This window comes from Diospyros lotus, chromosome 3, assembly GCF_014633365.1.
Source record: "Diospyros lotus cultivar Yz01 chromosome 3, ASM1463336v1, whole genome shotgun sequence".
Lineage (NCBI taxonomy): Eukaryota > Viridiplantae > Streptophyta > Magnoliopsida > Ericales > Ebenaceae > Diospyros > Diospyros lotus.
The window spans coordinates 12610352-12745791 of NC_068340.1; the positions used below are offsets into that span (position 1 = coordinate 12610352).

At 37.6% G+C, this 135440-nt stretch overlaps 2 protein-coding genes across 10 annotated transcripts; one reads left to right on the forward strand and one right to left on the reverse strand.

Annotated features, from left to right (window-relative positions):
* Window positions 1-55863: 55863 nt before the first annotated feature.
* Window positions 55864-106538, forward strand: LOC127797088 (uncharacterized). 5 transcript variants are annotated; one of them, XM_052329611.1, is made up of 8 exons: window positions 55864-56505; window positions 57381-57430; window positions 57917-58004; window positions 71180-71296; window positions 90049-90088; window positions 101150-101380; window positions 101620-101802; window positions 106390-106528. In XM_052329611.1, the coding sequence occupies exons 1-6, from the start codon at window positions 55978-55980 to the stop codon at window positions 101215-101217; spliced, it is 891 nt and encodes a 296-aa protein (XP_052185571.1). In that variant the 5' UTR covers window positions 55864-55977; the 3' UTR covers window positions 101218-101380; window positions 101620-101802; window positions 106390-106528. The 5 variants fall into 5 exon arrangements, with proteins under 5 accessions (XP_052185571.1, XP_052185572.1, XP_052185575.1 ...); XM_052329615.1 differs by having other exon boundaries at window positions 55866-56505; window positions 90049-90184; XM_052329612.1 differs by lacking the exon at window positions 101620-101802 and having other exon boundaries at window positions 106390-106520.
* Window positions 106539-106659: 121 nt separating this feature from the next.
* Window positions 106660-109638, reverse strand: LOC127797087 (putative zinc finger protein At1g68190). Of its 5 annotated transcripts, none has more exons than XM_052329606.1 (6): window positions 109441-109638; window positions 108343-108859; window positions 107853-108173; window positions 107508-107738; window positions 107078-107400; window positions 106660-106974 (listed from the first exon to the last, which is right to left on the reverse strand). In XM_052329606.1, the coding sequence occupies exons 2-6, from the start codon at window positions 108751-108753 to the stop codon at window positions 106845-106847; spliced, it is 1416 nt and encodes a 471-aa protein (XP_052185566.1). In that variant the 5' UTR covers window positions 108754-108859; window positions 109441-109638; the 3' UTR covers window positions 106660-106844. The 5 variants fall into 5 exon arrangements, with proteins under 5 accessions (XP_052185566.1, XP_052185569.1, XP_052185568.1 ...); XM_052329609.1 differs by having other exon boundaries at window positions 109534-109633; XM_052329608.1 differs by having other exon boundaries at window positions 108343-108862; window positions 109441-109633.
* Between the last annotated feature and the right edge of the window lie 25802 nt (window positions 109639-135440).

Genomic DNA, 135440 nt, shown 5'->3' on the forward strand with positions numbered 1-135440 from the left:
AATTGTGGGCATTGCTGCTTCGTCTATAAATACTAGCCTTTTCGAAGGCAACATAACCTTTTTGGACTCTTAGACCTTTTGGATCTTTTGGTTCCACAACCCCTTGGACTCATTTCATACCTCTGTCCCGACACTCAATCTCTCTCTAAAACCCATCTAAGAACACAAGTACTCATTCGGGATACGTAATAGACATTCACTTACATCTTACATTATACTTTGGACTACTATCTAACTTTGATATCGAAGGGCTTGCATGGGGGAGTCTCTCGCGTGCCTTTATGACTTTCATTTGTGACCACAGGCTAAGTCCCAACCTAGCTCACGCAAATGACCAGAAGCCTTATCTCCCAAAGACTTATTGGGGCCCCTTCCTCTTAACTCCCCGAAGACCCATCCAAAAGCCCCTTGAGGACCCATCTAGGTTCCTGCCTCATTAGGTTTCGGCTCCGACTCGTTCCAGATCCATTTGACCTTGCTCGTGGCATCTTGAACCCTCTATTATGGTGAAGGACTCTACTATGGCTAATCCTAAAATAAATAAATTTAATTTTTGTAGTTAGGCAACAATAATTCATCGTTGTCTGTGGGAATCAAGCAAAAATCCATCCCTTAACTGCCACCATAAGGGTCAATTCTTTGAAGATGTTATGCTCTTGTTTCATCCTACAATACCTCCCAATAAGCCACACTCTAAATCCTTCAGGAAGGCACTGGGAAGCTTGTTGCTAGGTTTTTCTCCAGCTATTATGAGTCTTCCAAAGTTCTTTTCGTGCTATTACGTTAGCCCTCGGGAGAAGAATGCACATCTCCACCCTGTATCCCTACTGGGCGTCCATGTTGTTCATCAAAGCAGGGATCCAGGCTAGGAAAGTGGGAAGTGAAGATGAACTCCCTGAAGATATCTGAAGGCCAATGGGTCATCCTCCCTAGCAATGTCGGCGCCCAGAAAGGACTATTATTGTGAAGAATGAAGTATATGAAGACCTCCTTTATGGGAAAAAGCCTCATGGGATGTATCTGCAAGAGCGTTCTATGAACTAAGAAGACAGCCTCTCTGGCATGCCAGTTCCCTCTGATATGTTCCTTCCATGCTAAAGAAGGCATCTCCCTGAACTCCCCAATATCCTCGGATATATTTTTCTAGTTCGGGGAGATTCCAGCGTAGTGGGGTAGATAGGAGTTGGTAAAGTTGCAGGAGGAGCCAACGAGAGGAAATTAATTATCAGTGCCTTCTACAGTAGCCCCACAAAAGTTAAACTGTCGATCAAAGAACACAACTCTATGGTGGCAATTTTCTATAACCACTCCTGGACTAGTCCCCTCCCTCTTTTTTGCCAAAGGAGTTTTGCGTTTTGCCCTCACAATCAATTGTGATGAGAGTTTCATATGACCCATTTCTATATTCCAAAGGCAAGGCAACATTGTAAGCACCTGTAGCGTTATATTGATCATTTCAAGAATTCCATATCCGAAAATGTAGAGCCAAGTTATTCTAAGTCGTATATCAGATATTGCCAACTTGCAAGCAGAAGCTGCCAAGCGAAAACTGTAACACCCCAAATTTCTCGAGCGTGTTATAACTTAGGATTTCGGGAATATAAAAATTTTCATATCACAATAGCTGTCATACATCACACAATATCCCAAAAATCCTAATTTTCACCTTCTTAGCTTAACAAACCCAATAATTGAATAGCTAAGATAGGCGTTAAAATCTCGAATGTGGAAGCTAGATTGAACCTGATATAGTTCACAACCATAATACTTTATTTATCATAAAATTGTTCAAGACGTCTACAAAATATATTACATGAACATCATCAAGTGATAACTGAACATCTTAAACATATCCAAAATTACATAGGTTCGCACATAAACAAAAATATGCTAATCATGCTACAGATAGTAATTTAAGTTAATTCTTCAGCTACCTCCTTTCCCTTAGAGCTGCTCGTTGAATCTAGAACGTTTGAATATTCTAGGGACCTAGTCCAATTAGAAGATGAATCTTCTAGTGAGAAACTCCAAAAGTAGTTTATATCGATGCATGATCAGGTATAAAATGTATGAGAAGACAACGAGAACTACTCCGAAATGCCTCCTGAACATGTCAGCCTCCTCCAACGAGAGCTTTCTCAATGGCGCACACATAGCGCCTCTCGGGAGGTCCCTAACCATGTCACTTCGGCCTGACCTCATAGAACTCATGCAAGCACCACATTCATTGTTCCTTAGACTCACGGTCTTCCCCACGAGAGCTTTCTCGATGGCGCACACATAGCGCCTCTCGGGGGATATCCGACTTTTTTCCTCGGGCAACAACAAATAGGTACAACAGTATGGCCACATGAATTTTATAAATGCAACAGTTAAAAAGCCAACAACATATATTTTTCAAAAAAATATATTTCATATATACAACATGATTTCACGTAAGAGAATAACAAGAGTCTACGTACAAGAACTTTACAAAATATGTCTCATGCAATAGAAGTCTCTCATAAGAGAATAAAAAATAGGATTTGGAGTATAGGAGTCTCACCTTGTTGGTTTATCTCTTGAACGGTACGGTTTCACTGCAAACAGCCTAGGTTTCTGTAGAAAATATACGTTTCGGTAAACCTAAACTCAAATATTTTTACATAGGGTTGAGGGGCATTAAATTAGGGGCAAAACTGGAAAATTTAAAGAAAAATGGGCCCCTCACGCACCCTCACCCGTAGCTATTTTCCGGTGCGTGTATCTCACGCGCTACACAGCAGTTTCAGACTACTTCGCCTTGGTTTGGTATTTCGGCCATAACTTCCTCATTTTAACTCCAATTCGACTCCCGTTTGAACCTACGCGACCCTCTCTTCCCCCTCTACAGGATTATCAAAAACAATTGGACTTACCTCACTTTTTTTCTAACTGATTTTGGCAAATTCCGGCGAAAACTCGTAACTCCGACGAGGCTCGTTCTCCCCGACTTCTCCTTCGATTCCTTCCCACCTTCTTGTCGAACTTCCTACTCTCTCTCTAAAGCAAGCTCCTCCTCTTAGAGTGCCTCAACTCTCAAACTTGCTTAGAATGATTTGAGAACAACCCATGGTGCCTATTTATAGATTTCTTCAACCAATCACATTATGCCACTTATCACAATCTTAGCCATGGACTCCAAAGACTCAAACCTATAGTTGAATGGCTTTTGAAATCCAAAGCTAGAATGAATTTAACTTTTGAAATCCAAGCTAATTCCCAAAAGTTCTTCCAAATAACATTTTGGCCCTTATTTCAAGTCCTCAACTTTAATATTTTACCACATAAGCTCTTAATTTTATCCTTATTTCGTTTGGATAATTCTCTAATTACAATTACACCCTCAAACATCAAATTTATCGAGATACTTAAAATCTCAAAATTACTTGATATGTATGATTTTCGGGAAGCCCTTACCATCATTCTATCTTTTCAGGCTACAACCTAACTTAATCGAAAAGCCGTCTCTAGTTTAATTTCTTTTAGCGTCATAAATCTCACCTCGAGACGCTCGTCAAAAATATACCTTTATCCTCAGGTATCTAAGCTCTAGGGACACTCCCTGCGACTGATTTGGTCACTTGTTGTCATTTCAAACATATTTTTTCGGTATTTTAAACTCACTTAAAATACGTGGCATCTTCACGAAAATATGGGGTATTATAAAGACATTACTAACTAACTTATTGTAAATCGCGGATGTATGCCGCTCAAACGAGACGATTATGTGATGTAAAAGATATAAGGTAACACGTATATGTTTGTATCCTTTGTTTTGCAGCATTTCAAGGAAAGACTGAGAATCGGACTAGGGAGCTAAAGGGATGGAAACCATGATGGAAATCCTGTGTATGGCCATGTCAGTTAATTTTAAAATTTTCATACACATCAGATGTGTGCAGCAAAATCAATTACACACGTCATTCACAGCTTGAGTATTTAAGTAACAAGTATATTAATCATATGTATATATATACACACATACCGACAGCCCAATGTAGGGTTTGTATAGAAACTATTTTTGTACTGAAACCGCTTCACCTCACATTGTGGGGGTCCTAGTTAGTCCACACCTAATACGTTGTCTAGTACGGTTCTGATTTCCTCTTCTTGAGCTAGACACAAAAGTCCCCATATCACTCGTACCTGTATCTTAAATTTTTAGTTTAACCCTCACATGTATTAATTTCATAGCAACAAATTAATAGAGGAAACAAAAGAAGAAGATGCAGAGAAGCAGAAGATGCGCAAGAAATAAAAGTCTCTGCTTCTCTAATTTATTTCCTCTGAATTCGGCCACCACCTTAACCCCCAGCCCCTCCCAATTTGGTGCCACATGGCGTCCAATTGATGTAACAACTGGATGACTAAAAGTCAACTCTTGCCTTGGCGAAAGTCGAATTTTCCTACACTTGAAAGTCGACTCTCTAGGCTAGAAAGTCAACGTTTGACCTGCCAATTCCTAAGATGCTCCAGGCACACAATATCAATACCAAACGCAACATTATATAGTGTGTGACTTTCTAGGTTCACTACCTATGACGTCTCGCTCCCACTTACGAGTGCCACTCATGAACAATCATCTGAACTGCTCACATGCCCGGCCATTTGTGAAGGGCAGACTATGTATCAACACAAAACGCTCTAGGTGGAAACTAGGTTTCGTCCATCTCTTCCCTCAATCCCAGGATTAACTAGCAGACTTGGGCTTTAACCATACCACACTTAGCGAATTAGCTTCCATTAAACTTGCTCAATTCTCATTTTATTATTTTAATTCTTCTTCTTTCGAGAATTCCACTGGGCTCCATATAAATTAAAATTCCAAGCAACCCATTGGTTTTTACAAATTTCTAAGAAAAACTCATATAATTTAAATTTTCAAAAATTTTGGCATTTTCTTAAAAATACCCAAAATCCCTTTATTTTTGAAAATTCCTCCGAGGCCCATAATCAACCAAGAAATGCCCCAAAAATCCCCGATCTTCCGAGATTTAAAAAACAAAAAAAATTGGTTGGCGAGGCCTACTGGATCGCCTGGGGCCTTGCGGGCTGGCCGCTAGCCGCGCGCACCCGCACGCTGTTGTCCACTATGGCCCCCTGCAAGCCACTTGGTGGCCTTGGCTACTGTTGCTGCTGCCTTCTTCACTCATTTTCCTTTCTTTTTTTTTTTTTCTCATGGGCTTCCTAATCCAAATTTTTCAAAAATTAAATTAAATAAATACTCTCCAAAAATCATCCAAATTTCTCTCCATGCTTTAGGCTTCACAAGACATAAACTAACAACACAAAATACATCACAAATCTTCCAACCTCAAGCTTGCAGCTTTCCCAACCTCTTGCCATAAGAATAACCTACAAGAGGAGGATAAAACCTCATGAGCCATAAAGCTCAGTAAGGGTGCAATGAACATAAGTATGAATAAAAACATAATATGTGATATCAATGCATGCATGCAACATGGTTAAGGCTTCCACATTCTCACAACCACTTTGGTTTTTGACTTTAATCTACCCTACCCCACACAACCTCAATGCCATAGGTCCTTGAACACAAAGAAAAACATGCCAATGCACACATTTAAAAAAAGTTTAAGCACATACTTACAACTTGCAAGCCACCATCCCATGGGGCTATCCCTTACCTTTTCCATTCTTTGAAGCTTCAAAAACTTTCTAGCTTCATTTCCTTTGCTCTTTCTTTCCTCTTCTTCTTCAACTAAGCACTTGGCCAAAAAGCATAGCCTTTTTCTCTACCTCCCTTTTTATAGACAAAAATTTCCTTTATTCACTTATTTTATTTCCATGCCAAGAATAAATCCTAGCCTTAAGATTTTATTTAAGTTGGAAGAATGCATCCTAGCCTTCTAATTAAGCACAACCCATGTGCCCTTGCAATACACAATCCCATCCATCCATTCTGGAAGAACTAATCTCCACCCTTAAGAGAAAACACACTCTTAGCCTTCTTAAATGAGTTGGCAATCCATGCCATTCTCTAAGATCCACTTCTAGCCATTGGATCTATTCTTCTTCCAAGACTCAAGCACAACCATTGGATCACTTGGAAATTTCCATTTTATTTTCCAATTAACTTAATTTGACTATTTTCAAGACAAGTCTTGAAAGACATAAATCACTTCCTTTTTTCTTTTAAATAAATCCCACATTTTCCAACCATTAATGGTGACCATTTACCATTTTCATTTGAAAATTCTTTATTCCAACTCCATCATTATATTAATGACTAATTCCCATTAACATTTGGATTTATTTAATCCCACCATTTTACTTAAACAAGACTTTGCCAAGCATCATCTCTAGACACTAACCTTGGCTTCCAAGCTTCCATCTTAACCATCAATGTGGCATCACCACATTAATTCACTAATTTAGGGGAAAATCAATTATTTCTCACATAATTGAATATTCTCCATTTTTCATAATTTAATTCCTTTATGGAATTTCACTCCAAATTACTAAAATTCCCTTTGTGAATTATTAATCCCATTTATCTTCACATAAATACAAAAATAGGAAATTAGTTCACTTCCATGCTTAATTCCACCTAAGAATTATTTTCAATTTATCAAATTACCCTTTATTGAACTTTACTATCCAAATTACAAAAATGCCCCTCTCATAGGGCACCTTATTCTCAAGGATCCATCACTTTCTCACTTCCTTTCTCATTCTCTTAACACAAGTAACATGGGTGTTACACTACCCACCAGAAATTAGATAGTACCGAAACCCCTTTCAGTACTAGCTAACCCCTTAACCCATCATAGAATCTCTCCATATCCCGATAACGATTCGAGAGTTCCTAAATAGGGTCTAGTTGCAATTCAGGACAATTCAAGTGAACCTATTATGACTGATGATTATTGTGTGTTCTAATCCTTCCATCACCTAACGTCTCGACTGAGCGAGAGCCATAGAGTGATAAACTCACAAACTCAGTAATTATGTGTCTGAACTCGTCAATGTGACTAGATGACTACTCAGAAAACTCATTTCCTAATATTCAATGTGCCCTGAACAGGGACTGTTGTAACTACCCACTCCCACTTATAAGCGCCACCGGTGAATAATGGGCCGGATTACTCACTCGACAAACCAATAACTGAAGAGTCGAACTATGTTTCAATAGGAAACGCCCTAGGTGGGCACTAGGTTTCGTCTTTCTCTTCGCTCCACTCAAAGAATCGGTCCCCAAACATAAACATAGAAACACAACGGAACGGGACCCGAAACCTAAGTGAACTTCACCTTTCTTTAGCTCGCCTCACAGCAAGCCAAAGGTAACCCAAGCACAAAGCTAGCACATCAAACATCCAATGAGTACTGGGAATTTATGGGAACATACCTTTTCGATCCTTACCTAATCTAAAACTTGGCTCCTCCAACTAAGCCATATACATCACGTAATCTCACAAACACCTCTGACACTATGACGAATACAACAACTAGATACATTTAGCGCTCATCAACAATTACATTCAATCACAGTATTACATACATGAATATACCACATACAATTACAAGAGAATATCCAACAAACATGTCTCAGGCAACAACGCTAGTCACCGCTACATCCTTCCTACGCCATCCCTACTTACATCTGGACTTGCAACATCTATAATATGAAGTAAAACCTCATGAGTCACAATGACTCAGTAAGGGTGTAATGCATGTAAATATGAATATAAACATGATTATGTATGCCAAGTGCATGCAACTGAGGCTAGGTCCTCTCATCCTCACAACCCACCGAGGTTTGAGGCATCAACCTATCCCTTTCCCACAACACTAATCTTTCATATGGCCATAGGTACACTAGAACTCATACCATGCAAGTGTTAACCACTACATGCAAATGCTACATAAAAATTTTATATACCATATTTACCCACTTGCAAGGGCATCTCCACATAGGGTCATCCCTTACCTGGCTCGAAGCCTCATCTCTGCCTCGCCACGAACTCCAGCTTGAATCTCAAACTCTTATAGGACCACCGCCTTCTCAGTAGAACATAGATACCACACAAAATCCATCAACATCAGACATTACATCAGGGCCTTCATTTTTGCCATACACCGCAAAAAACCACCCACCAACAACTTCCAAACAACCCCAACCATGGGCACAATCCAACCATTACCTCACATTACACTATTCCTCAACATCTCACAAAATGCAAATAATTTGAAAAGAAACTATAAATTTACCTCAATCAATCTTGAAAAGAAAATCGGCTAATTGCTCACACCGGCGTTGCCTCCTTGACTGCCATCTCATGCCCAAAATCCCATTTTCGAGCCTCTGGCATACTTCTCAAGGCCCAAATCAATTTCCAGAACTTTTCCCAATTTTTCTAGAATTTTCCAACACTTTCTTCTATCTTTTTAGATTTTTCTTTATTTTTTTTCTTTTTTGCCCTTTTCTTTTCTATTTTTTTTCTTTTATTCTTCTTCTTCCTCACTTCTTCTCCCTTCTTCTTCCACTGCACGCTGCTGCCGGCCATCTCTGCACACCAGGCCGCCGACCGCCACTATGGCCAGCTCCGCCGCCGCTGCTACCTGCCTCCGGCCACTGTGCACAGCCGCCCTTGGTCGCCTCCGCTACGAGCAGCCACAACAGTCGGCCTCCCCGCACTGAACCGCTGCAGGCTGCAGCACCTCCAACTGATGCTCCTACTACTTCAGCCCTCACCGGCTACCCCTGACCCCTGTTGGACACCGCAGCCACCACAGGTCGCCTCATGCCACCACATGCAGAGCCGTCGATTGCTGCTCTTCTCCGCTTCATTGTGGTCATCGACATCCATGGCTGCTGCTGCCTTCGGCCAACCCCAGCTGGCCACCGATCGCCCAAGCTCTCTCTCTCTCTTCTCTCCATTTCTCTCGGCCTTAACTCTCTACTTTCTCCTGAGCCCTTCTCTGATTCTCCTATCTGATTTCAAAATTTGAGAGAGAAATTGGCACTATAGAAAACTTGGGCAGTAAGGTCTCACATGCTTATGTGTATATATATATATATAATTTACACATTTAGCCCTCCTATTACTCATAAATTTCACTTTAAAATATCTTTTATCCTACTTAAGGAATTTATGAATGGCACTTAGCCCCTCCAAGGCTAAATAATTATCATCGAACCACACCAAAATTTGATTTTTCTCAAATTAATAACTGGCGTTTACTCGAAAAAGCCGATTTCATCCTTGCACCTGCACAGGACCTTCATTCCACCCGAAAACACTTTCGAGTTACCTCACTCGCAAAATTGAACCACCCCTAGGGTCCCCTCAGCTTCCTGGAGTCCCCTACGACCATTCAGTACTGGCACCAATTCGAGCTTATACATAATTTATTCTGAAAATTATTCCTGGTCGGTGCTTCTAGGATCATTAAGCTCACCTCGAGATGCTCACCAATCTCATGCCCTCTTCCCTAGAATCCAAGTCCCAGGGGCATTCCCTGCCGTCGATTCGATAATTTTTATTAATTACTCTTGAAATCGACTTTCTGCATTCCCGGACCACCCGAGGTCCTTTTCCAAAAAAATCGAAAATTATTTATTTTCCCATACCATATAATACGGGGTATTATATAGGACTAATAGTAGATCACATAGGACGTTCACCCCATCAACTACCGACGAGGTTAACAGATCTTATTCCCAATACCTGTCTCCATATATCAGTAATATAGAACCACATAAATGAATCTCTCTACCTCCCAATTGGATGGTTCAGCTCATTAGCAAATCCCACACATCAATATATAAAATAACTTTGCTGGTTCAAATCCGAGGATCAACACACCATCGCAACTTGACAACAAGACCATTATCCACCATTCCATCTAGTTTGTCAATGACATCACATTCAGCTGGTTGTTCCCCAACAACCATCGATAGGTCTACTAGGGATATCTCATGTCGCATGGCTTGTGACACACCACCTTGTGACACACCACCTTACCATCATTATCTCATACTAAACAAGGCAGTAACCCCTGTGCTAGTCCATACTCAACTAATTAGAGTCCCCATCCAAAGAATCTAAGGACTAAGAATAATTTAAAAAATCATGTTACTTGAGAATCCTGTCACACAGTCTCAACTCCTCGAGAATAAGATTCTCAAACAGAAAATCTAAGAACTCATTCATGTGTTAAACTAGAGAGCTCATGAATGAAAAAACTTGCCTTTTATAAATATATAAAAAGATATAATAAATATGATCAGTTACACACCTACTAGATGTCATCCAAATTTAGCATTAGGGCACACAACACTAACAATCTCCCACTTGCACTAATGCTAATTTACATCACATGTACATCTAGTGCTTCATCATTGGTAGGTACTGAATTCCCATCTTCATAAGATGATGGTCCAACTGTGACTGAGTCATAGCCTTGGTGAGTGGGTTACCAACATTGTTCACTAAATCTATTCTTTGCAACTGCATGTCCCTGCGTGCTATAATCTCTCAAATCAAATGAAACTAGCGTTCAATGTGTTTGGACTTTTGATGAGATCTGGATTCCTTAGCCTGAGCAATAGCCCCTATATTATCACAATACAACGGGATCGCCAACTTTATAAATGGAACCAGACTAACCTTCGTGAGAAATTTTTGGATCCAAATAGCTTTCTTAGCAGCATCATATGCCGCTACATACTCGTCTTCTATAGTGGAATCAACTGTGATTTCCTACTTGGAACTCTTCCAACTCACAACACCATCATTCAAAAGATATACAAAACCAGACGTCGATTTGCAATCATCAACATCTAATTGGAAATCCGAATCTGTGTATCCATCCACATGGATATCACCCCATCCATAAATCAGGAGTATATCTGTAGTCATTTGTAAGTACTTCAAAATATGCTTCATTGCGATTCAGTGACTTTCACCGGGATTAGATTGATATCAGCTTACAACACTTACAACATATGCAATATCCAGCCTTGTACATATCATCATATACATAAGGCTCCCAACCACCAAAACTTAAGGTACCTTACTCATACAATCCCCCTCTTCATGAGTGATTGGGAACATCCCTTTAGAGAGATGAACTACAATCCAGACAGGCAACTTCCCTTTCTTGGAATTCAACATGCTGAATCTCTTTAACATTTTCTCTACATACAAGCTCTAGGAGAGACCTATCAACTTTTTGACTCTATCTCCATCAAGTCATATCCCCAAAATATAAGCGGCATCTCCCATGTCCTTCATGGAGAATATTTTAAACAACCAGGCCTTAGTAAACATCATCATGTCCACATTGTTACCCATAATTAAAATGTCATCCACGTATAAGACTAGGAATACAATGACGCTCCCACTAGCCTTCTTATATACACATGACAATCATTCGAATTTCTCACATAACCAAATTATTTAATCTCGTGATCAAAACTAATGTTCCAACCCCTCGATGCTTATTTCAGACCATAAATTAATCTCTTTAGCAAACACACTTGATGTGATCAATGAATTCAAATCCATGCGATTATTACTTATAAATCTCTTCTTTAAGAAATCCATTTAGAAAATTCATCTTGACATCCATCTTCCAGATCTCATAATCATAGTAAGTAATGATAGCTAACATAATCCTGATGGACTTTAGTATCGCGACAAGTGAGAAAGTCTTGTCATAATCAACTCCTTGACGCTGGCGATATCCCTTTGCCACCAACCGAGCTCTATATGCGAAAACCTATCCATCAGTACCGATCTTTCTCTTGAAAATCCATTTACATCCCATAGGAACAATTCTTGTAGGTGGATCTGCCAAGACCCAGACCTGGTTAGAATACATAGACTCCATCTTAGATTCCATAGCTATCTGCCATTTTGAGGCATCATTATCAAGTATTGCCTTCTCATGGGTGATAGGGTTAACTAACTTGTCACTGTCCCAATACAAGAACAATTCATGCATATCTTCTATTATCAAACTATACCATTGATCCAGAGAATGGGGTACTCTACTAGACCTACGGGGAACCAGTGGATGATCTACCTAACTCAATTTACCTAGCCCAATAATTTGTTTAGGTATTTGTGGAACAAAAGACCCCTCTTCTGCCAAATCTACTTTCTTCCCCATGCCACCCTCCTGGATGAACTCTTCTTCCAAGAAGATAACATACTTGGCAACCACAACTCTTAGGTTAGCCAAAAAATAGATATAATACCCTAAACTATCTTTAGGATATCTCACAAATCGTCTTCTCTCAAATCTATGATCCAACTTCTTTGTCCTCAACCTTTTTACATGCACCGGGCAACCCCAAATCTTAACATGCTTAAGACTCGACAGTTTCCCAACCCGTATCTCATATGGAGTAGCCGAGATAGATTTAGTCGAAACTCGATTTATCAAAAAAATCATGGTAAGAATAGCATATCCCCACAATGAAATAGGTAAATCCGTGTAACTTAGCATGGACCGAACCATGTCCAATAAGGTCTGATTCCTACGTTCAGCCACACCATTCAACTGTGGTGTATAAGGAGGAGTTAACTATGAAACTATACCACAAGACTTAAGATAATCAACACACTCAGTACTCAAATATTCACCACCCCGATCCTTTAGAAATATCTTGATACTTTTTCTTATTTGGTTTTCTACTTTCGCCTTGAATTCTTTAAAATTTTTAAAAACTTCAGACTTATTTTTCATTAACTACACGTAACCATACCGTGATAAATCATTAGTAAAGGTTACAAAGTAGACGTAACCACCTTGGGCCATAACATTTATGGACCCATATACATCTAAATGTATCAATCCTAACAATTCAGTAACCCTTTTCCCTAGTCCAACAAAGGAGATTTGATCATTTCCTCAAGAATACAAAACTCACAAGTTGGTCAGGGTTCAGCACATAAATCACAAATAAGACCCTGATAAGCTAACTTCACAAGCCTACTCTCATTGATATGACCTAGACTAAGGTGCCACAACTGTTTGGGATTTATATGAATATCTTGAGAATGGTTCTCATTTATCATGGTATTAGGTCTAGTAACCATTTGCTAACTATATTCACATACAAGTGTTTCTAAAAAATATAGACCATTTACCATCGTAGCTTTTCCCACACAGATTATTATACAAGATATGACATTCATTGCATGCAAAAGAAAATGTATAACCATATCTTACAAGCTGTGGAATAGATACAACATTCTGAATCACATTCGGAATAAGTAAACAGTCATATAGTACCAACACATTCCCAGAAGGTAAAGATACATAAGCAGTTCCTATGGCTAATGCAGCAACGCTTGCCCCATTGCCCACTTTCAAGACCATCTCACGCTTCCCAAGTGCCCTACTTCGATTGAGATCCTCTGCAAACAAACAAATATAAGTAGTAGCACTAGAATTTACAATCCAAGAAATAGGGTATTAACCAATCGCAAGATCAGTCTCAATGACACACAATGAAGGAATCATACCTTAACCCTTTGGGCGCTTTCCTTTCAAACTCCATAAATAGTCCGGGCAATCTCTCTTCCAGTGTCCCTTTTGACCATAAAAGTAACAGTTACCCTTACCCTAAACCTCCTTACCCTTTGACTCTGTCTACCTGTCACCTTTCCCAGTCCCCATTGCACTCATTTTCCTCTTCCTAGATTTAGGTTTCTTTTGGGAAGAAGACGAGGCAACAACAAGAACTCCTTCTTGTCCTTTTCCTTTCATCTGCAACTGGGTGGTTATTAACATATTTAATAACTCTAGGAGAGAACACTCATTTTATTCATATAAAAATATGTAATGAATGAGCTGAAAGACTCCAAGAACGATTGCATGATCATATCAGTGCGAAGTTGATGTAATAGGAAGCTAAGACAACAAAAGAAACCTAGGGCACAAAGGTACAACAAGAGAGAAGAAAATGCCCTCGTGTAATTCACTAAACTGAAATGATTAAAATGAATCAAAGATACAAAAGAAGAGGCATTACTAAGTTTATATACTCAGCGAGCCTAACTAATTTACACCAAAGCAGTCAACATCATATATATAACATAACAACAACATAATTGAGAAACAAACTCAAGAACATTGTTCTTCCATAGTCCCCCTCAAAACAAACTCCTTCTCGGATGTCTTCCTACTTGAAGAACCATGAGAATTAGAAATAACAGGTGATAGTCTCAAACTTAATTTGTCACAAAAAAAAATTGAAATCTACTTCTTGGCAATCCCATAGTAAAGACATCAGCCACCTGATGAGAAGTTGGAACATATATGACTTCTACTTCATTTTTCTCCACCTTATCTCAAACAAAATGCACATCAATCTCAATGTTCTTAGTACGTGAATGAAAACACCAAATTTTCACCAATACTCTTGGTAGCTAGATATCATTCCATATAATTGGAGTATGAATACATGGATAAACCAATTCAGTAAATAATGACTTCAGTCACAACTTTTGTAACACCTTATTCAATAGCCCTATATTTAGCTTCCCTAACTGATCTTGCTACCACTGATTGCTTCCTAGAACTCCAAATAACCAAATTATTGCCAAGAAACACACATACCCCACTAGTAGACCACTTAGTAACCTTGCAACCAACGTGATCAACATCTATGTACACAACTAGGGGTAAATCTGTAAGAGATGGAGAAAACAATAAACCCAAGCCAAGAGTACCCTTGAGATATTGAAGCAACCTCTTACATGCAAACCAATGTTGTTTCTTAGGAGTAGATAAAAATTGACTTAGTTTATTTACTCTAAAGGCTATATCCGGTCTTGTATATGTCAAGTACTTAAAGACCCAATAATAGTCCAATATAATGATGGATTGATGAAAGATTCACCCTCATCAATAAAGGAAATGGTAGAATTCACAAGAGTAGCACAAGGTTTACAATCTTGCATAGCAGTCTTCTTCAATAAATCAAAAATTTACTTGGATTGTGTAACACCCTAGAATTTCATAAAATCATATATTTAAGAAAATGGGATATTCCCCAAAGGATTATGAAAATCCTGAGGTAAAGTCGAATTTTTGAACTAGGGTAAAAGTGCAGTTTTCAAGAAGTCCGGGGCAAGAGTGCAATCTTTGAAAGGATCTGGTCAAAGTGCAATAACATAAAGGATCAAACCAAATCATAATAGAACAAAGCTATGGGCCGAGGTATAATTTTTAAAAACCCATAACTGGGTTATTAAAGAAATGAACTAGACAAATGGGCAGTTAGGAGTCATGATGGGGCTCATGGAATAAGGTGCAAGTTGTCATATATTTGGAGGATTTTTATTGGCTACACATGAAAGGTAATGATGAGCCACAAAGTGCTGAAACATGATTGGCCGAAAAATTTATAAAAAGGGACTTTGGGTTGTAGAATCAAGCATTCCAAGTGAGATTTGGATTGATTTTTGGCCAAATTGAGAGATCCAAAGGAGGGGAAAGGATTCTTAAGAGAGGGGGGGAAATTATGAAAAAAGAAAGAGTGAAATTGGTGAAGAAATGAAGGAGAACGACCTCGCCAAAAAAATTCAAAACTTCGTCAGAGATTGTGCCAAAACTACCAAAAAATAGCAAGGTAAGTCCACTTTAAGCTTATATTCTTGTAAAGGGGGAAGAAAGGGAGTAGTACGTAAAATAGGGGTTGAATCAGAGCTAAAACTAGGGAGATATGGTCGAAAAATTAGAAGGGTCGCTCACTGTCGCCGAAGAAGAAGGCGACGCATGGAATAGGTTGTGTGTGGCAGCGTGTGGGCACCCTTCCCAGGGCGCATGAGGGCGCATCCCAGCTCTTTTTCCCCCCTAAAAGTTTCCAAAAATATTCCTTAGAATAAATGGAATATTATTATGTAAAAATATTTGGTGTTTAGTTTACAAAAACTAGTGTTTTCTGTAAAAACCTAGACCCGCTTACTGCGAATAGTAACTTCCAATGGTCAAGAATCAAGGTGAGTGGTTATTATGCATGTAAATTGTTCTTGGATGTACTTTGCTTCATCTTGACCATCTATTATTTCATTTGTGTGTGGTTTGTGACTTACATCTCATGTTTCATTTTTTTCGAGCATATCTTTTCTATTTGCCATGCATCTCAGCATTTGTGGCTACTCGGTGGGTTATCATGTGTGGTCTACCACGTGGGCCTGTGTAAGGGGGATGACCACGTGGGCCTATTTAAGGGGGCTATCTCATGCCTGTGTAAGGGGGCCAAGGAGTTCAGACATGAAACATCCTAGCATGGCTACCACAGGGAAGATTTCTTGACATGTCTACAAATTGCATTCACACACACTTATTCCCTTTTATGAACCACTCACTGAGATGTTTCATATCTCATATTGGCATATTCAAATGTGTTAGGTACTCCAGGTTCCAGTTCAAGCAAGGGCAAAGAGGTGATGCTTGGTCAGCTTTGAATTTTTTATTTTATTGTGTACCACGTAATCTAAATGATGTATTGTAAATAACAACTAGGATACTCAAAATTGTCAAAGGTGTGTGTAGGTGTCCTATATTTGTACTACAAGTGATGCCATTATAATCCCATAAATTAGTGGGTGTGATGTACTGGGGTTAGTGGTCATGACACTTGTGTTAAAGATGTGTGTAAGGCTGTGTGTCGAATTCACTATGTATATATCTCTAATGATGCACTATAGATGTTATATGAGGAAGCTACCATAATGATAAAGGTTTATTTGTTAGGGGACGTATGGTACAGGTGTACTTGTATTAAAGGTTTTATAGTGAAAATTCTTATTATCTACCTTTAGCATGCTATCAAGTTTGATCATTTGCTTCCATTGGTAAGGATTTCCATAACGCCTATATGTGATATTAGCTTACATTTAGCATCATTGTGTATTTGAGAAGCGTGGAATTATAGATTAGGTAAGATAAATGGCATTGTGATCCCTATATGCTTCAAACCCTAGAAAATAGATGACAGAACCTAAGGTTTTAATAGAAAAATGGGTATCCAAGTCTTGAATACACCCCCAAAGAGCTGCAAAATCAAAGCTTATAACCAAAATGTCATCTACATATACCTAGATGAACAACACAAACTTAGGAGCCCGTTTAATAAACAAAAAGGCATCAGACACAGCTCTTGAAAAACCCCAAGATTGAAGAGCAACCCTCAATTTTGTGTACCAAGCTTGAGAAGCTTGTTTTAGTCCATAGAAGGACTTTTTTAGTCTACATACATGAGAGGGAAATTGTGAACTAACAAATCCCTTAGGTTGTAAAATAAAAACCTCCTCCACAAGATCACCATTTAGAAAGGCATTGTTGACATCAACCTATTGTATATCCCATCCAAAAGTCACAGCTAATGAGAATAACACTCTGATAGTAGGGGCCTTAACAATAGGGTTGAAAGTTTTAGCATAATCAACCCTTGGGTTTCAAAGAAACCCTTTAGTCGCTAGCTGCGCCTTGTGCTTAAGAATTATCCCATTAGAATTGTACTTTATTCTAAACACCCATTTATAGCCAATGAGATTCATATTTTTAGAAAATGGAACCAAAATCCCATGTATGATTACGCTACAAAGCTAAAAACTCTTCCTCCATAGCCTTAACCCATCATGAGTCTAACGGGGCCTCATGAATTGAGCCAGGATAGGAACTCACCAAGGCATGAGGGGAAGTGGTTAAAAGTTGCTTGGCCTTGGACTATGTGAGCATGGGATGAATTGAAGGAGCTAGGACAGCTTTGTGTTTAGGAACACAAACTATAGAACTGGGTGAGAAAGGTTGTACTGGATGTGTATTAGGAACAACAAGAAAAGGATTAATAGATAAGGCAAAGGAATTAGCAGAAATAGGTGTTGACAAGGTAGGAATCAAGGGTTGTGCTACTTGGGAGGCAGAAGAAGTGGAGGTTGAGAAGGGTAAAGAAAAAGACATAAATAACAAAGTAGAAGAACCACTCGGGAGTGAGTGAGATGTGGAAGAGGAAGTAGGAGAGGATGAAAACAAAGTGGGAAATGGAAACTCGTCTAGATTGAATTGCATATGTCTAGAGACATAAACCCTTTCTTGATGGATGCAAACAATTATAACCAACTTGAGTATGACTGTAACAGCCCGCTCCCACCTACGCGTGTCACCGATGAATAATTGACTAGATTACCCACACGACAAACCAACAACTGAAGGGTTGGACTATGTTTCAATAGGAAATGCCCTAGGTGGGCACTAGACTTCATCCTTCCCTTTGCTCCACTCGAGGAATCAATCCCAAACACAGACAAGGAAACATAGCAAACCGGGACCCGAAACCTAAGTGAGCTTCACCTTTCTTCAGCTCACCTCACAGCAAGCCAAAGGTGACCCAAGCATAAGACTAGCGCATCAAACATCTACTGAGTACTGGAGATTTGCGGGAACATACCTTTTTTATCCTTACCTGATACAAAACTCGACTCCTCCAACTAAGCCATATACATCGAGCAATCTCACAAGCACCTACCACACTGTGATGATTACAACTAGATACATCTAGCGCTTAACAACATATACATTCACATGAATACATACAGGAGATAATACAATTCACAAACTTGGGCAACAACCCAATCACCCTTTTAACTTCCCAACATCATCACCGCTGGCATTCGAACTTGCAACATCTATAACATGAGGTGAAACCTCATGAGCCATAAAAACTCAGCAAGAGTGCAATGCATAAGTAAATGAAGCATAAGAGAGCATGTAATGCAAAAATGCGATGCAAATAGGTAGTCTTCCATGCCCTCATAACCTCCATAGATTAAGGCAACAACCAACCCTTCCCACAACACTAGTCCTCCATATGGCCATAGGTACACTAGAACACATATCATGCAAATGCTAACCACTACATGCAATTCATAAGAAAACATTTACAAATGTATGCAAGACCACCACACTTGAGGTCATCCCTTACCTAGCTCAAAGCTTCATCTCTGCCTCGACATGAACTCCAGCCTGAACCTCAACTCTTCTAGGACCACAGCCTTCTCGGTAGAACCTAGATGCCACACATAAAACCCAACAATCGAAATTAAACCAGAGTCTATGTTTTCACCTTACAACACAAAACGACCCGCCAACAATTTCCAAACAACCTCAAGCAAGGATTTTATACACCCAACACTCATTCCACATTATCTCGCATAATGGATTAATTCAAAAGAAAATAACTCATTTACCTGAATCCAACTAGAGGAGAAAATCGGCCAAACGCCCACATCGGTGTTGCTTCATTGGCCACAATTCTTGCACCCAAATCTCTTATTTCAACCCTCTGGCACGCTTCTCGAGTCCCGAAATAACTTTTAGACTTTTTCCAAATTTTCTGAAATCTTTCGAAATTTTCTCTTATTTTTCTAGATTTTCTATATTTATTTTTATTTCTCTTTCTTTTATTTTCTTTTTTTCTTTTATTCTTCTTCTTCCTTATTTCTCCCGCGCGCCTGCTCTTTCTTCTCCAGCTTCTTCTTCCTTCTTCTGCGCCTGTGCACAATGCGCACCAGCCAGCCATCGGCCGCTTCACACAACCACGCAACCGCCAACCACTACCGCTTCTAGCACAAGCAACCTCTGCTACCTCAGGACGCCGCTGCTGCTTATTGTGCTACAATCGGATGCCGACCGTAGCACAGCCATGGCTGCTCGTTGTTGCTCTCTGGTCGGCCATCGGCCACTACCAGCCACTCTAGTCTCTCTCTCTTTCTCTCCCTCGATCACTCTTTCCCCTGCTCAGTCTCGGCCATTGCCCTCTCTCACTCTCTAGTTTCAAAATATCAGACGAAGGAACTCACCAGGAAGCTTCCTCCCCATGCTCAGAGGGCGCGCGCGCACACACACACACACATATATCACATTAAATCCCCTAATTATTCAATAATTTCACTTGACGGATTTATTAATTACACTTTAGAATTCTCATAATTGCATTTGGACCCTCCAAGACTTTAATCAATTACCCTCAAGCCTCACAAAATCTTGATTTCTTCAAAATAAACAACAGTCCTCTACTGGGGAATACCGATTTCATCCCTACTCCTGCACATGACCTTTATTCCACCCGAAAACATTTTAGGGTTACCTTACTCACAAAATCGAGCACCCCTAGGGTCCCATCAACTTCCCGGAGGTCCTCTGTAACAATTCAGTACTGGCACCCATTTAGGATTATACAAAAATTATTCTGAAATTTATTCCCAGTCGGATTACTTCCAGCGTCATTAACCTTATCTCGAGATGCTCACAAATCTCATGCCATCTTCCCTGGACATTCGAGTCCCGGGGCATTCCCTGCTGCCGATTAGGCAATTTTTATTAATTAATTTTTCGAAATCAACTTTCGGGCTTTCCGAACCACCCAAGGTCTTTTCAAAATCATTGGAAATTATTCTTTTCCAAAACCATGTAATACCGGGTATTACAATGGCTATATCCAAGAAATATACACTTCATTGAGTGAAAATCAAATTTGTGCTTGACGTAGGGTCTTAGGTAAAGAAAGCAAGCACATCCAAAGGGCTACAACAATATGTAGTTGGGTTATTTTTTATAGAGCAATTCAAATGGGGTACTGAATTTGAGAAAAGAGGATGGGAGCAAATTTATGATATGAGCAGCAGTTTGAAAAGTCTTTTCCCAAAATTTTAGAGGTATATGAGCATGAGCTAACAATGTAAGTCCAATCTCAGCTATATGTCTATGTTTTCTTTCAGCTACACCATTTTGTTAGTGATTGTAGGGACAAGTAAAATAAGGCTTTATCCCATGGCTTTGAAGATAGGGAAAAAAGGCTTTAAACTCCCCTCAATTATCAGTTTGGATGGCCTTAATTTTGGTTTGATATTGGAGTTTAGCAAGGTTATGAAAAGTGATAAAAGTAGGCAAAACATCAGGTTTTAATTTTAATGGATATAACCATGTATATCTTATGTATGCATGAACAAAAATGATATAATATTTGTACCCTTTAATAGAAACAGTAGGAGAAGAACCCCATAAATTAGAATAGATCAATTCTAATGGTATTTTTGTTGTAATTTCATGAGTAACAAATGGAAGATAATGAAGTTTCTCAATTTTACAAGAATCGCAAAAGGAAAGAGCTAAACGAGAACAAGGGTTATGAATTTTTTTGAGAACCAATTGCAGTACATTAAAAATAGGATACCCTAACCATGCATGCCATTGCAGACACGTGTTATTTTGTTGGGCTACATTTGCACTAGGAGACAATCCATGACAAAATGAACGTAGTCTATTACAATCTTTCAAAGAAAATTCATTACAATTATCCAAAGAAAATGTACTGCCAACAAAAGATTTAAGCTATTTAGGTTTGACAGATTGGGCTAGAAAGCTGTGAGCATGATCAAATGCCGGAATTAGCTGGTAAAGCCCATCCTTAAGATGTCGTTAAAGCGGCACCAGCCCTAAACTCTTGTCCTTTATCAAACACAAGTTGGAATGAAATTCAGTAATCACATTATGATCTCTTGTAAGTTGTGATGCACTGATTAAATTCTTCTTCATATGAGGTACATGAAGAACATTAGATAGAGAAATAATAAATGTAGGGTTAGTTTGAGTGTATAATTGTCCAGGACCAATATTAGAAATGGGAAGCTACTTACCATTACCAACAAAGACTCTATCACCACTATTGTAAGGAGCATGCAAAGACAAGTTGCTGAGATTTGAGGTAATATGGTTTGTTACACTAGAATCAACAAGTCAAGAGGGTTCTGGTAAGGAAGTTTGAGACAAGGTTTTGGATGGTTGATAAAAATGACTATGTCACTCATGAAGGCCTTGACAGAATCACTAAGGGAGGCTAAAAATGCTCTAGAATCAGATTGAGAAACAAAAGGAGATTTTCCAAGATTTTGACCAAATACTCTGAAAATTTCTATCAAAACGATGATAACATTTGTCTACAAAGTGCCTTGGTTTACCATACAATTGGCATTAGATCCTTCTACTAAATGTTCTACAACAATTTATCTAACCTCATCCAATTTAAGTATTCTAGATTCACCATTGGAGATCTAGCTTCATTAGCAACTAGATCTAACAGATACTTAGGTGGAGGCATTGACTTGTTGAGGAATAATAAGAGATCAAAGGCTTTGATCATTGTCGAGATCTGAGCCTTCCAAAAGATGTAGTTGCTCGAATCCAACTTGATCAATATGAAACTGAAGTCCTTTGCCACCATTGCAAAATCAAACTGCGAGGCGGATGACAAGGTGGAAGAGGAATGAGGTAGAAGAGAGGAAAAGGAACTGAGATTGGGATTAGACATAGTGGACACAAGTCGATGGCTCAGATACCATGTAACAGGAAGCTAAGACAACAAAAGAAGCCTAGGGTACAAAGGTAAAACAAGAGAAAAGAAAATGCTCTCGTGTAATTCATTAAACTAAAATGATTAAAATGAATCTACCATACAAGAGAAAAAGCACTGTTAAGTTTATATACTCCGCAAGCCTAAGGCCAGAGTGTCAGATGACGTAACTAATTTACACCAAAGCAATCAACAACATATATATAACGTAATATCAACTAACTAACAACAACATAATTGAGAAACAAACTCAGGTAACATGTTCTTCCACAGTTGAGGATTCATCGAGAAATCCAAGGCATCCAGCTGACCAATCCAATTGATCATACTGATGGCATGGTCCCTAATGTCAATACCCTCAACCATTGGGGCCCAAAATAGCTTTTTTGATATCTCATACCGAGCTATTAGACTATGCTCGCCAAAAAGGTCCCTCAAATGTTGTATCATGCTCGTAGCACTCGTAAAATGCTTAAGTTAGCACTATAAATCATTGGGCATCAATGCGAGAATATAGTTACGGGCTCGCATGTCATGCTCTTTTAAAACTTTCCAAGTGATAACCTCTTCCTTAGTTATAGTTTGGGGAATTTCCAAAGGTAAGGCATAAGACAAAGTATCATTTATCATTTCCATATTAAGTACAATTTTTAAATTTTGAAACAAGCTAGAAAAATTAGGGACAATGAGCCTGTTGGTTTTTAGAATACGTGATAACAGATTTAGTCCTACCATTTTATCAACAGAAAATAAATAGATATATTAGCTTGTATCACTGTAAAACACCATTTAATTAAGGACTTTTAAATCAAATGGGTACTCTCACTAACTTTTTCGAATCCTGCACTTCCCAAGCAAGAAACGTGATCCCTATTTATTCAGGATTCAACAGTAGGTGGTTGAATTCTCTTTCAAAAGAATACCCCTCACATTTTAGTTCTTTAGAGTACGCTCATAATTGAGTAAGCAACACTTTCTACCACATCATATGTGGAGGTCGACCTTCAGCTTTAACCCATCATAAATCTCACATTTTAGTTACTTAGCCTGATGGACTAGTTAGATCCCACCCACTGTCTGACTAAGTGTAATGAATTGAACATCACTCTCCCTCACATCTTAATGAACTCCGCCCCATCTCATGGTTAATAGGGAAATCAAACAATCTTTCATTAAATGCACTCTCACATTTTAGTTATTGGATACACCTAATCAGATTGATGAACTTCTACGACAATGGAAAGCCATGATGAATCAGATTCATCGTTTAGATTTAATATTGATGCAATGGGGAGATTTTTGGGCTTCTACCTATCGGTCTCATCATACACCCATCATTCATTCCATCACACAAATATTGCATAATAAAATGAATAAAAAATAGAGAGAATGACCATGGGCTTGCTCACAGAATAAACCCAAGCCTCAAGAGTTTAAACCGTGGTACACATCAACTCCTTAATGGGTTGCTTGCTTCACCACTTCTTGCTGCTACCAACTCCTTGATGCCGTCTTTAAATTACAACTTTTGTAAAATAAAATTAAAAGAAGCTACTCGAAGCTTATGCCTCAGTACATACCCGAATGAATAAATATTACATATTGAAATATATCAATCGAAGCCCTGTAACATTCATTCATTCACACCAAGCCCATGCTCATCCTGAACATGCCTTCGCTTCCATTATTTATTTCAAAACACTTTTGAAAACCTGTATACTGCATCTGTCAAGTATTACAACCAAGCATCCAAACATGCATATCTAAATCCCCATGTCGATGTCCAATGTGAATTACCACACAATATCAACAAGTAAGCAAGAAGAACAAACTTTCTGGCTATTACGGTTGGCAAAAGTCAATTTTTGCCATCTTCGGGGAGTCGACTTTCCAAGAGGAAGAATCGACTCTCTGAGACGTAGAATCGAAAACTCGTCATTGTAAGTCATTTAAATGCCAACCAAATGCTATATTTGACACATACTCTAAAGATCTAAATATATATATATATATAACAACAACAACAACAATAATCGAAAACTCGTTATTATTATTATTAATTCAATACAAATAAAAAAAAAGAAAGAGAAAAGAATATTAAAAAATAAATAATATAAAATGGGGGGGGGGGGCGCGGGTAGCCCCCCAAATCGGTTCTCTCTTTCTCTTTCTCTGGTTTGTTGGTTTCTCGCAATCCGACTGTTCGATTTTGCATCCAAATTCACTTTCACCATTTAAGTGCCCCTGATCTACAAGGAGGTAAGTGTTTTGGGTTGATCTTCGATGGTTTTTCTGTTATTTCGTGAGATGTATGTATATAGGCACGATTTGGGTCTTGGCCAGATGTTTAAACTCAAATCTATGGAGATCTAACTGTTAGATTTTGTGGGTTTTGGGATATTTTGGTTGGAATAGTTGAGGGTGTCAGATGGGGGTCTCAGATCACCAGAAACTGCAGGCCACATTGGCCGGCGGTGACTAGCAGCAAGTTCTCTATTTTGACCAAAAATTAAATCATAGATCTATGAAAATCTAGCCATTCGATCTTAGTCATTTTTGGTTATGTTGGTCCCCTTGGTGTAGCGCACCTCGTGGTAGCCTCTGATCATAAAAAGGTTACCCATGGTCGATGACCAGCGATGAGCAGAACTCATCCCTATGTTAGCCGAAAATTAATTCTTAGATCTGCTAAAATCTAACTGTCTAATGGCTCTTATTTTGAGATATGTTGATGTTCATGGCGAGGGCTTCAAATCAGTATGCTGGTCAGCCATATCATCGCCGACGGCGGTAGAATGTGGGGAAGAAGAAAAAAAGAAAAAAAATGGGCTTTTGGGTTCAGGCAGGTTGAGTAAGGTTTTGGTCTAGGATGGTGGGGCCTGATTGGGTTATAGAATGGCCCAATGTGTTGGGCAGGGTTTGACCCAGTTGTGGCAGCCCTGGGGTTGGCCCACTCGACTTGTTTTCCCTTCTTGTTACTTGTCCTTGAACCTAGAATAACTTGGTTAGGTTAGTCCTACTCAGGACATCGACATCAGTCTAATTTGGGTTCTCTTTTGGTGTCTTGGAATTGGCGATGTGATTGGAAAGTCACTTTTTTTATCAAAGTTCTAAGGATGAAGCCTTATTAGATGATTTGAGACCAAGCAAGAATGACCCCAAGTGTGTTTTAGGCTAGCCTATGATGATGACTTGGGTTTCTCCCGAATCTTGATTTATGATGGATTCATTTTATTCTGAGGCTAACACATTGCAATTTTTTTTAAGCCGTCTATTAAATCACTAATTAATTAATTGTTACACTTTTAAAAATTTACCAATTAAGTCATAAATATATTTTAGAAAAAAAACTTTAAAATATTACCTATATTAAAAAGAAATCTAGTTTATGAGTGAATATAGAAATATGTATATATTATTCCTATTGAAGCCTATAAGTGGGTGTGTAGTTCCACTATACACTTACGCGTAGCATGGATGGCGAGGCATAATGACGTTGTCGATGGCTAAGCTCAACGAATTCCATGGCGCCACATTCAGATATTGTGTGGGTCAAGGTATACAATAACCGATTCAAGGTGTTAGGCAATGGTTAAGATCTTCGATAATCTTCATTGCATCACTATTTTTATTACCCAAAGATGACCACTTTGTTCTATTCATTGTAGGCTTGGATTCTCAAGATTTCGCTTGATCTTCTCCCCAGGCTCGGGATTTCCCAAGTATGGCTATGTCTGTTAAATTTAAAATTTTCATACATATCAGATCTGAATAGTGGAATCAATAACATGCATCATACACACAACTTTAGTATTTAAGCAACATGCATATTCATCACATGAATATATATAGATACATACCTACAACCCGATGTAGGGTTGGTACAAAAACTATTTTTGTACTAAGATCGCTCCACCACACGTTGTGGTGGTCCTAGTCGATACGCACCGAGTACGATGTCTGGTACTGTTCTGGTTTCCTCTTCTAGAGCTAGACATAGAGGTCCCCATATCACCCGTACCTACATCTCAAATTTTTTTTTTTAGCCCTCACGCATATTAATTTCACAATGACAAATTAACAGAGGAAGCAAAAGAAGAAAACGTAGAGAAGTCGAAGACATGCAAGCAATAAAAGTCTCTACATCCCTAATTTATTTCCTCCAAATTTGACCATTGCCTTAACCCCTAGCTGTCCCAATTTCGAGCCATGTGGCATCCAATAGATGCAGTAGCTGGGTGACTACTACCCCTGAAAGTCGACTTTCGCCATAGGAAAGTCGACTCTCCAAGGTAGCAAGTCAACATTTGACCTGCCAATCCCTGAGATGCTCCGGGCACACAATGTCGATACCAAACGCGACACTATATGGTGTGTGACTGTCAGGTTTACTACCCACTAGCAATTAGACAGCATCAAAACCTCTTTCGATACCAATCAACCCCTTAACCCATAACTAGAATCTCTCTGTATCCTGATGACGATTCAAGAGTTCTTGAATAGTGCCTATTTGCAGTTCAAGACAATATAGGTGGCAGTGAAGTCTCACTTGAAGTGAACCCATTAGGGATGACAATTACCGTGTGCTATAATCCTTCAATCACCTAACGTCTCGACTTAGCGACAGCCATGTAGTGATGAACTCACAAACTCAATAACTATGTGTCTGACCTTGTCAATGTGACTAGATAACTCCTCAGGAAACTCCTTTCTTGATATTCAATCTACCTTGGCTAGGGTTTATCTTGTCTCACTAACAGTATATCACATAAGACGTTCACCCCATCAACTACCGACGAGGGTGATGGATCATATCCCCAATACTTGTCTCCATATACCAACAATACGGAACCACATAAATGAACCTCTTCACCTCCCAATTGGATGGTTTGGCTCATTAGCAAATCCCATACACCAATATACAAAACAACTATGCTGGTTCAAGTCTAAGGATCAACACACCATCGCAACTTGACGATAAGACCATTATCTGTTAGTTTCAAATGATGGCAAATATATCCCAAGAAGGGGGTGAATTGGGATTAGGGTAAATTTTTTGATAGATTAAAGACCTATTGATGGCAGAACACTATGTTTCAAAATATCAAGGAGTTTGTTTCGAAATCAACCTTTATGTTACGTATGTTTCGAAATATAAGTGAGTTTGTTTTGAAATCAACATTTCTGTTAAGTATGTTTCGAAACATACTATGATATGTTTCGAAACCTTATTCTCTATTTTTCTTATTTTGAAACTTTTACCCTTTGAAAACGTTTCTTTTGAAAGCATGAACAATAAGAATAGGTAAGTAAAAATGGCAAAGCAAATGCACATGAGATTCATAGTGGTTCAGCACCCCGTCTAGTCCACTACTTTTAAGCTTACCCACTTGAAGGATTTTCAAACACAATAACTTTTACTAGTGATCAACCACAACAAGGTTTTACCACGGTTCACTCTAAAACCTTGTTCACAGTGAGTTTTTTTTTATGGCTCAACTCAAAACTTATACCACAAGGAGTTTTACAGCTAAACTCAAACCTTACAATCAATAACAAGATAAATAAAACTTATCTTTTACAACCCAATAGTTTTAATGCAATGAAATACCTTACCAAACGATTGTACAAACCTCTGATATGAGGTGAGGAGAGCTTAAAAGGATGAGACGTCTGTTTCAGTTTGCTTCTCCTTTTCACACCACAATGAACATCATGGATTGATCGAATGGATCTTCTTTGAGAGCTTATAACAAAGATTTGGTTCACTTGTGCTTGTGTATGTCTCTTGTAAGTGTGTTCTCGAGTGTATGCTTGTGAGTTGTTCTTCTAGTTTTCAAAGATCTGATATATATACCAAGAAATAAAATGTTGGCTAATTATAACCGTTAGAGAATAGATGTTAAAGTAGGTTTCGAAACACACCTTATAGGTTTTCAAACAACACACTTTTACACTGAGGTTTTGAAACATATATCATATGTTTTGAAACATCCAGCCTTTATAGCTGGTTATGCACTTAGAGACAGAATGAGTAGGAGACAATGCTTTAAACTCAAAATGATTTTGTTTTATTCTCCACTTTCAAATTTTGAAATTGAAACATTAGAGTATGGAGATTAAGTCAAAAGAAAAATTTTAAACAACTTTTGGGTGTAAATAAGTTAAAAGGCAAAAGCATGTCAGTTTTTCAAATATTCTGCTGACATAGTTAGATGTTTCGAAACATGCTTTAAAAACTTATTTCAAAATATATGCAACAAAGTTTTTAAATGCTCTACTGATAAAAATGACAGAGGTTTCGAAACATACTGTATAAGTTTCGAAACATATGCTTAGATTTCAAACAGGTTTCTAAATATAACATATAAACTTAGAAAACATTGAAACCTAATCAAAAGACATTTCGAAACATGTACAGAAACATGGCAGAATGATGTTTCGAAACATGATGCATGTATTTTGGGTTTTTCAAATATATGAACATTCACGCCAAACATTATTCATGCATGTTTCGAAATATGAAAGCTTTATTTCAAAATATGAAACCTTTATTTCGAAATATGAGATTCATATAAAGGTTTTTCATTCCAAGATATTTTTTTCATCAAATGCATTTTCTCATATATCAAAAAATATGATACAACATTATCCACCATTCCATGTGGTCTGTCATGGGCGTCACATTCGGCTGGTTGTTCTCTAACAACCCCCCATAGGTTTACTAACAACATGTTATGTCACATGATGTGTGACACACCACCTGTGTTTGTCCATACTTGACTAATCAGAGTCCCCATTTTTAACACCCAAGATTTTTCATATCCAAGGAAATAGAGTCATAGAAAGATAAGGGCAAAATCGTAGTTTTGAAGTACGAGTATAAGTGCAATTTTTGAAAAAAAAAAAAAAAGAATCCGGGAACAAGTGTAATTTACTAAAGACATGGGAATTGGTGAGATTTAAGAATAGTTCGGGGACCTAAATGAAGTGGATTTCAAAGCTTATTAAATATAACTTTGGATTTCAAATAACAATCTAATATAACTTTGGATTCCAAATAGAATTCCAACATGGTTTGGGACACATGGCACCATTTGATGTGAACACATGGATAGAAATGATTATATGGGACACATGGCACCATTTGATGAGAACACAAGTTTAGAAATGATTATATGGGACACAAGGCACCATTTGATAAGAACATGTGGATAAAAATGATTATATAGGACACATGACACCATTTAGATGGAAACACATGGATAGAAATGATTATATAGGACACATGGCACCATTTGGATGGAAAAACATGGAAGCCATGATGAGTCCCAAATAAATACGGTGACACATGGAAGATTATGATTTTCCAGGATATTCTATAAACAAGGCTCTTGGGAAAGCATTTTAGGCATTCAAATAGCGAAATTTTGGGTCATTTTGGAGGTAAGAGAGTGAGGATTTTTTTCTTTAAAAAGAAGGAGAGATTTTGCAAAAAGAAGGAGTGGAATCAGAGAAGAAACGAGGGAGAAGGGCTTCGTTGGGAAAAATCAAAGCTTTGCCAGAGTTCAGGCCAAACCAGTGGAAAAACAACGAGATAAGTTCTTTTTTTGTTATATTCCTTTAATGGGGGAAGAGAGGGACCAATAGGTTCAAACGAGGGTCAAATCGAAGTAAAAACGAGGGAGATATGGCCAAAAAGCGAAACTGGTGCGTCATAGTCGCCGGCATGTGCAGTACACGCATCAGTTCTACCTGCGCGTGAGTGGTCGTGGCCAGTTTTCTTGGGGCGTGTGATGGCATGTCCCAACTCCTTTTTCCCTAAAATTTCACCCATAAACACATTAAATAATGTAGATTAATAATATATGAAAATATTTGATGTTTGATTCATAGGAACTGGTGTTTACTGCAGAAAAACCGTCAGATTTGCCATTAAATAGGCATGCTTCTACTCCTCTATTTCCTTTATGTAATATTCCACTCCTTTACTTCCTTTATGTAAACTCTTAACCCTATCCTAAGTTATTCTCTTTATTGGCTACATGTAAGTTCCCGTTGGGAGTCTTATTTGTATTATCCTCTCCATTATGAATAATCTAATCCATTTTATTTATTTGGCATGTAACGCTAAATTTGGTTGAACCACATTTGTGATCTCAATAAGGGTCTCAAAATGCCCTCAATTTCCTAAGGAATCATGCATTATTGTTAGGGTTAGATGACGTAGGGAATTGTGTCTCCTTGCAAAAAAGGATGGATATGTTAAGGGTCTTAATGGGTGAGATGCATGGGAAGTATGAGGACAACTCATGAAATGCTAAGTTTAAAAGAATATAAGTAAATGATAGCTATGGATAATAAAGGGTATGGGGTACAAAGCCACTGACTGTCGATCGTGGGTTGTGGTAGTTAATGGCTGGATGTATGGGCGCCAGTTATCAGCTGTTACGATAAGCTGGGAGACGGGCCAGAAGAGCTAGTACTATCAAATTCTCACCTTGACTTGTGCATATCATTATACTGTGTGATGCATGGGGTTTGGATTGCATGCATTGGGGGAATCATTCTTTGTGTGTGATGGGATGTGTGAGCATTAGCATGGCCCCTGCTGGCTTAAGAGCCAGTTTGGGTGCTCTAGTTGAGCAGTTTCATTTAGAGCATGTCGCATGTGTGTGTTTTTATGTGGGCGTAGCATGGCCTGATGCTCGGTTTATGGGGGCCTTAACATCACGTTTATGCTACAGATGCCATTGCATTTCCTATGTGTTGCATTGCATGGTGAGAATGAGTGGTTATGAGAGGTGGGTTAGGCCCACGGCGTAAGACCGTGGAACGGGTCCATGACAGCGACATGTTATGATGATATGTTATGTATGATAGGAAAAGCATGTTATGAATGTCAGGAAAAGTAGACCAAGGTCAGGAAAAGGCAGGTTAGGAATGATGATATGATAGCCTATATTGGGTTGCTCGTAGGTTTGTATGTGGAACTTGGGTGCCAGTATGTGTATCTTATGTGGGCCCCAAGGACCCTCTATGTGCAGTTTACTTTATGTTTATGCAATTAGGGCTAATGCACGTATTGAACATGGCATGGTGTGTTACTGCATTAATATGGAATGCATGTGGTACAGAAAAGTTCCTTATTTTAACCTATTACCTACATACGATTATGCTTGCAAGCCTTGTGGTTCACGTTTTGCTTGCATCATTCCAGGTAAGAGTAGGGTACCAAGCAAGGACGAGGTAGGTGGTACTCTAGGCGGGGGTTAGACATGTACAAAGCAGTCCCGACCCTATGGTCTTGGTGGTGTCTTCTTGCTATAGTTATTATAAGTTATCTTTTGTGTTACTTGGTACATGTATACAAATATAATGAATGATGTGGGTGATGATAATAAAGCTTTATTAGCAGATATGTGTGCGTCAATTGTTGTTTTTCTTTAAGACTCATGCAGACGCCAACTATTCTGGCGCTTCCACTTGGATTCCTCGGCCGGGGTTTCCAAGGAAGAGGTCGCCATGAGTTTTTGGTAGCCATACTGGCGTCGCATCCTCGGAAAAGGATATATATAAATATTAATTGTAGAAAAGAATGGGGGATATTACACCATCCATAGAATCTAAGAACTATGAATAATTTAAGAAATCCTATTACCTAATAATCCTATCACACAGTCTCAACTCCTTGAGAATAAGATTATCAAATAGAAAATCTAGGAACTCATTTACATGTTAAATTGGAGAGCTTATGAATCAAGAAACTTGTCTTTTATAAATATATAGAAAGATATAATAAATGTCACCAATTACACGTCCACTAAATGTCATCCTAATCTTGCATTACGACACACAACACTAACAAACCCTTAGTCTCACCCCACTGTACATTTCCTGTAATCCCAAGTTCATAATCAAACAAATATGAATAAACATGATTTTTTAGTAGAGAAATTCTCATAACATCATGGATTACCTAAACAGCCATCTGTCAAAGGCAGCCTCTAAGAGCGAACGTAAGGAAAGGATCCGAACAGCTAAAATAAAGACATCAAAACCTCAATTATCAAAAAATAACATCTTTATCTTTCATACGTCGAGCCACAAGAGTCGTGCCTTGATACATCTCGTGGACGTACGTACTCTACCAAACCGCTCAAACAAAAATATTCTCTAACATAGTGGAAGTAGGCACTTCGCTAAACCACTTCGACAAAATCTTATCATAAAGGAAGTAGGCATCCCGCTGAACTGCTTCAACAAAATCTTATCATAGCGAAAGTAGGCATCCCACCGAACCACTTTGACAAAACCTTATGATTGCGAGAGTAGCATCCCGTCAAACCACTTTAACAAAATCTTATCATAGCGAAAGTACGCATCCCACCGAATCGCTTCGAAAAAATCTTATCATAGGAAAAATAGGCATCCCCCTAAACCACTTCAACAAAGCCTTATGATTGTAGAAGTAGGAAATCCCACTGAACCGCTTCGACAAAATACTAGTGTTTTGATGTCGAATGTAAGTGACATAGGAAAATTTCCACCAAGTTGCATCCCCAAAATAAGGCACCCCTTGGCGTTCTCCATGCCATTAGGGTCCTTGTTGTAATACCCCAGAATTTAATGTAAAGCTTGGATGTTGTAATAAAGTGTTTCAAATGAAATTTTAGAATTAAAGTATAAACATGAATGGTTTTAGGGCATTAAACCGAACCCGAGTGCAAATATTACAACTTATAAAAGGGATAGCTTATTTCCAACAAAAGGAATGAATGTAATAATGATTCCTTATCCTAGAAGCCATGTGTTGGAGAGATAGGATTGGTTTGAGAATTTTTCCCAAAGTCTTAAAGTCTTATGACTGTAATGATTGATTTTTACCCTAAAAGTCTAAACTTGGAAGACTAGGATTGGCTTGAAAAGGAAGAAGATGATGGAGCTTATCTTGAAGGCCACATGGGGGTGCATTTGAAGGCCTAGGATTGGAAAGCATAAAGGCTTGCATTGGAAGATAGTATCAAAGGAAGGAAAGTTCAAAGTTGTAATGATTCCTAGGGTAGAAAAAAAAAGGGTTAACTTAGGGACTAAGAGAAATCTTAAAGATTTGAGATGAGGAAGGCTATATAAAGGGGAGGAGGAAAGGCCACGTGAAGCTAAAAGGTAAGAAAGAAAACAAGGAGAGAAAGGAAACCAAAGAAAAAGCAAAGAAGGAAGAATAAAGAGACCTGGTCAGAAAACCATAAAAATAGAAAGGAAATCGAAAAGGTAAGCCAATTTTCTTTCAATATGGTCGTAGAGCACTGAAAGGGGAGTCCATAGGTTCAAACAGAAGGAGAATCGGGGTTAAAATGAAAGAGATGTAGCCGTTTTAACTTCTGGTGTAAAATCCGTAAGAAGCAAGGAGACGGCGCGTGCATCACACGCGTCAGCCACAGCTACACGTGGCTGCACGTGGCCACCCTTTTGGTGGCACGTGAGGGTGCGTGACAGGGCCTCCTTCTCTGTAATGTTTTTAGTTTTTCTCCTTAAATCATTCTCTATGATTATATGTAAAAATGTCTTGATTTGGAGACCCGAACTGCATTAAACCGCAGCTAAACTGAGCTAAAATTCGTATAAACGATGAACCGTCAAGACCTACAGCAAGTGTGAGTGGTTTCTTGCATTATTTGTGCTTCATATTGATCATTTCTTGAATCATATGTGTTGAATATGGACCTACCCACTTGCTCTCTTTGTTTAGCATGTTATTTTACTTGTTTCATCACTTCATAGCATGTGGTTGTTTGTGGCAAGCTAGTAGCCTCCATGAGTGGCTCTTGGAGTCACATATGTGTGTTTGAGGTGAGCATGGAATGCACGGGGGTGATTGCAACACCCTTGCATGGCTTCCACAAAAGGGGGTTCCATTTTGCATACTTACATTTCATACATGATCTATTTCTTTCTTAAAATCATATCACTTAGATTCATGTGATCTAACTTGGGTTGATGCCCCTGAAACATTCTGCGTTCCAGGTATGTTTGGAATGTCAGGAGCTAAGGAGGCAAGCGAGGTAAATGGGAAAGAAACTGTGGACATTTAATACTTTTCTGTTGTTTTGTGTAATCCTATTTCAAAAGTGTTGTAATTATTCGGAGATTGTTCTTTTTTTTTTTTTTTTCTTATGTTAGACTTAAACTCGATCCTAATGAAAGGCTTGTGCATGTTATGCTTGTATGGGAACCCTTTCAAACTTTCTGGCAGGTTCGATCCATGTTTTTCGCTACTTAGGGTTTCCTAACACCTCTTGGGTGATTAGGTGTAAACCTACCCATGATACTTGAGTCGATGAGGTGTTATAGTGGTATCAGAGCAGGAATATTATGTTTTTAGATCAGATATGATTTGTCCGACATTGAGGTTTTGGTGTGTGATAGGATATAGACCCCAACGAAATAGAAAACCAATGCCAAAAGGCTATTACAGGATGGTGGACTGCTGTGCTCCAGGGACGCGTTATGCAACCTGCTGATGCTTTAGGAAATTTCCTTGACGTGGTTGTTCCCGTCATACAGCAAGTCCCACCAGTTGGGTTACTTGGTGTCCATAATAACCCCAGAAATGCAGGGATTGGCTCATCAACTTTTGGAGCAAGCTATTCACCCTGACATCGAGACCTTTGTGGACCATTTGCGTGAGGCAGAACAAAACTAAGGAATTGGAGACATGCTAGTAGACGTGGTTGATCTTGTGGATTTTCCTGAGGAAAGGGAACTCACGCCTCCCACTGCATCAGAGTCAGAAGATGAGTAGTCTACTATGAGTTAGGAAATTTTGTGGGTTGTAGATATGTATGATAGAGGCTAAATCGGATATGTTGTATTGTACTAATGATGGTAGGATAGGCGTAGTACTTATCCCTTACTTGTGGGAATTTTGGATTGTATGACAAATAGTATAGCAAACTCAGATGGCATAGGTAAGACTCTAGTAGCGGTGTTTAACAGGGATGTAACAAAATAGTAGTAGTATATGTGTATAACCAGGATGTAATGAATTAGTAGTGGTATAAAATATGATGGTCTAATGTAAAGTGAAGTAGTACTTGTGTAGTGGAGATGGAAAGGGTAAATAGAGTATGGACTGTGTAGACCCTTTAGGATTTTGGACAAGATTAGAGATGGAAAAAAAAAATAGTGTTAAGAAGGATAGAGTTTGAAGAAGGCCTTGCGGACCCCTGGAAGATACGGGTATTTTAAGGACCTAAGGGCAATAGAAAAGTAGTTTGTGAAAAGCGGTCGATCTAACCATAAGGGTAGTATAAGTATTCCTCAGGTGTCGGATGCCATCGATAGGTTCCGACGATTAAGTCCCCCTATTTTTCGAGGAAGGGCAAGCACTGATCCAAGCAAAAGTGAGTATTGGATAGAACAACTCGAAAAGATTTTTGATTTCGTTGGATGTGGGGAAGGGGAAAAAGTAATTTGTGCCACTTTCATGCTCCGAGATGAGGTGGACCAATGGTGGCGAACGATGCAATGGACTTTGCTTGGCCCTACGAGACAAGGTATGTCAGTTGTCACATGGACTCAGTTTAAGGAATTATTTTACACTAAGTATTTCCCTTTATGCAAAAAGCTGGAAAAGAGTCGAGAATTTATGAATTTGAAACAAACTGGGGATATGTCAGTCACCCAATATGAAGATAGTTTTTCTTGATTAATTAAATACATGCCTGTTTATAATTTGTATGAAGAGGCAAAATCTCATAAATTTCTTGGTGGGTTAAGACTTGAGATACAGCTGGCATTACGTTCCTTAGGGGCTCGTACTTATGCAGAGGTTGTTATGCAAGCTTTAACGGTTGAAAGTAACCTTGTTCAAATGAATGCTTTAAAGGTAGAAGTGCAGGAACCCGAGGACAAGAACGCGGGAAGAAACCATCACTTAGGAGTCCGAGGAGGAAATTTTAAGCCTAAGAGTACATGTCCCAAGTGTTAGAAGTTCCATCCTGGAAGGGCATTCCAAAGCCGGACTCAAGGATACTATTCGTGTGGAAGAAGTGACTACTTGGCCTGTGATTGTCGCAAGGGACCTAAGTGTTTCAACTGTCAGAAGATCGGTCATCTTTCAAAAGACTGTCCACAGAGGAAGCAAGTCGATCAAGCGAGAGTAGGCAGAGGAGGCCAAGAACCGCGACGAGGCCAGGTGTATCATCTGATGAGGGAGGATGCCAACGCAAGCCCGTCGGTCATACAAGGTACACTGATCTTTCTCAATACACCAGTGTGAGTGTTAATTGATCCTGGATCGACACATTCATTCATTTTACATGCGTTGATACAAAGTTTGAATTTGGAATTGGAGGATTTGGTATGTCCTATGCTTGTGGCTACTCCTTTAGGGAAACAAGTGAAAACTAGCACGGGGTATAGGGAAGGAAGGGTTGAGTTGGGTGATAGTGAATTTGCACTTGAACTCACGTCATTAGAAATCCAAGATTTTGATATAATCCTTGGAATGGATTTTCTGTCCAAATATAAGGCCCGAATTGATTGTCAGACAAAAACAATAGAACTTCAAAATAACCAAGAAATTTGGGAAAAATTTCAAGGAGAAGAGAGTGATAAAAAGATTAAGTGGATCACGGCCCTCAAAGCTATCAAAATGCGTGAGAATGGAGCCTATGGGTATTTGGCGGGGGTGCAAATAGAACATAAGAAAGTGGAACTTGAGGAGACACCGGTAGTTAATGAATTTTCTGATGTGTTTCCCGAAGACTTACCTGTTACCCCCTCATCGAGAAATTGAATTTTCTATAGAAGTTGTACCAAGAACAAATCCCATATCCATATCCCCATATAGAATGGCCCCAACAGAACTAAAAGAGCTCAGAAGTCAGTTGCAGAACCTTTTGGACAAGGGATTTATTCAACCCAGTACCTCACCCTGGGGAGCACCTGTGTTGTTTGTTAAAAAGAAAGACGGAAGTCAGAGGATGTGTATTGATTATAGGCAGCTAAACAAAGTGACTTTCAAAAATAAGTATCCTCTCCCTAGGATTGATGAATTGTTTGATCAGTTACAGGGTGCTAAAATATTTTCCAAAATTGATTTAAGGTCTGGATATTATCAGTTAAGGATTAAGAATGAGGATATTCCAAAGACTGCCTTTAGATCTCGATATGGACACTATGAGTACCTAGTGATGCCTTTTGGATTAACTAATGCATATGCTGCCTTCATGGATTTAGTGAACCGGGTGTTCAAACCATATTTGGATCAATTTGTAATTGTGTTTATTGATGACATCCTAATTTATTCTGCTAGTAGAGAAGAGCACAAGCAACATTTGTGGATTGTCTTGGAAATATTGCGAAAGCACCAGTTATATGCTAAGTTTTCAAAATGTGAGTTTTGGTTAAGTCAAGTTGCTTTCCTTGGTTATGTCATATCTGGAAAAGGAATAGCGGTAGATCCCTCAAAGGTCAAAGCAATAAGAAACTGGTCACAACCCAAAACAGTAAACAAGGTACAAAGTTTCTTCGGTTTAGTTGGCTACTATAGAAAATTTGTTGAGGGATTTTCTTGCCTTGCTCTACCTTTGACTCGATTAACACAAAAGGGAATTAGATTTGAATGGAACGAGATGTGTGAACATAGCTTTAAGAAACTTAAGGAGAGACTAACCTCTACTCCGGTTTTAGCGATGCCTGATGATACAAGAGGATTTACAGTTTATACTGACGCCTCAAAGACTGGGTTGCGGTGTGTTCTTATGCAAAATGGAAGAGTGATAGCCTATGGGTCTCGCTAGTTGAAAAAGCACGAACATCATTACCCTACCCATGATTTAAAGCTTGCGGCGGTTGTGTTTGCCTTAAAACTCTGGCATCATTATTTGTATGGAGAAAATTTTGAGGTTTTCACGAATCATAAAAGCTTGAAGTATATATTTTCCCAGAAGGACTTAAACATGAGGCAGCGATGGTAGATGGAGTTTCTGAAGGATTATGATTGTTCGCTTCAGTACCATCTCGAGAAGGCAAATGTTGTGGCCGATGCATTGAGTAGAAAAGAGCCTGCCTTGATGGCCAATTTGATGACTCGGGAATGGGAATTGGTGGAGGCTTTTGGCTAATTGGCGGTAAATGTAATTCCTAAAAGAAACTTCTATTTATGTCGCTGGCCTAGTGGTTCATTCTCAACTGTTAGAACAGGTTCGGCAAGCCACTGAGGAAGACCCGAGACTGAAACTGTGGGTTGACGACCAAGGGTAGGTCAAGAATCCAAGTTTTAGTTTCTCAGATGGCATACTACAGTTCGCCAATAGAGTTTATGTACCTAGAGTAAGGGAATTGAGGCAAGTTATACTAGACGAAGCTCATAGTACCAAATATACGATTCATCCTAGCGCTACAAAAATGTACAAGAAATTGAAATGTGTATATTGGTGGCCGGGAATGAAAAAGGATGTGGCGCGATAAGTGGCTCGGTGTGATACCTGTCAAAGAATTAAAATTGAGCACCAAAGACCGGCTGGAAAATTCCAACCTTTGGAAATTCCTGAGTGGAAGTGGGAGCATATCTCTATGGACTTCGTAACAGGATTGCTAAAAGGACCCTCGGGGAATGACGTGTTTTGGGTGATTGTGGACAGACTGACACAGTCTTCTCACTTCTTGTCGATGAAGACAGGACAACCTGTTAGCAAACTAGCCCAGTTGTACATAAAGGAAATTATCAGACTACATGGGGTACCAGTCAACATTGTCTCTAATAGAGATCCAAGATTTACCTCTCGATTTTGGAGAAGCTTGCAAGAACGTCTGGGAACACGCTTACAGATGAGTGCTGCATACCACCCATAAACAGATGGCCAGTCGGAACGAACCATCCAAACCTTGGAAGACATGTTGAGAGCATGTGTAATTGACTTCTCAAAGGGATGGGAAGAACACTTGCCTTTAATTGAGTTCGCATATAATAACAGTTTCCATGGCAGTATCGGAATGGCCCCCTACGAAGCTCTCTACGATCGAAAATGTAGAACTCTACTATGTTGGACAGAAGTAGGAGAAGGGCGAGTTTTAGGACTTGAAATTGTGCAACAGATAAATGAGAAAATTAAGATAATCCGAGAATGGATCAAAATGGCCCAAAGCAAACAAAAGTCTTATGCGGATCACCGGAGAAGGGACTTGGAGTTTCATAAAGGTGATAAAGTATATTTGAAGATCATACCCTCTCAAGTAATATCCCAAGGAAAGAAGAAAGGGAAGTTGAGCCCTAGATACATCAGACCATATGAGATCTTGGAGCGAGTCGGGGTAGTTGCTTATCGTTTGGCATTACCTCCGACAATGTCCAACATACATATTGTTCTTCCATATCTCACGACTTCGGAAACATGAGCCTGATCCTACCTAGAAGATTCTTGTAGAGGCCATCGAGCTATGAGAAGATTTAACCTATCCTGAAAAACCAGTCAAAATTTTTGATACAAAGGAACAAGTGCTAAGGAACAAGATGATACCACTAGTGAAAGTCCTATGGAGACATCACAACAATGAGGAAGCTACTTGGGAGAGGGAAGAAGAAATTCGGCGAAATTATCCAAACCTCTTTGACTTTATGGAGACTTAACGAAATTTCGGGGATGAAATTTATTTTAAGGGGGGGAGGATGTAATACCCCAGAATTTAATGTAAAACTTGGATGTTGCAATAAAGTGTTTCAAATGAAAGTTTAGAATTAAAGTGTAAACATGAATGGTTTTAGGGCATTAAACCGAACCCGAGTGCAAATATCACAACTTATAAAAGGGATAGCTTATTTTCAACAGAAGGAATGAATACAAAAATGATTCCTTATCCTAGAAGCCATGTGTTGGAGAGATATGATTGGTTTGAGAATTTTTCCCAAAGTCTTAAAGTCTTATGACTGTAATGATTGATTTTTACCCTAAAAGTCTAAACTTGGAAGACTAGGATTGGCTAGGATTGGCTTGAAAAGGAAGAAGATGATGGATCTTATCTTAAAGGCCACATGGGGGTGCATTTGAAGGCCTAGGATTGGAAAGCATAAAGGCTTGCGTTGGAAGATAGTATCAAAGGAAGGAAATTTCAAAGTTGTAATGATTGCTAGGGTAGAAAAAAAAGGTTAACTTAGGGACTAAGAGAAATCTTAAAGATTTGAGATGAGGAAGGCTATATAAAGGGGAGGAGGAAAGGCCACGTGAAGTTAAAAGGTAAGAAAGAAAACAAGGAGAGAAAGGAAAACCAAAGAAAAAGCAAAGAAGGAAGAATAGAGAGACCTGGTCGGAAAACCATAAAAACAGAAAGGAAATCGAAAAGGTAAGCCAATTTTCTTTCAATATGGTCGTAGAGCACTGAAAGGGGAGTCCATAGGTTCAAACAGAAGGAGAATCGGGGTTAAAATGAAAGAGATATAGCCGTTTTAATTTCTGGTGTAAAATCTGTAAGAAGCAAGAAGACGGCGCGTGCATCACACGCGCCAGCCGCAGCTACGCGTGGCTGCATGTGGCCACCCTTCTGGTGGAGCGTGAGGGTGTGTGACAGGGCCTCATTCTCTGTAATTTTTTGGTTTTGCGCCTTAAATCATTCTCTATGATTATATGTAAAAATGTCTTGATTTGGTGACCCGAACTGTATGAAACCGCAGCTAAACTAGGCTAAAATTCGTATAAACGGTGAACCGTCAAGACCTATAGTGCGCCAATATCATATCCAAATCCCCTATAATATCCACCTCTTCATCATCTCCCTCACATTCCTCCCTTCTCCATCTCTTGTTATCATTTGACGAAAAGGATAAAGAGGACATGGTCGTCTAAGTTTGAATAGGTTCTAAAGGACTAGCGCCATTACACCCTTCAACAACCATCCATCTAGCCTCAATAAGGTGTGTATCATTTATTAAATCCGATAAAACTATTAAGCCTACTTTGACTAGTTTATTAATATCTTCTATGTGATCCTTCACCAATGAATCTACTTTTGCCCAAACATACATTGTGCTCCTCAATCTTTCAGTGCGCCAATATCATTATGACCCCTTGTATCTTACGGGCAATGTGATCACTATCTACCTAGTTTCAAATCATCTATTTTCTTAGGTACACCTCTAAATAATTTAATCCTAAAATGCATCCGCTAAAGGGACATGAATTCCTTCTCCCCTCGAATAGTGCGAGCGCGATAAGAGCAAAGTAATAAGGACATTGTGAGTTCCACCCCCCATTCCTTGCACAAAATAAAAAATTTCGCCAGCACGACCTAACCATTTGGATGCAGCTAGGGCCTGTCACTAATATTTCCTCCCTTAAAAATGACATCCCAAATAGGTGTAAAGGAATCCTAAGTCCCACTCCCAAACTATCAAAATGTATTGCTACATCTCTTCCCCTAACAATAATAGTAGGCTCTCCTCTCCTAAGACCCCTTAGTTTCCATGACTTGGGGATAAGGAATGATCGCACAAGGTCTTTAGCTTGTTTTCCCTTCACAACCAAGGGTCTTATTCGTGAGGAGATCATAATATGAGGTTGTTTGAAATCCATTTTACCTTAGAGTTGAATTTTTCAACAAAGAGTGAGTATTTCGAAGAAGTAATAAAATCCCAAAACCAAGCAAAGGTCTTCGGGACAACAAGGAGTCTTCATGAGCTTTGGATGACTTTGGCTTTGGCATAAAATTGTGGCCCATTTAGGACTACCATCTATTTATAATTAAGGCCTTCAGCAGGCCAAGAATCATGATTCCCCTGGAGACTCTCCCCCGATGAGCCATCAAGCACCTATTAGTGCTGTGTGCCCTAATACTAGATTTGGATGACATCTAGCGGGCGTGAAACTGGTCACATTTATTGTATCTTTGTATATAGGTATAAAAGGTAAGTTTCTTCATTCATGAGCTCTCTAGTTTAATGCATGAATGACTCCCTAGATATTCTATTTTGGAATCCTATTCTCATGAAGTTGAGACTATGTGATAGCATTCTCTAGTAACAGGATGTCTTAAACTATTCCTAGTCCTTAGATTCTTTGGATGGAGACTCTAACTAGTTGAGTATGGACTAACATAGGGGTTACTATCTCATTCTGTATGGGATACTGAAGGGAGGGTGGTGTGTCACACTCCACGTGACATGAGATGTTGCTAGTAGACCTATGGATTGTTGTTAGGGAACAACTAGTCGAATGTGACATCGATGATAGACCACATGGCATGGTGGATAATGGTATTATCGTCAAGCTGCGATAGTATGTTGATCCTTGGACTTAAACCATCACGATTGCTTTGTATATTGGCGTGAGGGATTTTCTAATGTGCTAAACCATCCAATTGGAAGGTGGATAGGTTCATCTATGTGGTTCCATATTGCTAGTACATGGAGATAGGTGTTAGGAATAGGTTTCGTCGCCCTTGTCGATAATTAATGTGCTAAATGTCCTATGTGATCTATTGTTAGTGTGACAAGATAGTCCCTGACTAGGGTTGATTGAATGTTAGAAAAAAAGTTTCTTGAGATGTCATCTAGTCACTTTGATGAGGTCAGACACATAGTTATTGAGTTTGTGAGTTTATCATTCCATGACTCTCACTCAGTCAAGACGTTAGGTGATGGAAGGATTATAACACATGGTAATCGTTAACCATAATAGGTTCACTTGAAGTGAGACTTCACTGCCACCTATATTGTCTTGAACCTAACTAGGGGCTATTCAAGAACTCTCAAATCGTCATCGGGATATGGAGAGATTCCGATGATGGGTAAAGGAGTTGACTGGTACCAAAAGTTTTGGTGCTATCTGATTGCTAGAGGGTAGTGAACCTAGAAACTCACACACCATACAGTGTCGCATCTAGTATTGATATCTTGTGCCCAAAGCATCTCAAGGATTGGCAAGTCAAATGTTAACTTGTTGGCTTGGACTGTCGACTTTCCTATGGCGAAAGTCAACTTTTGGGGCAGCGAAAGTCGACTTCTGCCAAGGCAAGAGTCGATTTTTGATCACCCAGATGTCGCTCCAATTAGGTGCCACATGTTGGCCTATTGGAAGGGGGCATGGGGGTGAAGTAGTGGATAGATTCGGGAAGGAAATAAATTGAAGAAGCAATGTTTACTACTTCACCTTGCTTCTGTCTTCACAGGCAAACTCACATTTTTCCTTCTTCACAAAGAGATGATGCTCCCTTAGCCAAGAGAACACTTTCCTCAAGTGCATTAAATGGTCTTGCAAAGTCTCACTATAGATCACAATATCATACAAGTACATAACAACAAATTGATTAATGTATTCATTCAAAACATCATTCATCAAGTTATAGAATGTAGCTGGAGCATTAGTTAAGCCAAAAGGCATCACTAGGAACTCGTATGCCCCATACCTAGTTACACAAGTTATTTTCCCCTCATCATTCTCAGCAATCCTAACCTGCTAATGCCCCGAATGTAGGTTCAACTTTGTAAAGTAGGTGGCCCTTGCCAACCTAGCAAACAAGTCTACAATTAATGGCATTGGGTACTTATTCTTGATGGTCACCTTTCTGAGGGCAAGGTAGTCAACACACATCCTAAGGGACCTATTCTGCTTCTTCTGAAAAAGCATTAGGAACTCCATAAGGTGCCTTGGATGGCTGGACCAAGCTTGCATCCAGCAACTCTATTAACTGTTCCTTTAACTCCACCTGCTTGGGTGGTGCCATCCTATAAGGGGCCTGTAACATCCTGCATCGAGCAATAAGAAGGATAAGATCAACTTAACTGATGGGCCTACGCAAACTTCCCAGGGGTCACCCATCCTTGAACTACCCTAGCTCAAGCACGCTTAACTCGGGAGTTCTTTATTCACATTCAATCCAAAAGATATCTAGCTGGTGTTGTTTCCTTCTTTACTATCCTCGATATATATACTAGCTTCTCTAGAGTCTCTTCTTGAACCTGACCTTAGGCTCTCGGGGTATTACAGGGCCTTTGCCAGGGTTTTGCACTAGGTTGCAACTCGATATGGTGATCAGTTGGGAGTCTAGGAGGTAAGGACTTCGGTAGCTAGGGTGGCATCACATCTGCATACTCTGCCAGCATGTTTGCTACCATATCAAGGACCTCCACCCATTGGTTTGCCTTTATCTCGACTAATGCTACCAAATATGTGGCTTCTCCTCATTTCAGGCCTTACTCTACCTGCATGGTAGAGAGCATGTTGCTCTTGCCATTGTCTTACAACCTACTAAACACCGATTACTTTACAAAAAATGGATGCATTTCATAAAAAATTAAAATACCTCCCAAGTGTATCATGGGTGTTGCCTTGGCCCTCATCAAGAGTCCACTCCAAGTATGACATTGAAGTCATCCAATTGCACCACCATAAAAGGCAAAGTCCCATTCTATGTACTAACAAAGACTACCACATTTGAGGTCATTCCTCTTACGCTTTGGATTGCGGAGTTAACTACTTTGATATGGTTTTCGCATGACTCAACTTGCTACCCTAATGCCATCATCATTCTGTCAGCCACAAAATTATGCGAGGCTCAATTATCCACCAACGCTCAACAGTCCACCCCATTCATAATGATCTATACACGGATAAAGCCACCTACGAAAGTAGAGGCTTGAATCGCACCAACTAACACTTGGAAAGGGCTCACTTGAACTTGGTCCTCCTCCCCACCATTAGGGTTGTGCTTCTCGTTAGCAACTAGGGCATTCAGCCGCTCCTGCCTTAGGAAATTATGTGTCCTGTGTTATCCATCGCAAATAAAGCACCCATCTATCTTGGATTTGCTTATGTTGCCCACTACAGCGCTTTGTCCCTTGCCTTTATAATTGCATTTTTACTCTGACTTGTGGTCATCCATCTTTTTCCCCTTGTCCTTCACCTTCCCACTAGCGTCATATGTGGTTTTCAAGGATCGAAAGTCCACGAGGGCATTCGCAGCAACCATAGCCAAAGAAAGATCCTTCACATCCTACCTCTTTAGTTTTGTTTAGGCCTATGCTTGGAGACTTGACATGAAGTTAAAGAATCAATCTTCTTTAGTCATCTTCTTAATGTCCAGTATTAACGAGTTGAACTGCTTCACATAATCCTACACTGACCCAGTCTACCTTAGCCGCTTCAGTGCTTCACGACCTATCCACAAGCCATGCGAAGGCAAGAATTGAGCCTTCAATTACGCCTTCAGCTCCTCATCTGTCTGGATCTAGGGCTTATCCTTGCCATTTGCCGACACCTTAGTGTGCCACCACAACTTGGCATCACCAACAAGGAACATGTTAATGAGATCCACCTTCTCACCATCTAGTATGCGAGCAGTATTGAAGTACTACTTTATATCCCATAAGAAGTTCTCAAGAGCCTTCAATTCTTGCATTCTTGTGAAAGCCTTGGGCTCAAGCACCTTTAACTTTAAGGTCACCTCACCCCTACCAGAGAGTCTGCTCAGCATAGCACGCTTTAGTAAGGCAATATCTCCTTCCAATGAGGCAATCTATGTCTTTAATGCCTTATCATGTGCCTCAGCCTACACGATCAGGTCTGCCTCAAAATTAGCCATCTTGGCCACAACAATTTCCTCCAATGCCATAGCCCTATCCTTCAAGGAGGTGCACAGATCATTAACAAGGGTCTGTAAATTCTCTATAGACGAGGTTGCTTCAACAACTTTTGGGGTTAATAAGCCTTCATTAGTGGGGTCCCTCTCCCCCACATAGGCTTCCAAACAAGAGACTATCACAGACAACTTCATTACCACCTTCCATTTGTTTTTCTCACTTCTTTGCACAACAACCAGCCTTTGCTCTAATGCCAATTTGTCATAAGACTAGCCTTCAAGATGCGGCTAGCAAGCTTGTGATGCCCCTAAGTCTGCCCACTTAGGTTAGCCTAACACCTAATGGGGTTAAGCACGACACAAAAGGAAGCACGTATAAAGAAATACGGGAAAACTCCCGACCTTATATTCAAATCAGAGAATACAAATGAAATGGCTTTGGCTATTCTCTCTTTAACCTACCAAAATTACCCCTTTAGCCACATATATAAGCTACAAGATTACAAGTAGTTAACTGTCGCATTAGACTCAATAAAGCCGCATGTATCATGTGGAAAAATGTTTTCGTGGGTCGCATGGCTTGCTAGGTCACCACCTGTTTGAACCACCTCGGCCCCATGCACGTAAGTGCTCTCATAGGCCCACATCATGCAGACGTGCTTAGCATTTTGTAGGTATGGGCGGGCAACGCCCACGTGGTTGCTACAACCCTTCTCACCTGCTACTGACTGCCTCCCAACATTAGCACTTGACTTCACCAAGGCTATGTGGATTACTCCCGTGTCTTGTACATCTCGGCCTACACACTTATCTTCGTGTCCCGCATTTCTTGGGTTACGTGGCCTATCCCATGGCATTCACATTCCTTAGCCATCCACTCATACATGACTATACCTAGTTGCATCCGTATGGCCCAACCATGCTGCACGTTGTCTTGCTCGCGGGTGCATTAGCTTAGAGCCCATTCTCCTGTATGCTTGCTGCCACCTTGGCATAACAGCCATGTGCCTTCCAACACTTGAGTCTATTAGCCACTCCCATCCTGCCTTAACATGCCACTCTTGTGCCAACATATTTCATAGGTGTAGGATGCACACCTATGAGCATGTCAGGGACATCACACCTAGGCCCCCATATCATAATGAAATGTAAACAACACTTTAGATGGACATTTCCGCGACGAGTTCCAATGTTATTCGATCTCTCTATTATAATGCCCCGGTACAGTTTAGAAATATGGTGAAATGTCAAACTTCCAATAACCAACACTATGTATATAATACCTCATATTTTTGTGAAGATGCCATGAATTTTAAGTGAATTTAAAATACCGAAAATATGTTTGAATTGGCAATGAGTGACCGAATCAGTCGTAGGGAGTACCCTCGAGCTTAGATACCTAAGGTTAAAGGTATATTTTATGAGCGTCTCGAGACGAGATTTATGACGCTGAAAGAAATCAAATCAGAAATGGTTTTCGGTTAAGCTAAGTTGTAGCCTAAAAAGACCGAATGATGGTAAGGGGCTTCCGAAAAATCATATATATTGAGTAATTTTGAGTTATTAATTTTGAAATTTTAAGTATCTTCATAAATTTGATTTTTGAGGGTGTAATTGTAATTAGAGAATTATTCAAACGAAATAAGAATAAAACTAAGAGCTTATGTGGTAAAATATTGAAGTTGAGGACTTGAAATAAGGGCTAAAGTGTTATTTGAAAGAAGTTTGGGGTTTTAGCTTGGATTTCAAAAGATCAATTCATTCTAGTTTTGGATTTCAAAAGCCACTCAATTATGGCTTTGAGTCTTTGGAGTCCATGGCTAAGATTTTGACAAGTGGCATAATGTGATTAGTAGGAGAAATCTATAAAAAGGCACCATGGGTTCTTCTCAAATCATTCCAACCAAGTTTGAGGAGTGAAGCACTCTAAGAGGATGAGCTTGCTCTAGAGAGAGAGAAGGGAGTTCGGGAAGAAAGCGGCGGAGAACGAGCCTCGTCGGAGTTGCGAGTCTTAACCGGAGTTCGCCAAAATCAATCAGCAAAAAAGCGAGGTAAGTCCGATTTTTTTTTATAATCCTGTAGAGGGGAAAAAGAGGGTCGCGTAGGTTCAAAGGGGGTCGATTCAGAGTTAAAACGAGGGAGATATGGCCGAAATACAAAAACGAGGCGTTGTTGTTCAGATTCTGGTACCCGCGCGTGAGTTACACGCGCCGAAAAAAGGCTGCGTGTGAAGGCGCGTGGCCGACCTTCTTGGGGCACGTGAGGGCGCATGAGGGGTCTATTTTCCTTCAAATTTTCCAGTTATACCCCTAATTCAATACCCTTCAACCCTATGTAAAAATATTTAAGGTTAGGTTTACCAAAACGCATGTTTTCTGTAGAAACCTAAGCCGTTTGCTGTGAAATTACACCGTCGAAGAGATAAACCAACAAGGTGAGACTCCTATACTCCAAATCCTATTTTTTATTCTCTTATGAGAGATTTCTATTGTATGAGACGTGTTTCGTGAAGTTCTTACACATAAACGCTCGTTATTCTCTTACGTGAAATCATGATGCATATATGAAATGTATTTTTCTGAAAATTATATGCTATTGGCTTTTTAACTGTTGCATTTATAAACTCCCTGTGGCCATACTATTGTACCTATTTGTTGTTGGCCGAGGGCAAAAGTCAGATGTCCCCCGAGAGGTGCTATGCATGCGCCATCGAGAAAACTCTCGTGGGGAAGACCGTGAGCCTAAGGAACAACGGATGTGGTGCTTGCATGAGTGCTATGAAGTCGGGACAAAGTGACATGGTTAGGGACCTCCCGAGAGGCGCTATGCGTCCGCCATTGAGAAAGCTCTCGTTGGAGGAGGCTAACGTGTTCACGAGGCACTTCGGAGTAGTTCTCGTTGTCTTCTTATACATTTTATACCTGATCATGCATCTATATAAACTGTTTTTGGAGTTTCTCACTAGAAGATTCATCTTCTAATTGGAGTATGTCTCTGGAATATTCAAACGTTCCAGGTTCGACAAGCGGCTCTAAAGGAAATGAGGTAGCTGAAGAATAAGTTTAATTTACTGTTGTTGTATGTTTAGCATATTCTTGCTTATGTGCGAACCTATGTAATTTTGGATATATTTAAGATGTTCAGTTATCATTTGCAAGAGATGATATAATACATTTTGTAGACGTCTTAAACAATTTTATGATAAATAAAGCGTTATGGTTGTGAACCATATCAGGTTCGATCTAGCTTCCGCATTTGAAATTTTAACACCTGTCTTAGCTATTTAATATTGGGTTTGTTAAGCTGAGAAGGTGAAAATTAGGGTTTTTTAGGAATTTGTGTGATGTATGGCAGCAATTGTGGTATGAAAAATTTTTATATTCCCGAAATCCTAAGTTATAACACGCTCAAGAAAATTGGAGTGTTACAGTTGGTATCAGAGCGAACCTAAGGAAAAGTTCGCATGTGGCTAGATCAGTAAAGCCACCGTAAGTTTTGGGAATTAGATTAGGATTTTTGAAATATTTAGTGGCATACTCTTGTTGCTTATTCAAATTGAATTATGTCACGTCGTGATGATTTAATAGATTGCCCTGTCTTCTTGCCAGATGGTGAATACAAGAAGGAACAGGTGCGAGAGAGGCAATGGCGAAGAAAGAAACACCAACCCGCACCCAGGAGATGGTGTGGAAAGTCAAAGAGATGCACAAGCCAACCTCGATGAAGGCCGGATTGATCGGATCGAGAGAATCCTAGAAGGCATGGCTAAGCGAATTTTGGAGTTGCAGCCCGAGCAAAGAAGAGTAGATTCCTTGGAGAGGTATCTGCGACAAAATCCGCCATTGTTTCGAGGAAAACCGGCAGATGACCCCGCAATTGCCTTCCAACACTTGAGTCTATTAGCCACTCCCATCCTGCCTTAACATGCCACTCTTGTGCCAACATACTTCATAGGTGTAGGATGCACACCTATGAGCATGTCAGGGACATCACACCTAGGCCCCCATATCATAATGAAATGTAAACAACACTTTAGATGGACATTTCCGCGACGAGTTCCAATGTTATTCCATCTCTCTATTATAATGCCCCGGTACAGTTTAGAAATATGGTGAAATGTCAAACTTCCAATAACCAACACTGTGTATGAATGCTAAGTCCATAACTCTTATAATTGAATTAATTACTCTTATTAATTCTCAACTATTCGCGTTGACCAACGACTTCTTGATTTATGACTTCATCATTCACATAGGGTATATATCTTTTAAGATTCTTACGAATGTTAATAAATCCCATCTTACGGACTCACCTACCTTTGTATGATTCGAATCATACCCAATAACCACTCTATTAGAGACCTATCTTCTTGGACCCTCTATAGTGGTATCAAAGCATAACGCTTCTCATATAAGATAACCGTAGTACCTCAGAACAAGAGATTACTAGCACCTGTCGCCATCAAGAACTCCTAATTGACATTTAGTAAGAGTTACCATTTGGGTGTTTTTGGGCTAGGTTATTCAGTGAACTCATTGAACAATGAACACCTACACACTTGCATTAATGTCATCACACAAATAGTCAATGTGATCAACTACCCTCCTTGCGAGCATACATAGTGTGCACCGATTTTAATAGTACTATAAAGGCCACACTCTATAATCTTATGACCAAGAATAGTTTAAAAATGAAGCATAAGTAATTTGATCTCATTAATATGATCTCATCATAATTTGATTGACATTGCCGCACTCTTTGGGTTTCATCTAAATAAGAAAACATAAAGATGAAAGCATTGCAAAGTATTAAAAGAAAAATACTTTTATTAATCAAAATATGTCCGAGATTTATAGGAGATGTGGCCAACTCACAACTCTTATGATTGGTTCATAAGTTATAACTTTATCAACATCTAACTTTCACATAAAGGTCATTTAATGGGAAAACTCTAACCACTTATTATAAAACATAATAGTATTACTAAAATTTAGGCTAAATTCATATTTTTGTCCTCGTATGTGACGCACCGCTCCCACATACAGGTGTCACTCGTGAACAATTATCTGAATTGCTCACATGCCTGACCATTTGTAAATGGCGGACTATGTTTTAACTCGAAACGCCCTAGGTGGGAACTAGGTTTCGTCATTCCCTTTCCTCAATCACAGGATCAACTAGTAGATTTGCGCTTTAATCATACCACACTTGACTAATTAAATTCTCTTAAGTTTACCCAATTATCATTTTTAATTCTTCTTCTTTCCAAGAATTCCACTGGGCTTCATATAATTTAAAATTCCAACCATTCCATTAGTTTTCCCTAAATTCAAGGAAAAATTCCAAATTTCATTTTTCAAAAAATTCGGCATTTATCTCCAAAAATGCCTAAAAAATCCCTTTATTTTGAAAATTCCTCCGAGACCCAAAATCAATTAAAAAATGCTAAAAAATCCCCATTTTTTCTAAAAAAAAAAAATTAAAAATTGACCGGCGGAGCTTGCTGGTGCTCTCGGGGCTCGTGGTGCACTAGCCGTGGCCCGTGCACGTTGGTCGCGCCCACCCGCACGTGGCTGACCCACACCCCATGCTACCAACCGAGGCCCCCTGTAGGCCACCTGATGGGCCCAGTTGCTGCTGCTGCCTTCACTTATTTTTCTTTTTCTTTTTTTTTCTTTTTTGGGCTTCCTAGCCCGAATTTTCAAGAAATTACTTATAAAAAATAAGCACTAAAAATCTTCAACTTTTCCTCCATTTTCCAATACTCAAAATAAATACCAAACATACATCCCAAAATAAAATACACCTATGGTCTTAAGCTTAACAAGCCATTACCAACCAAAAAAATTACAACATGAATCAAATACAAACTAAATAAGCTTTCATAAGCCATTAAATAGTCTTGGATCTTCATTCTCATGCCTCCACATGCTATTCCATTTTTGCCTTGATTTTCCCATACCTTGACAACCTATATGTGAGGGTAAAAACCTCGTGAGCTATTAAGCTCAATAAGGGTGCAATGTAAAGTAAATATGCACATAACAAGAATATATGATGCCAAATATAGGCAAGTGTGGCTAGATCTCTTTGCCCTCACAACCCACCAAGATTAGAAGTATCAACCCACCATTCCCACCATATCCCAATTTACTCTATGGCCATAAGTCTCATGTACATAATAGAACATGCAAAATGTAACATACACATTTATGAACCATACTTACAACCCATTGTAAGGCCACCTCTCCATGGGGCTATCCCTTACCTTTTCCTTTAGATCTTCCACAATCTTTAGCTTTCAACTTTCTTACTCAAAGAAACTCTTAAAAAAAAATAAAGTAACTAAGCCACCATTCAAGAGAAACAAAAGGAACTTACACTACAATAAGGAAGAATGCTTACCTTTCTTCTTATTCTTCTTTCCCTTTCCTTTTTCTTCTCTTTTCCTCTCATTGGAAAGCTTCTCCCTATCTCTTCCTCTTTTCCCTTTTCATCTTCCATTCTCTCACTAAACTTTGATAAAAAGATTAGGATTTCCATATAATAGCCCATTTATACTAGCAGCCAATCCTTCAAGAATAAATCCTAGCCATTGAATTTATTTGGTGAGAATAAATCCTCACCCTCCAAATAAACACAATCCATGGCATTGGGTCTTGCTTAATATCCACCCTTGGATTTCTTTCACTTTCCAAGACAAGATCTTAGCCACACAAGAAAGCACAATCCATGTGCTCTTCTCATCTTAAATCCAAGCCTTTGGATTTTTCAAGAACCATCAATCACCCTTGGATCAAGACTTCCAATCCCATAAATAGATTTTTTTTTATTTATTTAATTTAGACTATTTTCAAGCTCATCATCTTGAAAGACATAATCACTTTCTTTCTTTTTAAATAAATCCCACATTTTTCAACCATTAATGGTGACCATTTACATTTTTCATTTGGAAATTCTTTAATCCACCATAATCATGTCTCTCATTAAATGTTTAGAAGACCAATTTCTCTTTTCTTTTGCATTTAATTAAATCTCTCTATTATCTTGGACAAGAGCTTGTCAAGTGTCACCCTTTGACACTAACCTTGGCTTCCAAACTTCTATCTCAACCATCCATGTGTCTCTACCACATTTATTCACCAAATTTAGGGAAAATCAATTATTTTATCTCATAATTGAATATTCTCTAATTTCCTTATTTCCCATAATTTAATTCCTTTATGGAATTTTACTCCAAATTACTAAAATGCCCTTTGTGAATTATTAATCTCATTTATCTTCACATAAATACAAAAATTGAGAAATTAATTAACTTCCATACTTAATTCCACCTAGAAATTATTTTCAATTTACCAAATTACCCTTTATTAGACTTCACTATCAAAATTATCAAAATGCCCCTTTCATAAGACACCATTATTCTCAAAGATCCATCACATTCTCAAGAGTATTTTTGAAAGTTTCTCACTTCATTTCTTATTCTTTTAACACTAGTAACACTAGGTGTTACATCGTACTTTCATTTTTTTTTTTTTATGTGGCAATTTAAACTTTTTGTTATTTCGATTACACTTTTAGATCACATTTGTTAATCAATTTAAAACCTATATTTTGACATTTTTTTCGTGTTATAATTTGAATTTTTCATTATTTCGATTACACTCTTATACCTACATTTTTAAGTCAATTTAATTTCTGTATTTTGACTTGTAAAAAAAAGAATTAAATTGACTCGTCTCACTTTATATATTTTTCTATATATCAAAATATAAGAGTTAAATTAAATAAAAAATATAGGTATAAGAGTATAATCAAAATAATGAAAAGTTTGAATTATCACCAAAAAAAAAATCAAAGTATAAAAATTAAATTGATTCGAAAATATAAGTGTAAGAGTATAATCAAAATAATAAAACAATCAGGTGATTATACCAAAAATAAAAATGAAAGTACATAAGTAAAAATATGAATTTGACCTAAAATTTATACACAATTGGTGAGGGGATATTTTACTAAGGGCAAATTTACTATACTACCCTCGGAGACTACCAGCTTGGTGCCACCACGTGCCTGTCTCAAGAAGCGCCACGTGTCCTCTAGATTTTCATCCCATATTTGATTTTGAACGAGATTGACTCGGTCAATCAAGATTCTCTCCAACGTCTTTTTCAGAGGTTATCCTATCTCTTCAGAGTAAGATTTACGCTATCTTTAAATAGATGTCAACTTCTACAGGTATGAGGATCTGACTACTGAGTTACTTTCCATTTTGAGTATCTTCTTCTACTTATTTGAGCGTCGGAGTTCTCTCGGGGGATTAAAACTCCGCCTTTACAGGTACTTACTTCAAGACAGATCTTGGTGATCTGTCCAGTATCATCAACAATCTACCTACTATCTTAATATATCAATATACAATACATAAGGGCCTGTTCTCTTTGCTGTTTTCAACCGGTTTTGAGTTTTCAGTTTTTCAAAACACTGAAAACGTGTTCTCTTTGTTATTTTCAAAAACACATTTTTGAAAACAATAAAAAAATTTGTAAAGAAAACCCAAAACAACATTTTGTTGTTTTGGGTGTTTTCAATGAAAACACAGTCAAAAACCCAAAACACGGAAAACAACCCCCCCATCTTGCATCTCTCTCTCTCTCCTGTCTTTTCTCTCTCAAGCCTACGGTTAGATTATTAGTTTACCAGGACGCATAGGTCACCTGAGAATTGAGCGTCGGCCAAGCCTCGGCAACCAACGTCGGAGACAAAGTGAGGCTCGCTGTTGGAGGAGGAGTTGTAGCTGTCTAGGGCAGTGATAGTGGAGGTGTCGGTGCTGGTGACAGTGGAGGAGTTGAAGCCGTAGTCGGCTGTAACAGCATCGTCGTTGGGGAATTCGATGAGGTCTTCAACAATGAAGTGGTAGCCGGCGGACTTGGTGTCAGAGTGGAGCCTTTAGGGCTTGAATTGGGCAGCGTTGTAGTAACCTGCTTCGAAGAACTCCGGATTTTCCATTGAATTCTTCAACCCTTTTGGCTCAATAACGAATTTTCAGGAATATATATATATATATATATATATATAAAGAGAGAAATAGAGATAGAGTCGGAGAGGAGGTGAAGAAGAGAGTTTCTTTGCATTTGAAGAGGATTGGGGGACGCCTAAAAATGGAGGATTTTGACAAGGGCAAAAATCAACATTGAAAATTTCTGCTTTTTAAATATTCTTATTATTATTAAAATATGTGCTTCATATATTTGCATTTGCTTTCATATCAACACTGGCAAAATTTTACAGTAACAAATTAATGCAAAAATTTAGACCCAATAATATATGGTTAGATTATTAGTTATCTTTTGTATTATATTTTAAATTTTTTGAATTAAAATTATAATTTATTAATAAGTATTTATAATTTTAAATTAAATTTATAAAATAAAATATTATAAAATAAATTTTTTCAAAATTTCAAATAAACGCATTTTCTAATTTTTTGTTTTAACAAACAATTTTTCAAAATGACAAAAAGAACACGTTTTCAAAAATCTCAAAACAGACACTCAAAACACAAAACTCAAAATGAATTTAAAACTCAAAACTCAAACACAAAGAGAACACCATCTAATATGTTCTATATAATATATTTAAAATATTTTAGATTATAGTATATTTTATGTAAAATCAAAATGTAATTATTGTAAAGTTGTTGCATTTTAATGATTAATTCAAAATTTAAAATTAAATATTAAGAATAATTATTAAATATTAAAATTATTAAAAATAATAAAAATTATTAAACCCACAAACTTTTGCCCTTTTCATTTCGGGGCACGATATTTGATACTTGTGAATGAGTTTAGTTTCCATACAGATCTGGATTCTATCTGCTGTGGTCGATCTGATGACGTGCATGATACATGCCTTCTCATTTCAGGAATCATCAGGGCCTGTGCCAGTGAGAAAGAGAGAGCGTCGGAAAGCGACAAAGGGGGATGAACGGCGGCTCTGTATGCTTCGTGTCCCCGTCGCTGTTCCCTGTTTGCGCCGGTTCTCGTTCCAACTTCAACTTCAAGGTGGGAATAAAACCTTCTTTTGCTATTGGTCCTGCAAATGCTGCAAGGGTAAACAATGCCGCCGAGGACCCTACTACTACTAGCAGCAGGGACGAAGAAGAAATTAGGGTTTGCGTGAACAGGACATGCCGGAGGCAGGGTTCCTTGGAAACCCTTCAGGTTCTTTCCGGCATTGCGCCGCCTCATGTCACCGTCAAGTCCTGTGGTTGTTTAGGTCGCTGCGGCGCGGGGCCGAACCTCGTGGTTCTGCCTCGAGGCACCTCCGTGGCTCACTGCGGGACTCCCTCCCGGGCTGTCCATGCCATGATGAGTCTGTGTGGAGGCGATCCTGATTCTTGGAGTAACAGCTTGGAAGCTCTTGCATTGAGAAAGAGAGCCCAGGATGAATTGGGGAAGGGCGATTCCAGTGCTAATGCTTCTCAGGCTGCTGAACTTTTACTTTCTCAGGTATAATTTTAATGATGTATAATCTCTTTGTCGTGCTTCTAGTACTACTGTTCAATCATTTGTTGGAGAAGTAACTTCAAATAAAAAAATAAAACAGTATCAGTTGATTGTAGCTGATTTTTAGCTATTTCTCTCGTGGAAGATAAGAATTTGTTTTGTTTCCAGAGTTTCATTCAACTAATGTATGTCTTAACAAGTTCCGAAGTGCTGGTTTTGCTTATGCGGCAGTGTATTGTCTTAAGATGTTGTTTTCTCCCTTGCAGACACAGGTTTGGGGGATATTTGTTGGGGATTTAAGAGGATAATTATTTATCATCAACGTTCTTCAGATTTTTTAGTTATAGGCAGGTAGTTTTGGAATTCTTTTGGCTTCAGACCAATAGAGTTCATATTTTGAAATTCATCTACTTTTTTAAAGTCATTGTTGATAGCTGCAGCTTGATGTTTAACTTTGCTGTTCGATACTGACTTCACTGTTTGGTGGACTTTGAAAATTGTCTTGGGAACATGATCAAGTTTGATGAAAAGACTGAATGGTAAAGATGCTGTTGCCAATTGCTTGTTCATGCTTGATGCAATTACCAACAACAATTTAGAGAATGTATTTAGCTTGTCAGATAAGTTTAAAAGCTATTTGGATTTGAGTCCAAGAGTTATACACATAGGGTGAAAAACTCATTAGATTTGTTAGCTAGCTTTCATTGTCCGAGTATGTTATCAGGCAAATATTTGTCTTAGTAACTATGGCTACAATCTAGTGGTACCATGGTAGTTTGGTAACTCCATTTTAAGTTTCTTGTAGTGCCATCATTGACTCTGGATAGTTGCAGGAGTTGTGAAAGGCCACTAATTATCCATTTTTTTAATTGTTGTAGGCTGTAAATCTTAAACCATATGGAGGTATCCATGTTCTTTATAAAGACAGGTTTGCATAATTATCCTGAATTCCTATTGTCACTTTATTATCTAAAAGAGCTGCATTCTATCATCCATGGAAAACTAAGACAGCTTGCTGTACTATATATAATGATCTATGCTTGCAATTTTGCACCTGCATTGAAACTGCTCTCACTGTCTCTGTAAGATGTTTATTTTTATTGTTTCATTATATACATATGTTTTATGTTTGATAAGTTTGTCTTGTTTGCATATCTTACTAGTTATGTGTTCTCTTTTTTTGTTCCCCCCTTTTGATTATTTGTTTTGGTTAATTTTTTCACTAATGAGAGACAATAGTGGGGATTCACAGGTCTTACTTTAGAATTTTAAACTGTTATTTCTTATTTGTAGTGTCTTCAAAGCTGGGTTTCTTAAATTTTATTAGGATTTAAGTGATGTTTTTGACTTAAGACAGTTTTGCTATACAATGCAATGTGTGTTTGTTGTGGTAACGAGGGGAATGTTGATTCAGGTGTGTTGTGAGGTTGGTAATGGGTAATATAGCTGGGGCTCTTGAAGATGCGAAACAAGCTATAAGTCTAGCTCCTAAATACTATGAGGTGAGGCAGATTGTTCTATTTGTTTCAAAGGCATCAAATCTATTGCTCATAATTAATGATCCTGAATAAGAGGTGCATCCTTTAATTCTTCACAAGTTTTGGTGTTGAACTTACTTTCTTCACCTACAATATATCTAGTAATTTTTGAATTTTATGATTCACTTTTAATTGAGAAAACATAATCCAATTATTAACATCTAGTGATTTGGTTGCAATTGATATTCTGATAAGGTGCTTGGATTTGATTAGCTAAGAGAATCAACTTAACCATTTAAGTGTTAGACTTTATATTTCTTGGGATTTATAAATAAAATGTTTACTATCCCGATTGCCTATTTGCTTACAATCCTGTGGCTTAGTTCATTTTTTGCAGAAGCCAAATGTAATGACCTAAATTTGGGAACTATGACCGACTGTACCCCCCTAATGGGACCGTGGGTCCCACTAGGGAATAGTAAGCCTCATACCATGTGCTTATGCTCAACACCAGTTCCTTATATAATTAAAGTCAAATGCCCAACTCATATAAATAGGATTAACAAAATGCCTTGATTGCCATTTCCTAATAATTAATAAAATAAAAATGTCATCATAATTAAAGAGCAACTCTGTGCTCAGTATCTCAATATAACTTCCAAGGATAAATTAATTCAAACATAAAGACAATATTTTGGACCTCTATGCCAACACACTACCCTATCTCAATGCATTCAGTGTTTTATTTCTTGGAGTGTGACTAAGCTAAATGCAAAAGAGGATCTCATACCACAATCACTACTATACAATTGATACCTAAACCCACAAATATTCTGATCTCCAAACCTACAAGCTAGAAACTGTGATTGGTTGGGTCAAAGAACAACAAACTTAGCAAGGAGAAAAAACAGTGATATGACGGGGGAAATAGAAATGAAGCAACAATTATACAACATGCATGCCATGTCATTAAACTATCAAGAAAGGGATGAGGGTATAGTAATTGAACATGTTGCTAAGAAAAGTATACAATGATGGGAGCAATCAAGTTGAACCAACATGTTATCACATTGGAACATTGTGGTAATTACACAATAGCAAACCACCCTTGCCCATATCAACATGATGGCGGAATATCATGGCTAAACCCCACCCTCACCCATATCATACATAGTGGCAGAACATCGCATGATAATCCCACCCTCGCCCACATACATGTGGTGCACCAATGACTCATATCCTATTGCAATTAGCATATAGTGTTCTATGATGATACTCCTAGTGACATGAACATGAAAGTAATAATATAACTTTTATGTTAGTTATAAGTGCCGTTCCAATTCTTTCATGTTATAAGTGAATAGGTATAAATGTGTTCAATGATGTAACTTCATGAGTCAACATTTATGCATATCCCATGTCCATGTACAACAATATGCTCAATAATTAAAATATGCATTCCTACTTCCCCAATTTAATGCAATTTGAAATGATATGATTTTTTAACACGTTTCATAGTTAGGTGTTCAATAGTAAAATAATAAAGGTAAATTGCCCCCACATCCACTTTGGTTTGGGCTTTTTGTCTATATGCCTCTTGTGGTTTGTTTTTAGCCAAGCAAGTCCTTGAACTTTTCCAAAATTACCAAAAGACCCCTTATGTTATAAACATAAAAAGTAAACAAAAAATCACAAAAATAAAAAAATGATTGGCTTGGGTTCCGACAAAACCAATGTTGGAACCATTGCCTTCTCTGCCTTTAATATGATAGTGGCATTGTGAGAGGAACAGAGAGAAACTAGAGAGGGATATGGAGAGGTCTTGGTAATGGTTGCATTTGTAGAGGGGTAGAGCCAAGGAGGCAACAATTACAAAATTAGGGGGGGGGGGGGGGTCATTAAAGTAAAGCAAATACACTGAGCCAACTCAAGTGATGGAAATTAGGGGAAAGATAAGCTACTACCTAGCTTGATTGCATCTTTTGCATGAAACCTGAGCCAAATCAAGTGAAGAGGAAGGATCCAAAATAGGGAAACAGGAAAATAGTGAGGTTAAAGATCCCAACAACAGCGTAATTGGGACTAAAACTCCTTTCTAATCCTATAGAGATGTATCGAGCTTCTCTTGGTATTGTTGAAGATCAAGTGCCTTCAACTTGTTGTATTGAAGACAGAGAGGAAGAAGACGACGACAATGGAATCCTCTGCATCGTCTTTTTCCTTGATTGTGAGGGTTCCCTTGCTGGGTTTTCACCATTGTTGGAACCCCTTTGGTTTTAGCCATCACCTAATTAATAGTGTTTGTAATAGAAGGGGTCTTTTGGCAATTTTGCGAAGGTATAGGGACTTGTTTGGCTAAAAGCAAACCACAAGGGGGTGTCTAGGCAAAAAGCCCTAACCATGAGGGGTATAGAAACAATTTAGTCAATAATAAAATTATGACATGCATGCAAGACATACACCATACCAGAAATCCCCACTCACATTGATAAAGTAATGGAGTCCTCCTTAATTGCCCTTTGCTTGGGACATGCCAAAATCACCTAACTACAATGGATAAAATTAACATAAGAGAATAATCAATTAAAATACGACTAAAATATCCCCAATGACCTAAAATGAATGCCCTATTAGAGAAATGGAATGCGCTTGAAAAATGGAACAAAACGAGTATAAGATTGGGCATTGACATCACTAGAGTGATGCCATCGCTGACATCATGGTCCGGTCTAGTTAAATGGGTTGTGGGTCAAACCAATTGCGTTGGACTAATCCATTGTTTATTGGGTTTAGGTTTATTTACAATTGGATCAAACTCAATTTGGGGCTAACTTTTAATCCTTGGTCTTTAATTAAAATAAAGAAATTGGGTATAACAAACATTAAAGGGATTGGGTTTAACCCAAATAGAATTAAACCAAATTAAAGACAAAATAGGAACTAAGGCTGCCCAAATCTAGAATAAGCTATTGAATATGGAATAAGAATAAATTAGATTAAGGATAGAAACTAGGAACCAAAAAAGGAAAATGACCTAATCAAAAGATTAGGGTTTTTAGAGTTCTTGGTTGTTGCCACCCCCATTGTGCGTAGGTGTGCGTGCACGTGAAGGGGATTTGGCCTTCGATTATAGCAGCTCACGACCATAGCTTGGTTGCAAGCACTATGCCTAGGCTATTTGATGTAGGGGTTTGGCTGAGAAGGGTTTAAATATTTGGGTAAATCACAGAGAGATTAGACTTTAGGGTTTTGTCGTGAAGAAGAAGAATAACACAAGCGCGTAATTGTTAATCAACCCACAATAATTTGAGAAGTCCAAATCGATTAAGATAAGCAAAGAAATTGGGAGATGTAAGACCCAAATACCGTACAACACTAGAGGTACTCACTGTTGTAGGCATGATTTCAAATAGCAAATGGATTGAAAAGAGCTTGACTAGGAGAAGAATGACAAATTTGAATAGCAATACTATGCAATCAAAGTAACAAGTACCCAAAAAAGAATAATGGCATAGATGTAATGCGACTAGGATAACAATTGCACAAGAGAGTTTAGATCTGAGAACTAGAATTTAGATTTGAATGGGTACAAGAGTTGTAGTGCAAATCTAAGTTGCACGGAGATGTGTGGAAGTTGAGTTGTGTCATGTTGGATCTGAGTCCTTGGGAGTCATTGAGTCCCATCGGAATTGTTAGGGATTTGAAAAGTTCAAATTTGGATCATGTGCTTTCTGATTGTGAAATGAATGAGAGGACTCAAACATGAGGCATCATTGGAGATAGGAAAAGATGTGGTTGGAGAGAGAAGCACGATTGGTGACTAATGGTGACAGTGGAATTGATTGAAAAAACTAGGGTTAAGGATGGTTGAAGAGAAGCACGATCGGTGACTGATGGTGATGATGGAACTTGTTGAAAACACAAGGGTTAAGGATTCTATATTTTGGGATTCTATAATTTGAATAATATTAGGGTTTTTGATGGAGATAGATTTGAGTCCCATCAAAACTGTTTGGGATTTGAAGAGTTAAGATTTGGAACACGAGCCCTCGTGATTGTGAGATGGAGTTGAGGACTCAAACATGAGGCATCATTAGATCTAGGAAAAATTGTGGTTAGAGAGAGAATCACAACTTGTGATTGATAGTGATTGTGGCACTGATGAAAAAACTAGGTTTAAGGATTCTATAGTTTGAATAGGATTAGGGGTTTTGATAGAGAATGAGGTTAGGCTTTGATACCATGTTGAAAGGCGGTAGTGAATCTGACCACACAGTACTAAGTATCTTACGTATATACAAGAATACATGAGTTAAATATATGAATTTACATAAATACCTTACTGCTAATACAACTATATATTAACAATGCCCTTAACAATTTTCTAGCCCACATTGCTGACATAAATCTTGTTTGAGAGATCTTTTTATTGCCTTGGAAGAAGAATTTAGGTTGGCTAACATGGTAGACATCACTTTCTTATGGAAACAATTGATTGTCGCATGGTGTGTTGTCAACCAATATATCCCCAAGATAACATTGAAATCTTACATGTCCAACTTAATTGAATTCATGGGTAACAACGGTATCTTCCAAGTCAACCTGGCTAGATCAATATATAGCATCCAATATCACCACATCCCTATTGGGCTAGTTATAGCTAGAGAGTTTTCAATGTGTTAAGGGGGGTAATTACTTTGATGTAAGGTTTCTAGTGTAGCAAATGACTATGTAGCAATAAAATTGATAAATACTCTACTAGGGATAGAAGAAATGAAAATAACACCTTGAACTACTGACAAGGATGCCTTGACATTCTCTCTAGTCAGCTTGTATACTCATTTGTGATGTAGCTGTCCTTGGACTAGAATTGGCTCAATTTGTTAGAGTGAATTTATGATCCCCCACTTTTATCTCTATGTAGGCTGCCCTTTACCTTGTGGCTATTTCCCATTATCTAGTATTGCTTTTAGTCTTGTAGTTGAAGGACATTTTCCCTATCCATAGTGAAACATGTGCAGAGTGTCCCGTCACACTTAAGCCCCACAAGATGGAATCACTCACTCTTGAGGCATGGTTTCGAGGAGGTTGTTCTATTGTTTCCTCTTCTTGATTGGGTGCATTTCTCTTCTAATTGCTTTCACTATTTTGACCCTTTCTACCCCATCAATCAATGATGAATTTATTCTGGACAGCTTAGTGAACTTGTCCTTATACATAACAACTATCATGCTCCTTTGTTCTAAACTCAAGGATTTCGCTTGCTTTTGTTGTCTGATAGATTAGGATAATATTATCCAGAAATAGCTCTAGAATTATTTTTAGGTCATCTTTCGCGCATTTGGATTTTGTCTTGGTAGTGGTGATAGTTTATCTCTCACCTCACCAATGCTCTGTAGTTGGTAGAAGTGACCTATTGGTAGTAGATTTATCATTGTTTATGTATCCCATGAATGGATTGTTAAGATCCTAGGGTTCGCCTAGGGTTTGATTAGGAAATTGGAAGGAAATCGGGGAAGATAGAGTCAGAAAAAGAGGGAGATTAGAACAAAGGGGGAGGGATGAGGAACATAATTGAGGGAGAATAGGATAGATCGAGAGAGAATAGAGAATTGAGAGGGAAATCTGAGATTCAATTATCATAAAAAACATAACATTCCCTAAATGATATAGCCTATTTATAGGCTATTCCAACCCGAAAGGTACAAATTGCTGCAACAAAGTACAACTAAAAGGAAATACATCTAATATCTATTACTACTATGCCCTTGGATCGTGACAATTTTCCCCTCCTTGAGAGAGTTCTTGTCTCCATTAACTTGTAACTATTGGCCCATTACTTCAGCCAATCCCTATTTTCTCTATCTGGTTTATCCTTCTTCTCGTTTTCCTTTCTTTCCTTCTCCTTTTCCACCTTTTCCTATTTTCTCTTTCGTTCCTCTTCTTTTGCTTGTCTTGCACATGTAAAACATAAACCTTGACGATTTCTATGCCATGGCTATTAATTCTAGTAATTTCCATAATCTTTGCTAAGATCCCTGTCAACAATTGGAATTTGAACAAATAAAATAGGAGAAAACTCTTCCACCATCTTCTGAGGCTCATCATGTTTCTTCCATTCATCTTGCTTCAATTGTGTCCTTTGTTCCTCCTGAGTTGTTTCCTGCTCCTAGGTCTAGTTGGATTCAGCATTTTTGGAATCCAACAGTGCTTTAAAGACATCTGTTGCTTCCTACTTTCTAACATACACCAACGGTTCTTCTTCAACAATTGTCTCCTCCATTGGTGTCTTTGTTCCTTTTCCTAATGAATTAATAATTTTCTCCACTTCAGTTCATTCCCTAGTTTCTTGTAAGTCAAAAATTTGAGGATGGATTCTAGCCGATAAGATTGGATCTTCAGCGGATTTAGAAATTTCCTTTATCTTTGAAAGCTCCTCAATTGAGGACACAATATTTTCATTTTTGTAAGGTTGAACACTTTCTGTAGCCTCATGCACTAAAGCACCAGTATCCACACATTTGAATCAAGGTTGTTAAAATCGGGATTTTAAGTGGGATCGACAAAGGGTCTATAAAATCGTATCGTAAAATCGAATCGGAAAATCGTAAGATTTTAGAGATAATTAAAAATACCCTTTAATTTTTGTAAATATATGTGTATAATAACATAATTTTGTAGAAAATAAATTAATATCATTTAATAACCTGATTATTCCTTATTATAATTCAAAAGATGATACTTTTAAAATATAGCTCAAAAACTAGCAGGTTGGTATAGGCAATTTAAAGGTAAAATATAGGTAATTTAGAGGTAAAATATATCTTAAAATTCTTTAGAGTATGCTTCCAACGTCTTCCATTAGATTTAGATTGTAATTTTTTATTGATTTAACATTGATTAAATCAAGTAATATCCCGATTTGGAGTTGGGTGGTCCATTAATTAATTACTTGTTTGTCTTGATTTACTTATGCAATCAATGTTAAATCAAGTAAAAATTATAATTTAAATCAAGTAAATTGGAACTTATGCAATTAATGTTAGATGCTATGTGATATTGGAACTTATGCAATCAATATTAAATCAAGTTCCAATTTAGAGGCAAAATATAACAATTCATTGCATAAGTTCCAATGTTAGATGCTATGTGACATTGAGATATTGGAAGCATCCTATAAATTACAACTTAAATCAATGGAGGTCTTTGAACCGTAAAATCGTTTGGGGATCTTTGAAACGTAAAATCGTAAAATCGTACATGTAAAATCGAGATTTTATAGGATTTTATCCCAAATTAGATTTTACATGGGTTTTGAATTGTTTGGGGGTCTTCGAATCGTAAAATCGTACGCGTAAAATCGGGATTTTAACAACAATGATTTGAATGATCCTTTAGTTGTACTTACTTGATCTGATACAACACCCACTTCCTTTAAACCAGAGGAATTAGATAGGATTCCATTAGGAGGTTTTGCAGTGGATCTTAAATAAAGTTCTATTGGTATACTAACCTAACACTTACTAGAAAACATCACCAAAAATTCATCAAACTTCCTTGATAGGCCTTCAAATTTTTTGTGAAGTCTGTCTGCAATTTTCTCCAACTTCCAATCCAATGTCGCATGACTCTGGCTCATCGCCTCATGATTTTTGTTCTATCCAATTGAAATTGTAGCATTTTGCTGCTGCAGTTGAGACTTGAATTGTTTCATGCTTGTGTTGATATCTATGGTAGAAATCTCACGAGTAGGAGACGTCAAAGGCCAAGGAATTGCTTGTTAGCCTCCTATGACGTAATCGGTCTTGGATCAATACTCAATCAATTTTGTTGTGGCTACCTAAGAATTGCCTACCATTAGCTTCCAAATTTGCCAGAATTCCTCTTTAGAAATCTCCTTCCTGAATGGCCTAGACTGGAATTCAGTAATCGAGAATCACTCAATTAATCGCCAAAACTCAACTTGCTCTGCTTTGCCTTCAAATCTAGGTCGAGAATTGCTTTGTGCTACTTCACCTTACAATTCGAGCTGAGAATCTTCTTAATCACAACCGCTCTGGATCAATAACCTAAAATTGCTTGGCTATGCTTCGCTATTAGCTTCCAGCACTCACCTTCCTGCTTCGTCTCAATCATACTTTAACAACCAAGAGACAGTAGCTCTGGCGCAACAACCTAAAATCGCTTGGACCTGCTTCGTCTTCAAGACCTGCTTCGCCTAAAATTGCAGGACTCATAGCCAAGAATCGTCGACTCTACTTTGACCTTGACTGATCATTGTTAAGATCACCTCGGCTTAACTTCGACTGATCAATGCTAAGATCGCCTTGCCTCAACTTCGACAGATCACCACTAAGATCTCTTGGGAGATCGCCTAACTCACAACCGAGGAACAATCGGCTTTGATACCAAATTGTTAGGATCCTAGGGTTTGATTAGGAAATTGGAAGGAAATAGAGGAAGATAGAGTCAAAAATGGAGGGAGATTAGAACAGAAAGCGAGGGATGACAAACAGAACTGAGGGAGAACATGAGAGATTGAGAGAGAACAGAGAATTGAGAGGGAAATCTGAGATTCAATTATTATAAAAACATAACATTCTCTAAGTGATACAACCTATTTATAGGCTATTCCAGCCTGAAAGGTACAAACTTCTATATCAAAGTACAACTAAATTACAACTAAAAGGAAATACATCTAATATCTATTACTACCATACCCTTGGGTTATGACATGGATGCGCATGTTAATGTTGGGGTAAATTGCACCTAAAGCCCTTACGGTTTTGTCCATTTTCATACAGACCCCCTGAGGAAGGGTTCTCGCATTTGCTTGGATGGATGCGGGTAAAGAAGCTAGTCCAAAATCAAAATCAAATTCAAATTCAAAGTCAAAGCCAAAATCAAAATCATAGATTAAGGATTGGGTCATGGAACATAGGAACATTACCAGACAAGGCTATGGAAGTGGTAGATGTGATGATTAGGAGAAAGATTAATATTATGTTGTCATGACCCTAGGAATTACCCAAGGATATATTAGTAAATATAATAGTAGGAGTTGGCATACAATATACAATAATTGTAATTTCTTTTCTTTCCTTTTGTTATAGTGTTTTGTCTTATTCTATATGTAGTTAGACTAGTTATATTGCACATGAGAGTATGTGGGAGGCTGTTAAGCTATATATAAGCCTCAACTGGGGTTGGATGGATTATGTTTGATTTGAATGAATTCTTAATTCTATTTTCTCTCTAAGACTCTCTCCAATCTCCCTCACGTTCCTCTTGTTTCTCTCCCCTTTCTCTCAATATCTCTCCCTCTTTCTACTGATTTCCCCCTCCTTCAATTTTGATTTCTCTCCTAATTCCTATCACAATCCTAGCTAACCCTAGGAATGTGACATATATGCCTTCAAGAGACGAGATGGGTAGGGAAAAAACAAAAAACTTTATCAGAAACTGGATATAAAATATGGTACACAGGAAATGATCGAGCGAAAAATGGAGTGGGGATTATTATGGATAAAAGCTTAGTAGATGGGGTAGTAGATGTAAAGAGAATAGGGGATAGGATTATTATGGTGAAGGTTGGTCTGGGAAGAATGACTATGAATATCTTTAGTACATATGCACCACAAGCGAGGTTAGGTGAGCAGATAAAAGCAAAATTTTGGGAGGATCTAGAGGGACTCATACAAATGATACCAAGAGGAGAGAAAGTGATTATAAGAGGTGATTTAAATGGTCACGTGGGTAGAGATGAAAATGGCTATAGAGAGGTACATGGAGGGTATGGATTTGGGAAAATTAATAACGAGAGTAAGTCTATTTTAGATTTTGCTATAACATATGGGCTCATTATAACCAATACTAGGTTTGAAAAAAGGGACGAACACTTAATCACATATAAAAATGTCACATCAAGCACTCAAATAGATTACTTCCTCATGAGACAAGAGGATCGATTATGTTGTAAGTATTGTAAGGTGATATTGGGGGAGTGCTTGACTACTCAACATAGACTTTTAGTACTTGACGTCCAAGTAAGAAATTGGAAGAGAAAAAATCACATAAAACAAAATCCAAGAATTAGGTGATGGGATTTAAAAGGGGAGAAACAATTAATTTTCAAAGAAAAATTAAGGAGTGGAAGGGAATGAAATGGAGAAGGACAGACAAACCAAATGTGGAGGGAAATGGCTACTGCCTTGAGAAGCACGACAAATGTAGCCCTTGGAGAGACAAATGGTAGAGCCCCACACCTTAAGGAGTCTTGATGGTGGAATGAAGAAATACAATTGAAAATTAGAAATAAGAAAACTTGCTAGAAGGCTGTATATCAATGCAGCAATGAAGAAAACCTAAAAAATTATAAAGAAGTGAAAAAGACAGCAAAAAGAACTGTTAGTGAAGCAAGTTCAAAAACATATGAGAATCTATATAAACGACTTGATACAAAAGATGGAGAAAGGGATATATATAAATTATCTAAAGCAATAGAAAGAAAAACAAGGGATCTAAACCAAGTGAAATGCATAAAAGATGAGAACCAAAATGTATTAGTGAATGAGGGAGCGATTAAGGAGAGATGGAAAGAGTATTTCACAAAATTATTCAATGATGGTGGGGACACAAGAGTTAGGTTGGGACATCTTAGTAACTTCGAAGGGAACATGAGCTATACATTTTATCAACGCATAAATTCAAAAGAAATAAGACAAGCATTAAAAAAGATGAAAAATCATAAGGCGGTGGGATCGGATAATATACCAGTAGAAGCATGGAAATGCATGGGAGAAGAGGGCATCTCCTAGCTAACGAAATTATTTAACGCGATCCTTAAATCAAAAAAGATGCCAGATGAGTGGAGGAAGAGTACTTTGGTTCCTATATACAAGAACAAAGGAGATGTTCAAAACTGTGAAAATTATAGAGGAATTAAGTTAATGAGCCATATCATAAAACTCTGGGAGAGAGTAATAGAGCAGAGACTCAGAAAAGAAACAGATGTCTTGGAAAATTAGTTTGGTTTCATGCTTGGTAGGTTAACAATGAAAGCTATATACCTACTGAGGCGCCTAATAGAAAGATATCGAGATCATCAGATGGACTTGCATATGGTGTTTATAGATCTAGAAAAGGCTTATGATAGGGTTCCTAGAGAAGTATTATGGAGGGTTTAAGAGAAGAAAGGAGTCCGAATAGCCTATATACAAGCTCTTAAGGACATGTATCACGGTGCAGAGACAAGGGTCAGAATATGCGAAAGGGATACTGAACCGTTTAAAATTACAATGGGACTGCATTAAGGTTCTACACTAAGTCCATACTTATTTGCTTTAATAATGGATGAACTCACTAAACACATTTAGATAGAGGTGTCATGGTGTACGCTATTTGTAGATGACATAGTGTTGGTGGGGGAAACAAAAGAGGGAGTGAACACTAAGCTTGAGTTGTGGAGAAATAATTTAGAATCTAAGAGATTTAAATTAAGTAAAAGGAAAACAGAATATATGGAATGTAAATTTAGTAAGAATGCAATAGTGGAGGATGTTATAATAAAATTGGAAGACCAAATAATACAAAGAAAAGACCATTTTCGATATTTGAGATCAATGATTCAAAAAGATGGAGAAATTTACAAGGATGTCACACATAGAAATAAGATAGGTCGGCTAAAATGGAGAAATGCATCGGGGGTGTTATGTGATTGTAAAATCCCATTAAAACTGAAAGGAAAATTCTATAGGACAGTTATAAGATCAGTTTTGTTGTATAACTCAGAATGTTGGGCAGCCAAATACTAGCATGAGCAAAAGACGAGCGTAGTGGAGATGAGGATGCTAAGATGGATGTGTGGCCAACAACAACAACAAGAAAAAATAAAATTAGAAATGAGATTATTCGTAATAAGGTAGAAGTAGTGCCAATCGAAGAGAAAATGAGAGAGACTAGACTAAGATGGTTTGGTCATGTGAGAAGAAGACCAAGAGACGCTCCTGTGAGGAAAGTTGATGAAATGGAACAATTAGTCAAAAAAAGAGATAGAGGCATATCCGATAAGACTTTGAGAGAGACATTAAAGTTTGATATGAAGTGTACGGGTCTAAATGAAGATATGATAAAAGACAGAAATATATAGAAGTGTAGAATCCATGTAGCCGACCTCACATGGTGGGATAAATGTTAGATATGTTGTTGTTGTCCCTATAGTTTAGTTTATTTTTTTCAAAGACTCCCCGCTATCAAGTCAATAGCCCAAAAAGGTTGTCTTTGATGTTAGATTTGAATTATAGAAGATCAAAATTAACTCGTAAAGGTTTGCATGAAAATAGCCAAGCACATAGAATTTGGATGAAATTTAAAGTAAAACCAAAGGGACACAATGAGGACTTTTTGACTCAAAAACTAAAAGTAGACCACAAGGGGTTTGTGTGAAAATGGACCCAACCACAAGGGTTTGTGTTCAATTTTACCCTTAATGTTGTGATTACTATTAATGGGACTGTCTGGTGTTTGCCTAACATTGGAGGTTTCTTTTTTGTTATTTAATGAACAGCCTATGCATTTTATATTGTTGAGAGTAAAAATAATAATATAAAAAAATTAAGTTAACACTCTATCTAACAGTTTAAACTTTTAAATGAGATAGTTAATAATTTAGCAAGGTATCAGAGCAAGCAAAGGTATTGAGTTTAAACTTCTCCACTAACTTGATATTTAAACAGTTGCATGTGTTTAGATTAGGTATAAAGTGACGCCTAGCCACTTGTGAGGGAACGTGTTGAGAGTAAAAATAATAAGATAAAAGATAATAACAGTTTGTTAAGGATTATTCACGACAGCCTTGCAGCTGCCAGCCAATATTTTCTCTATCTTTGATTGATTGAAAATTAATTCTTTCCTTTTTTTTCTTTTCCTAATTCATTCCTATAATTTGGGATCTGAATCCTTTATTTAGGAATCAATTCCTTTGATTTAGGATCTGCATTCTTTCTTAGAAAGTGCATCCCATTGTATATAAAAATAGGAAAAGATGTACATGTAAAATACATACGTATATTATTCAAGTTTTCTTACACATTTTAAGCTTTTAGATAGAATGGTGGATAACAATTTAACATATATAAACACCTATTCATATGTTCTGACAATACATGTTCATGAGATGTTTGTTTGTTACCACTTCGTAGGCGTACATCTGCCAAGGTGATGCTTTAATTGCTATGGACCAATTTGATGCAGCTGAGATGTCGTATGCAATTGCTGCAGAGTTAGATCCTTCCATTCGACAATCAAAATCATTCAAGGTACCATTCATTTCTATTATGCACATGCAATGATTGATGTGGGAATGAAAATTCTTTATTTTCCCTTCTGAATATGATTTTCCCCCAAAGTCCTTAGATGCAAAGCAGGTATGGTGTACAGCTGTCATCAAGCAGCTCTAAGCCTAGACTTAGTATCTTATTGATTTATGGGTTAAAGAGAAAATTAGTTGACTGAATAGATTATAGAAGTCATATTTAGAGTTCCAATATGTGTATTGCATCTATCACAAGTCACAACGATGGCATATGTTCTTGCACTAGCACTTTCAACCATTTGTAAATTTGAAATTGTTACTTGATTAATCACTTTTAGTACTCGATTAAGGTATAACATTACTTGATTACAAATTTCTCTTAGTTGATTAATAATTTGAGTATAGAGACTAACACTTTGTCCAATAATTCTTATTCGACTAAAACATTTAGTTACTTGATTAAGTACAAAGTTACTTGATTAATATTAACTTCTTAGTTGACTAAAAGCTCAAGCACAAAGACTTGACATTTGCTTACGAAATATTACTCAAGTAAAATATACAACTTCTTAGTTGATTAAGAATACAAGTATAAAGAATGCTTTTGTCCTAGATTCATTACTCGATTAAAAAATATAGTTACTTGACTAAAAAATCCATTAGTTGATTAGCTCTTTGGTTACTCAATTAAGATTATACCATCACTTATTTGTGTAGTAATCGATTAAACTTTGAGGCTTTCTACTCTTAATTAAAAGGATAATTAATCAAGTATAACACTTGTTACTGAACAAAAATATTTCCTTACTCGCTTAGAAGAATATTAAGCTCAAATGTTAGTTGATTAATCTTCAAACCTAACTATTATCTTAGGTGCACTGGAATGCACTCAATTTATCGAATAGGATACTCACACACACGCAGATAACAATATATAGAAACAGAACAATCAATAACATAATTGAAATGAACAAGAAACATAATGCAAACCACACGAGAACACCTGATTTATCCTGGTTTAGATCATCTATTGAGATGATCTTACATCCAGCCTTAAATCTCCAAGAGCAATCTTCCTTCACTAACTTGAATGAATTAGTACACAAGTCTCTCACGAGTACAAAAAACAATCGAGATTACAAAGGCTATCTCTCTAGACTTTTCTCTCACAATTGCACTCGTTCACATCATGCACAAGCTACTACCCCCAACCTTCTATTTATAAACAATAGGGGCAGACAATATAATGGAAATAACCGGGTATGACAATATCGGTTATACCCCCCAATTGATTAGCTATCGTTAGAAAAAATCCTAACTTACTAACTAACTTGCCGCTTGAGACTTTGACTTGCCTTCATTGATTTCTAAAGACTTACTCAATGCAAACTAGACAACAAATCTCCACCATTTGCATGAGTACAACCCAAGCTTCAAGATTGATCTTACTCTCCTTAGGACCTGCATGAATACCTGATCGTTCTCATAAAAATATATCAAGTAACTTTAAACAATGATGCAATTTGGTAAAGGAACTGCTTTGGTAAACATATCAGCTGGATTATCTTCTTCTGCAACTTTAACCAGATTAACTTCTTTCTTTTCAAGAACTTCTCTAATAAAATGATACCTAACATCTATATGTTTGGTTCTCTCATAGTGAGTTTGATTTTTAGCTAAGTGTATACCACTTTAGCTATCACACATTAGGTTAGCCTTCACATTCTTCCCAAGTAATTCACTAGCTAAACCTTTCAGCCTTAGAGCTTCCTTAATAGCTTCTGTAACAACTATATACTCAGTCTCTGTGGTTGAAAGAGGCACCACAAATTGCAAATTGGTTTTCCAGCTAATGGTTGAATTCCATAGCTTGAAAATATATCCTGTGGATGACCTTCTTTTATCTAAATCTATTGCATAATCAGCATCAGTGAACCCTAAAATGCATGGCTCTTTTTCTAAATTTGCTCCACCATAAACCAAAGCCATATTGATGGTTCCTTTTATGTATCTAAAAATCTATTTCATAGCATTCTAGTGAGTCCTACCCAGATTAGCCATAAACCTGCTTGTTACACTCATAGCATGGACTAAATTTGCCATTTATTTCTAGAGATTTCTATTCCTAAAATCTTTTTTGCTTCTCCTAATTCTTTCATTTCAAAGGCTAGCTTCAATCTCAGCTTTAATTTATGAATTTCTTTAACTGATTGATTTGCAAGCAGCATATGATCCACATATAGAAGGAGATAGATAGAGATCTTATTAGACATATGCTTAAAATAAACACAACAATCAAATGCACTCTTTTTATACCCTTGGTCTAACATGAATGTATCAAATTTCTTATACCACTGCCTAGGGGATTGCTTCAATCCATAGAGGGATTCTTCAACAAGCATACTTGCTCTCATTTTGCTCTAAATTGAAACCCTTTAGGCTTCTCCATTAGAATATTCTCTTCTAATTCACCATACAAGAAGATTGTGGTTACATCCATTTGTTCTAGGCTTAGGTTTAAGTGTGCTGTTATAACAAGTAAGACTCTAATAGAAGTATGTCTCATCACAGGAGAAAAACATCATTAAAGTCTATTTCGAGAACTTGAGTAAGGCCCCTTGCTACTAACCTAGCTCTATACCTAGGTTTCTGCTCATTTTTAGCACCTTCCTTAATTTTAAACAACCATTTACAGCCTACAACCCTTTTACCTAAGGGTCTGTTTACCAAGGTCCAAGTTTCATTTTTCCTTAAGACTTCATTTCAAAATTCATGGCTACTAGCCATTTCTGGGAGTCTTTTGAGTGCATTGCCTCTTCATAAGTAAGAGGTTCCTCGCCTGCTTCTTCCATTGCACTTGACAGTGCATATGATACTAAATCTAAATAACCATACCCAACCGATGGTCTATTGATTCTCCTTTGTCTATCCCTAGCTACATTGTATTTTCCATGGTCAAGTTGATTGTCTATACTAGAGGTACCTTCATTCTCCTCTTGTTGATTAGTTTCCTGATCAAGTGCACTATCAAAGACATTGTCATGGGTTTGATCTTGTTGTTCAACTTCCATAGCCTTAGATTTGTCCTCCCAATCCTTTTGGTCATTTATCTCAAAGTCTCTAATAGTAGATCCCTCATCAAAGGTGACATCTCTACTCACCATTGTCCTAGGCATACTCGATTCCAAGTTCCACAATTTATATCCCTTGACCCTAGTGAGATATCCTATAAACAAGCACCTTTTTGCCCTAGGTTATAATTTTCCTTGCTTAACATGGGCATAGGCTAAACATCCAAACACTCTCAAATGGTCTAAGCTAGGCTTATGACCTGACCACATCTCATAGGGTGTTTCAAAACCTACGACAGCAGATGGGGATCTATTTATCACATAAGTTGCAGTGGCTACCGCTTCTCCCCAAAAAGATTTTGGTAATCTAGCATGAAATATCATGCATCTAACCCTCTCTAGCAAGGTTCTATTCATCCTTTCAGCTAGGCCATTCTATTTTGGATTACCTGGGGCTATTAGGTGTCTTAAGATACCATTTTCATTACAAAGTTGGGTAAATTCTTTATTACAAAACTCCAAACCATTATTTGTCCTATGATTTTGATTTTTCTATCTTTCTGATTTTCTACCATGGTTTTCTAGTTTTTAAATGCTTCAAAAGTGTGGTCTTTTGATTTTAATACATAAACCCAAACCATTCTAGAGAAATCATCTATTATAGATCATAAATACCTAGCTCCACCATGGGACAAAGTTTGTGCAGGGCCCCATAAATCCGAATGAATGTAATCTAAAAGGGCCTTAGAGGAATGGATAGCTTTCTTAGAGAATTTCACTTTTACTACTTTGCCAAATATACGCGATTCACATTTATCTAATTTTGTAATTTTCCCCGTGCCTAAAATCCCTTGTTTGGACAATTCGTTAAGTCTTTGCTCACTAATATGAGCCATCCTAAAATGCCAAAGTCTAGTTTGTTTATAGGCCTTATCTTCTACTACTGCAGCTTCACTACATAATGTGGAGGCTTGCAGCACATAAATTCCATTTTGAAGGATTGCTTTCATATATATAAGTGACCCTCTAGACACTTTAAGGACTCCACCATCTACTCTATAGGAGAAACCATTCTTATCCAATTCACCAAGAGAGATTAGATTCCTTTTTAAATCTGGAACAAATCTTACAAAGGTTAGAATTTTAATGGATCCATCATGCAATTTGATTTTTATATCTCCAATTCCCATAATTCTACATTATTGGTTGTTTCCTAACAAAACCTTACTCAACAATTGTGAGAAAACTTGGTATATATTTCTCTTCCACTTGATTACAATATATATAGGAGAAAGAAATCAATCAAATCCCTAGAACTAAGGAAAAAAGGAATCTTAATTACATCAATTACTAATTTACATCAATCAATCAATCCCAACAATAAAGATTGATTATAATCAATCTTATAGATTGTGGGATAGGATTGATTATAATTAATCAATCCCATAGATTGAGGGATTGATTATCCAACAAACTTTACTGCAAAGAATTCCAACACCCCCCCTCAAGTTGGGTTGTAAATATTTATCATACATGTTATATTGGGAGCACTTAGAATTACATTATTTAGTCGGAATTCACTGCCTCACAAGCGCACACACTCACAGTTTGAACGACTACAAAGATTAAATCAATATGAAAAAAAACCAGAATGTAAATTGACAAAAATTGAATTAAACCATAGAAGAACACAAAGCCTTTATCCTAGTTCAGATTGCCCCTTAGGACAACCCTATATCCAGCCTCTAAAGCCTCTCGAGAGCAGCCTTCCTTTGATTATCAAAATGTGATCAGTACAATCCCTCACGATTACAAGCCTTCAAGATTACAAAGGACTATCCTATTGCACAACCTTTTCTCTTCCACTTTCTCATGAGAATCATACATCGCCTATGCCTAGATCTCTGTCTTATTTATAGAAAATAGGGTTTTAACTTCTAGGAACCTTATAACCGGTATAGACATTGTCAGATTACAAGTCTGACAATAGGATTCTTGAGGAATCGAGAATGGGAATTAAGAGAGAATTGGGAAGATAGTTGGGAGGAAAGAGAGATTAGAACAGAAAGAGAATTTAGTGAGAGAATTTAGAGAGAATAGGAGGGAAACTCATTTCCAATTTCGTTCAACATATGCCGTTTTAGTGCTGGGTCGGTTATTTATATCGATTTGGAAACTTGGGTGACAAAAACGGTTGGCCCGAGCCCATGCGCGCTTACAACTTGTCTCTAGCATACTGGAACATTCTACTAGTTATGCTTAAACTGGAATTCAATTTCTTAGTAGCCTAATTACACATTTATTTATATCACTCGCTAGCTATCATAACAATCACCCACTTGCTACCATAACAAACAGTACTGGTTTTGATCCCCCAACTTAATTATAAATACAAGTTGGTAACCACTTATCTATATCCTCTAAATTTCGATGCATTCTTACTGCCTATATTCTGGATTTCTCGAGACAATTGTCACTTTAACAATACACAACTTGCAACTCAGATCTTCAAAATGTGCCATTGGAAGTGCTTTAGTAAGGATATCAACAGTCTGTAAATTAGAAAGAATGTAAACAAGCTTGATTACATCCCCTTTTATTTTTTCTCTGATGAAATGTTGATCTATTTCCACATGCTTTGTTCGGTTGTGATGAACTGGATTTTTGACAATATTGATGGCAGATTAACTATCACACATTAGCTTGATTGATCCCTCAGAAGATATCTTCAACTCGGCTAATACTCTTTTCACCCAAATTCTTTCACAAATACCATGAGTCATAGCTTGGAATTCTGCTTCTGCACTACTCCTAGTTACCACATCTTGCTTTTTGTTTTTCCATGTTATCAGATTTCCCCAAACATAGGTATAATATTCAGAAGTGGATTGTCTATCTGAGATTGAACCTGTCCAGTCTGCATCAGAATACGATTCCACTTTCCTACTTGAGTTCCTTCTGAATAATAGTATCTTTCCTAGAGTCATTTTCAAGTATCTCAAGATTTTGTACACCGCTGTGATGTGTTCTTCAGTAGGGTTGTTCATGAATTGGCTAACAATACTTACTGAGAATGCTATGTCAGGTCTAGTATGTGAGAGATAGATCAACTTCCCTACAAGTCTCTGATATCTGCCCTTCTCTACAGGAGCACTGTCTTTATTTGAACCAAGTTTGGCTGTGTAGTCCATAGGTGTCTGCAGATTTATACCCAAGCATACATGTTTCTTTAAGAAGATCCAATACATAGTTTCTTTGAGAAACTATGATACCCTGCTTAGACCTAGCCACTTCCATTCCCAAGAAGTATGTGTCTCCCTAGCTTGATCTCAAATTCTCTAGCTAGAAATTCTTTGACTCTTGGAAACTCCTTAGCATAATCCCCTGTTAGAACTATATCATCAACATAGACAATTAATACGGAAATCAATCCATTTGAAGAATGTTTTACAAATATCGTGTGATCAGACTATCCCTGTGTATACCCATTACTCTTCATAACACTGGTAAATCTCTTAAACCAAACTCGGGGTGATTGTTTTAGACCATAAAGGGACTTCTTTAGTTGACACATTTTGTTGATGTTTGATGAGTTTTGTAGTCCTTGGGGAATGTCCATATAAACCTCTTTTTCTAGATTCACGTTCAAGAATGCTTTCTTGACATCTAGTTGATGGAGTGGCCTATCCAAATTTGCTGCAAGAGATAGGAGTATTCGAATAGTGTTGAGTTTTGCAACTGGAGCAAAGGTCTCCTCATAATCTATGCCATAGATTTGAGTAAATCCTTTAACTACCAACTGAGCCTTGTATCTCTCAATACTACCATTTGCCTTTGTTTTTACAGAGAAGATCCATTTGCACCGGGTCAAGTTCTTTCCATGAGGTAAATAAGTAATTTCCCAAGTACCATTCTTCACTAGAGCATTAACTTCCTTATTAATTGCCTTCTTCCATTCTATGATGGCCATGGATTGAATTAGGAATGGAGATAGAATTGATTTTGCTAGTGAATGCTTGGTAAGATGAAGATAGACCCTCATAATTCACATAGTTGCCAATAGGGTACAATGGCTTACTTTTGCATTCTTTCACCCCTTTCTTGAGTGCAATTGGTAGGTTCTCATTGGAATTATCATGATCACTTAAACTAGTACCTGTAGAATTTTCCTCCACAGTCTGTAAGTCAGATGTAGGGATTTTTACCTCAGGTTCAGATGCTAACAGTAAGGTTAAGATGCTAACAGTAATGGTGAATTTGCTGGTGTCTCTGATTCCTTTGGTTTTCCCCTTTTTCCATGATAGATACTTAACTTGGGTCTAAAAGAATCAATTGGTTTTAGTTCAGGTTCAATTTGGACACTCGGAAAATGTGCAATTTCAGGTGGTGTGGAATCTATGCTATCCAAGAAAAGTTGATATTCTTATTGACTCTGACTAGAACTCTCCTCCTGAATATCAGTTTTGAGATAATAGGGTTTTGTTTCAAAAAATGTGACATCCATGGTGTGATAAAACCTTTGGTTGTGAGGACAGAAGAATTTGTAACACTTTTGGTTGGGAGAGTACTCTACAAAGATACATTTTGAGGATTGAGAGTCAAGCTTGGTTCGATGTTGTTGATGGATATGAACAAACAGAGTACACCCAAATATCTTTGGAGGAGGAGAGGAAATTAGTCGACTTTGAGGGAAGTGTTGTAAGAATACTTGATGTGGAGTGGAGAAATTTAAAACTTTCGATGGAAACCGATTGATTAGGTACGTTGCTTTAAGAACAACCTCACCCCAAAATGTTTTGGAACATTAGATAAAAACAATAGAGACCTGGCAATGTCTAGAAGGTGCCTATTCTTTCTCTCAGCTATCCCATTTTGTTGAGGGGTATTTACACAAAAACTTTGGTGTATGATTCCCTAAGTTGATAAGCCAAGACTAGAATTAAAGAACTCTCTTCCATTGTCAATTCGAAGTATTTGAATGGAAGTTTGAAATCGATTTTTGATCATTGTTTTGAAATTCTTAAATATTTGAGGAAGTTCTAATTTATTTTTCATGAGAAAAATCCATGTGAGTTGTGTGTGATCATCTATGAAAGAGATGAATCACTGAGCTCCTGTGATATTTGCAACTTGAGATGGGCCCCAAACATCACTGTGGATCATAGAAAAAGGTTTTGATGATTTGTATGGCTAAATTGAGTATGAACCGTGAGAGTGTTTTGCAAATTGACAAATTTCACATTGAAAAGAAATAGCACTTTTATTTTTGAATTGACTTAGGAAAAGTTTAGATAAGTACAAAAAACTTGGGTGGCCTAACCTGTAATGCCACATCATGACCAACTTCTCACTCTTATTTTTCAACTCACTAACAGACACACAAGAATTAATTTGACAAGAAATAGGTTCACTCACTCCTAGATGAGATCGCCTCATAGAATCTGGTTGAACCTTAAGATGATAGAGCCCAACATGACTCCTAGCACTGCCAATCATCCTCCTTGAAGTCAAATATTGAAATTCACAGACACAAGGAGAAAAATTAGCTATACAGTTAAGTTCTTGGGTGATTTTATTTATGGAGAACATTTTGCAATCTAGATTAGGAACATATAATACAAATTTGAGTGTTATGTCCCTGGATACCACAACTAAACTAGTCCTTTCAACTTTTGCCAAAGGACCATCTACAATTCTAACTGTGAGAGCTTCATTACAAGGAGAATATGTGTTGAAAACTCGCCCATCTCTTGTCATGTGATCAGAAGCACCGGAGTCGACAATCTAGGGCTTATAGTGCTCTTGTTTCATAGTTAAAGCCTTAAGAAAATTACCTTTTTGAGCTATGGAACCTGATCCAACAATTGGTAGGTTTTGTTGTGCTTGTAGCAGCCTTCTCAGTCCATCAAGCTCCTCTTTGCTAAAGTTTGCAAGTTGCTCTAAACTGTTAGCCATGTTGCCTCGACTTTCCTTTTGTGCTGTTATCTTTGGCTTCCAATCAGTAGGTTTTTCATGGAGTTGCCAGCAGATTTCTTTCGTATGACCAAGGCGGCAACAATGTTCACAGCATGGCCTTCCCCCTTTTCATGGCTGTTACTGCTGGTTTCGGACAGCCAAGGCTAATGATTCACCACCAGCAATTAATTTTTCTATCCCCAACATCAATTGGCGTCTACTCTCTTCCCTTGGAACCTTAGAGAAGGCTTCTTGTAAGCTTGACAGTGGTTTTGTGCTAAATATCCTTTCTTTTACCGCATCAAGACTTGAATTTAGGCTCAAGCAAAATTTGTAGACCCTCTTATTCTCTATAATCTTCTTGTAAAGTTTGAGATTAGTGGTGGTTTCCTAGAAATATTTTTCAAAAGCATCCAGTTGCTGCTAGTTTTGAAGGAGTTTGTTGTAATACTTGGTCACATATAAATCACTTTGTCAGAGATCGTGCAACACGTCCCCAATTGTCACCAATTCGGGGGTTTTTTCTTTGTGTGAATAAGTGTCTTTTGCAACCTCTTAGACCTCTGCAGTAGTTTTAGATAGGAGAAAATTTTCTCCTATGTGTGGCTCTATGGTATTTACTAACCAAAACATAACCTGGCTGTTATCTCTCTTCCAAATCCGATAATCAACACCTTTTTCATCTGGTTTGATGATATTTCTAGTGAGATAATCTTCTTTCTCCTTGTTGCGGAGGTGAAACATGAATGATTGAGACTATTGGATGTAGTTTCACCCATTCAATTTGTAGATGGTGATGGGTGCGGATGAGTTGTTTGACAAGTCACCCCCATTGTTGTTGTACATAACAGTTTCAACATTTGAGGAGGAGGATTATGGAGTTTCAATTGAGCATTTGTTGGTGTTTAACATGTTTGTGATCTGATGTTGCTGCCGAGAATGAAATAAAGGCTAGGACGACTGATGAATACTGCCGGAATAAGCAATAGATAAAAAATTGACATAGGATGGCTGTGAGAAGAGCATGAGGCGTCTAGGGTTGCTCTGATACCATGAACAATTATGAGAAAACTTGGTATATATTTCTCTTCCACTTGATTACAATATATATAGTAAAAAGAAATCAATCAAATCCCTAGAACTAAGGAAAAAAAAAATCTTAATTATATCAATTTCTAATTTATATCAATAAATCAATCTCAACAATTAAGATTAATTATAATCAATCCCATAGATTGTGGGATAATTGATAATCAATCCCATAAATTGTGGGATTGATTATCCAACAAACTTTACAGCAAAGAATTCCAACACTTACCACCACCCATGTCTTTAAAATTCAAGAACCAATGCATATGTGGTGACATATGAAGAGAACTACTTGAATCCAAAATTCATACCTCTTTATCTACCTTTTCAGAAACAACTAAGGCATCTACACTATCATAATTAAATTCACAAATAGATGAGGAAATTTCAGGGTTACTTCTTTCTTGAAATTCCTTCTTCTTTTAGGGCAATTCTTTTTAATATGCCCTTCCTCGTGGCAGTGGTAACATTTAATTATCTTCCTGCCATTCTTAGATCTTAACCTAGATCTATTCCTTCCTCTAGGGTCTCTCTTATCAGGCCTTATCTTAATCGAAAGAGCATCTCCAATAGTGTTTTTTCCCTCTATCATATGCTGTAATTCTTTTGAGTTTAGGGCTCCTATTACATCATCTAAGGTTAATGTATCCCTGCCATGTTTCAAAATATCCACAAAAGTCTCATAGGATTTAGGTAAAGAATGTAGCAACACTAGGGCTTTATCCTCATCATCATTTTTTACTTTTATGTTTTCAAGATCAAGACACAATTTATTGAAATCATCTGTGTTCTCGCAACTTCTTCCCTTTAGTCATTTTAAATTTGAAAAATTTAGCGTTCAAATACAATTTACTAGACAATGACTTAGTCATATAAAGACTCTCTAATTTAAGCCAAATTTCTGCTGCAATCTTCATTTTTGAGACTTCTCGCAACGCCTTCTCCTAGGCTTAGAATTAACATATTGAAAGCCACATTACCTATTTCTTTCTTCTTTTTTGTGAAATACGAGGTTGGCATTTTAGACTCCCTTTCGAGTGCTTCTTCTAGTCCAAGATTCCCTAACAAAGCCCTCATCTTCGTCTTCCATAGGCCAAAGTCATTCTGCCCATCGAATTTCTCTATATCATATCTAGTGGCAGATGCGGTTGAAGCTATTACCGCGACTTGGTTATGTCTTTAATCTAAGATTCTTGGCTTTTCTTGATCAAACACCCGTGCTCTGATACCAAGTTGTTATCTGGGAGCATTGAAATGCACTCAATTTATCAAATAGGATACACACACACACACGTAGATAACAATATATAGAAATAGAACAATCAATAATATAATTGAAATGAACAAGAAATAGAATGCAAACCACACGAGAACACCAGATTTATCTTGGTTTGGATCATCTATTGAGATGATCCTACATCCAGCCTTAAATCCCCGAGAACTTTCTTCCTTCACTAACTTGAATGTGAAAGGAAGTGTTACTTGAAGCTGTGCTCTTTCTACTTATTGCTTTATGTTCCATTTTCTCCTCTTTGTAATTATGTTGTATTGTTATATAAATTGGTAGTCCTAGCTAGCTTTATTTCCTACGGCTAGTCCTATGTTTGTGCTTCTTATGTTTACGCGTTCATCTATTTAGTCATTGAGTATATAATCAACGGCTCTTCTGTTTATATGTTACTTTTGATCATTCTAATTCCACTATTCAGTTCGTGAATTCCTTTATTCTATTTTGCCCTAGTTAATGCCTTTGCTTGTACCTTTACATGGTATCAGAGCTCACGACCAAGGTCAATGGCTTCTAATGCTAGTCATAGCACCTCTTCCTTCTTTCCACCTCACTCCTCATCGTCGTTGTCTTCTGCCTCGCAGTTAAATTTCGCTGCGATGGCCAAGGCATTCAGTTATATACCGATCCGCCTTGATCCTAACAACTACATCTTCTGGAAGACACAAATATCGGCCACAATACGTGCCTTTGACCTTCAATCGTTCCTCAATAAAGGATTGATTCTGGCGAAATGCATACCTGATTCGAATGTCGGTGAGGATGGAGCAACAATGCTGAATCTAGAATTCATGAGTTGGATGCAATTAGATCAACTGCTTCTTGAATGGCTCTTCTCAACCATTGACAATGAAGTTTTGGCGCAGGTGATTCATTGTGAATCATCTGCCGAGGTATGGATGTCTCTCGAAAGTTTGTATTCCCGTCAAACTATTGCTAAGTCATTCCAATAGAAGTAACAACTTAGGTCTGTTAAAAAGGATGCCTTGCCAATTAATGATTATATTCTTAAGATCAAGACCATATGACATTCATTGGCAGCCATAGGGGAACCTCTTAGTGATAAAGATTTTCTACTTGCAATCCTTAATGGTTTGGACCACGAATATGAGACTGTAGTAAGTCTAATTATCTATTAGATGGATGAAATTGACCTTGAGAAGGTGTATTATCTCTTATTGATGCATGAACAGAGGTTACACTCCAAAAACTTAGCACATACCGCTGTTAATGTTGAATCGGTTATGCCATCATCTATGCATATTAACATGATTGCATTTACACCGAGGAGTACTGGAAATTCGGTGAATAGCAGAGGTGGAGGTTTTAATTTTAGTAGAGGTGGTGGTTTTGTCAATAGAGGAGGAAGAGGTAGAGGCAGGCAATCTGGAAAGAGAATTTACTATCAACTTTGTGGGAAGCCAGGGCACTTCGTTGACAAGTGCTATCATCGATTTGATAGCAATTTTTAGCAAAGTTCTGTGTCTAATCAGAATTTTGGATGGCCTCAAATGGTTTCCTAATCAACACTCAAGCTTATTTAGCCTCCCCGAATGGTTTTAACAAGGTCTACATGAATGAGCTAGGTTCTATTTTAGGAACTCCTTACAACCAGTTTTCACAGCCTGAAACTTCTTGCAATCAATTTTCATAGCCTATTGATAATGCTTCTCTACCAAAGTCTCCCCTCACAGATTCTTCTTGGCTCGTTGATTCTGCAGCTATGAATCTTATAACCTCCAATCTCGGAAATCTTTCACTTCATTCTCCTTACAATGGCAGTGATCGTGTTTCTGTTGGCAATGGTAAGCAGCTGCCAATTTCTAATATTGGTCTTGGACGTTTGTACACTCAAACTAAACCTGCTTCTTCTATTTCCTTACCCAATGTCTTGCATGTTTCTAACATGAAAAAGAACTTAATTAGTGTCTCAAAACTTACTAGAGACCATGATCTTATTGTCGAGTTTAACTCTAGTTCTTGTTTGATTCAAGACAAGAGTACTGGGGAAGTGCTACTCCAAGGACATCTTAAGGATGGGTTGTACCAGCTAAGTTCAACACTTGCTCTTGCTGCTTCAATTTCTCTAGCCCAGTCTATTGAGTCTCAGCCTATAGGTAGCAGTACATCTTCTTTGCAATGTACTTTTCCTTCTGCAAATAAATGTAAGGGAGAACTTGCATTATGTCATGGACTGTCTCCTAGTGTTCAATTAGCATGTAAATAACAATTGTATCATAGATGGCATGCCAAGTTAGGGCACCCATCTTCCAATGTATTGCACTTGATCCTTAATAAGATACATCTTCCTTTTCTTGTTCAAGAGCTGCGTTTTGTGATTCTTGTAAAATTGACAAACTTAGTCAATTACCTTTTGCTGACTGTCCAATTACAACCACTAAGCCTCTTGAATTAGTCTACTCTGATTTGTGGGGTCCCTCCCATTTTGTCCATTGAAGGATATCGTTATTATATCATATTTGTGGATGCTTATTCACAGTACACATGGCTATATCCCTTGAAACTTAAATCAAACGCCTTTTCCATTTTCAAAATCTTTCATAAACTTGTTGAAGTCCAATTTCAAACCAAGCTTAAGGCATTACAAACTGATAATGGGGGAGAGTTTAAGGTGTTTTTACCCTATCTTCATAGCTATGGGATCCAACCTCGATTTACTTGTCCTTACACCCATCAACAAAATGGGGTAGCAGAATGTAAACACAGGCACATTGTGGAAATGGGGTTAACCTTGTTATCACACTGTCATATGCCACTAAAATTCTGGGTTAAAGCCTTCCAAACAACAGTGTACATTATCAATTTACTGCCTTCTTCTGCTCATAAATTCCAAATTCCATTTGAGCTTCTCTTTCACAAACAACCTAATTACCTGATGTTGCAAACCTTTGGCTGTGCTTGCTTTCCTTATTTGCGCCCTTATAACAAGCACAAATTTGAGTTTCATTCCACTAAATGTGTTTTCATTGGGCATAGTCATATACAAGCAGGATATAAATGTTTGCATCCATCTAGCTGGATTTATGTCTCTCGGCATGTTTAGTTTAATCCTGATGATTTTCCATTTATCTCTTTATTTTCTTCTAGTTCTATTTCTAAGCCTTGTTCTCCTAGTTTTTCCACTTCCTATTTTGAGTCTATTCCTTTGTCAACCCCTCCTGAAAGAGCACAACTCGAGTCTTCTTCCTTGTTAAACTCAGTCTCCTTTCAGTCCACAAGGTCTCCTTCCAATTAGGTTTCTGATTCTACTATTAATCCTTAACCTGTATCAAGTTTACCTATACCTTAGCCTAGTTCTCAACCTATACCATGTGTATCTAAATACATAGCTCTACCTCTTCATTTTGTTCATCCTATGCTTACCAAGTCCAAGGCCAAACAACTTCAATTAACTTCTCCTCATGCCCTCACTAGTTCCTTAGTTCCTAGTTTTGTACGTGAGGCATTTTTCGACCCAAGATGGGTTAAGGCTATGAAGGAGGAATTTACAACATTGAAATAGAATGGTACTTGGGAGCTGGTTCCATACTCTGACAATATGAACCTCATTGGTTGTAAATGGGTGTATAGGGTTAAGTACAATCCTGATGGATCAGTCCTCAGATTTAAGGCTTGGTTGATAGCCAAGGGATTTCTTCAAATACCAGGAGTAGACTACATGGAGACTTTTAGTCCAATAGTTAAAGCCCCAACAATACAGGTTTTGTTCACTTTGGCAGTTACTTTTGGTTGGGATATCCAACAAGTGGACATCAACAATGCATTTTTGAATGATGACTTGACTGAGGAGGTCTATATGTCTCAGTTTGAGGGCTTTGTGAATATGAATTGTCCCTCACATGTTTGCAAATTAAAGAAATCCCTTTATGGGCTTAAACAGGCCCCTAGAGCCTGGTATACAAAATTGCGGGTGGCTCTGCAGTCATGGGGTTTTGTGAGGGCAATGTCTGATGCATCTCTGTTTGTTAAACACACCTCTCAATTTGTCCTATTTGTCTTGATCTATGTAGATGACATTTTGGTGACTGGTTTAGATTCTCAAGCTCTTTCAGCTTTTATTCATGATTTGGATAAGAATTTTGCGCTCAAGACTTTGGCTTCAGTGCATTATTTTCTTGGGTTTGAAGCTCATAAAACTAGTGCTGGAATTTATCTTACCCAGTCCAAATATGCATTGGATTTGTTGGGAACATAGATGTTAAAGGCATGCCTAGGCGCAAGGTGCCTTAGGGCGCCAGTTCGGCGCCTCAACTGGGTCGAGGCAACACATTTTTCAGGAGGCGCTCACCTTGCATGATGAGGCGTTGGGGCGTGAGGCTTGCCTAGGGGCGCCTTTAACATCTACTGCATGGATGTTAATTTTTTGCATTGTTTGGATGATTTTGCCCTGGATATAAAAAAGCCACCAACTCTCTCTTTTTAATCCTCTCTCTTATATCTTTGCAAACCAGCTACTGTCCACTGCCCCCACCCCACTGTCCACCACCATCTTGTCTAATTTCTTCTTCTTCCTTCTTCTTATTCTTCCAGGATCTGATTTCTTCCCCTTTCTTTTCTCTGTTCCAACGCTGCGACGTCTATTGACGCTGCTGTCATTCACCTTCATTGTGACTTGTTGCCGCCACCACCTCCACTTCTTCTGATTTGAACCCAAAAGATCTGGCTTTTGGCAATGAAATCAGATTTGGATTTTATCTCTTGCTTCTAATTTTTCTAGTGGCAATGAAATTAGATTGACCCACCAAATCACTGGGATGAGATAAACCTAGTGATTTGTTGGGTTCATCACACATGTGATTCAACACCCTAGCAAATCAATGGAGTGTTGAATCATCCCCAACACACCCGGTCTCCGAAACCATCACTGAAGCTTTATTTTTAAAAAAAATTATATAGACATAATATATTTATGTTTGTATATTACATATAGTATTTTTACAATGTTTGAGATTTTGAGCTTGAATTTTAATGATGTTTCTAGTTTAGAATTTGAAGATGATGAATCGTGAATGATATGCATATGTTATTATTGATAATTTGATAATTTATAATTTTACAAGATTTTGAGTTTTTTTTCTAAAAGGTGCGCCTCGCTTTGCAAAGGCGTGCATCGCCTCGTGCATCTTGCGCCTCAAGCTCCAGGACCCTTTGCGCCTTGATGCACCTATCGCCTTTCAGAACTATGGTTGGGAAAGGCTGTTATGATGAACTATATACTTAGTGACACTCCTATGAATTCGTCTAATTCCTTGATTGATGAGGGTGCAGTGTTTGATAATCCATCTCTTTATCATACTATCATTTGCTCCAGTCAATATTTGACGTATACTAGACCAAATTTATCCTTTGCTGTAAACAAACTTAGCCAATTCTTATCATCACCTAAACAGCAACACTGGGTAGCCTGCAAGAGACTTCTACGATATGTCAAGGGTACTTTGGGTCTAGGTCTGCTCTTTGCATTAGCTCCTCCTAATTTACCTTTGGTAGTCTATACGGATTCAGATTATGCTGGCTGCAAAGTCAGCAGGAGATCTACAAGTGGGATATGTGTTCTTCTTGGTCAGAACTTGATTGTTTGGAGCTCCCGAAAGCAAACAGTAGTGGCTCAGTTAGTTGGAGAGGCCGAGTATAGAGCTATAGCCCAAGGGGTAACTAAAATCTTATGGCTGCAGTCACTGTTCATAGAATTAGGTTATAGTTGTGGTTCTACTCCTATAGTGTGGAGTGATAATATGACTGCAAAGAGTATTGCTGAAAACCCGGTATTCCACTCTCGGACCAAACATATTGAAATTGATGTTCACTTTGTGAGAGAAAAGGTTGAAAGTGGTGCTGTTGAAATTCGGTATGTGCCTTCTTTACATCAGTTGGGCTGATATATTTACTAGGGGACTACTTAGTAGCAGATTCAGGTTTCTATGTGAGAGGCTCAACCTAAAGGAGTCACCTATACAATCAGCCTCAAGCTTTAACGGCTCTACAAGCAAGCAACCTGATGGAAGAGAGTCACAATTGAGGGGGAATGTGAAAGGAAGTGTTACTTGAAGCTGTGCTCTTTCCGCTTACTGCTTTATGTTGCATTTTCTCCTCTTTGTAATTATGTTGTACTGCTATATAAATTGGTAGTCCTAGCTAGCTTTATTTCCTACGGCTAGTCCTATGTTTGCGCGCTCATCTGTTTGGTTGCTGAGTATATAATCAATGACTCTTATGTTTATATGTTACTTTTGATAATTCTAATTCCAGTATTCAGTTCGCGAATTCCTTTCTTCTATTTTGCCCTAGTTATTGACTCTGCTTGTACCTTTACAAAATGAATTAGTACACAAGTCTCTCGCGAGTACAAAAAACAACCGAGATTTCAAAGACTATCTCTCTAGACTTTTCTCTCACAATTGCACTCGTTCACATCATGCACAAGCGACTACCCCCAGCCCTCTATTTATAAACAATAGGGGCGGATAATACAATGGAAATAACTGGGTATGACAATACCGGTTATACCCCCCAACTGATTAGCTATCGTTAGAAAAAACCCCTAACTAACTAACTAACTTGCCGCTTGAGACTTTGACTTGCCTTCACTGATTTCTAAAGACTTACTCGATGCAAACTAAACAACACTAACATATCTTGCTCGATTATAAATATGCAATTACTCAAGTAATGTTTGAAAGTTAGTTACGACTAACTTTCACAAACATATATACTCAATTGATAATGAGTAAAAGACTTGTTAATCAATTAATAAACACTATTACTCGATTAACAACCTTATTTCAGTTAAGAGCATGTGTTTTGAACTAAGAATCAAAATCAAGGATTCAACAGCATGCAAAAGAATCCCATCAATCAAGCTATGAAAGATCAGTGGTGGTAATATGCTATTCCTCTTATTGAACTCAATAATATAGAAAGCTAAATTGATGTTTAAGGAACCAGATATCATTGTGAAGAGGTAGAGAACAATGAATGGAGAACGATTCTCATCTTGTAAGGTACCCTACAGATGAGCATCTGCACATGCTAATCCAAGCATTGATTATTTCTTCCCAAAATGGCTAGAATATCTAGATGAGAAGTATGGAAACTTCGTAGTCTAGAAATTCAATGTATTCCACATATTCTTTTCTTTAACTTTTTTATAACAGGATCAGTTATAATTGCATTGATAAAATTTGTTTAATTGCTTGGAATCTACAAATGATAAACAAAGAACATATAAGCAATCATCAATTGGAGTATCTATTTGAAACCCAAAAAACCTGACACTATTCTATTTCCAATTTGAATGTGTTAGGAGCTGATATTTCGTTTGGTTCCTTTCAGGCTCGGATAGTAAAGCTTCGACAGAAATTCATTGCTGCAGGTTTGCCACAAGTTCTGCCATCTAGCTAAAGTAGTAAATAGATGAATTACGGGTTGTTGGCATGTGGGGTGGGTTGCTTTGACAATTTCACTTCAGGTTAGAATTGTCTTTCCTTTTCAATGATAATAACTTATTGTTGTTCAAGTTCTGCAGAATATAGTTTTTTGCTCCACTTATATGTCATGATAAATTCTGTCCTTTCACCGAATATGTGCATGTCCTAATTACAGTTTGGCTGTTTTCATTTGGTATTCCTTGGTCTATTGAACTTGCTTCCATCTTGTTAGGATCCCATGTGGAACCCGAGGTAAAATTGTATTTTGTTTCCTATGGTTGTGATAGTAGGCGGGTAAATGTTGTAGATTGTAACGGTAGGAAGATAAGCAGTTAGTAGGCAGTTAAGAGGGTGTAGTAAGCTATTAGTCTGTTGGAGGATGTAACCATTAGATTGTTAAGGTTGTAACCTCCAAGGATTGGCGGGAAAGGGGCTGTAGAAGAGGCTCCCTATTCAATAATGGAGGTAACGAATTTCATAATCAAAATTGATACTCCGTTCTCTCTTCCATTTCTCTCTCTCGCAACTCCCTGTTCGTCTCTCCCTTGTTCTTTTCCCTTCCTCCTAACCCTAATTTCCTTCGCAAGAGAAGAAATTTCCTTGTCAGGAGCGAGGTCCTGACAGAGATTGGTATCAGAGCATCGTTCCTTGGCGAAGATTTGGATCATTCAGCGACAACAATGGCACATGGAACAGGGATTAAGCAAATGGAGTTGCAACTCTTGTAGGTGACTGCTTTGATGTCAGAATTGCAAAATCGAGTCAAGGTGATGGAAGATTCAATGGAGAAAAGGCTAGAAACAACAACCAACCAGGTGTGCGTGGAAGGAGTGCAGACGCGTGCTGAGATAGGCAACTTGCATGAAGAGGTTAGTTGTTAGATTTGTGACCATATCCAATCTTTCATGTTGATGTTAAGTCGTCACGACCAGATGAGAATGTCACCTGATTTTCCTCTAAGGGAGAGGACTGATCCAATCCGGCCAGGACTTGGACCAGGCCTTAGAACAGTGGATTCCACGGAATTTGAGGCGAAACTAGTTGGTAGTGGAGACATGTTCGAGGAATGACTGCTTGGCCAGAGGCAAGCTGTGCAAGGTGCTCAGCCTCAGCCTCATTTTCCAATGCCGAAATTGGATCTGCCTATGTTCGACGGACAGAATCCACGATGGTGGATTTGACGGTGTGAAAAGCTATTTGTTCTCTATCAAACTCTGGAGCATTAAAAGATCACATTGGCAGCAACTTACTTGAACGACGTGGTCGACTCCTAGTTTCAGGATTGGTATGAGTCGCAGGAAGGTAGCAGCTGGTCAGATTTCATTGAGGAATTTTGTTCCAGGTTCAAGGATCGGAATTTGACAGATGTTGTGGAAGAGTTTAAGAAGCTGAAATAGGTGGGGATGGTTCAACAATACCAAGAGAAGTTTGAAGAACTTAAGTCCATTATGCGTACAATGACTCCGGGGTCAAGTGAGGCCTATTTTGTTTCTAGTTTCATTAGCGGCTTGAATGATGAACTCAGGAATGCAGGAGGCAGAGGAACTTCCAACCATGGAACCTCCACTATAGTTAAGGGGATCTTCCTCTTAATCCCCTAATTACACCCCCATGCCTTAGTTGGAGATACTGGTGTTTGAAGGATCAAAACTATGGTGGTGGATCCGCCAATGTGAAAGATTTTTCTAGTTTTATAATGTGGCCGAAGGGAAAAAAATTAACTTGGCAGTAACCTATCTGAACAATATGGCTGATTCATGGTATCAAGGGTGGCTTAGGATGAGGAGGTTTGAGGTTAGTTGGGCTGAATTTGCTAAAGATTTGTGTGAATGTTTTGGGGAGAGATCCATGACAGATGTGATAGAAGAATTTAATAAGTTGAGACAAGAAGGATCAGTAGTTGAATTTGCTAAAGATCTGTGTGAATGTTTTGGGGAGAGATCCATGACAGATGTGATAGAAGAATTTAATAAGTTGAGACAAGAAGGATCAGTAGTTGAATTTGCTAAAGATCTGTGTGAATGTTTTGGGGAGAGATCCATGACAGATGTGATAGAAGAATTTAATAAGTTGAGATAGGAAGGATCAGTAGTTGAATATCAAATTCGATTTGAGGAGTTAAGATCTTTGATATGAAGTTCACAACCAACAGTAATGGAGCATTACTTTGTGTCCAGCTTTATTAGCGGCCTTAAGGATGAACTGAGGCCTATTGTCAAAATGATGCAGCTTGCAACAGTGAGGTAGGCTGCTGAAAAAGTGAGGTTTCAAGAAGTCGCCTTGGAGGCTATTTTCAAGAAGCATAAAGTCCTATCGAGACAAAGCCCTTCCACCAGTCAATCATCGAGATGAAACTCTCGGACTGCCGTAGTGGGAACAAATCTAGGCACTCCTAAGGTGTACACTAACGGTTAAGAATCCTACCAGGGAGCAAAGGATATAACTGAGACTATGCTATAAATGTGAGGATAGATATAGCCCTGGTCATTAGTGTAAGAGGCAGTTGCAATGCTAAAGGTTTTAGGAAGTTTTTAAATCTTGTTTAGGATAGTTTCCTAAATTCCAATTAGGATACTTTCCTAATGTGTTGTATTGTAATCTTTCCTGAAGTTGTAAATATCCAACCCTATAACTAGGGCTGCATGTAAATAAAATATTCAAGCTTTTCGTTCAAAGTTTTCATGGTATTAGAGCTTGGTTTTTGAAATCACTCCGGCCTCCATTGCCTTTAGCATTCTCTGGCTCTTTTTGGCCTTTATTGCCATTCCCCAGCCGTTGGTGCCCTCAAAGTCCTTCCCATTATTTTTTCTTAATTGCAATAGACTACTCCATCGTCTTCTCTGATTGTGTTTGAAATCTTCGAGATAACTCCAGCTATGAGTTCAGAGGAGACAAACACGGTTGATACTCCAATGGGGGGCTTGCCTACCAGTGATCTACCAGGGATGCACCAATCCTACTGATTGGATGGACGGACTTACCTGCAGTGGACTCAGTTGGTTAAGACTTTCGAGGGAAGCTACATCACTTGACAGATCCAGGCCCCAAGGCTTCAGATTCCAGGTTCCCAGTGTCACTGCTAGTGACAATGGCTATCTCACTAACTTAGGATTAATCAGTGGATAGAAGTAGAAAGGTTGGGAAGAAAGGAAGGAAGAAGGAACATAGAGAAGTAGGGAGATAGCAAAAGAGAGAGAGAGAGATGTTGATTGCCAATAATATTCTCGTTAATAACCTTGAGGGTCTAGGAGGGGTATATATACCCTCTAGCATGGACGCTGCCATAGCAGATTCCTTCTTGTAATCAGTTATAACAACCGGTTTGTCCTATTCTAGCCCTTAGACATGGGCTCTCCTAGAATATTCTCCTAGTAACAAAACTATTATAGCTGGAATTTAAAGCAACAATCATAATAGGCAATAACAAAAATAAAGCAAACGATTACATCATTTAAGAAAAGGAAATATCAAAAGGTAAGTCGTCATGTGTGACAATTCCCTCTCCCTTAAACCATTTCTTGTCCTTAAGAAATGCTAAGGAGGCTAGCAGCCATGGGAAACTGCTGGAGAAGACTTGGTAGGTACTCCCAAGTGTCGCTTTCCTGATCTTCGTGTTGCCACTTCACCAACACTTGGATGAGGGGTATCCCTTGGCGGTAGATAACCCTTTTGTCCATAATGGCTTCTGGCTTCTTCAAAGTCTCCTTCTGTTTGGGGTTGGTGGGCAGTGCTTGGTTAACCAGCTCAGCTCCAACTGACTTCTTCAATAAGGAGACATGGAAGATTGGATGAATGTGGGATTCCTGAGGGAGTTGTAGACGGTAGGCTACCTTCCCTACCCGACCCATTATGGGATAGGGGCCAAAATATTTGGGGCTGAGTTTGGACACTAGCCCTTGGGAGAGGGCTTTTAATTGGGGGTACTTCAACCGCCGATACACCTTCTCCCTAACTTCCAAATCCCTCTCGCTCCTTTTCTTATCAGCATATTGCTTCATCCTATTTTGGGCTGAAGCCAATTCCTGCTTAAGTTGTCGCAAAACCATCCTCCTTTGCTCCATATATTCCTCAGCAACTGCTGCTATGACCTGCCTCTCTAAGGCTAGTAGGATGGGAGGTTTGTAACCATAGTTGGCCTCGAAAGGTGACATTTTTAGGGATGTGTGGTGGTTAGAATTATACCACCATTGGGTCAATGCCAACCACCGGTGCCAACTCTTAGGTTATAGAATGCACACACACTTCAAGTAGGTCTCCAAGCTTTGATTGACTCTTTCCATTTGCCTTTCGATGAAGTCCATTGAAATGCTGGTCCAAGCTTGGTCAGGTATAGGAAGGGGTTGAAGGAGACCAGGGTAGGCCACATTTTCATGTTTACATTTCTTACACGTGTTGCAAGTCAGGACAAATTTCTTGACATCAGCCTTTAGCTTGGGCCATTGGAACATTTGCCTCACCCTAAGGTAAGTATTTTGAACTCCCGAATGCCCTCCCAAAGGAGATTCATGCAAGGACCGCATAATCTTCCTCTTGAGGTCCCCGTTGTTGCCAATGACAATGCTCCCATTAAATCTTATCAGCCCTTCACGTAAAGTGTAACCCTCAACCTCCTTAGACCCCATTGCCAATCTTTCCAATATCTTTTTCACTTGTTCATCCACCCCATAGCTGTCCATAACTTCTTGGCACCATTCTGGTATAACGGTGGTGATTGCAGCTATGCTTCCCTCCTCTTGGCACCTCAAAAGGGCATCAACGGCAACATTTTCTTTGCCTTTCCTATACTGAATTATGTAGTCTAACCCCAACAGTTTTGCCATCCCTTTTTTCTGAAGTTGTGTTTGCAATTTCTGCTGCAATAGATACTTTAAACTTTCATGATCTATCTTGATTATGAACCTCCCACTTTTAAGTAATGGCGCCATTTTTCTATAGCCATAAGTGCCGCCAGGAACTCCTTCTCGTTGATGCTTAATCCTGGATGCCGTGAGCTTAATGCCTGGCTTAGAAATGCTAATGGTCTTCCTCCTTGTAACAGCACAGCCCCAATGCCCCCCCCCCCTAGCAGGCATCTGTCTCTGGCACAAAGGGTTTAGTAAAGTCTGACAGTCCTAAAATAGGTACTCTGCTCATCTCCACCTTCAGTCTTTCAAAGGCTTCTTCAACTTCTTGTCCCCAACTGAATTGCCTTTCTTAGCAGGTTGGTTAGAGGTTTACTAACCACTCCATAACCTCTCACAAATCGGCGATAGTACCTGGCAAGGCCAAGGAACCCTCGTAGAGCTCTCACTGTTGTGGGTTTTGGCCAAGTTAACATAGCTTCCACCTTTTTGGGATCAGTCCTAACCCCTTCTCTTGATATCAAAGGGCCCAAATACTCGACCTGATCTTGACCAAAGGAACACTTAGACCTTTTGATGAAGAGCTAGTTAGATCGAAGGACTTCTAGGGTGGTTTTCAGGTGTTGTAGGTGCTGGTTCAGAGATGGATTATAGACAAGGATATCATCGAAAAATACAAGTATGAATTTCCTTAAGTAGGGCTCAAAGATTTGGTTCATTAGGGCTTGAAAGGTGGTTGGTGCATTGGTGAACCCAAATGGCATCACCAAGAACTCAAAATGTCCATGATGGGTTCTTAAAGCTGTTTTGTGGACATCATCAGGGTTCATTTTTATTTGGTGATATCTTGAATGAGGGTCTAGCTTTGAATTTTTTTTGGCATTGTGCAACTCGTCCATTAGGTCTTCTACCAAGGGTATAGGGTACTTGTCTTTGATGGTTAAGGCATTTAATTGGCAATAATCCACACAAAAAGGCCAAGACCCATATTTCTTTTTTACAAGAAGGACTAGTGAAGCAAATGGGCTTTGGCTATGTCTTATAAAGGATTGCTTTAGCATCTCCTTCACCATTTTCTCAATTTTTGTTTTCTGGGCAGGAGAATATCGATAAGATCTGATGTTGACTGGTTCAGTATTGGATTTGAGGTTAATTGAATGGTCTAAGGTTCGGGTTGGGGGTAGAGTAGCAGGTTCGGTAAATAAGTCCTTAAACTCTTCCAGCAATTCATCAATAGGGGTTTGAGGGTGTACCTGGTCAAGCTCACATCGCTGGTTGTTGATCGTCAGGTGCAATTCTCCATATAGCTTCTGCTTGGCCCTTTCTTCTGCTGCCATAATGGAGAACAATTGGGTCAGCTCGCTCCACTTGTTTTTGAACACTCGGTGGAGTCTCTTCCCTATTATCATCCTGCAGGCCCCAAACTCTCTTCCTCTCGTGAGTCATTCTCTTTCCCCCCTTGTCAAAGGATACCTCCATCCTATTGAAATCAAAACTTATGGGGCTTACTCCCTTCATCCAATCAACCCCTAATACCACATCGCAGCCCCCTAATTGCAACAGCCTCAAGTCTGTTTCAAACTTCTCTCCTTGCATCTCTCAATTGAACCTTGAGCACACTAACTCACTTATCACCTTATTCCCATTAGCCACTGTCACACTTAGGGGTTGAGTTTCCTTAAGGGAACACCTCAGTCTTCTAGCAGACCCTTCATCCAAGAAGCTATGTGTGCTTCCACTATCAATTAGGATCAACAAACTGTCATCCTTAACGTTCCCTTTTACTTTAATTATCTTATTATTAGTCACCCCCTTCAGTGCATGCAGCGAAATTTCACCCTTATCCCCTTCTCCGAAGTCCTCATCCTCTTCCCTTTCATCTTCTTCTTCTCTAATCTCTCCCTCTAGCAACAACAGCTGCTGTCTGCATTGATGCCCGGGATAGTACTTATCCCCGCAAAGAGGGATATCTTGCAGCCTAAACTAGCATGCACATCTCAGTCTCATTTATCCCATGTTGACATCTGGCTTTATCATTATTGGCTAAGGCATCCACCTTTTCATTTACTAAAAGCTATGTTTCTTGATTTATTTCAACAAGTAGATGCTAGTACTTTACATTGTGATGCATGTGAAACTTCAAAACATACTCAAGTATCCTATCTTGTTAGTAATAAAAGGTCTTCTCACCCTTTTGCTCTAATTCATTATGATGTTTGGGGACCATCTAGAACTCTCAATTGTTCTTGGGCTAAATGGTTCATCTCTTTTATAAATGATTGCACTAGAATGACTTGGGTATTCCTTTTAAAGGACAAGGCTGCTGTTTGTACTGTTTTGCCTCACTTTTATTCAATGATCTTGGCTCAATTTGGCTCTCCTATTCAGTAATTTAGGACTGATAATGCAAGGGATTATTTTAATCAACACTTGCACCATTTTTTTTTCTAGAAAAATGGGATTATCTATGAGTCTTCCTATACCAACACTCCATAACAAAATGGAGTGGTTGAGAGGAAGATGAGACATCTCCTAAATGTCACTAAAGCTCTCCTTCATTATCATAATGTTCCTAAAAATTCCTAGGGAGAGGCAGTCCTCACTACACCCTACCTAATTAATAGGGTGCCATCTAAGATTCTTGGTTATCACAATCCTTTCTAGTGCCTTTCTTCTTATTTTCCTTCCATCAACTTGCATACCCCTCTTCCTCTTAGAATTTTTGGTCGTGTAGCCTTCGTCCACATTCCTCAACAAGCTGGACCCTAGGGCTCTTAGGTGTCTCTTCCTCGGTTATTCTCCTACCCAAAAATGCTACAAATGCTATCATCCTTGTATTAGGAAATTTTTTGTTTTGAAGGATGTGACCTTTGTTGAATCTCAATCTTTCTTTGGTCCTACTAACCTTGGTCTCTAGGGGGAGAATCACTTGATTTGTGACCAAGGTTCAGCTCTTCCTAGTCTGGACTTAATCCCTCTCAAGACATTAGAACCAACAGGTAATCCTGTTCCATCTACTGCTTCAGACCTCTCTTCTGATAGTGATCATCACTTAACTGTTCCAAGTGATCACCAAAGCCCTGTTCAAGCAGGCCAAACAGAGACCTCATCCCCGATAAGGTTCAAGGGCTCCCCTTTTGTGTACCATAGAAAACAGCAGCCTATGTCTCACCCTCAACAAGGATTAACATTTGATTCCCAGCCAGGTACTGAAATGGTTTGCCCCCTTAATCTTGTTCATTCTTTCTTTACTGATTTGGATATCCCTATTGGCATTAGAAAAGGAGTTAGAAGATGCACTCAACATCCTCTAGCCTACTATCTTTCTTACCACGGGCTGTCCCAAAAACATAAAAGCTTCCTGACTTCCCTAGACACCATTGTTATCCCTAAATCGATGGATGAGGCCTTAAAGGATTAGAAATGAAAACTAGGCATGCAGGAGGAAATCAGGGCATTAAAGAAGAATAACACATGGGATATGGTGCCTAAGCCAAAGGGTGTGATTCCAGTGGGATGCCGATGGGTTTTCAACTTAAAATATGATCGAAATGGATCGTTGAAAAGATACAAGGCTCAATTAGTGGCCCAAGGCTTCACCCAAACATATGGGATTGACTACTTGGAGACTTTTCCTCCGGTAGCTAAGATGACCACGGCAAGGATTCTCTTATCCTTGGCAGCCCACTATGGATGACAACTAGATGTGAAGAATGTATTTCTTCATGGTGATTTAGAAGAAGAGGTCTTCATGGAGCAGCCACTAGGATTCAAGGAAGGAAAAGAAGGTGAAGTATGTAGACTTAGAAAGGTCCTCTATGGCCTCAAGCAATCACCGAGAGCCTGGTTTGATAGGTTCTCCAAAGCCATGAAGCTTATGAGATAACAGCAGAGTAGGGGAGACCACACTCTTTTTCAAGCACTCAGGGAAGGGAAAGGTGACTGCATTATTTGTCTATGTGGATGACATCATTGTAACAGGGAATGACATGGATGAACAACAGGTTCTAAGAAGCAAGTGGCTTAGAACTTCAAGATTAAGTACCTGGGATCACTCAAATACGTCTTGGGAATAGAAGTAGCCTACTCCAAAGAAGATATCTTTCTATCCCAATGCAAGTATGTATTGGATCTTTTAAAGGAGATAGGTTTGTTGGAATGAAAAGGAGTGTGCACTCTAGTGGAACCTAATGCTAATTAGGGGGAGACACCAGCAGTCCACCAGTGGACAATGGAAGGTATCGGAAGTTATTAGGGCGGTTGATTTACTTGTTGCGCACTAGGCCAGATATAGCCTATGCAGTAGCTTAGTAAGTTAATTTACGCATTGTCCTACTAAGAGTCACATGCAGGCAGTGAGAAAGATATTGTGCTACTTGAAAACAACCCCAGGCAAAGGAACCCTATTCAGAGCAGGTGGTTCTTTGGATATACAAGGGTATACAAATGCAAACTATGCTGTATCTCTAGTGGATAGGAGGTCTACTATTGAATATTGCATGTTTTTAGGTGGGAATTTGGTCTCTTGGCGAAGTAAGAAGCAAAGCATAGTGGCAAGATAAAGTGCTGAAGTCGAATTCAAGGCTATGGCACTTGACCTATGTGAATTGCTATTGATAAGGATTGTGCTAGAATACTTGAAGATTGTTGTTAATGAACCAATTAGGTTATTTTGTGATAACCAATTAGCCATAAGCATTGCTTATAATCCTGCATAGCATGACAGGACTAAGCACATGGAGATTGACCGGCACTTTATAAAGGAAATCCTTGAGAAAGGTATAATTCAAATACCCTATGTTCCTTCCGATAAAGTGGTTGACCTTCTAACAAAAGGATTGGCAACTAGAAGATTTGAAGACTTAGTATGTAAGCTAGGAATGATGGATATTTTCACCACCTTGAAGGGAAGTGTTGGCGTAAGGAGATTCAAGAAAAAGGAAAGAAGCCAGCTGTGGCTGCTTCTAGAATGCTGAAGGTTTTGGAAGTTTCTAAATCTTGTTTAGGATAGTTTCCTAAATTCAAATTAGGATACTTTCCTATTGTAATCTTTCCTAAAGCTGTAAATATCCAACCCTATAACTAGGGCTGCATGTAAATAAATATTCAAGCTTTCCATTCAAAATTTTCACCTTCCATGCATTAAAAGGAGGCTAAACGAGGAAAATTATCAAGGTGAAAGGAATGGCGGGAAAAAGGAGGCTCATGGTGTTATTTGATAGTGGTAGCACACATAGGTTCTTGAATGAAGCCACTGCCAAAGATTTGAATTGCAGACTAACAGCCACTGCAGCCCTCTCGGTGACTGTTGCCAATGGGAACAAAATGTGCACACTAAAAGTGTGTTGACCTTCTCTGGTATTTCATGTGTCCCTTTTAAAGAGATCAGCAGGCACCGAGCATGTTAACCTCGCATTCCCTAAGGAGAAGGAGAGGGTGGAAGAGCCGGAGGCCATCATGGACAGGAGGGTGGTCTACAACCTATGGGTTCCTCTTATCCAAGTTCTGGTAAAATGGCAACATGGGGACAACAGTAGCAGCACCTGGGAATACCTACCAAGCCTGCTCCAGTGGTTTCCAAGAGCTGCCAGTCTCCTTAACATTTCTTGAGGACAAGAAATGTTTTAAGGGGGGAGGAATTGTCACAAGCTGCGACTGAGATGCCCAATTTAATTTCTTTTTATCTTGCTGTCATTTGTATTTCATTTTACTGCTGATATTTCTTGCTATTGTAATTTTTGTATTTCAATTCCTAGCTGTAATTCTGTTATCAGATTGTTAGCCTAGGGGGCCCATGGGTGAGGGCCAGAATAGGACAAAAGCGATTGTTATAACCGCCTAAAGGGAATGATCTGCTGCGGCAGCCCCTTGCTAAGAGTGTATATACTCTCCAAGGCACTCTTGGAGAGGATTATCGATTATCTGGAAGAACAATCTGAAATCTCTCTCAATTTCTCTTAATTCTTTTCTCTCCCTCTATTCTCTTTCTCCCTATTCTTCTCTAATTTTCCCTCGATCTTTCTTTGATACTATTATCTGATTCTCATCGATTCTCATTGAATCAGAAAAGTAACTATTGTCACCACCCAGCAGTGACATTGTTCAACATTAGCAACAAACAGGGCCAGATTTGTGACAAATGATGATTTGATTCATCTGTTGCAGTGGCTGGAATAGAGACAGACAGTAATGCAGGCAGTGTAACAACCAAACCAGCAGCGGCGATGGTGTAGGGCCCCTTTGTTGCAGCAGTGAAGGCGGTGAGACCCAACAATTATGAAGATGGCAGAGGCGGGTCATGGCAAAGAGACCAGTGATGACACCTAGCACCAGGGGCATCAGGCAACACGTTGGTCGGAGAAGAGCAAATCAACAACCTATGTTACATGGATTCAGGTACTGGTGGGCGATATTGGTATGTATTTGGAGGTTGGACTTGTCAATTTCATGAATTTTAGAATATGGGGATGTGTGTCCAAATGGAGGACATAAGTATGGGGATATGATATGGTGAAAATAAATCTTAAAGCCTGAATGAAAAGCCAACTCTTAACAAAAAGAAATCCCAATCTTCAACATTCAACGATGAGAAAACTCACTCTCACTTATTTCTTGCTTATTCCTGTGACAATTAGAGATGAGTGAGGACTTTGAGAAACAGAGTAGAGGTGGTGGGGGTGACTTAAGCTGAGCTTGACAAGAAGACCTCACTGGTCAGAAGTAATCCCCAAGAAGCATTGTTGACATGTCTGTTGCAAGACAAGATCTCGTTGGGAACAAGGCAGTTGCGATCCAAGCCAACACCAGACGTCAACCAGGTAACTATGCTTTGCGCAAGCTAGATAAAGGTTTTTCTCCGAGATAAGTTGGACAATGCCAGTCACATAGACCAGAGATATGCTAGCTCCAATGCATATCAATATTGGTATCATGTTTTGTCAGCACCAATGCCTGAAAGTGCCAAGTCCATGTAACATAGGTTATTGATGGTTGGCTGTGTAGAAGCTACAGTGTTTGCAAGTTTTAACTGTGAGGACAATAGTCGATTGTGGGATTTTGATTCTCTGGATGATCAACTAAGGGTTAGGAAGTTAATTATTAAGTTGAATGCACGCAACAATCTTTGGGACATTGACTGAGGGCCAAGATAGGTAAACTGTTGGGTTGACTACTGGAGAACAAATATATGAATATGAGGAAAAATGAAGGGGAGAAAGAAGCCTTGTGAAACATAATCCAATGTTATGAGTTAAAAGTAACCATCCTAAGCCTGCTAAGTGAGGCAAATCACTAGTTTAACATTGTCCCTAGGAAGAGTTGATGGATGGATGGAACTGCAGGTTTCCAGCTACATTTTCATTGTGCCATTGTCCATTAGAGGATGACATCCAGCATCCAGCCACAATATGAGATTTAAGACATGGGATTCCCCCCACAGAAAGTGACACATTTGAATCAAAATACCCCTTTATAAAAGCCATCCCATCTATATATATATAAAATATATTTAATTATATATTATATAAAAATGGGCAGTTTAGTCATTTGTCATTTAATGTCAAGTAATGCCTCTTTCACAATTTCATACACCGAACATGGAGTAGTTATAATCTCACCTATTATCTCCTTTACTAGACATGGGATGGTATTATTTAGTGCCATCACTATTTTATCCTTGAACTGAACGGGCTGTAAGAGTAAATGAAACCAAAGTTTGAATAAGAATCAAATTAGAGACAGTTTTTCCCTGTCCTTTAACTATGATCCAAACAAAAAAAAAAAGAGGAGGAAAAATAGACCAAAAAATAAGTAATAAATAAAAATAAGTTTGTAACTAATAAATGAACTGAAAATAGAGAAACAATAGAAATATAGGTTACATGATGGCTTTTAATATATAAAATTAGAGTGGTTAGTTTAAACTTTGGGTGTTAGTTTAACCCAAGTTTAGATGGTTATTAATATATGTAAATTGAATGATGTATATGTATTTTATAGATGAGGTGCTGAAGGACTTATATGCATGTATCCTATGTTAATGTAAGGAAACAACATATTCTAAATATATATACAAAATATATACAAATCATCTAATTATATATGGTTACGTTTAGAACCCTGATACCCTTGGTTGATGCTTGAGAACAATCAGCAAGTGGAACGGTAGATAAAGAACCAAACTTTGGATATGAGAGAATAGTAGAGAACCGTTACCAAAAATGTGGGTAATAGCACTTGAGTAAAAAATCCATGGATTGAGAGAGGAGGACTTTGTAAAACAAATAGTGGGGTTACTAGTGTGAGCAAAAGATGCTATAGATGAGAGATTGTGTTGTGTCGCTTGCAATTGAAGGAACTGAGCATACTCTTCCTCTGAGATAGTCATTAAAGAAGATCTGCTAGGGGTTGTATTAGTTGTTTGAGGATGATCACATCCACTGCCATGGCAGCCACCACCACCTATAGAGTTGTGAGACATCTCAACTCGCTAGCCATTCTTGTCATCCAATTTACAAACTACATCGTGTGCATCCCTATGGCCATTAGAGTCAATAAAAGCATAACCCTATGGCCTTCTTGCAACCCGAACTCCATGCTTAACTCCAAACACATGAAATTCATCTTCAAGCTCTATCTTAGTGACCAATGGGTCTAAGTTTCCAATGTAGACATGAGACTTCTCCTAGCATTCCTGAAACCCTAGCCCAAACAACAATTCCACACAACTAGAGTTGCAAGGATGCAATTCAACCAAAAGAGAATGATGGCAGACTTGAGTTTCTAGACGGATGCAAACCCAATGTGGTGTTGTTGGTGATTGTGACTAGTGTTTTGAAAAGCGCTAAACGTAGAAAGCTTATAGAGCTTAAGGGCAAAGCACACACTTAAGCAAAGTGGAAGTATATAAATAAAATAAAGAGTATAAACTTTTATAAGCATAAAACATATAAACTATTAGAAAAGCAATCATTAAAAAAAAAACTGAAAAAGATTAAGGACCACAAATTTAACAAAAGATGAGATACCATTTTTTATTTATATTTTGGACGAGTTTATAAGTTCATGCAACAAGGACCCTTGCAAAAACATGTACTAGTTTTTTCATATTGTTTGATTGAAAAAAAAGCTCAAGTGTTTGTCTGAAACGTGCTTTATTGTGCTTCGGAGCTTAGATAAAAGTGCAATTTAAGTGTGCTTTAATCGCACTTAGCTGAAGTTGTTGAGCTTCACACAAAAAAAGGCCCCAAGCTTGCTACTGCTCTTCACACTTTGTGTTTGAAGTGCGCTTATGCGTGCTTTTTTAAACACTGATTGTGATGTTGATTGAGTTGTGCAAGAAGACAATTGTGACCACGAGTCGTGCAACCAGATTGAGATGCATGAGGGGATGTCAGACCTGGTGCAGTTCTCATCAGTTCTGGTAAGATCTATGGCTGTTGGCACTGGAGATGAGTGCTAAGATGGCAACGAGAGGAGGTGATGAGTGCAGATATGTTGAAGAGATATCGAAGTCAATCACAGACACGATCTGGGTTGCCTCTCCTTGCATCGCATCGTAGTTGTCGCTGGAGCTGGAGTTGGAGTTGTCTCTGGAAGGAGGTGATAGGAAGACAGAGGTGGTGGCAGTTTAATAATGTATTTGTATTTCATAAATGAGGTGTACAAGGAGTCATGTACCTATTCCCAGGTAAGGAAACTATAAATTCTAAAGATATATACACATCATCTAACTAATATAGTTACTTAATATAAAGATAATACTCAACAATCTTAACATAATGATTCTTGTGAGTTGGGTTTAGAGAGAGAAGTTGCTGAAAGAGAATTGGTGAGTGGTTTTGGCTTGCTTTTGCTGGAAAATGCATCCCATGCATGAGTTTCTAATGCTATGATTCACGTATATTGCAATACGTGATTGAATGCTATCATGCAATGCAAATGTTATTTTGTTATATACAAAGAAATGCTCTTTTTGCGAATGTTACTACTTGAACATTGAATTTTGGTAAGAAATTGAGAAAGGCTTGGAAAGAGATAGGATGTAACATCTCGATCGAGCGATAGGAAGGACTGGAACAACTTACCTTGATGGGCCTACGCAAACTTCCTAGGGGGGTCGTCCATCCCTGGATTACCCCAGGTTAAGCACGCTTAACTTAGGAGTTCTTTGCTAACATTCAGCCCAAAAGGTATCCAGCTGGTATTGTTTCCTTCCTTTCACTATCCTCGATATATACTAGCTTTTCTGGGCTCTCGGGGTATTACATTCTCCCCCTCTTAAGCACATGACGTCCTCGTCATGCGACCTTACAACCGGTCCCAGATCTCTCCCCCATTGCATGGCCGATGTGGGATTCGCCTAAGGTGCCTACACACCACCCCCATAGGGGCCTCACGCCCCCCTCGGGACTCAGTCTCCTCGCTAAGGTTTGCCCCACCACCACGCTCAGAGGTTCGGGGGTCGGCTCTGATACCACTTGTAACGTCCCGATCAAGCGATAGGAAGGACTGGAACAACTTACCCTGATGGGCCCACGCGAACTTCCCGGAGGGGTCACCCATCCCTGGATTACCCCAGGTTAAGTACGCTTAACTTGGGAGTTTTTTGCCAACATTCAGCCCAAAAGGTATCCAGCTGGTGTTGTTTCCTTCCTTACACTATTCTCGATATATACTAGCTTTTTTGGGCTCTCGGGGTATTACATAGGAAGTGTATTTTGGGTAATTTATTGGAAAATGTACTAAAAAATCATGGTTTAATAGTGTAAGCATAAAAGAGACAATATCAGATGCAGTTGAGGGAAAAGACTCATCCATTCCGATGGAGTCACGATGGCTTTGGAGGCTAAGAGATGCTACTCTAAATCCTCAATGCTACTCCCAACTAGATATGATACAGAAAGATTAGCTGTGGCGGTGGCTAGAAGCCTAGGGTATATTTGTCTATTTGGTGGAGTTAGGATGACTCAGGTAGCTGGAGGATAACATTTAAGAGATTCCTGCCACTTCAGTGATGTGGCATTCCTAATCGGATTTGTCAAGGGAATAGTCTCAAGCATCACTCTCAGCCTCGTGTGCCTCGTGTACCTGAAGTGTGATGTGGGTTCATTGGGCCTGCTATTTCCCAGCAGAATGCAATTGACATTAAGGGATTGAGAAAAGATATTTGATTATTTCTTTGAGTTTTAGGAGTGATCAAGAAAAGATGTTATGAAAATTGTTACACCACTACTTGGAGAAAAAATAAAATAAAATTCTAGAGAGTTACATAAGATGCTTCTATTGGAAACGTGTTGTATTGTTGACAAGAAAGTTCTTGCGTTTCAAATTATTATATTACCTGCAACTGCAAGGTTTGCCATTCATTGATGCTGTGAGCTCATTTTCAGTACTCACCATTTCAGGTCAACAGTGAAATTGTAGTGCAGACAATTGAAAATGGGATCCACTAGTTATGCATCCAGATTTACAGCAATTGCAGCAACCCCAATTCCATTTGTAAGTGTGGAGTTCTGCCAACTTATTCATATTGCGGAACCTAATGACTGAAAGCGCAAGAAGGAATCACAGATGCTTCTTCCATCTACTAAATCATGCCACGATTGCATACAATTTAACAGTATTACACCTGTGATGATCAAGCAATTTAACAGAGTATTGTTCAAGCAGTCGTAGATGACTTACAAATGCAAATCAAAATGATTAAATTTTCTGTAAGAACTGAAGCATCATTGTCTGTACAGGCCAAATCTGGGAAGGATTGGATTGGCCACAAAATTAAGTAGTTATAAACAAGAAGTGATTGTAGTCATCATCATCTCTATACAACAAGAAAAGCACAGCACATCACAGTATCTCTTCAATAGCTTCGTGTTGTAGTAATTTCATCAGATCTTTTATGGCCTTGCGCTTTCACAAACTCACCATTTACATGATTCCACGCAACATCTCTCGCTTTCTGAGATTCATATTGAGTTTGCTTCTCGCCCCTGAAGGAAAATACAAGTAGCAACAAATGTGCTTCAGGATGTATATTGGTCTGAATGAAGTTTCTGCAATTGAGGGAGGAGATAGCCTGATGGAGACACTTACCGTCGCGTCTTCTTCTTGTCTTTGCATCTCATCTTAGCATTTCTTTTGGCTTCCATTTCGGGTCTTTTGGGTGATATAGAACGAGGTTCCTCCTGTGTGGCAACATTGACAGGTGAAAAGTAACGAGTATCCATGTAATCAGTAGCACTACTGCTTTCATCAGTGCTAAACCTTGAAAGAGAGAGCAGTGATGGTCGAATTGGACAAGAACAATCCTTGATACTACTAAAACAGTTACTAGCTTGGCTGGAAGGACCAATATCATTGTCTTTATCAGTAGTTGCTTGAGTGTCATTATTCACAGAAGAAGCAACCCAGACATCCTGGTACATGTATTTCATCAAAGACAAATGGGAAGAAAACAAAGGTGCCATGCCCAAAATCTGGAAAAATTGAACAAAATAAAAAAATTTAAGGCAACAACGCAAACCTCAATTGATTCTGCATGGCTATGATCTAATCCATCAAGGTTTTTGTCCTTGTCCACAGATGAACATGTAACATCTTCATCATCAAAATATGGTGGTCTGATTAAATCCTTATCAGATCCGAAGACTTCTTCAAAGTTCCGGAATGTGAGATCAACATCAGGCATGTTAAAATCATCAAAGCAACCTAGTTCTTCACAGATTCCAAGATCTTGCATGTTTTGGGACCAAAGCTGCAGTATATATGCAATTGAGCAAATTTCTTTGTAAGCTATAATATGTAGCAATGAAAATGATCAAACCTATCTAGCAAAGAAAAAAAAAAAAAAATACGAAAACGGTCAGACCTCCGAACTCTGAGATGGACTTTTGCATTGCCAAAGCAGGTCTCCCTGCAAAGAATTTGCAAAAGTTGGAGCTAAGCGCTCCAATGGATGAAATGGTGACGAAAAAGGTTCTACGTTCATGTCCCGATGAGGAGCAGTTCCTCCAAGATCAAGTGAAAGGGAATGCTGCAATGACTGATCAGCACCAGCAACAGTAGCTTCTTGTTGTCTTCCACGTATAAAATTAGATGAATTCTTGTCTCCTTCAGATAGTTGAAGCCTCTCCAAGTCAATAATCTGCTGGCGGATGATGCAGGTCTTTTGCTGCTTTCCATGAAATGCCTGTAAGATAAAGTTCAATCAAACATTTGATCTACATGCAGTACTGAAAAAATGAAAAAACACTAGAACAGATTGCACTTGAAAGGCTTTCAAAATGGCAGCACAAAGAAACTCCAGATTCAAGAAAACATGTGCCTTAACACGACACTGCCTTTTAACACAAACTTACCTTAGTATGTTGGCTAGACACCGATGAAGTCGAGGCGAATCGATCACGAATAGTAGCAGCAGCAGCAGCAGGAGTGCTATCCAATTCACTCAACTCAAAACCCCACAACACTGCAAAATCCTGAGCAGAAGGGCACCCCATGTAACTTCTGATGACTCGTTTCTGGTGCTGGGAGGAGTCCTTGTGCAGGCTCCCATCGCAGCCACGACACACGAACATCCCGTGCTCGAAGCATCGAACATAAGCTGGGTGGTGTCTGCAGGCTTGGCACACCAGAGTCCGAGGATGCCGCTGTGAAAGGGCATTAGCTGAATGAACCTTGGCATCACAGGAAAGGCAAAGTTGCGCTACATCTGACTTGCAGTATATAACTGGTCTTAGTGCCTTGCAGAACTCACAAACTTTCTCCATCTTCTTCTATCCCCAAGCATACAGATTCTGGCAACACTCTTCAAGTGTCACAGTTGGGCTGTAAACTTATTAACCTGCTCACCCATTCAGTCACTGAGACTGGACTCTGCTAAAACCAATCAAACAGAAAATATAAATATACCAACAGAAGTTAGTTCATGTTCTTATCTCTGTCTGGCCTTTTCCCTCAATAAGCAGTGGCATTAAAATTGATTACAATCACGACTCTGCTCCAATCTTGTGCATTATAAACTTCATTAAAATCTCCAAAAGAAGGGACCCCCAACAAAAATTAAAAAAAAAAATCTTCAAAAGAAAGGGAAGAAAAGGTCTCCAACAGAAGATTTTTCATTAGAATATCACGAAATGGAAAAATTCAAGCCGAATGCCATTTGAACTCAATGTAAATGCCGAAACCAAGTTCATAAACTAGCATCAAGTAATTTCTTTGCATTCTTTTTCGGATTTTCCTTAAAAGGATCATAGATGGCACTTTTTCTAATTGGTCTGAATTGAACCCAAACTAGCTCAGATGCGTTCCTTCCTCTTGTAGACTGTGGCCTACCAAGAAGGACAAGTTTCAAATATGCATGCGATCAAAGATAGAATCCAGCAAAATCCAGATCGAGTCTATAAAAATGGAAAAAGATAAGCAATAATAATTAATTATTAGTTATTAACAACCACCTGCAAGTGAAATTTCAGGCCAAAGCTCGCATCATCGTCATCATCATCATCATCATGGATTATATAATATTTTCAGAGATTCAGAAGCCCTACCACGAGAGAGAGAGAGAGACAGAGATAGAGATGAGGGAAGGTGTTTCCAGAGCCTCTTCCGTTCGCCTCCTTTCTATTATCTACTTTTCCTTTCTTTTTTCTCCCTTTTCCCTCTCTTTCTCTCTCTCTCTCTCTCTTATCTATCCGTCCATCTAAAAGTTAGCTTTTTGATTGGTGACGTGTGTTGCTTTTTTTGGCTTCAACGAGCTGACGTGGAAGTGTACGTGGCGGGCGCCTAAGAATTTTTCTTTTTATATTGGCTTTAAGTTAATCTAAATAAGGCAGATACAAAATAAATTTAGAATCTTATATTTAAAATTTATAATAATTACTTAAATTATGAGACTTTTTTTTTAATTTAAATTTTATATTTAATTAACTTAATTTATCTTTAAATGAGAATTTCTGAACTTGAGTTGGAGGTGGAGGGGAGGGTTCTCGCCGTGCTATCATATAATCCAAACAATGGAGTTGGTTCATCCAGTGAGACTTGGCCACGTGCCAGGGTGGGTCCAAATGGCTGAGTAAGGCAAGCCACCTAACATTATTTTAATGAACATGCTAAAATTATAATATATTTGTCATAATCACATATTATATTTAAGCATTAAATTTCAATAATATCTTTCTTTTGTGTTGTTAGACCTTTAATATTTTAAATCATGAAAAGGACAAAAGATTATAATTCAATTTTTTTAAGTAAATGAAAGACAAGTTCTTTTAAGTAAATGAAAGACAAGTTAAATTAAGATGGAGTGAATTAAGTTCACTCTAATTTTAAAATTTAATTAAATAAAATATAATAAGAATGCAACAAATAATAATTTGTAGTAGTTCGGACTCAACAATTTACTTCACTATCTTAACTACTCGTTAAAGATTTTCAACCACTTATTATATTAGTTTTTTTTACCAGGTTAAATTAGGACCTATACACAACTTTTCCCAATAGCAACTAGAACCTTTACAATATCTTTTTTATGGCTTAAGCACTTGACCCTTTAGCTTAACGAACTAGGAGTTTTACAAGTGAAATCACTTAGAGAAACTAAACAATATTGCACTCAAGGGTGAATGAGGCTTCTCACTTTTGGATTAGAGAATAGAGGGATATATCAAATACAAACATTCTCTAAAAAAGAGTATAAAAGATATGACCTGAAGAGTTTTGTGTTCGAGACTTCAGTTGAATATTGTTAGTGATGTGTGCCCTAAAAGTTAGATTTAAATGATATTTAATGGACTTGTAATAAATACATTAAATGTATCTTTGTATATATCTATAACAGGTAAGTTTATCTTTATTCATAATCTCTTCAGTTTAATATATGAATAAGTCCCTAAATCTCCTATATAAGAATCTTATTCTCAAAGTGTTAAGATTATGTGATGAGATTCTCTGATGATAGAATTTTTTAAATGATTTCTAGCTCTTAGATTAATCGTATAGGGACTCTAATAAGTAAGTATGGACTGACATAGAGTTTACTACCTTGATCAGTATGAGTTACTGATAGTTAATGATGGTGAGTCACATACCATATGACATGAGGATGTTTCTAGTAAACTCGTGGGTGATTGTTGGAGAACAATACACTGAATGTGGCACTAATAACTAACCACATGACATTGTGGATAATAATTATGTCATTAGGTTGCGACAGTATAATTGATCCTTAGACTTGAATTGATATGGTTATCTTGTGTATTGGTATGCGGGATTTGCTAATGTGCTGAACCATCCAATTGCGAAGTGGGAACGTTTATCTATGTAGTTCTATATTGCTGGCATATGGAGACAGGTGTTCAAGGATAAGATCTGTCACCCTTATCGTTATTGATGAGGTGAACATCCTATGTGGTCTATTGTTAGTGTGATAGGACAGTCCCTAGGTAGGGCAAATTGATTATTCAGGAAATGTATTTCCTAATGTGTCATCTAATCACGTTGATAAGATCTGAGACATAGTTACTAAGTTTGTGAATTTATCATTTCACGTTTCTCGCTCAGTCAGGATGTTAGGTAACGAAAGGATTATAACATATGATAATCGTCAATTGTAATAGGCTCACTTGAAGTTAGAGTTCATTGTCTTCTATATTATCCTACACTACTACTAAACGTTTTTCAGGAACTCTCAGATCGTCACCGAGATATGGAGAGATTCTAGTGATGGGTTAAGGTGTATTGGCCAGTGCCAAATGGGTTTTAGTGTTATCTATTAGCTAGTGAACAATGAACCCAAAAAGTCACATACCATATAGTGTTGTATCAGGTATTGACACCGTGCACCCATTGTGTCTTGGATATGTCATTAAGTGTTAATGATAGCAATACGTTAATTGTTAACTACTCGGAGCACTAAGCGTTGATTGCCTCAGTGTAAGCAGTCGATTGACTTGACAAGTAATCGATTAGCTTAAGGTTGGGAGTCGACTCTTGGTGCCGCCTCAACCTTTCTTAGTGTGGTCCACGTGATAGCAAATTAAAGGAAATGATGGGGGTGGTCGAACAACAATTTGGACGTGAGGAATTAAGGTAATTAAGAAGGTTTTTTTGGCTTGCTCTTATGTTTCCTCTACTTTTATGTCTTCTTCTGTCCTGCATCCAATTAATTAACAGAGCGTGAAGGTCATACGTGAATAGACACTTGAGTTTCGGTGAATCAGAATCCTCAGGCTAGTACGGAAAGAGGTGCACGAAGAGGTATCGAATTGTACATTAGGTGTGGACAAACTAGACCCTCCACACAATAAGAAGGGTTCGGTCTTAGTGCAAAAATAATTTATGTATTCATCCTGACATTGAGCTTTAAGTATGTCATTTATTGTATTTCATGGGATGAAATAGAGTATTGTTTAAAACTCCAAACTATGTAGGATGTGTGTATTTGTAACTTCCACTATGTATGTCTAATGCACATAAAAAAAATTAATTTTACCTGCACCACCATACATGAGTTCCATCAAATATGTTCAGATTAGCATATTTTTTTTTCTTGAGTCTCTTTTTGGAATTTTTTAATTTTGCCCTTCAATGCATTTGATTGTTTGTCCAATGGGTAAAAACATGATACTTGTAACTTGCAAGAACATTCCTCTTTCTTGTTATTCCAACAGTTAGTAATAAATTCAAACACAATTTGCATTCAATCTTAATATATATTAAAGTAGCATAGTTTCTGCACACAGCTTCCCGCCAAAAAAGATACCTCTAAAATTTGTATGGGTTTTCCAATACTATTAATTAATCAAAAATAAATATTTTTTGTCATATTTTCTTATCAATTAATCTCTCAATCAATCAAAAATAAATATTATTTTTAAAAAATATGAATAAACAACTTAAACTATTAATTAAGTCATAAAAAATCGTCTATTTGTATAAAATCTTATCTTTTATTTATATCTTATCTTAATATCTTAATCCTAATATATATTAAAGTAGTATAGTTCCTGTATACAGTTTTCTGCCAAAAAGTTGCCTCTAAAATTTACATTAAATTTGCATGAGTTTTCCAATGTTATTAATTAATCAAAAATAAATATTTTATGTCATATCTTCTCATCAATTAATCCCTCAATCAATCAAAAATAAATATTATTTTTGAGAAATATGAATAGACAACTTAAACTATTAATTAAGTCATAAAAAATTATCTATTTGTATAAAATCTCATATTTTATTTATATCTTATCTTAATATTTTAATATCTTAATATATATTAAAGTAGCAAAGTTCCTACACAGTTTTCTGCCAAAAAGCTGCCTCTAAAATTTGTATTAAATTTGTATAGGTTTTTCAAGAGAATTTTTAATTAGCATTGAAATAGTCATACTTCCTTACGTTTAGGAGTTTTAATTTATATTTTTAATTTATAAATAAATGTATAATATAATAAATGATTTTACTTTAATAATTAATTAATCACTACATTTAATTTAATGTAAATATTTAATGATTTGTTGTTTCAATGTAATAGCTTTTGTGTATAAATAGAAAGTTTATGTCAAGATTTTTCATTTTATATAACATTGTGTAATTTAGTAAAAGCCTTTTTAAATTAACTTTTCAAAATATGGATTTTAAATATTCAAGTCGTGAGAGTTTGGGAGATTTCATGCTTTGAAGATAAGTCAGAAACTTATAGCATTGCCATTAAGATGATTTTCATGGATGAACATGTTTTTTTTTTTTCTCTTATAAATTTATTGTTAATTATTTATATAGATTTTACCATCAAATTTATAGGATAGAAGAATTTATGTAACAACCAAGCGTTAGTTGGTTCACTTTTTCAAAATATTGATTTGTGAAGGATAATTTTATTTTATGCCCAATTTTATACTTATATATAACAATATGAAATATAAGAGTACGATACTATAAATCATAAGTACAAGTTAAATTTAATATCAAAGACTACTGTTGTAGATGTTATGGATTAAAGTTTTCTAATATAAAATTTTATCTTTAGGTCATTTGCTAATATTTTGAGTGTAGTTAAACTTGACGAATATGAATTGTTTGTCAAGTATAAAGTTGATTATGCAATTATTCATGCTTTTATAATTGACAATTTTTTTTAATTTTATTAAAGATATAATTGGAGAGGTCATTGGTAAAGACAATGTTAAGTGCCAAGAATCTTGTAGAATAATAAGCGAGAAAATGTGACAACCTACTTAATATGTTAGTTATTTTTTAGCACATTAAATTGCGATACATTGAATTAAGGGTATTCTCTATTAACACATTGAATAATGAATAATTAATTAAACTTAAATTTTGATAAAAGACTGAGCATTAAAAGAAAAAAAAATGTAATTATCAATTTTGAAATTATTTAAAATAACGAGTTTAATTTTTTATTTTTTAATTTATAAATCTATTTTAATTACACATTCCATGCACCGCACGAGTTTAACATTAGTTTGCATGAAAGAATGATCACGTAGCACTTAATGTAGGTATGATTGTTTGAAAACTAAGAATTGTTCACATTTAATGCATTATATAATAGGTATAAATTTGAATTTTTATAAAACATTAGTCGAATAAAATAGACTATTATTCGAGTGAAATACAACATTACTAGAATGATTTCAATAGTTAGTCAATTAAGATAAACATTACTTGACTATTGAATAATCTCACTCAACTAAAAATATTTGTTACTCTACTTAAAAAAAGATCATACTTGATTATAAGCATTTCCTAGTTGATTAATTTTTGAACCACTTGTTGATTCAAATATGTTACTTGATTAAACAATGTTTATACTCAACTAAAAAGTATCATTACTCGATTAAAAGTTTCTCTAGGTTGATTAATAATTTGAATATAGAGATTAACATTTTATCAAATAATTATTACTAGATCAAACTTTTATATTATTTAACTAAGTAAGATGCTACTCGATTAAGAATAACTTTTTAGTCGATTAAAAGTTTGAGCATAGATACTTGTCATTTTGTCCAGTATTTATTACTTAATCAAAATATTTTGTTACTCGACTAAGGTAAATGTTACTTTGAAAGAAATTGTTAGTTTAAGAGGGGGTGAATTAAGCTCATATAAAATTAAAAATTGAAATTTAAACTTGCCAAAAAAAAAAAATGAATTTAAAGATTGCAAAACACAACTTTTATATGGTTCGACTCCATTGGTTACGTCCACTACCTTGTCTCTTCACTAAGAATTTTTCAACCAACTTACTATATAACTTTTAAATAGGATCAACTAGAACCTTTTTTACACAACTTTTCAGGGATTAATTAGTTAAAACCTTTACAAGTGTTTTTTCTAGGATCAAGCACAAATCACAAACAACTCACAAAAAGCTAAGATTTGAAACACTTAGAGAAGCTTACAATGAGGCACTTAGCAATTAAGAGGCTTTTCTCAATTTATAGAGATTGAAAGGATTGAAAAATGAAGCACAAACTCTCTAGTTTTATAGTGAATCAAAGGATGTATCCAATAGAATCTCTTTTGAATTTGATAATGACTTGGAGAATTTTTAGATTTGCTTGTATGGGTATCTAAGTGCATTCACGTCCATCTCTTGACTATTTATAGGTAACATTCATTCTCCATGCATTCCAACAATTAATAATTGAGCATTTAATTCAAATTTCATTTTATTTGCATGAGAGAACAATTGGGTTACATTTAATGAATTGATCTTTTTAGAAAAAGTTGAAACTACGAGCATTAAATGCATTGTAACAATTATATTTTCAAATTTTGTACATAAATAGTTGAGTATATTTTGACATTACTTGAGTAATTTTAGCAAATACTTGAGTATGCTTGAATGATAGCCGATTAAGCTCAAACCTTGGCTACAAGATTCACTTAGTAGATTAACAATTTGAATATAGAAACCCATTCTTTATCCAATCGAATTTACTCAACTAAGGCATATAGTTGCTTGATTTCATAATATCATTACCTGAGTACTAATTAGATCATAATCGATTAACATTTTTACTTCACATCAATTACTTGATTAAGCATTTCTAGTACTCAATTGAATCATGACATTACTTAAGTATTATATACCTATTAGTTGATTAATAAAACAAAGAATTACTCTTTGTTCAATACAGTATACTTGACTAAGGTTTAGAGTTACTCGACTGAGAACAAAATTAATCGATTAAGCATAACTCTTAATCGATTGATATCAAAGTATAGAGAGTTGATATTTTTCAGCCCATATATTACTTGAGTAAAAGAATTGATTACTCAACTAAAAGTATGATATAATCGATTACTTATCTCTTTTAGCCGATTAACAACATAAGTCCAAAGACTGGTTATTCTAGCATTAATTCTTACTCGATTACGAAATATGATTACTCGATTAATACCATAGTTAGTTGAATAACATTTAGCTTACTCGATTGAAGAATTTTTAGAGCAATATTCGAGTATAACAAACATATACTCAATTGAGCCTTAGAGAATTCAAATATTACTCGATTGAATTGATAAGGTAGTTGAGTATAATAACTTGTTACTCAAGTAATCCTTTTCTTACTTGATTATTAATATCCCCAAAAACTGATTTACTTGATTAACATTATTGAATAGTCGAGTGATATTTTGAAAGTTGGTTAAAATGAACTTTTCCAAACATATATACTTAATTAACATTTGGCCTTACTCAAGCAGGGGATGTGTTACTCGATTAACACAAGACTTTATTTGGTTAACAATTTATCATTATAGTTATTAAAGTTTTGCTTAAATTTCAGCATCATCAAAACATAACTCAACAATTTCTCTTTTTTTTTATGATGACACAAATATATATACTTGATTAACATTTGACCTTACTCGAGTAGGGGATGTGTTGCTCGATTAACACATGACTTTATTTGGTTAACAATTTATCATTATAATTATTAAAGTTTTGCTTAAATTTTATTATCATCAAAATATGTTGAGTTCATATATTCATAATGTTTTGATGATCTAATATCAATGTAAAACTTTAATTATGTATCAAATAATTGAGTGAACCCTTATACATAATTCAAGTGAATTCATAACTACTCGAGTAGGAGCTTTATATGTATTCGAGTGAATGAAATGAAAAAGATTGTTTTAACTATCTTCCAAATAATTCCTAGTAGAAATTATTTGGGCTTACTTAAAATCGAGTATCAAAATAAGCTTGGTAAAGCTCAAGTCAAGAAATAGCTTGTTAATCTTAAATGGCTACGAAAATCATCCAATCTAGTGTTCAAAAAGTTTTTGCGTGTTTGTATGAAAAATCAAGTGAATTTTATTCACTAATAGATTGGAGAAAAGCATGCTAAAACATTAAAACTCTGTGCTTTTATCATAAGTCGATTGAATCACTTAACAAATCGAGTGGAGAAAATGTGCTAAAATATCAAGCCTTAGTTCTTATATCTCAAATTGATTTAAAACTTTATCAAATTGAGTGATAGATTGGCTATAGAATTTCAAGCATTTAAATTAAGTAAATAATCAAGTAGGTTAAGAATCAGTTGAATAGAACAGAGAGCAAGTTTTTGCATCCCTTTATCAAATTGACTGATAGGAATGATATACTCTAGTGATAATATGAAAAATTGAATATAAAAAATTGTTCAATCTAGTGTTTATTCTAAAGCCTATCTAAAGATCAATTGAAAACTATTAAGTGTTTGAGTAGTGTTATACATCCAATCGAGCATGTAAAATAACCCAATCAAGTGAATTAGCATGAACAGAGAAGTGGTTTTTGTAGTTTAAAGTGTAATCGACTGAGTAATCACCCAATCGAGCAGGGGCGGAGCCAGCATAGGCCTAGTACGGGCCATGGTCCTCACTGGGCCTTGGCCAGCCATTAATTTGGCCCGCACTGAGGCCTACCCTAAATGTGCAAACCCTCCATTCTCCCACCTTCATTTCCTCTTTCGCTCAAGCGCCTGCACTCAGTCGCTGCCCACCTCCTTGCGCCCTGTCCTTCGCTCTTGCCTCTGTCTGGCTCGGTGGCTCACCGGCGCTGTAACACCCCGCTCTCCCAGAAGGGCGTAACGTAACGTAAGATTCCGGGGATATATTTTTTTTTCCAACAAACAACAGAAACTCAACATAAACCGTTCCCCGAAGATTCCGTTACACCTTCTCAGTATATCAACTATGAACCATCAATAACTAAGACAGGTTCACCAATACAAATGCGGAAGCTAGATCGAAACCTTAACAGGTCATAACCGAAACTGAAACCACTTTATTTATAACATCAAGTTGCACCAATGCTTACATGATGTTCTCAAAATAAACAACATAACTAAAAGGACATAATATAAAACATTCTTTAATCGCCGTCACTCCTCGGTAATTCCTTTTCCCTTCACACCACTACCCTCACCTGGAACGTTTGAATATTCCAGGGACATAATCCAAATTAGATGCTGAATCATCTAAGTGAGAGTTCAAAATCACATTTTTCATGAATGAATGCAAGACATGATATAAACGAATACACCCGGTAAGCCCTAGCCCAAGAGAATCCCACGCGCTTAACCCTACCACGGGAAAAGAGCAATTTCTCTAAAAGCTATGCCACCATACCGACTCGACGACACGACGCGATTCTAGCTTAAATGGGGCTGAATCATAAAGTTTATCTCTTAATATATTAAAGAAATCTCTGTAACTTAGTCACCATTCTTATCTATATTATATTATTTTCTTAATGCTTGCCTTCCACTTCAATTGGGCACCACGCAACTTCATTAAATTCAATTTAAACTTTGCTTCCATGGAAGCTTCCAATGTGCACCCCACGAATTGCTTCAGTGCTCCCCCCCATATATATATATCTATAGATATAATTTATTATATTATATATTAAAATTATTTATATATAAATCTCTCAATTAATTCCAAATCCTACTCTGAGCATTTCACAATTATAATTACACTCTTAGACGCAAATTTCATTCAGATTCAAATACCAAAAATCCATAATTAATAATTCCAAGATTACTCGATAAGGACGATTTTGCCCCCTGGGCCCTCACGGGACCCTTGTTTTATCTCAAAATCTCTTTAGAGTTGATTCTTACTCAAAACCAGAGCCCTCTCAAGGTTTCGTTGACTTTCCAAAAGTTTCCTACGACAATTTGATTTTTCAGCCTGATCCACAGCTGTACCAAAAATTATTCCCAATCCAATTTCTTTCACCACTAAAAAATATAACTTAAATCACTTGTCGATACTATACCATTTTCCTTGGCTATCTAGGGTCCGGGGTACTCTCTTTGTCTAATTTGGTCGCCTAAAACTGCGATAGTGTACCCTATAGCCTCATTTTTCCAAAAATGCCACTTGTACCCTTCATCAAATATTATTTATAGCCTCAAATCGTTCCTGGGTATTACAGGCGCCACCTCAGCCTCGCTTTGACTGCCTCGGTCGTCTCTTTGCTCGCCCTTCCCGGTCGCTAGCTCTCCCTCGAACCTCGATCTCTCGCTTGCTGCTGCCTCTCTAAGCTCTCTCACAGCCACGCTCCGTCGCTCGCAGGTGTCGCCTGCTTGCCCCTCCTCCGGGTTTTAGCCCTCCGTCTCCGTCACTCGCTACCGCCTGCCTGACTGCCTCTCGGCTCCGGCTCCGCCTCTGGCTCTCTATCCCGGCCCTGCTTCATGTAAATTAGTGAGCAGCACAGCAGTAAGCTTCTGCTTCACTAATTTTTGTTTTAAATCTATTTTTTTTCAATTTTAAAATTAATTAAGTGAACTTGAATTTTGTTAATTGATGTTAGATTTCTCAAAAATAAGTTTCTTAATGTGATGTTAAAGATTGATAAATAAGTTTATTAATTACACAGGTATAATATTTTGATTATTGGAACAATTGCACAGCATACATAATTTAATATTTGATTGTTGGATCATTTACACATAATTTGATATTTTAATTGTTGAATTAATTGCACAAGCACATATAATTTAATATTTTAATTGTTGGATCAATCACATAATTTGTGAATTTATGAATTTGTGTATTTTTTAATTATCATTTGTTATATTAAATTTAAAATAGTTATGGAGAAATTTTTAAAACGAAAATCTTTGTCATATGTTAACAGGAAGAAATTAAATAAATTATATTAATTTTTAATATATTTATATTATTTATTATTTATTTTTTTAATAAATTTCGCTCTCACTGAAAATATTTTTTGGCTCCGCCCCTGCAATCGAGTGAAGCTTATGACAACTCAAGTATGTGCTGAAATCAATCGATTATTCCTATTTTCCACTTGAGTATTTGTGTGACAAATTTGAAAAATATAGCCGTTAACTAGTTGTTACATAGAGAGTTTAGAAATGATAGTTTTGATTGTTTGATCTTTAATTCTTTATCTTATGTGGCCTAATTGTTGTCTCTTTATGTAGAAATAAAAATATGCTTATATGTTGTTCAAAATGCTTTCTTCTTTAATATATGCATGTTTTGTATAACTAATTTGACTATTATCAGTCAAATCAAAAAAGTTGTTGAATATGTGCAGATAAGAGGTGTTTAATTCAATCTCTAATCTTCTATAAAAGGTTAAATGCTACACAAGATCAAGTTGTTGACTTCCCAGCTATTCTAAGTGTTGAGTAATTTGTTAGTTTGTTAAAATTTTGATTTGAAGAGGAAATAGAAAAATTTATGTTAAGTGATGATGACCAAAACAGTGTGTTAGACTTAATGAATGATTGTAAAATAATTGAGTAACATTTAGAGATCAATCAAGTAAATCAAGTGTTAAGCTCAAGGATAGGATAATAAGATTTTGATGATAACAAAAATGTTTTTAAGATAAAAATATATTTAATTAGTATTTTTGTAAAAAAAATATATTTTTTTAATGCCTTTGTATTTTAAGTCTACTAATGGTGTAGTTTAAGTCAACCGAAGTAAAACAATATGTTGGTATTTGATCGTGTGTAAGTTTGGTTGACCTAAGTTTAACTTAAGTTAATTGAAATTAGCCAAAATCTTGGCCTCTAATCTTAGGTCGACCATGCTTTCAACCAAAGTTGTGGAAAAGGCTGTTGGACAACTTAGGTCGACTACCACTTCAGTCGACTAAAGTCCAACGGACTTCTCTATTTGTCTTTGTTTTCTACATTTTTTTTGTTGCTTGTTCAAAAATAAATTCAAATAGATATTTTTCTTTTCTTATACTTTAAAATCATAATTTGATAAGTGTATCTTTTCTTCATGCAAAAAATAAAATCTCTTTTTGGAGAAAAGGTGGTTTGACCTTAGGTCTATCCCTCTTTGATGTATTCTCTAGTTTTCTTGTTTCTCACTCTTATGAACTTTTTATCTAAAAAAAAAAAACTTATGTTTAATTTTGATATCAGGTTGTCTCTTCATATCTTTTTACAGCTTTTTTTGATTGGTTTTTGTAAAAAATATATTTATGATGTGTTTGTAAACAAAGATACCTATAGATGTTGGAATGTATCAATTGTAGTCTGGAAAATCCTGAAGATTTTTTGAATTTCAAAATTGATTTTTGCCCCTCTTTGTAACAACTAGTTTTTTGGAGATATATATTTATAGGGTGAGTTTGGAGGTTGAGGATATACAAAAAAAAAAAAAAAAATGATTGGAAGAACATTCAAACAAAAGTAAGAAAGTTCAAAGAGGTGGAAGTGTGTTGGCTAGTGGAATTTTCAGAAACGATGACTTATTTGATTTGTCTTTGTTTGTAAGTTTGTGGTTTTACTCACTTGTTGTGTAAGGGGTTTGGCAATGGATTGTATGTTGGTTTTAGTTCCAATTGAAACATAGTGTTATATTTTACCTAGTAAAATCTCTAGCACAGTTTTGAGAGAGAAAACTAGGCTTTTAGAGTCGAATCTTTATAAAAATTCTCGTGTTATTTGTGGTTACTTGATATTATTATTGTTTTTTATTCTTAGTGCAATAACTAACTATCAAGATCACAATTTAAGAGTTTTCAATAAGAGTTAAAATCTTAAATTTTTGAAAACCCTAATTCAACCCCCTATTGGATATTTTTCTAGGCAACATCAAATCTCTTAATCGAGTACAAATCTGTATTACTCAAGTAATATAGTGATATCTCATTAGGTTAGAAAAATGGTTCTTATAATCGAGTAAAAATCTTTATGTAATTGAATAATTCTTGAGTAAGTAATATTCTTATTAGAAAAGCCTTAAGACTAATTCAAAGTAAGCATGCTATTTTAATCGAGTATATCTTGTTTGTAATCGAGTAAGTATAAATTGTGTAATAGATAATCGATTACAAGTCTTAGTGTATTCGAGTAAAGATCAAATGTACTTGATTAAATAGGCTTTCTACTTGAGTAGATAATAAGTTTCTAACTAGACAAAAATTAATCAAGTAATTAGTTTTTGTAATTGAGTAATGATTCAAGTGTACTTGAGTAAACGCTTTTTGTAATCAAGTATATATCCTCTAGAATTTTGTCAAGTCTTTAGACCATTTTTGTAATCGAGTATTTGACATGTTAATCGAGTAATGATTCATGTGTACTCAAGTGAATTACCTTTTTAATCGAGTTTATATATTCCAAAAACATGCCAAGTTTCTAGACCATTTATGTAATCGAGTACTTAAAATGTTAATCGAGTAAAGATCTTAGTATCCTCGAGTAAACATAGCTTTCTAATCAAGTATGTATTGAAATTTTCTATCTCAAAAATTCAATCGAGTGAAAGGAAACTTGTAATCGAGTAAGTTAGAAAAATAGTCGATTACACATTTGTACTCCAGTAATGATAGAACTTAATCGATTAAATACCTCTTTATACTCGAGTAATAGTTGATAGAATTTGAAAAATACATACATGTATCAACCACGCACTAGGAAGCAATTCCTTAAGTCCCAAAAATTGCATGTTCATTCATTGTTCTTTATTTTAGTACAATTCATAAAAAAATCTTCCTATCTATGTCAAAAATTACTCACAAAGGAATTCCTGGTCAAGGGCAACGAAAAAAGACCATCAAAGAAGTTGGCAGACGTCTCAAGAATTATGAACTGGTTCTCGAAATGGTCTGCTTTGAAAGGCCTCGGTAGTTCCCAAGTGGGATCAGGCTCCAACAAGTACAGACTCTAGGACCCCAACAAATTTCTAGGACATCCATCTCCAAAACTTTCTTAGGGGTGAGGGGATCCAAATTGTATCCTCTCCAATCTAGGACTTCCATCCTCACAACCATCCAAATAGATCAGCTCGAGAAACACCTCCCCAAGACACATCTTTAATATACTCCTAGTCTTGTAAAGTCCTCACTTCTCAAAGCTTTGAGCATATCACTCTTTTCTTCTATGGAAATCCTAGGAAAGCCAATATTCATTGATGGCTTGAGTGTAGGTGCCTACCACATTCATTTCTCGATAAAAGCATTTTGCCTCTTGAGGGAAAGTTTGTAGAAATGCGTTGGTCATGTGCAACTACTTCATCTACTTTCAAATCCAACTATGGTCTTTGGCAAGTGCCAGGTAAGACTCTTACATCTCTCCCATTGCCATCCGTTGCGTCTCTTCGATGCCTCTTAATCTTTTCAGCTCGTCCGCCATGGACACAACCCTTATTTTTGAGTGAGTTGATCATTCTCCTTCTCCATATTATAGCTATGGGCCTTAAATCAGTAGCGCTCTTGCTACCAAAATTCTACTTCGTAATCCCACATAATAAATTCAAATGCTCCATCCTTCAAGCGTGCAAGGTTCACTGCATTCACCATTACCATAGCTTGAACACTATTCAAGGCACAAGCAATCACATTATGGGAAAAACCTTCCCATAAATGAGTCTCAATAATCAAATGGTGTAAATCTCTTACCTCAATCAGTAGGTGTTCGGCTTGGTCCACGTCCTTAAGAGTTTGCTTGAAGAATTTTGCTTCATCTTGGGGCTGTATGGTTGAATAAATCAACCTTATCCTGACCGCCAGGTCATTTACCAAATTCTTGTCCAAAAAACCCTTGTTAGTGTAATGTCGTAAAGACAGTGGCTATTAGATAGTCATTTCCCCTTGCACGAAGGGTAACTCTGGTAGAATTGGTAGCAGATATGGATCATCTGACTATAATGTCTTCCTCTCACAACGTTCCGACTACTGAGGAAGACCCCTCATAGTTTGGAAAAGTTGATGCTTGTTTGAGGTCTCAAGATCAGGTTGCATCGACACTTCAGCTATCTCGGCTTCCAATTGCTTCGCAAAGGCAGAAATACCTTGTGAAGATCTTGAAGGCTCTCCCCCCACTAACTCACAAGCCTTTTCTTTTGGTCGCGGGATCACTGGTGGAGGGATCGAAGCTAGCTAGCGTGAGGAACTAGCCTCATGTCTTGATCTTTTGTTTTGTCTTTGCGAAAGGTTCTCAGAACCTTCATCCTCAAGAACTTTTGCTAGCTACTCATGCTCCCAGGCCATATGAGCATGTTTTTCTATAGTCTCCACCCTTAAAGCATTCTTTAACCAATTCATCTTTCCCCAGTCAAGAACGATATGTTGTTTGGTGGTCAAAATGATTCTTTCGAGAAGGATTGCGTTGGATGACTACTCCAAGGAAAATCTAGTCCCTCTCTAGGAAGCGAGGTTCTTCAGGATGAGTCTAGCACACACAAATCTTTAATTAGAGTGGGGGGACAGTAGGGACCTTTGGGGACCACTAGCTATTTATAGACCCCTACATCTAGAAATCGAATCGACACATCATCAATGCACACGAGCTCTTTATGGTCTTTTTTTGCACACTTTTCAAAAAAGCTTTATGTGTTTTCTCCCGAGAAATCACCTTGCATTCTCCTCCCAAACAGCGCGCATCTCTTCCTTCTGGTCAAAACATGCACCTAGAGCGAGCCTTTACTCTTTTAGAATGACTCCCCTATCTTGTCTACTCTTCCTTTTGAAATTTAGCTAGAGCAAAGAGTAGGGACTCATTGTTATGGCATAGCCTCTTGGGAAAGTCCTCCCCAAGTAGCTAGCGCATCAACTATCCTTTCATCCATTTAGCATTAGTTTGAGACTAGCTTCTCGGACCTGCATATCCTAGTTCCCCCTAGTCAAGCCATGCTCCCAAGAGGAACCCAAGGAGATATGTCCCATGCCTGCATTATCCTGCAGTGTTGTTGCTGGGATACAACAGTTAAAATTTATTTGTCTTAGGAAACAGCTTGGCAGAGCCCAACAAGGAAGTGAAGGGTAAGGTTTATATCAACAAGTGAAGCTAGCGTCTAGTTGGAGGAAGGATGGCTCGATTCCTTGTCTAGGAGAGTGGAGCCCTCAGGGCTAGGCTCAATCTATTGTCCAAGAGAGTGAAAATGAAGCCTTGAATTTTTGAATGCCCAGTGGGTCTTTGGGAGACTATAGTTTCAAAGACTTGGGTCTTCGTCCGATTAATCTTTGGATGACTAGGCTCAGGATGGGTAGAATCCGGGAGAGTCTCCAAGAGGTGTTATTTTCCATGTAATGGAGTATTTGGATGAGTGTGCAGCACAAACATAGTTAGAAGGCAAACGAGGAGCTCTCCCACGTGAGCTCTCAGATGCGCCTAAGTCAAATAATGTCATGGTGAAGAGTGAAATATTCATGTATGTTGTATGAAGCTTTGGGTAAGAGTTTCCAAATGGGTGTCTCCGGATGGGTTTGGATCTACAATTCAGGTATGCGTCTTCGAGTGCTAAATCTAGGTTTCCCTTCTTTTGGAGCGTACCGAGGGGTATTTATAGGCATTGATGGTGGGGGGTTACGTGACGTGGTACGCATGTATGAACTAACTCTTTGGGAAAAAGGTTGTGAATGAGCCCGACGGGCCTAAAGGTACTTTTGGGGATGAGATGCCCCGAAAGAGAATCCTTTAGATGAGGTTTTCCTGAAGACTATTTGGAGTCATCATAAACTTCTTCCTAGGAGACTCTTCGAGATGAGTCTTGGGCTTATTGACTTAAGAGCAAGGGCTTGGCTTCCTTGAAGACTTTTCGGAGTCATTGGGAGACTTATGCCTAAAAGACTTTTCGGGGTCTTCGAATTTCTGCAGTACTTGGATTTTTGTAATTTGGGATTTTTGGTTCGATTTTTCTAGGGCACCCCACAACGTGCAACAATGTGGCTCATCTGTCTCAAGCTCTTTTCTTTTCGAGGGTTTTTCCCTACCAGAGAAGGAGGTTTCTCCCGAAAGACCTTCCAAGCTTGACCCTAAGACAACACCGTGGACGGGAGACGGGGTCGACACACTGCCCTTTCTCAAAAAAGAGCATCTCACTTTCACATGCTTGTGTCACGTGTTCTTGTCAACTTGATGTCTATAAATAGCCCTCAACTCTCCAATTTCGAGGAGAAGTTTGAACAGGTCTAGGCAAACGCAATACATTTAAGCCAAAGCGAACACTACTAGCAATAGCAAACATCCCTCCCGTATGACATTTTCACATTTTTACTGTTGCTACATCTTGCACTACATGAAGCTTTCATCTAACTTAAGCATAAGAGGGCCCACGCGGGAGAAATCCCCACGTGCCTCTGACGATTTTCTATCTTGCAGACCTATCCTTAAGGTGAAAGATCTCCCTATTAGTGTTAGTGCCCTTAATGTTGGATTTAGATGGCATCTACCATATGTAATATGGAAACTAATGATATAAATCTTGCAAATATAATAAAATATATTTTTATATTTTAAGGTCATATCTTCATTCATACCTCTCGAGTCAATATATATGAATAAGCCATTAGATTTCTTGATGAAATTCTTATTCTTAAGTGTCAATAATATGTGACAAAGACTTTCGGATTAAGAAATTTTTAAAGTGATTCCCAATTCTTAGATTTCTTAGAAGAGGGTTATGATTAATCTATTACAGAATGACACATAATTTATTACATTTGATTAGTATGAGAGATACTAATGATAAAAGATAGTGAGTCGCATATCATAATCCATGAGATGGATAAAGTAAACATGTAGGTAGATGTTAGTTGAACATCTATTGAATGTGACGCAAGTGACAGATCACATGGCTAAGAGGATCTATGATCTGTCATTGGCTTCGATTGTGTTACTAGTTCTTAAACCAGAGGCAACACAATTGTCTTGTATGTTGGTGCTTGAGATTTTTCGTTGTTAAGAACCACCTGGTTACCGTGTTGGGAGATGTATTGTGTGGTCTCTATGCAGTAACGCATAAAGGCAGGTGATTGCTAATGGGATCCATTGACGTCCGACATGAGGTGAACATCCTATGGTTTGTGATTGTATAAACCCCTGGCCGAGGTGCACTTGATTAGAAAGGTGTTTCCAATGTCGGAAAGAGTTTTGATGTGTTATCTCAATCACACCATGCTTGATCTTGGCATAACTATTAAGTTAGTAAGTTTGATTAGTTCATAACTCTTACTCGATTAGGATGTTATTCAATTGAGGGATTATAGTATACAGGAATCGAAAGCCCAAATAGGTTCTCTTTGAAGTAAGATTTCTTTACTAATAGGATCATCCTGACATAATGTTAGTTGTCATTTAGGGTTTTTCGGGATACATTACAGAGATGGAGATATCCTCATTATAGACCAAAGTGTTTTGTCGGCGTCAAAGTGTTTGATAGTCCCAATTACTATTTAGTGGTGAACTTAGAAGGTTATACGCATATCCAAGTATAGTGGTTGACTAAGTGGTGAAATGTTGTAATTATTATTGATCATTATTAAGAGTTAATGATGACACCATTAAGAGTTAATGGATCAAGTTCAAATTAATCAGAGCAATTGTCAAAGTTGACATGCATGTTGTTAAAAGTTAACGGGGTTCTCAATTTCATTATGAGATAATGAAAGGCCTATTAAGAGTTAATGGCGGGCCCAGATGAAATTTCCATAAACTTGAAACGAAGAAACAAAATCGATCGACCAGGGCGATCAACTGACTCGTGGCCAATCTAGTTGAAAGATTGAGAACTAGTCGACTGGGCCTTACTAATTGAAGCAAACCTGTCGACTGTTTTCTCGAAACCATTCAACCATTTTTGGCAGTGAGCGTTGCATTCAACACAATCGTTTTGTCATTTCTGCAACTATTTTGAGGATGACGAAAGGACGATTAGGGAGGACGACATACGTCCAACATGCCTCTTCTTTGTCTTTTTTCGCTCTCTTAATCATTCTTCGGGCTTGAGCTGATTTGGAGTGTTTTTAAGGTTTTGGGGATTGGATATATAATGAAAGAAAAAGGAGAACGGTTAGAGCTTTTGATCTTTCAAAATTCTCTCTCGACTAAGGCTGTTCTTCCTTTCTTCCAGAACCACTCTAACCCTTTTCTCCCTTGCTCCATTTGCTCCATTGATTCCTTGTTGCTAGTGTAGTAATCAAATCCAAATTGAGAGTTTATTGGATTTGGAAACTTTTGTATTTGAACCTATTACAGCCTAAATCACCTACAAGAGGCTTGGCTAGCACATAAGCCTTCTTGTAGGTTTCATCCACCATTCTAAGTGTGAACTGACTAGGCCCTTGTGTTTTCAAGGGTTGGACTAATCATCCAAAAATTGATTGGAACAATTGGACTATTCGGTGGAGTTGTTCGGGAGCCGCTGCTAAGCAAAAGGTTGTCGCCTTGGGAAAATATTCAGCCTCTTCATCAGAATTGGAATCATCAGTGAGGTATAATTCTAATCCCTTATGGTTTGATTTCGGCTTTCATTGCATATGGTTGTTAATACTAGGTCTTGCAAGACGTTCTTGTGTTTTATTTCTACTGCATATTGTATGAGTTTTCGAAAAAGTTTTAAAAACTGGTAAAACCCTTGCATGATACACCAAAAGTTGGCGTTTCCCTTTACTCCTAATGTCTCAAAGCAATCCTAGTCTTTCTGGTTCAACAGCTCTCCTAGCTAGCAGATCGAACCATTTATGAGCCAGACTAGGTTCACCCCGGACGGCTTTCTTTCCCCCAAGGTCTTATGGTCAAGGCACGAAGGCCAAGGGACACCTCTATTTTTTTTGGCTTTTCGCTGAGTTTCCCCAAAACGAACAAATTTTAATTGTTGTTCTGACAACAAGAAGTTGGTTGCATGAAAATGTGAAAAACCTTAGGTTTAAAGCATGCATATGTTGGCCATAGGGGGACCGACATTGGGAACCCTATTATATGGGCATTTTCTCCATGATTTGGATCATATTGTGACATGTATGGGTCATATTTGAACCCTAAAGTGTTAATATATGAATGCATGTTCTTAGATGAGTCATTCTGAACTTATTAGAAAGTTAATGGCTATACGTATAATGAATGTGGCTTGAATGGGTTTAATTGGTTTTCAATTGTGTTTTAGGTGCTTAGATGACTTCAAAACAAGAAAGACTGAAGCAAGAAATAGAGCCAAACAAAAGAAGATAAAATCCCGATCATTTAACCAAGGCTACCCTAAAGCTGGAGGTACCTTTAAAGGTAAAAACCAAACCTTGAATAGTGATTTCATGGCATACTTGAGATTAGGAAGTCATTTGATGGTGATGTGAATATTTGCATGAGTGGGCGAAAGTTGTAAGAGTTCAAATTTTGAGGTTATAATTCAAATTTGGACAATATAAGACGTTTGAGTCAATGTTATGACTTGATAATTGTTTAGGTTGTGAAATGAAGACAAGAAGCAAAGAGACGAGCCTTGAAGACTCATTTGCAAATTGTGATAAGCAAGTTATAATCTCTATAAACTTGTGCATAATCATGAACATGTGCCATATAAACCTGGAACTTGACATGGGCACATAACGTAAAGTATAACGAATATATGCAATAATTTGAGACATGATGTGGGAAGCCTTGTTATGGCTAACCTTGAGTCATATCTTTTTGTTGCTATATCCTGTTGTGCCCTATTTATTTCCATTATACTTGCTGAGCCTTATGACTCACTTTGCTTTACCATCATTCCAAGTTTAAGAAGAATGGTGCTCAGGGATGGAAGCTATGGCAGTTGATATTCCTTTCTTTAGGTTCTATGTGTACAGGGCTCTCCCAACCAAAAAGATCCTCGGAGGTGAGTGTAGATAGGGGTTAAGATGGGTTGTTTTGTTAGATTTGTTTCCTTGATGTTATGATGTAAAAGTCCCTACATTGTGTAATTTTAGTTGATTTGCTTCCACTATTGTAAATAAGAATTGAGGTGAAAATCTAGGCCATTACAAGAACGATTAAAGCTTTTGATCCTTCAAAATTCTCTCTCAACCAAGGTTGTTCTTCGTTTCTTCCAGAACCATTCTATCCCACTTCTCCCTTGTCCCTTTGCTCCATTAATTCCTTGTTGCTAGTGTAGCAATCAAATTCAAATTGAGAGTCTATTGGATTTGAAAACTTTTGTATTTGAACCCATTACAGCCTAAATCACCTACAAGAGGCTTGGCTAGCACATAAGCCTTCTTGTAGGTTTCATCCACCATTCTAAACGCGGACTAAGGGCCTTTGTATTTTTCAAGGGTCGAACTAATCATTCGAAAACTAATCGGAACAATTGGACTATTCGATGGAGCTGTTCGGGAACCACAGGTAAGCAAAAGGTTGTTTCCTCGGGAAGATATTCAACCTCTTCATCAGAATTGGAACTGTCAGTGAGGTATACATTCCAACCCCTTATGGTTTGGTTTTGGCTTTTATTGCATATGGTTGTCGATACTGGGTCTTGCAATGTGTTCTTGTGTTTTATTTTCACTACGTATTGTATGAGTTTTCAAAAAAAAATTTAAAAACTGGTAAAACCCTTACATGATACACCAAAAGTTGGCATTTCCCTTCACTCCCAACGTCTCGCAGCAATCCTAGTCTTTCTGGTTCAACAACTCTTCCTAGCTAGCAAATCGAGCCATTTCTGAGCCAGTGGACTGAGTTCACCCCGGACGGCTTTCTTTCCCCCCAGAGTCTTTTGGTCAAGGCACGAAGGCCAAGGGACACCTCTCATTTTTTTGGCTTCTCGTTGAGTTTCCCCAAAACAAATAAATTTTAATTGTTGTATTTCGACAACAAGAAGTTGGTTGCATGAAAATGTGAAAAACCTTAGGTTTAAAGCATGCATATCTTGGCCATAGGGGGATCGACATTGGGAACCCTATTATATGGGCATTTTCTCCATGATTTGGATCATATTGTGACATGTAAGGGTCATATTTGAACCTTAACGTGTTAATATATGAATGCATGTTCTTAGACGAGTCATTCTGAACTTATTAGAAAGTTAATGGCTATACTTATAATGAATGTGGCTTGAATGGGTTTAATTGGTTTTTAATTGTGTTTTAGGTTCTTAGAGGACTTCAAAACAAGAAAGACTGAAGCAAGAAATAGAGCCAAACAAAAGAGGATAAAATCCCTATCAGTCAACCAAGGCTACCCTAAAACTGGAGGTACCTTTAAAGGTAAAAACCAAACCTTGAATAGTGATTTCATGGCATGCTTGAGATTAGGAAGTCATTTGATGCTGATGTGAATACTTGCATGTGTGGGTGAAAGTCGTAAGAGTTCAAATTTTGAGGTTATGATTCAAATTTGGACAATGTAAGACGTTTGAGTCAATGTTATGACTTGATAATTGTTCTAGGTCATGAAATGAAGACAAGAAGCAAAGAGACGAGCCTTGAAGACTCATTGGCAAATTGTGACAAGCAAGTTATATTCTCTATTTTGTTACTCTTATTAACGTACGTATAACATGAGTTGATAACCTATTAAGGTCAAAAGTGACTTAAAGAGTTAAAATGGAGTATAAGCAAGGGCGGATCCAGAAATCTATGTAAGGGGAGGCTAAAATTTTTATTTTTTGAAGTATAAAATTACACATCACAAATTTTGAGGTGGACTAGAATTTTTTTTTTTTTGACTGAATTATTAGTAAAATTTATTATTTTTTATATTTAAAAAATAATTTTTTATATTAAAAATTATTTTTAATTGTGAGCTGCTCAGGACAGCTCACGCATGGATCCGCCCCTGAGTATAAGAATTCTAAGTAAGCCATTATTCATGTTCTAGTTGTTCAAACTATGACTTACATGTTGTCTATGTCTTGATAGGTGATAAAGACTTGTTAGGAAGCAATGAGGAGAAAACAAAGGGAAAAGAGGAAAGGACAAACGATGGTCCTAACTTAGTGGAGACTCTGCAGGTGGTGATGTGCATCTCCAGTGACTATAATGTCAGTGCATTATAGAGTTTTTTTGTTTTTTTCTTTTTTGGTGGGCAAAGATAGTTCTCAAATGGTAGTAAATAGTAACCAGTTTGATTTAGGCGATATGGATCTTTAAGGTGCCCTCCATTTAAGTATTAGCATACTGAGACCTGGTGTTCGTGCGTGCATGGAGGTGGCTGCTCAGTGTCCATGGTGTTGAGGTGACCACTTGGATTGAGTCATGAAAAGCTTTCGTTTCCACAGTGTCATGCATCATCCAACTACATAAGTTTTTATTCTATCCTAAGGCTACCTTCTCTCTAGTTTGTATTTATTTATTTATTTTGAGATAACTATACGAAGCCAGAAGCTTCTTCATTTTGTTTTGAGATATATATATATATATATATGCTTTATGTATGTAGTAATTAACTAGCCAGAGGCTAGCTATGGTACATGTTTGCCTACTATAATGTATCTAAGTTTGAATATATAATTACATAATAAATACAAAAATAACTTGAGATTATAAAATCTTTAAAAATCGTCTTAATGGGTCGTGGTTCAACAAAGAGGATATTAATACAATTTATTCAAAAAAAAAAAAAATGTACAATTTGATTGAGGGTGAAAGTGAAAATGATTTTCAAGAAAGGGGTGTTACCAAAATTCTATATGTTGAATGGTTTGGATAATTAATTTCTAAATAAAAATTGTCAAAAATGAGATCCACTGAGGATTATTCAAAATTTCCAAGGTATCAGGTGTAAATGCATTTTCACCAAAGTATTGGGCCAAATACCTGATATATATATATATATATATATAGCAAGCAATTGTCAGTGACAAACCACCAGTGATGGGTACCCACTCGCATCCAGCTTGCCAGACTGTAAGGTATCTTTCTAGATCCTTACTTGCACGGGCAAGTTGTTAGACAAGTGAGCAGTAAATTAGTGAAAGGGACTTTCTCCCTTTCCAACTATGTGTATTTAACTTGTTGGCCACACAGGGAGGTTAGGTAGCAATGGACTTCAAAATTTTCATGGGGTCTGACCTTTATCTTATTTCCCCCATGAAACCCTCTTACTCTGAGTGACTTCGTTTAAATTAAAGGTGTTATTTCATCAAAATAAAAGGCTCTCTTTGTGTAATTAATTTTCAAATCAATACACCAATAATAATAATTTAATATTTAAAGACATGAATTGAGCCAAGTTAAGAGAACTTATAAAAAGGGAGGCTTGTGCTTGTCTTTCGTCCATTTTAAAAGGGGAGACAATAAGGTTAGAGACGAGAGTTTGAGGGATTTTGAAGTTTGGAGTTGGATCCTTACTTTATTCATTTAGCTAGATTTGTTCTCATGAAGGATCAAGAAGATAGTCTAAGCATTTTGGTTGGATTTTAATGTTGTGTTAAATATAGAAAATTCATTGACTCTTTTTGAATTTGCAATGTCTTAATTAAAAATCTTGAAAAAGATGGAGAGTGTTGGGCCTATTTGCATTTCACAATTTATGTGTTTGAAATTTAATGAGCTTTAAGCTCCTGGTTGCATCTCTATTCAATATGTATATGGACTAGAGCCCAAGGAATTAGATCTAGAGAGAAACCTTAGGGGGAAAGTCTTGGGCAAAAGTATCTACCCAATTAACAAGCAAATTTGTTAAGGTTAAACCGAAAAGCTCAAAAGCATAAGAGTCAAAAAAACGAAGTCATGGCAAAAGGGTCCTAGGAGATCCTCTCAACCAATAGGTCCTCGAGAGACTCTATCAGTAGCCTCTAACTAAAAAGGACCACCAAACCTCAGGTGGTCTCCCACGGGGTATTCCCATGACAAAAGAGCAAATAGATGTCTCTGAGAACCTATCCAAAAATTGTATAATGGTAAGTATAAGCTAAATCCTAATTAATCTCAAAATATCAAGAACGATTATCATAAATTTTTAAATAATATTATATTACAATAATACGAGATGTAAGTGTTCCGTCTCATACTATATTACATAAGTTTAGGGGTCTATGAGTAATTATTGCCACCTCAAAGATAATGTTGAGTCAATGACAATAGTGATTAGTGGTAACACCATTGAGTTTAAGATTTTAAGTTTGAATTTCGTGACTCTTAATTATTATTTTTTTCTTATATTTTAAATAACTTGTAATAATAAAAAAATTATCAAATAATCAATAATTTTTGCATAAATTGCATGAAAAGTTTTAACAAGTTTGATAACTAAAAAGCTTAGTAATAACTTGTGCAGAATTATTTGGTAATTAATGATAAAACTAAAAAAAAAAAAAGGGTAAAATCTGTGCTTCATGACTTGGGCAGAAAGTAAGATAGATCATATATATTCATAGGTGGGGGTGGCTGCAGTCCACATTTTCCAACTCCATGTAGTACAGTGACTTTCCAGCATCAAAGGCAGAAATGCTCATAATATTCTTTTTCATTTTCAATTTTTTAACAATCTAATTAATTATTATTATTATTATTATTATTATTATTATTATTATTATTATTATTAATATATGAAAGTACTGTATTATGATCAGTTCTAAACGTGAACGATCACAATTTGAAATTTGGATTTGGCATTCAAATAGTAAAGATTTAAGGTTTAGGATGTAAGAATTGAGTTTACCATGCAGATTTTTTTAATTTTTTTTATGACCTCATCCTGAGTAAGTGACCCATCATCACACCTTCTATTATGTGCGCACCCTAATATAAATAGGGTTGGATTAATTAATAGCATGAGAGAGAGAGAAGAGAGCTAAAGAGGAGGTTTGTGGGTTAAAGCCACTACCTATCCTATCCTTTCCTTTTCACTTTGCTGTCTAACTCCACTTAACATCAATGACCTGACAATCAGTGACGAGTAATCAGCTACAGAATTAATTATTAATGAAACAAAAGGGAGGAGAGGACAGAAGGAGATTTTTGATTTGTTAAGATTACATAAAAATAAAAAAAGGTGGCATTGCATGGCATTTAAACTTAGCCTCCCTCCCTCCCTCCCTCCCTCTGCTAATTAATTCTAATTCCAAAAAGGCTGAACAATTTACTCACAATTAACAGGTGGTGATGAAAGGATTTTTTAAACAAATTTATTTTACATCAAAGTGTAAAATATGACTTGTTGAAAATATTTTAATAAGTTTTTTTTTTTTTTTTTGGGTTTTAAGACCAAAACTAAATTCTTACCATTTTAATAAA

Excerpts from the sequence above, each read along its gene's own strand:
- LOC127797087 (XM_052329606.1), bottom strand. The coding sequence starts at position 108,753 with ATGGAGAAAGTTTGTGAGTTCTGCAAGGCACTAAGACCAGTTATATAC. Across the intron at positions 108,174-108,342 it reads TGTCTAGCCAACATACTAAG|GCATTTCATGGAAAGCAGCA; the intron begins GTAAGTTTGTGT and ends TTTATCTTACAG. Across the intron at positions 107,739-107,852 it reads GTCCATCTCAGAGTTCGGAG|CTTTGGTCCCAAAACATGCA; the intron begins GTCTGACCGTTT and ends TATATACTGCAG.
- LOC127797088 (XM_052329611.1), top strand. The coding sequence starts at position 55,978 with ATGAACGGCGGCTCTGTATGCTTCGTGTCCCCGTCGCTGTTCCCTGTT. Across the intron at positions 57,431-57,916 it reads CATGTTCTTTATAAAGACAG|GTGTGTTGTGAGGTTGGTAA; the intron begins GTTTGCATAATT and ends ATGTTGATTCAG. Across the intron at positions 71,297-90,048 it reads GACAATCAAAATCATTCAAG|GCTCGGATAGTAAAGCTTCG; the intron begins GTACCATTCATT and ends GGTTCCTTTCAG.